Genomic DNA, 139,484 nt, shown 5'->3' with positions numbered 1-139,484 from the left:
TTTCTTCCCAACTTGCAATGATGCACCATTGTCCTCTTCCTAGTTTCCATTGCCACTCTCATTATCTTTCACTTTCTATATGAAACGACACTTATAAAACATGGCCTACATTCCTTCAATTCTATTCCAAAATAGGGCAGCATGCCCTTCACTATCTCTTCCCTTTTTTGTATCCTTCTTTCCTCTTCCTTCTCTTTAGGGCTTCCCCTTTCTTTTTGCTTTTTTTTTTTTTCACTCGTTCCTTCTTTTATATATGCTTCTTCTTCTTCTTTTCATTTTCATAATATTATTAGCTGTTTAACTGCGATCCATATCCACCACTACCTTCCTTTTCCTTAAAAAAATATCTGCAATTTACTAAAATTTTCATTTTAATTCTTTTATCAAGTGAAATATTTTCTTAACACGGTGTTTTAAAATTGTGTTTTCTTTTTAAATACAAAGGTCATGTTGAAATTGTGCAAAAATAAAATAAAATTAGGTCAAATCAGCTAATAACAAGTTGCTACATATTTTGAGAGTGCATCATCATAAATAATAATTATCCCGATTAATTTAATGAGCTAACCAATGAGCACAGGTAATTGTTTCTGAAGACACATTCATTTGTTTAATTTTAATTAATTATACCAAGGGGCACACATTCCTTCTTCTTCTTTGTTGTAATTATTACTATAGAGGTCTCCTAGTCCTTATCACCCGCCACCATATATGTCTCATAAATTTAACATCTTCTCCACAATTCATGTTAACTGATGAAGCAGTTGATTGACTTTTTATCAATTATTGCATCCTCCATTCATTTCCTTAATCTTTCAAACATCTATTATTAATATTTTTATTGGTTAAAAAATTATATGTGTACATCAAAGAGTGACATCATGTTTCATTCATTTCATACTCTATGCGTTTGTCCATTTGCCCTTTTATTCTCCTTTTTCGGCTACACATTGTCATCATCCTCCTCCCATTAATTCCCCCTTTTGATTAATGGGGTGCAATCAATATAATTATTGCCTTTAAGATACAATTAATTTACTCGTTAATTAAGCCTTGACTTCAATAATCTAAGCAAAGGTTTGGTTAAATTAAATAGAGTACTTTTATACCTACCAATCTACCATGCATGAACAAAACCACACAAGTCTCCGTATAAATTAATAATGGAAGAGAAAGTTTTGTTGGCATAACTGTACACCAAATCAATATTTATTATGTGGACGCACGGCCATGCCGGTCTTGAAGAAGTGAACAACGAGATAAAAAGATCGAACATGTCTAAAAATATCACAATGTGATGACTGCCAAATTATATATTGGTTGGAGACAAATTGATTCAACAGGGATAATTAAATAAATAATATTAATTAATTGTCAATGAAGCATATTGATGTATACTTTATTGCAATGTGCTTACTATAGAGTATATCACTCTCATTTTTGTTAGAGAAAATTGAAAAGGGAAAAGAAGTTGGGTCCAACACTTCAGCCATCACTTAAAAGAGGCCTTCAAGGTTGTTGTGGAAGATTATAGTGCCATATTCAGAAAAATTTTGAATTTAATACAACTAGAATGAATGACACATGCAATTATCAATTCCAAACGAGTATTATTGAGATTGAAATGATGGTAAATTCAATTGACGACAAAACACTCTAGAGTTATAAGGACACATTAAGAGGACAAGAAAAATTTAAAAAAAAAAAGATGAGGGGAGTTTAGTTCAATTGGTTGAAAAAATTTGAATTAACTAACCTTGATATATTAAATTTGAGTTTTAGAATATGTAGTCATATTAAAAAAATTGTTAAAAGCATTTCCAAGATATCTGTGAAATAATTGTTGATAATAACACATTAATGGTCTCGCACAACAGAGATTTGGATTGGTCAGGACTAGTAATTGTAACACCACAGGTTTTTTAAGATACAAAATAAAAAAAGGAGAAAAGGGAAATAATAACCATCAGATCAGAGAATTAACGTGTGCGCTTCAGCTTTTTGAGCGGCAAGAAATCTCGGTTAATAGTGATTCAAACAACTAGTATTTTAGAATCACCAACTTAATTATTATTTATTATATCCACAAAAATATAATAAATAGACTTGAATTATTGTCCCAAAAAAAAAACTGAGCTCTTAAAAATGGAAAATTTTTCCTGAGAAACCTTATATGAGTTAATATTAACGACAAAGGATCATATCAAAAGCATACTCATTCTAAGGGACCAAAAAATCATTAATAGCAATTATTCCTCATAAAAATAGGAAGGGAAATTTTACAATGAATATTTCAAAAATTTCATGTCGATGACTGAAAACTTTGCAATTGATATTCTAATTTTTAAGGGTAAATAAGAAAATTATTTTTTGAACTTTAGATTTAGTAACATTATAAATTCTAAACTTGTTTATTTTACAAATTATTTTCTTAATTTTTAAAAATGGTGCAATATAACCTCTGACATTTTTTGACAGTTAGTTGACAAGAAAATAATAGAAAAGGATTAAAAATTTTTCAGTCATTTTATATAATTTTTTGGGTCCTTATCTATAAATTTTAGGTCCTTTATTGTAATTTCTCAGTCTCTTTCTATAATTTTTGATGTCATTTTCTAGCAATTTAATGGTTAAAATTAACTTTTCTCAATGGCAAGGGCTATTTGTACCATTTTCAAAATTTAAAAAAATAATTTTCATAATAAAAAATTTAGTGTATATGATGCTATTAGACCTAAAATTCAAAGGTAATTTACACATTTATCTCATTTTTAATATAAAAAATTTAGGAAACAATTATTCAAATATTGTTCTTTGCAAAACAATTGATATCAGATATGTTAGAGATGCTAAATCTCAAGAATAATAATAGGGTTCTTGAGCGCCCTTATCATAATTCACTTAAATGTAAAGATACCAAGGAATTGAAATAGAAGGTGTTTTTTGATTAATGGGTGTAAAGTATAAAGTCGCAATGATCATAACTTGAAAAATTAGAAATAACTCTAAGCCAAAATTATAAGTACAAGGTGTTCTTGGGAAGTAAAAATGGGTTCTGGTAAATATTGATAAGACGCTGTTGCCTTTAATGATAGTGATCCTTTTATAGCCGTTAACTATTTTTATGAGAATTCATCCAAGAATGTTGTATCTGTAAGATTTGGGCCTTGTTTGTGAAACATGAGCAATCATTTAGCATGGCATTGCAAGATTTATGACACATAAGATGATAATACCCTATCTACTCAATAATCTTGACATTCAGTCACTCCGAGTCTTAAAGGCTACATCAAGAATGTGCATGGTACACTCCTTCTCCTAGAAACAAACTAGGCAAGGTTTCTTTGTGTATCCTGGGCTTATCACAATTTATTATTGAACATGTACTCAATTAATCTTTCAACCTCTCAAACTTTCAACTATTAAAAATCTTGGAGTCTTTAATTGAAAATTTTAAATGTTTTGGTTCTAAACTATAAAGAAATTAACTAGGAGAATGACAAATAAGTCTTAATATGATCAATTAATTTAAATTAGGTCTCAACCAATTTCAAATTGCCAAATTTCAAGCATGTATAAGTTCAGCTGTTAATTTTATAACTTTGTTGTGGTGATTTTGAAACTTATTTTTTTAAATTTTAACAATGTTGAAGAATAAGTAAATTTGTTTTTCTTATTAAAATTTGGAACATAAGTTATAAATTTATTACAATAAAATTATAAAATTAAAAGTCAAACTTGTAAATTTCTAGAATTTGACATTTTAAAATTGGTTGGAACCTAATTTGAATTAATTAATTTCCTTAGAACTTATGTGTCATTCTCCCAAATTAATATATCAATATAGATTGTCATTTTCCATTTCAGAATAATTTTTTTTAATATTATCGTTATTTTTTATGAGGATATAATGGAAAAATGATAATTATTAGTCAATCAAAAATTTATCATTTTCATAGTCCTTTATAATTAATAAATACTACCCAATCTAAGTTCTTGATAAAAAAATTCTTTTTAGAACTAACAAAAGTTAGTTCAATTGACAAAATTTGGACTTTAATTTATAAAGTCATGAATTTAAATCTTACTATCAATATAAAAATATTATTAATAAATTTTTTATAAGTACTCTTTAAATATGGAGTTATACTCCAATTTTGATGGACTCTTGGGACCATCTTACTTAAAGAAGGAAATGTTCCACTTTGGAGAGTGAAGCACGAAAAACATGAAGGAGGAGAAGGTGGGGGGATTATCTAAAGACCCTTATAATATAGTTTATAGTATTTCTAAAAATTAATTAATTTATACAATATATTTATCATAAAAATATAATTTTTAGTAGTTGTTTTAAAATACAGGAGAATCTTGCATGGGATATTTTGTTGCAGATGAATTCATAAAATATGATGAACGAATTCAATAATAAAATTTTGTTTGGGTCAGCATTTATTAAAACTGATTAGTGATGAGTAAAGCTAATAAAAACTGAATTCATTATTAAACGACATTATTTCAAATTAATAATTTAAATTACAGTTAGATTATTATCAAACCAATCACAAACAAACATTTTATTAAACTCACTAAAAATTGGATGGGCAAGGAAGAAGACAAGAAACGGGGGCCTAGGAGAGTGAGGGAACCACGGGAAGTGTGGGGTCCACAGAGGACTTACGTGGCAGAAGGGTACACGTGTGAAAAAGAGGTCAATGTTGGTGTTCCTTGGACGGCACCAACGCGCGCGTGTGGTGGTGAGCCACTTTCAATGGAAACGCGCTTTTTTGATCTCACCCTTTCCTTTTTACAAACACACGCACTCCCCCCACATCAACTTTCTCTTCTTTCCTGTGATTTTCTTAAGGGAGAATTTCTAATAAGCATAGATATATGACTTAATTACTATTGAGTTTTAAAGAAAATTTAAAATTGTAGTTCAGTCTAGAGAATAAAAATTAAAATAATTTTAATGATAAAAAGATCAAAATACCTTTCTTTTATTATATAAAATTATTAGCTATTAATTTTCTTAATTTATTTGTTAATTTATTAACATCACTTATAAATTATATATGTTTATCAAACAATCAATAATATTAGTTATTAATTTTTTAAATTTATTAACATTAGTTGTAAATTATAAGACATGTTAGTAATTTACAATTATTGTTAATAAATTATAAGATATGTTAGTAATTTACAACTGATATTAGTAAATTAATAAATAAAATTAACAATTTAACAACTGATGTTGCTGCTTATGATTAAACATATATTATCAAGTCTTATAAAATTATTGATATATCAACTTATGCAATTTATAACTTATATTAGTAAATTAATAAGTGAAGTAAGAAAATTAACAATTAATGATTCTACACAACAAATGAAGGATGCGTTGGTCTTTTCATAATTAAAACTATTTTCACTTTTATCCCCTATAACTAAACTGAAGTTTTAAATTTTTTAAGACCCACTAGTAATTAAGTCACATTATTGATTATTATTTAAAATTCTTCCCTTTTTTGAATATATCAAAATGAATCCTTCACATTACTCTCCACTCCTTCCAGTGATCCATTTAACAGTTAATTAGTCAAGTTGATCATGTTTACTCTTTTGGAATTTTATTTTATTTTTAAATAATCGCTCACTTTTTCCCGTATGTTATTCTTCACTAACATCTCAAGTATTTGATCTAAATTAATATGATTGGTAGCTTGTAAGTATTTTTTTTTTTTTGGAAGGATACCTACTATTTTCGAGACCCTAAAGTAAGTTAAATCAATCCTCTAGCTAGTTAATCTATATGTCTGCAGGTTGAGTTTTTTCATTTTTACCCCATATGAAAGTACAAATTTCAAATAATTATGACAGAGAAATCACATAATTCATTTCCACAAATCCAACTTATTGTAGAAGGAGGTTAATCACTCATTTTTATCTTTTTTATAAATCATTTTTATTATATTTCACTGTAATTAAGAAAAACTTTAAATTTTATTAACTTTTTTTAAATTTAATATGTTTCTACTCTTACCTCTAATAAAAACAAAAATAATTATTTTTAGCATTTAATAAGGGCAGAAATTTAAAGATGAAATAAAAAATAGTGAAATGTCATATAAATAGCATCAATTTTTTTTTAATACAAGGTAAGTTCATAAACTTGAAGATATTGCAAAATATGGCTGCAGAAACCTAAAGGTTGGCAACTAGATCTATCCCTAATATAAATATCCTTACAAATCTCATGAACTTCAAAGTCGATATGCAAAGAATCATCCCCAACGTGAGCATCTTTCACCAAAGTATCAGAACACAATGTTACTTCATGTGGAGAATATGTCTTAGCAAGATGAGGCTTACTGGTCAAGGCCATTCAAACTTGAAAAATCTCATTCATAAAAGGGTGGTTTGATGAAGTACCCCTGACAATTAGATTGTTTATTTCTAATGAATCAGAGTGAATTCGGATTCTATCAAAGTTGAGCAAAATACACACTTAAATACCTTTGCTTGCTGCCAAAATCTCAGCTATAGTGACTGAAACTTTACCCTTCTTAACTTTGAAACCAGCTATCCAATTACTGGAAGAATCTTATATTACACCTCCACAAGCAGCCTAGGAGTTTTGCAAGATTGAAGCGTCCATGTCTATTCAATAGGTTCCTGTAAAGGAGGAGTCCATTTGTCTTCTAAATCTGCTAAACTATGAGGCATGAATTGTTTGATAAGACTGAAATTTTTCTCCTCTAAAAGATGTTGACGACATATGAAAACTTTATTTCGAGCACAAGGATGATAGTTATCAAAAATTCATCTACATTGGTCTATCCACAAGATCTAGCACATGAGGGAAAATTTTTTGATCTGATCCACGGATAATTGCACCACCTTGTTGATCTTGCTTTATGTCTAGCATTCCAAGAAATCCAATCATGTAACCTGCAATAGAAGAAATATAAAGGTAAATAATAGTCTCCCATGTTTCTCTCACTATTTGACAATCTTTAAATATATGAAGGGTCAATAATGGGATCAATATTAATATTCTCCTCTTGCTTTATAAATAGGATTAAAAAAGTATTTAATAAGGATATATGTAAAAAAGATGATTCTGTTTTGGTGCAAATATAATTAATAAAAATAACTTTAACTAGCCTTTTTAATAGGTATAAAAGCAGGTACAGTTGTCTTATATCATTTAAGAATAGCTGCAACATTACATGAGTATCCAAAATTTCCTCCTCAGAACGACAGGTCCTACACTCTTCAAAGTAGAATAATTGAAGGCCCTTGTCATGATCATTGTAATGTGCTTACACTTCTCTCTAATCTTCACGCAACAATGACTGCAGAGTATGCATATTTCCATATCAATTGAAATCACCCACCACTTCTGGCCAAAAAAAATCACCCACAACTATACACCTTAATCAGTAAACCCCCCTTTACACTGTGCTAAAAGTTTGCAACTTTTAAATTCAGTGTATATTAATCTGGCCTTTAGTAATAATAATCATAAGTGAAACCACCTTAATTAGACACATTAATTTTAAAGAAAGCTTATATATTTAACTTTATATAATTGAAGGTGTGTGTTTGCAATTAAATCAAGACAATTGTATCATTTATAGATTATTTGTTCTATAATAAATTTTTATTATTAATATTACTAATACATTAAAATTTACTTATTTTAATTTGATTGAATAATAAGATAAAAAATTAAGTGTCTAAATCTAACCCCTATATTTATTCATGAAGAGTACTGTAATTACAAACAGTGAGAAGGCAAGTCAAAGAAAACTTGGTATGGTATATATGTTGTCATAATTACCAGACAACAATGGCAGCCGCCAGACTTGATCCTTAGTTTCGTGTTTGCCCCCGCACTGTAATTAAGGTACGCTGTCAGCTTGCCAAGTTGTGGTCTGTTGACTCGCTACTCTTACAAAAGCTGGGCACTCCTCCTGTCTTAGTTATGAAGTAAAATTAATTAATTTCATAGTTTTTAAAAAATTATAGTTAATATTTTTAAACTTGTATTATTTGTAAATCATAATGTAGAATATTAGTAATTTCTTTACCGTTCTAAAAAAATTAGTGAAATATTAATCTCTTAAAATTTATACTTTTTTAGTGTATATATATATATATATATATTTATAGTTCACTCTTGTTCCGACGGTGGCAAACTGGCAATACTCTCCAGCAGCCATTGGTACTGAGAAGTGAGAACTGACCTCCAGAAAAAGTTAAGTGTTAAATTCTTTAATTAAATATGCTTAACAATAATGTGTTTCACTAAAATAGTTTGACTATGTGATTAGACACATCCCAAACATTATATATGTATATTTTTTCTTCTAATTTCTAAATATAGGACTTTTTTACTTCTAATATATATTAAGAAATGGCGATATTGTTGCATTAAAAAAAAAAAGAAATGGCAATAGTGCTTTATGAATTTTGAATCTCTTAAAAATGTAATTTTTCTATTGGTTTGGACATTAAGCATATTTTTTAATAGAAATTTAAATCTCGATTACCCTCTCAAATTATATTAATGAAATTAATGACAGTAGTATAGACAACTCTGAAATCTACGCCTCAACTCCCAATCCCCATCTGGCCATCTCTACTTTTACAGATCTTCAGCAAAACGAGGCGGCAGTATGATGTAAATTTCAAAGCGTATCTCCAAAGGGAATATCTAAATTATTTATTCCCCTTTGAACTACATTTATGTCTCTGTGTGTTTACTACTTTATGAGTCCCCTTTAATTAGGCCACTTTGGATCTTGAGTTCAACACCCAATACACTGTCCACTAGCAATTAGGCAGGGACCACCCCCACCACTTTTCTTCGCACATACATAAGCGTATAATCACAATCTAATTAAGCTTTGTGCATAAAGAATTCTTATATAGTAAAAACTAAAAGGAGAGTCTCAGTGCTTATCCACGGATCAATCTGGCCGCAGATATGGTTCCTGCTCTCCACTACAAAAAAAAGATGCAAAAGACATGGCCTGCAGAGTCCCATCAAACACACACACCTCACCTGATTAGCATGTGATTAAAGTAAAATGATGAGCTAGATATTACTGAAGGATATATAAGTGCAAAGAAATAATTAACCATACAGCTTCTGCGTTTTGCAAAATGATTGAGGGTTTGGTAGAGATATCATAAAAGATAACATGGAGTGAGATAGAGAGGTTGCAGCTGCCTGGATGGAAATAGTGTTTCGTATAATAATTGGTAAGAATTTGATGATTACTCTTTAATAGTAAATGCTTTAAAGTTGATCCTATATGTACGTTTCAGGTCAGCATAAGTTGAATCTTGAATGTGTAATGAACATTCATAATGAGATAGTATACTGCAATCATTAAATCGATGAACAGGAAGGAAAGTGAAAACAAAATTCTTTTCACACCAAACTAAAATGGGAGAATTTAAGTAAAAAACAACGAAAGAGACTTAATTATTAGTAAGTTTTAAAAAATTTTAAAATTTCAGTTTAATTCAGGAAAAAAAAATTAAAAATAATTTTAGCAATATAAATATTAAAATACCTTTTATTTATTATATAAAATTATTATTTGTTAATTTTTTTACTTCACTTATTAGTCAAGACCTATCAATAATTTACAATTAATGTTAATAAATTAACAAATAAAGTTAGTAATTTAACAAATAATATCACTGCTTATGATTGAGCAACTAATATCATATTTTATATAATTATTGACATGTTAAGTCATGTAATTTACAACTTATATTAGTAAATTAATAAGTAAAGTAAAAAAATTAACAACAGATGATTCTGCATAACAAATGAAGGGTCTTTTGATATTTTTATCTTTAATATTATTTTGACTCTTCTCTCCTGAATTAAATTAAAATTTTAAAATTTTTTGAGATTCATAAGTAAAATTTATTTGGTAATCCTTAACTGAAATTTCCCAACTAAAATTTAAAAAGAAAAATCACATCAACTTTTTTAAAAAAAATTAATCACAAATAAAAATTAATACGAATTAAATTATTATTAAAATAAAAACATTATTTATAATTAATTTTTTTAAGAGTGGGGTTGGATGTGATTCTTTCAAATTAAAACTCGTGAAGGTCGGGTAGTCGGCAGACCAAAAAGGAAAAGTGAAAAAAAAAAAAGGTTGGGGAAAAAAACAAACGAAAAACAAAAAGAAGGAAATCTCACGTGCGACACATGTTAAAAGTGAGACTCAGGGAAGCAACAGTACAGTTGCTCCCAACTGCTTAATAACGAGTAACCGCTACTGTCTTGTCTCATGCCCTGTTTATTTGAAGAAAATCTTTGTAATTATATAATCAATTCAACATTGGCTGCTTCACTAATCATGCTTTGGGTCTCCCACAAAGTCATCCATCCACTTGATCACTTTATTTTCTCAATTAATCATGCCTCATCCTCATCCAACGTGTTGTTCATGCCTTAGTGGATTTCATCCACGCAAATCACTAATTTTATTAAAGTCACCAGTTCAGATTAACTTGGATCGAGTCGGATCGTTTTTGAGTGAGTAATAATTTTTTATTCTTTAGAATAAAAAAATAAAAAAATTGTTCGGTAATACATTTTTAAAAAATATTTTAAAAAATAAAAGAACTAAATATTGTTTTGAAAAATGAAGACATCTTTTAAGTTAAGAATTATATAAAATTGTGAAGTGTCACACTAAAATTTACCTTAAGTTCTCTAGTTCTATGGCTGGAATTTGAGATTTCTGTATTGTCAGTTGAATGAAGCTTCTCTCGGAGTCGTGAGATCAAACAGGTTTGATCAGTCATATTTGAATTCAAATTATTATTCAAAATTATTCTTTATTTGCTTTTTATTTTTCTGAAGAATTAACCCCAATTGGATGTATATATATCTCAGTCTGATGGAAACAAGGTTTCTTCCAGGACTTGACTTGCTCATGGATGTGTTGGATATTTCATGAACGAACCACAGACACTGCAATCAATAATTGAAGATATTTGGTTCTAACGTCACTGTATTTCATAAATCACATCCTTTCTTTTTTTCCTCTTCCCTCGCACTCCCGCGGAGATAATAATTAAATTAGAAATATCACATTTTTATTTTTTCCTGTTGTTAAATGGACCAACACTTTGCAATTCTCTCCCAATTTTACACTTATATTATAATATAATATAGTATGTACTTGTCTTGCTAAAAAAAATATAATATAATATGCTTATTCATATACTCATTCAATTTTATTTATATGACAAAAATAGAAGATTAATTTTAATCTTATTTACATGAAACTTTACAATTTTATATATTCATCCTTATATTTTTGTGTTTATTAAATGTTTAAAAATATATTAAAAATAATTATTTTTATCCTTATTAGATGATAAAAGTGAAAACTTATTAAATTTGAGATAAAATAAATGATAATTAAGATTATTTTAAATTTCATTGAAATATATTAAAATTGAAAATAATTTATAGAAAAGGCCAGATGAAATAATTGAATTCGTATGTTTATTTTATCCCACATGCAATGGCCAACCAAGACCTAACCCCACCATTATTTTAACCCAGCATAATGCATATATATTCCTCTGCCACAGTATTAAATTAATTTCATCGTGTTGCTTGGACGTAACTAATTAAATGAATAATTACCTGGGGTGTTTTTCTGCGTGCAATATAATTTTTTTATACATTAATATGCCCATTTGCTTGACGCAGTTTATAATTAAGCTGAACTGACTAATTTATGTTTGTACTCACGATTAAAGAATTGTTATGGAAATTGACAAATTAAAGATCAGCCAAAGGGTTTCTCTTTGTGTGCTTCTTGTATAACAATCCAAAAAGATTCTTATCTCACTTCACACATTCATCGAAATATACAAATATTATTTTTTAAAATGGCGCAAGTTGCATTATAAAAAGGACTAATTATGCAGCATGAATTAAAAAAGGATGAATAATTAGGATATGACTATAAATCAATCAAAAACATATTTAATAAAAAAAAGATGAATGCGTCTAACTTATTGCAAAATAATAAAAACAAAGCGAATATGCAATTAGGTATAATTATAAATTATAAATTAATTATATAAAATCCGATGAGATAGGCGTGCCTAATGTGATAATCAGGGGAAAATGCAGTGGTGAGTGATGAGTGAAAGCGACTTATTAAATAATTAGAGAAAATTTCCTTTCTTTTATTTTTTTTAAATAGAAAATAAATAATATTAAAAAGAAGAGAGATTAATTAAAAAAGGGAAGGAGGAAGGCGAGTTCCTTGCAGCAAACGTATCTACGTAGGTTCGGGTTCGGAGCCTAGGTTTGGTAGTGGACTTCGTGCGGATAAGAACGATCCATCTCTCTTCTCTTGTGTTCAGTCTCTCTCTCTTTCTTTTTAACTCTCCTCTTTCCTTAGCGCCATCACCATTCTACCGCCTCCGCCTTCTCCATTAACCCCTTTCCTCCTTCAAAACCTCTCTCTCGCACACTCTCTCGCATTCATCCAGTCTTCTTCTATTCTCTCTTCCTCGCCTACCACTACCAGTCATGGCCATCGAGACCCGCGACACCACTGTCATGGAAATCAAGCCCAAGAACAGGAGAATCATGGTAACAACCTGTCCTCATTGCTCTCATTGTTTTTTATCCTTGATTTTTTCATATGGGACTAGCTAATGCGCTTTGCTATGTTTTATGAGAGAATCTGAAAAATCAGAGTGCATTGGTGTTCTGTTTTCTGTTTGTTTCCTGGTCTGATTGGGAATATCGGTTTATTGATTTTTTTTGTTTTGTGAAATTTGAATAGGGTGCTGGAGGTCCTGATGACGAGGACAACAGGTGGCCGCCATGGTTGAAGCCTCTGCTCAAAGAAAGCTTCTTCGTTCAATGCAAGGTTCACGCTGATTCACACAAGAGCGAATGCAATATGTATTGCTTGGACTGTATGAACGGCGCACTCTGCTCCCTCTGCCTCGCTCACCACAGAGACCACCGTGCTATACAGGTATCTATCTTTACCATTCCTCAATTCATCCTCTTTTTTATTGTTGCCTTTTTTAATTTCTCGTTTTGATTGCTGTTAGCATCTGGCTCACATTTTCATTCCAAAAATCATTGCGTTTCCTTTAATGGGGTTGCTAGATTCCTTCTTTTTCCGGAATTTGCTATCCCAGTCTTACCTTTCATTTATTCTTGAAATTTGAGCCTTCCATTCATTCGGCCCTGTTTTCATCTACTGCTGCTAACCAATTCCTGATGTTTCCTTCACTTTTAAGTTGTTTTTTTTTTTTTAAAAAAAAAAAGAAGATCCTCAAGGGCTGCATTTATAACGCGTAAAAGTAATCTGAATCCTCCTTTTACGGGGTCCTTTTACAGATAAGGAGGTCGTCTTACCACGATGTGATTAGGGTGAATGAGATTCAGAAGGTGCTCGACATATCCGGCGTGCAGACCTACATTATCAACAGCGCGAGGGTGGTGTTCCTGAACGAGAGGCCTCAGCCTAGGCCCGGTAAGGGCGTCACCAACACTTGCGAAGTCTGCGAGCGTAGCCTCCTCGATTCCTATCGATTCTGTTCTCTGGGTTGCAAGGTAATTCCTTAACCACAATGTATTTCCCTTAATTTTAAGCCAGACCTTTAATTTGCTTTCTTTCTCTTCAAGCGACCTGAGAAACTTTTTTAGTTCAAATGAGTTGACTTTACTTCCTCGAGGGAGACTTTGAACCGTTCAATCTATGCCTCTGGTTTATAATTTATTCTTGCTGATGAATGTGATTGCGAAATCGCAGATTGTGGGGACATCGAGGGATTTCCAGAAGAGAAGGTCGGCGGCATTGGCATCGGAGTCGGAGGATTCATACAGCAGCAGCAGCAGCCACAGCCGGCTGAAGAACAGTAAAGTGCAGAGCTTCACGCCGTCAACACCACCGCCGACTTCAGTGAGTTACAGAACGGCCAAGAGAAGAAAGGGAATACCTCACAGAGCCCCGATGGGAGGACTAATCATAGAATACTAGATAGTAGTTAGCATCATATCATTATTGTTTATTTACCGTAATGCCCCTTCGTCATGCATCACTGGGGACTGGTATCATCCTCTGGTCTTTTGGCTTGGCTTCTACTTTCTAGTGCTCTCTGTATATATACAACATCCAAATAGGTTGAGAAGATAAACAAAAATAGACCAATAAGCTATCTGTGAAATAGTTTGGTGAAGCAGTGAAAACTAATATAAGGTTGGGTCTCCAGATCAAAATGCACTCAACACTTGGGGTTGGAATGTAAATAGTAGAGGTTCAATGTCTATATCTGGAATGGTGAAATAAGAAGTTTATTATCTTGATGTCATGATTTCTCGGCAGTTTTAAACGTGTTAATTATTCCCTTTACTTGTCTTAAGTGTTAAGTTTCATGAGTTCATTGAATTAAATTAAAATAGGAAATAAAAACAATTGTAGAACAATTTAAAGTTCATGAACTAATCGGGGAAGCATAAATGCTGGTGGTAATGCTAAGCAGCGAAAATGGAAATTAAGAGCAAGTGGGGTGGGGGAAGGAATAAGACAGTAATAGAGGTGGGGTCCGAGGCAGCCGCAAGTGGCGGCCGGGTCAAGGGTCGGGTCGTCAGCATGTACACGTGGTGGCTTTGAATTGGTGTGGGGGTGAAAACGAGACGTATTGGTTCGCGAAATCGGAGATTAGGTCAGCCGCCCACTATGAACGCAAAATTAAAATTATTATAAGGGCGACGATTCCGTACTTCGTATGCATTCATTTTCGTGCACCTGTTTTTGATCAACGGTGATGATCTTTGGGAATATTTGACAATTTTTTCGTTTTCCTTTTGGGGTGATTGAGAACGTTAAGCTGATATACAAATTTGTCTCCCATCTAAAACGCCGGTAAACTCAGCTGATGTAAACCACAATAATAATAATAATAATAATAAAATTCTAGCCTCAACTATTTGTATAGGAGTGTTTAAGTTTTTGTGGTGTAATATTTTTTATTAACAATTTAAAAATGATGTAATATCGATCATATCATTAATAAAGATTCATAATAACTGTTAGTTGATTCAAAAAGTTATAAAAAAGTTTTTAAAAATTAAAAAAAAGAAAAACTCAAAAATTATAAATGAGTACATTGTAAAAAATAATGATTAAGTTCTCTAAATTACAAATAAATACTAGAAAAAAATTTATTTTATCATGTCACTAGAAGATGATGGATCATTGTTGTTGGTGGGGCTATGCAAAAGTCCTCTAATCCTATCCAATCCAGTCCAACTCGAGATAGTCCTGTCCTATTTGATCTTTATGAACATTGATCATTTAGGACTGAAAAGAATGAAACGATCAAACTATTTTTTTGGGTTGAATTAGAGAGGAGATTGAGCATTTAGACTATTTGGTCTAATCCAATCCTATTAATTTGTTTAATATAATTATAACTAATTTATTTTTGATGATTTATTATAATTATAAGTGATTTTATTATTTTAATTGAGTTTATTAGATTGAGATGGATTATTGGCTCTCATGGAGGAAAAAAGAAAAGAGAATAGTTAAGTGAGTACAAGACTAACAGGATCAATCTTTCAATCTTATGGACTAAATCCGATCCTGTTAATCTTTGGGTTATCAGTGGACAGGACTAAACTACGGGTTGCCTAATCTAATCCTTTTCATAAAAGAGATCAGACTTCAAGTTAGGCCAACGTCTAATGCTGTCCAGTCTTTTGTGCAGCTCTAGTTGATAATTAATTTTAAAAAACACATATGCTTTAATAATGACTTTTAAAACATTAATATTTTAATATTTAATAATTTTTATCTGTGTTATTGCTAACAATAATAATCTAATAATAACTTAATTGATATTTTGGTGTAAAAATAACATCAGTCTTTTGAAATTTATTTGCAATTTAAGAAGTTTAATTAATATTAATTTTCTTATAAGATCATTTAATGTATTTTTTGAGGTCCTTTTAAGTATTCTTTTTAAAATTAACTAATGTTCAAACTTAAGCTTTTTATTGCTCACAAGTATTCTCCTATTAAAGGTAATCATGTTCGAAATATGGTTGGGCATTAATTATGAACACTCTCTTAATAGGGATTTAAATTTTAATTTATCACGTTATGAGAGATTAACTTTTGCTGCTAAAATTAATTTCCATTTGTTCAAACTTAATCTTTTTAATAATAATGATAAAATTATACTGTTTTTAAATATGGTTGAGAAGCATTACATTATGGAAAAGTTTACAATACCACACGCTTTCACGTGACTAGTTGAAGGGAGGCCCTTTAACTTTTCTTTTATTTTTTTTTTTAAAGGTTTGATGAAAACTAAAATATGATTTTGTATTTTGAAGTTTTAGGCCTATTTGTTTTCAATTTTTCAAAAAATTATTTTTTGTTTTTAAAAAATTAAAAAATTTATTTAGATAAGTGTTTTCGATCTAATTGTTTCTAAACCTGTTTTTATCTTTTGCTTTAAACAACTTTAAATTGTTTTCATTTTATTTTTTTATTTTCAAAATATGTTACACTTAATTATTAAAATTTATAATTATTTTAACTAATTTTTATCATAAATCATCATCATTAACTACTTATAATTATCATTATCGATCTATTTTTTAATTATATAATTGTTTTTAAATTAATATAACTAAACAAATTTTCATTTTGTTTTGTTTTAAAAAATAATTTTAAAAATTGTATGATAAAACAAATTTTCTAAAAAATAAAAATAAAAATAAAAATCAATCAAACCCTAAATCTGCGTATAGGGGCATTTGATCGGGTAAAGCTCTTATGGACACTTCCTTTCGATTTCCTTTTCCTTTATCCCAATGTTAGTACTTCATGTGATTTAAATTTGTATTGAAATGACTTCAATCTCGTGCCCTTTATTAGTTGCAAAAGAAAGTTCTGAGGGGAAATTTGACTTTATACAGATCTTTCAAGAGATCTTATCCACTCTCAGCAATCAAACTTTATATTCACAGGTATATTATCTGAACCAATCTAAAACAGTAAAAATCGATTCTCTTCATGGACTTGCTATGAAAAATTAAAGTAGTTATAATAAGTGGTGTGTGTGTGTGTAATTGCCAAGGGTCTATTATTGGCTAAGTGACACCAAAACATTTATTTGAAGGTAGAGATTATGGTTTCGACTTTCGAGCTTCAAAGTATGCAGTTGTGAGTGTATTGGGAGTACGTATCTCTTTCATAGATGAAAAATGACTAGGTTAAGAAATGACAATTCGGTACCCCTAAAGTTATTAATTATATTTTTAGGAACCTTAAATTATTAAAAACTTAATAATAAACCACGATCCTCACTTGAAATTAAAAATATACAAGTTTAAAAAATTATCCTCCACTTGAAAAATAAAAAAAAATGACATTGTTGAATTGCCATCATAGGATGTGAATATTGTTAATCTCAATTGAAAAATTAAGGAACAATAGTTGGGAATATGTTGTTTTTTAATATGAAACTTAAATTTATTTTTGAGACTTTTTAAGAACACATGTAAATGTAGAATAATTACTTGAAAATTTCTTAAAATCACTTCTGAATGTAAACCCAGTTATTTGTGAATTTTTATGTTTATTAATGTATAGGTAAACTACTTGAAAAGTAAAAAAAATAACACTTTTAAAATTATTATTATGAGATGAGAATATTGCTAATATCAGTTGAGAAATCAAAGAATAATAGTTGAGAATAAATTATTTTTGAATATGAAACTAAAATTTATTTTTAAAACTTTTTAAAGGCATGTGTGAATATATAATAATCACTTAAAATTTTACTAAAGCCACTTTTAAAGGGCATTTCAAACTCTTCATTTTTTTTTTAATTTTAAGTAACAAATATGGTTCCTTATTGAAATTTAATAATTTAAGATTTTCAAGGGTAACTAATGACCGAACGGTCCTTAACGGTCATTTTTTCCTAATTATTTTTAATATAAATATGTAATTGATGATGTGATGATGGTGGAGAACGGAAAATAATGATGTATGTGTATTCAATATTAAGGGAGTTTAAATGGGGTTTGGTCGTGTGAAATCGAAGCTAGGGATGCGCAAAAAATTTTTTAATCCAGTTTGACACCGTCTAATTTGAAACAACTAATTTTATTTAGTTTGAATAAAAACTTCTCTTTTAACTAGATTCTTTTTTAAAGTTACACTAAATAAGAGATTGAGTATTTGAATCACTTGATCCGGTCCGGTCTTATAAATTTATTTAGTATAATTATAATAAGTTAACTTATAATAATAATTAATAATTTTTTATATTTTGTATTTATAAAGTTGTGGATGTTGAGCAAAATTTTAATATTGACGTCTTTCTTTTATTAATAAAATTTATTGTTAACTTAACATAACAAACTTCACACATGTTGAATGTTTTAAAAAGGAAAAAAAAAATAAAGTAAGGTACTAGAAAAGATAGGAACCAATCTTTTAGTTTTACTGAACTAATTTAGTTTTATTTAATTTTGGGTTATATCAAAATTAAATCAGACAAAAAACCAGATTTAAGATTAAGTCAAAGTCCTATTCAATCTGTTCTTCGTGCAGCCCTAATCGAAATCATGGGAAGTGGTTTGTTGGGAACAAACACAGGCAAGGATCGCCACACCCACACGCTACCGTGGACGAATAATGCACTCTCGACGCGTGGCCCCCTGGTCCCTTCCCTTTTGAACGATGCACCACTCTCCTTGTCCGCATCCAAATTACAATTCCATTATTATTATTATTATTATTATTATAAAAATTACAATTCAATGACTATAGAGGTTTGAGGTTTCTTTTGACATTTCTTGAATCTCGGGTTCAGAATTGTAGGAAGGCAAATGCTATTAATTAACACATGTAAGCTTCACAAGACTTCGCTTTTAATTTAATCTTTTATGGCCATTTAATTCCTTTTCTTTCACAAATATTCCCTTCCCGGCTGCCTCCTACCTCCACCCAATCAAAATTCGAAGCCCTTCATTCATTGATACTTTCATTATCCACCTTGGCCGCTATATATTTTTACCTATTTCACATCGAGGCCAGATGATTTTAAAGACAACCTATACTAAAATTTGAATTGAATTAGATAGGAATCCTTTTAAATGAAAGCTCTACCACCAATTTTATTGTCAATTAAATAAAGGTATATTAGTAAAAAAAAAAAGGTGTAGGGCAGTGAATATGCTGCGTCTTTCATTCTCCACCTTCTACTTTGCCTGCCTCATCACCCCCAACTTCTTCCCAACTTTATTTCTCTCTTCGTTTACAAATCACACCCTCTATATATATATATATATATGATTGCCCCAAAAACATTCTGAGTCCTACTTTTATAATATAAAAAATTAAATAATCTAATTTATTAAACCCTATTTCACCAAGAAAAAAAAAAGGGAAGAAAGGCAAGTGTATGGTAAAGGGAATTGGAAATGTGCAGCATGGCATGCTCACCAAGAATGCACCTTTCAATTAAATGCTTGTTTATTTGGAAGGAGTGGGCCCCAGCTTTGACGATGAACCTGGTTAGGCCATGGTGATAGATCTTAAACATAACTCATAATGATACTAAAAAAATGCAAAAAGCAAAAGGAGGCCCCCCTAGCCAGCCCCACTGAGCAAGCTCCTCCTCCTTCATGTCATCATCTTTTGATGTGGTGTCCTCATTGCCCTGTGTGTGTGGGTCTTCACACGCTTGCACCTACCAGTCGGCTCCCCAAGTGACACGGCTCCTTTCCTATATTTAATAGGAAAGATGATAAAGAAGTTCGAAAAGAATTAATTAATTTAACTTAATTTATAAATGTTAAATTTTAAAAATTTATAAGTTTAATTTTTAATTTTATAATTTTATTTTAATAAATTTATAATTTATTTTTTAAATTTTAGTTTGGTTGAAAAATAAATAAATTTATTTTTCTTATTAAAATTTAAAATATAAATTTTAAATTCATTACAAGAAAATTGAAAAATAAAAAATTAAACTTATAAATTTTTAAAGTTTGGCGCTTGAGATATAAGTTAAATTAATTGATCATCTTAAGATCTATCCTTTATTCTCCCTATTTCATATTCCCTCTTTACTGTAATATAAATTATTTTTTAAAAACTTTGTTTAATCTAAAATATAAGATATTAGGTAAGTGTTGCATATATTTTTAAATTATACATTTACTTTATTAAGTAATTAATAAAGGTGTTTTGAATAAGTTAAAACGTTGGATTTATTAAACTCAAGTGCACTATTGAAAAGACATGGAAATTTTTAAAAGATCAAGATTTTAACCCACTTTTTTTAGAAAATATAAATTAGTTAGTAATGACTTATATTATACTCCTTACATTTCTATTTATAAATTATTTTTAATATATTTTAATGAGATTAAGAAAAATTTTAAATTTTATTAACTCTATCCAAAAATTCAATAAGTTTTCAAAGTTGATCTTGAAAAAACTTTTGATTGGGTGGAATGGAGCTTTATTAGAGATGTTACCTCTGATCTGGGTTTTAGTGAAAAACTTTATAAGGTAATCATGTCTTGTGTTGAGACTTCTACATTCCAAATCCTTTGGAATGGTAAGACAAGTGACAAATTTAGCTCTTCTTGTGGGATAAGGCAAGGAGATTTGATTTCTCTTATCTATTTACACTTTGTACGGAGAAACTTAATCACTTGATTCAAGATGAGGTGGAAAGTGGTCGTTGGAAATTGACTAGATTGAATATGAATGGACTTGATCCATCTCATCTCTTCTTTATGGATGACTTGGTTCTTTTTTCTAAGAATTTGATGGTATAGGTTGATGTGATTCATGATTGTATGGAGAAATCTTGTCAATGCTCAAGTTAGAAGATGAATAGAATGAAAACTAAAATATGCTGCTCCATAAATGTACATCTCAAGAGGGGTTTGGAATTGAGTAGAAGACTACAAGTGGGATATATGGGGAATTTAGGAAAAATATCTTAAAATCCCATTAATCCATAAGAGAGCCTCCATTTTGCTTTTCTCCCTGATCCTTAAGAAGACTAGAGCTCGTTTATCTCATTGGAAAAAGGGTTATTTGAATATTGCTAAGAGTGTTGTGCTAATTAAGTTTGTTATTTCTACAATGCCTGCCTATTACATGCAATTTATGTTGCTTCCCAAGAAGCTTCTTGTAGAAATAGGAAAAATTGTGTAAAAGTTTCCTTTAGGGATCTAATTATAAGAAGAAAAAGATACATCTCATCTCCTCGAGTGTCATTTAAAAAGGAAAACAAGATATAGGATTGGGAATCAAAGATTTGGAGAAGTAAAATCGAGCTTTCATTTATAAATTTTGTCAGAAGCTCCTTCAAAATGACGAACTTTGTGGGTTAGAGTACTAAAAGCCAAATATAATTGTAGAGATAGTGAAACCCCTACTATCAAGAACAAATTAGTTGCCTTACTAACCTGATGAAGTATTTATAAATGTTGAGAGAGGTTTAATAAATTGGAAATGGTCACGGTATAAAATTTTGTATGAGAATTGAGCTCCATATGTACTCCCCTCACTAGATTTGATGCAAATGAAATTGTTGTTGATTATATTACTGTGGATGGGCAATGGGATACGAGTTGGATGGAAGGTTCTTTGCCTAGTCATATTACCTATCAAATTGCTTGCACCCCAATCCTAAGAGATGAGAGAGGAAATGATAGATTTATTTGAAAACCATCTTCAAATGGTAACTTTAACATTCATCCTGTATGTGATTTCATTTTTATAGGTACATTCACAACCTCAGTGCTGTTTAGTCTAAAATTTAGAGGTGAAAAGGTCCAAAGAAGATCAAAGTCCTCATATGGCTAATAGCAAGCAACAAACTGCACATGTCAGAACTAAGATGCAATTGGGGTTTGCTTCCTTTTGCCGTTTGCCCACTAAGATGCAATAGAACTAAAGATGTGCTTCATCTTTTGAGAGATTGCTCCCATACAGAAGAAAGATGGCAGATGTTGATCAAACTGAAGCTCTGGAACCAATTTAAATAGTTAACCATGGATGAATGATCCCTTAGAACTTAAAATACAAGCTGGAAGAGAGTTTACTAAGATGGTATTTTGGGATGTTTATTTGGTTACACTTGTTAGGATATTTGTTGTGATTGTTGTAAGTTTGCTTTTTCAGAAGAAGGGCTAGATAAGACCGGATCTGGTTTAGCCGCACTATATAAAGCTAAAGTAAGTCTAAGCCTTATCCAAAACCCTTATAATTTAGGAAGGTGGCATTATACTCATATGGAGCGTTAGACTAGACCGAAAGCTAGAGATGTTTGCCTTGACGTTAATGGATCATTAAAGGATGGTATTGTCAAATGTGGTGGGGTTATTCGGGATAGCGATGCTAATTGGATTATAGGATTTAATGCCTAAGTAGGAAATTTTCTAGTAACTATTACTGAGATACTTGGAATCATACATGGTCTATAGCTATGTTGGGTCAAAGGGTATCGTAAGATAAGAGTTTTTATTAATTGTGCTAATGCTATCAGCCTTATCTTTCAAAATGACTATGATCATAATCCATATAGTGATATTGTGGATCATGCTAGATGAATTTTGTGTAGGAATTAGGGTGTTTCTGTTAATGTTATGTATTGTGAGGCTAATTGTTAGGGAGAGTGACAAAGATCAATTCAAATTAAGTCCCAAGTGCCAAACTTTAAAAATTTGTAACTTAATTTTTTAATTTTGCAATTGCATTGTGATGAATTTATAGCTTGTTTTTCAAATTTTAATATGGTTGAAGAAAAATTTATTTTCCTTGTTAAAATTTGAAATATAAGTTACAAATTCATTAAGATGAAGTTGTAAAATTGAGATATTGAATTGTAAATTCTTAAAATTTGACACTTGAGACCTAACTTGAATTAATTGATTCTTTTAAAATCTCTTTGTCATTTTCTCCTAATTGTTGTGCCCATATTTTGGTTGCAAATGCTATTTATAGTCCAGGATAGGTTATCTATGATCATTGTAACATCTTAAATTTTAATCCCTCGATTAATTAAGTTTAATTATGATAATTAAGTAAATTATAGTGGTGTCTGGCAAGGGAGGTCTAATGATTGATTTTGGCTTATGTTTCAATCCTAATTATGAGTCTAGTGTTGAGTCAAGCCAATTAGGCCTCAAAAGGAGAAGAAAATAGAGATTGAGTGCTGTTGTGCCACACACCATAGCATGAATTACGTTCGCCATGACGCACAAACAAATATTGGAATGAGAGGAGACCTCTCTGTGCCATGTGTCGAGGCATTGTAGCGTCCGTCGTAGCACACGACCAATTTTTATAACTTATCAATCACGAATTGAGGTTGAAATTAGAGAGAAAGAAGGAGAAATAAAGAACCAGTGACCTAAGCTCTATTAGGATTTACTCTTGGACGACATTATGAGTATTTAAAAATTATAAACACCTAAGGTAAGTACCCTAAACCCTATTTCTCCTATTCTCTTCCACATTTATGAGGTTTATGATTAGGGTTTGATAGTAGAAGATTATTTTTGATCCATATGGGTTATACGTTTGAATCTATTGATTCAAATGGAGTTAATGGAAATAGATTATAGTATCTAAACTTAGATATATTGAGTTTTGGCAATTTTGGTGGTTGGATCCTATTATTATGTGAAGATAACATTAATACGGGTTATTGAAAGAATGTAATGACATTAATGAGAGTTTAATGGCTCACTAATATTATTAGAGACTAAAGAGGATTAATAAATCCAATGGGTAGGCCCAAACTTATGCAATGTGGGCATTAGAAAGTCTAGAAAGGGGAGAAAAGAGTTGAAAAATATGTGTTTGATCATATTGATGAATCTAATATATTATGAATTGTAGATTAAGCTCTTGAACACTGTTTTGGCTTGAAAAATAAAGTTTTAAAGCTATATTATTAAGGGGTGACGCTGTCAAAGGTTTGAGGTAACTAGGGGAATCTTATTTTAGGTAGTTATATAGTAATTATAGTATGATGTGAATCTTGTGTTTAATATGCAAATTTTGACTTGTGAATAAGTATATCATACAATGAACCCTTGTGTTTATATAATTACTTTGATGTGCATTAAAACATGCAAAAGTAATTGCGAAAGTGATGTTCAAAATGAATTGCATGTTTACAATATGTTTTGAATGAGTAGTTAATGGTGAACTCGATAAAGATGAACAATTGAGATTAAAAATAATGTGTTTATGTGATGTAAATGGAATTGAGACTTGATGCTCACTTGGGTAGTGTACGGTCGTGAGCGCAACGTGTTTATTTATGATAATGAATAAATGAGAACGTGAAAATGAGTAAGCATCACACATGATATGATCAATAGGTAGGAGTTTGCCTAGAGATTGGGACTAAAGAAAATTCATATGGTACTTAAGCTGCCCTTCAGTGCATCGGGATATAGCCTTATCTACAGTTTGTCGAGAGACTGTTCTATAATTTATCGAGGAACTAAAGCCTAACTTTCTTTATCAGTTTATTGAGGAGAATAACTTAGGGTATATAACATCCCAGATATTAGAAAGTGGAGGAAGCCATGGCTCAAGAGTGAGTATTGTGATCTTTGACCAGATTATACCTTATGATTGGTGAGTTTAGGTAGTCCAGTCACACAAACAGAGCTATATTCAGTGTTATAGCCTACAGTTTTAGTCAGAGAAAATAAGGAGAGTATAAGGTTAGTTGATTATGACTTATGTAAACTTATGACGTGTCACATGATTATGATATGGCAAGTTGTGTGGATATCGGGTCGTGGTCACATGTTTGAATATCTTGTGATAATGTACCTAATGTATATGAGATGAAAATGAGTTAAATGTGGATTGATAAGTTGTGATATGTGTACAAGCATGTTTTAATCATCCCCCACCTTTTTCTAGTAAGGCGGTGAATGGTGATAAGGTAGGATCTATACCTATTGGCTAAACTTTGGAACTTTATGTTACCTTGTAATCCTCTTTTATTATAAAAAAAAAAAAAAAACCGTTTCCTATTATGTTATTATAAGAAAGTAACTGTTTTATGATTTATAACCTAAAATATGAAGAAAAAACCTGTTGCCTTAGATTCTAAATAATGGTGGCAAGTTCTTAGCCATAAAACTATGAATAAAACTTATATACTTAGTTTATATTCTTAATATATATTTATTTAATTAAATTAGGACATATAGATTTTAACATGTCAATAATTTTAATAACAAGAATTTGTCATGGAATAAATAATCTCTAAAAGATACATATGTTTTAATTTAGTTGAAAATAAATACTTTAAATATATAAAATTAAATATATAAGTATTTTTTATAAAAAAAATGTTGTAATGATTCAATAATCTTCCTAGCATTTGATAGGGTAAAAAAATGAAGATAGAGCCAAGAAAACTTGTAGCTCAATGGTGAGTGTGCTGCACAGTCAACCTACAGATTGCAAGTTCGAATGGCAGACCAAAAAAAAAAAAAGATGGACAAATAAATTATAGAGATAACTTACAGATAGAATTAAAATAACTGCTCTATAATTCTTATAAAATAGAATCAGAAAAATATGTTTCATTATAGTTTGATGACGCATGTAAATGGATTTTCTCAAAGAGGCCGGTGTGGCCGTTTCACATCACGAGGGTCCGTCTGCGTATGTATATCCACAAATTCGCTGCCTGATCTTTTGAACGGCCAAATAGATGCTGGACTCTTAGCATTATTCAACAATGTACGCATCATTCCTATAATATCCACCATGCATCTATCTTGATTAATGCTTCACAGTTTCATTCTCACCCACGTCAGCAAATAGCTATCACCCTCATTCATCTTGTATGGATAAAGCTTCTTATAATTATTTTCAATGTATATAAAAGCTATATAGTACAGTACCCTTCCGTTGAGTTTAATTTGGTCAAAATTAATTGTTACATTTAAATTTCTTTCATAGACATCATACCACATTTTAGTTTCATTTTGGATAAAACTTCTTATAATTACTCACGTTTAAGATTGAAATAATTCCAGGGACAAAATATCTACTAAACGGATATCAATATCAATTTTTTTTATAAAAAATATAGGAATTCATATTATTTACAAAATGTGAACAATGTGGGTTGTCAAGCTCACTCTATGAAATATAGAAAGTGAACATCATAGCCCATTCCGTACAAAATGCATGGCCTCATAGTAGTTTTAATTAAATTCAAGGGAAATTAGGTATAAAGGTGAAATATTTTAGAGAATCAAGCTTAAAAGTGCATATTGGTTTTCAGAATCTGTCAGGGTCCGTTTAAATTTCAGTTGGATATAATAAATTATAAAAATAATTAATTAAGTGATAAATTTTAATCATAATTGATTATATTATAATGCAATCTGTTTGGATACTCATGCTAGTAATTTTTTTAAAGATTCAAATTTTATTAAGAAAAAAAAAGAGAAAAAAGTTTTGTTTTAGTTTTATTAAATTTTGTGCTTTTTTTGTGATTTTTTTCTTGGACTTTTTATGTAATTTACTCATATAACTTTGTAAAAAAAAATGCAGAAGTGGAGAAGCTGAGATTTGGAGTGTTGGGAAAAAATTGATTTTTTGAAAAAAAATTAATTTTAAAAAAAAGTGGGTGTTTGAATAAATTATGACTTAATCAATTTTTTTACCTTTAAAATTAATTAAGTTCTCAATCCAAACAAGCAGTCAGTAGTCTACTAGAATTTGCAATGGGCCTTAAGGTTTGGTCCTTCTTACCAAATGTTTCACAATTTTGGTCCTCAAGTCTAATTTCGCTTGAATTTATTAAATCAGTAAATGTTCGTATCATTTATTTGTACTTCCCCACAAGGATGAAGCTCACGGCGGATAAGAACTAGAATGGCGACCCACAACTTGGAGGGCCGAGAACTGTCTTGGCGGGTCCCGGGAGATCGGTGGGCCCAGACAATAGAGGACAAGTGAGATAGGCTTAGGCTTTCACAATAGAGGTGTGGAAATTAAGGCTGGTTCAACTTTTAAGAGTCTGATCTTTGTGATTTTGGTCCTTAAAAGCTCAGATCTTAAAATTTAATTAATTAAAATTTAATTTAATTTTAAAGTTGGGCTCTTATTTAAAAGGCTTAAAGCCAGCCCTTAAACGCTCTTTCATAAAAAAATTTAATATTTTAATTTAAATAGAATATTTTAAATTTAACATGAAATAAATTAAAATCTTACATAAAATTTGATAAAGATTTAAAATTTTAAATTTAAGATAAAAATTAAAATCTTTATCAATATAAATCTAAATCCTCCTCCTCATCATCTAAAAATAAATATTAGATCCCTCAGATGTAGATTCACTTGTTAAAGATGGAGGTGGAGATTTAATGTCAATTATCTTCGCAACTTCTTCTTCATCACTTACAATAAATACTAACTAAATTGTGTCATTATCAATCAAATATATTTATGTATATATATAAAATAATCACATTTATCAGGGTTTGAAGGGCCGTTCGAGTCCAAGGTTTTTTTCACAAAGCTTATCAGGGTTAGATCCTTAAGCTCGATTACTTTAAAAAAAATTAATTTTTAAAATCTAAACTCTTATTTGAATAAGATCTTTAAGACCGACCTTTTAAATCTGACTCTTATTTTCAACTTTATTCCACGCACGATGATGAATGGAGAATTAAATTGACATCATTATTTTTATTGATTATGAAAAATATCTCAGATAATAATATACTAATATTTTGTGAGGCAACTCAGGCAGCGAACGTTGTCCTAGCTCCCTTCACAAAATGTTCATACTTTGGCAATTGGCATGAAAATATCTTTGTGGCAATTCATTCAATGCACTAATTGGGAATATTTGTTTTTTTTATTTCCCAAGATTTATTCTCACTCTTTAATTTCCCAACTTGTGTTATTCCCAGTCCCTGGTTCCCCGCATATTTCCAGGATACATGCCCCTGGGTTCATGTCACTAATTAGATGCGTGCATTTTGAAAAGGAAGATTTTCTTGCCCCCATCTGAATTTAATCCAGCAAATTAAATCAATCATGTGAAAAAGTTATCAATCTGGGCAAATAATTACAGAACAATCTTCTCGTTGAAGCACCCATAAGAGGGGAAAGAGTGGGGAACAAGGACCTTGACAGATTGCTTCCATAATTTACCATGTGACAAGTTGATTTTGCACAAGTTCAATTCACTCCTGCTTTATACCAAGTGGCTCTATCTTGTCCTTGCATCCACGTGGTTGGTTATGAGTCCATGTTGGTGAGTCTCACAGATGGGGATTATAGGTTTTAACAGTACTTCCTCTCACCATGCTAATATTTGAGGATAGATTTTGCCTTTAGTTTTGTGCTCAAAACTTTGATTCTTTTACTAAGAGATTAATGTAACTGAAAGGGTTATCTATAAAGTCTTCTAATCAATAAAAGGCTTGTGAAGTGGAGCCAATGAGGACATTAATTTTTAAATGAAGTGACATTGTTATGATATTTATATCAGGGAGCCTCAAAAGATAAATGAGGTTTAAAAGTTCGATGATTCATTTCTCTCTCTTTTTTTTAAGGTTTTAAAAATCGGACCGAATTACCATCGGGAACCGGCTCTTGGTCCGGTTCGGTTGACCCCTAAAAACTGGTCAGTAAAGAACCGGTTAAACCGGTCAAAAATCGGTAAAACCGGACAAAAACCGGACCGGTTCTCATGAAAAAACTAGATAAAATTTAAAAAAAATAAAAAATAAATTAAAATTAAAATTAAAATACATCTTTCTTGATATTTAAATGAAAAGCTTCACTTGTAATTAATATTAATTATGTATTTATCAATAACAAATTATATTATCAAGAATCTATAATATATTTTTGAAAAAAATGCATATTTAAATGTATTTTTTATTTAACTATGATATATAAATTAAAAATATATTAATTTAATATCAACCGGTTTGACCCCGGTTAGATTACGGTTCGACCTGTGAATCGTGAACCAGTGCCTCGTCCGGTTCAATGACCGGTCCAGTTTTTAAAACCTTGCTTTTTTTTTAATTTATATGTTCATTTAATTTAGTTAGATTTGAGCATTGTTGGCTCAATTATAAATAGCTCTCTCAAATACATTTTTTATATTCACACGAATTTCAACTTGAAACCTCGTGCTTAGGCTATTATAGCCATTTTAATTAGGATAAATACCAGTTAGTGACAGGTTTTTTTCTTTTAATGATCACTATTCACTACACTATTATTTATGAGCAATCCCGTTATATGCTCATTAGATAGAGCTTCCTTCTTCTGCAGATTTAAACACTAATTTTTGTTTAATGCTTGATTGGATCGATCACAGTTAGTTAAATACATACAAGTCTTGCTGGTGGTGTTGAAAGGCAACACCCTCACGGCTTCGCCTTGATCTCTTGAGTTGCGCTTGAAAATAGATGAACGAATCCAAACAAAATAGCCATCTCTGTCAACGACGTCAGAAGAAACAAGTAACCCGGGAAGATAATCGTGAATAGTGGAGATGGAAACGCTTGTCCGAGGGATCAATTAAAGTTGAAAATGGCCTGCCTAGCAATACAATGTTTCCGTGAATAAATAAAATGGCCTCCAGTCATACCCGCTATTATGTTCATTTAACGTAGCTGAAAGAAAGTTGATACGGATGAAGTATCTTTAAACATTTATTGCCATACAATATTTTTACTTAAATTGCTAGCACCTCTGTCAATTTAACTGATGTAGGCCCTCCTTCGTGCTCTTGGAATCTTACTGATATTGGCAAATTTACTGTCAAATCGGCCTATACTACAACTCAACTCAATAATTGGAATTCAACTGACAAGACCTGGTCTAAAGTGTGGAAGCTATTAATGGCTCAAAAGGTTCGTGCTTTTATTTGGTTAATGTTAAAGGATAGACTCCTTACTAATTCAGAACGACACCGAAGAACGATAACCCTGACTCAAGGTTGCTCTTTATGCAATTCTAATGTTGAAAATATCAATCATGCTCTCAGAGATTGCCCTTTTGCTACATCTATTTGGAGAAAAATACTTCGGACCGACATTTGCACTGATTTTTTTGAAAAAGATTTACGATCTTGGTTCATAGAGTGCTTGCATAATTTTCAACTGGATATTTCTTGAAAGATTGGGCTAAGTATTACTTATTGCAAACTTTGAAATACAAGGAACAGATGCATTTTCACTGATGAAGTTTTTATCCCTACAAGTATTCTCTCCCAAATTGATTCTATTGTTAATTACACTTTAAGATGCTTTTTCACTTATACGTGCTTGATGTAATTTTTTGAGTTTTGCTTTAGTATTTCTCTCAGAAATCTTGTACAATTTTTCTCTCATTGCTATTGAATATCTCGTTACACTAAAAAAGAAGAAAGTTGATACGGAGCCGTGCGGTTACCATCATATCATCCTACTATTCTTTAGTCTAGTCTCTCACCAAAGAAAACAAGTTAAAAAAGTTTACCCATCATGCCCACGAGTCAACATTCTCATTCAATGTTCCATTGAAGTTTCACACACACACACACGCACACTTTTTACGAGTCGCCATGAATGAATACACAGTAGTGGGGCAGAGTACCCCAGTGGTACAGTCACGAGTGACGACCGAACTTTGATGGTCGGTCAATGAACGATTGTTATAATTAACTTTTGAAATATCTAAGACATTGTTGGGCGTAAAGTTTGGTGCTTGTGGAAGCATCCTTGCAAATTGCAATAGCCCCCACTAGGCCGGTGTCCTTCGTGTGCTCCAACGAGTGGGTTGATTTGTCTCCATTTGCAGTTTGTCAGACCCACAAAATCTGACACATTTCCGCGTCTATTGTTAGAATTTTTCAAAGGCTGTGTTTCGCAGTAGTGCCCATCAACGCAGTTTCGCGGAAAGCCTTCGGATTCTACTAGGGATGAACCTCAAATTTTCTCATCAGAAGTTTACATATATAATATCTGCGGTGGGAAGTCTCCGAGAAATCGTGTTGAACTGGTCTCAGCGTCAATGCGCGAGTCAAGACAAAGACTTGGACGTCAATAGCATGTCCTGTTATATGTAAGTGAGAAATTCGGGTCTGCCAACATTGTCCGGCGTGAACAGGCATGCCGAAGTACCAAAGGCACGTTTCACCACTATGAGTGCCCCATCCGATGGACTGGAGGGGTCAATCACTGTTCACTGATAGTTAACCAGGTCACATGCTTCGTATTTGCAGTCAGTTGAATTATGTCTCGGAAATTATAACTAGTGAAGCTCCTTGCTCACAAAGTTGCAAATGAGTACTGCCCAGTGTCCAACAATCACAGTGGTGTCCTATCCTGTTAATGACTCTCAGGAATAATTTCACAGTCGTATTTCATTAACCTTGTGATAAGCTTGTAATCACCAAAACTGTCCTAGGCTTTACAGCCCATCATCTCATTAAGATAAGTAAATGCATCCACAGATGCAGAAAGCCTGGTTATCATCTTTATGGACTTTAAGATGGCCTCTTATGGCTGACATATCGTGGACTTTGCTCTTTGGGCCCATCTGGTCACGTACTTGGAAAGCTCTTTGTTTTTTGTTTTGTTTTGTTTTTGGGTACAGAATACAGATAGCTCTTTTCTTAAGGAATTATGAACATCCTTCCTCCTCACCCTACAGCCCTGTTAGCCCTCTAATCCAGAATCAGTTTATCATTCAAATTCTATCCATAATCACTTGTTTAGTCATGCCATCAGGTACACTTTGTAAGAACCAAACTATCAAGGGTGTATTTGGATTAAATTTAGAAACTGAAATTCGGATAATATAGAAGTTTGCAAAATGAAAGTTAGAAGAAAAGTCACATTGAAATATCATTTATGTTTGAATATTTTTTTTGAAAAGTCAGTTTAGTATGATTTATGTTCCGATAATTTTTTCTTAATGATATTTATGTTTTGATAAATAAATAAATAAATACAAAAGCCAAAAGCCAAAAAATTCAGCTTCTTAATTATCTAGCCTCAATTTTGAGCCAAATGCTATTCCCCATCATTTTTATTTAAACAAGATTAAAATGGTCCGACCTTATTAGGATTGAGACCCATTCAAATTGAGGTTTGGCTTTGAAACAAACAATGACAATTTTTTTATATTGAAATTTATATATATCCTTATAATTATAATCATATAGAGTATCAAGTTTAAACTTTTCACTGTTCATTGGTTTCATGTTTCCCATTATCTTTATGTCCTAATTCAACTTCAATGAATTTTTTACGTTTTCTGATTGCATGTAACTTTACGAGTTGTTTCAATAGGATGTATTTCTTGTCCTTTAAATGAGACGTGGACCATTCATCTTTAATCTGGACATCTCACATAGTTATTTTTTTAGAAAAATAAAATTAAAACTTCCATTTTTTTTTGAGGAAAAAAAAAAGCAACTAAGATATTATATTATAGATGATCTTAATCTAAAAATGAGCATTGGATCTACTCTCTTATTTCAATCTCTACCCAAAATGAACTGCTAGAGCATGTACGGTGGATGCAAACAATCGTGCCAGTGTGTCACTGCCATCCATACTTTTCGTCTTTAATCACGTCTCAAGAGATTAATATCAATCTACTGAAAAGAAACCTCAATTAAGAATATGATTAAAATAATCATGCCAGTATGTCACTGCCAGCCCTACTTTTCTTCTTTAATCACGTCTCAAGAGATTGATATCAATCTACGGAAAAGAAACCTCAATTAAGAATATGATTAACATTTGCACCAACACAAGTATACGCGCCTGTAATATCGCATTGCTTTATTATAATCCATACCACTTTCTTCACACAGTAACTTTGACCTGGCAAATTCTAGAATATGAATTGGCATTAATTAATTAAAAAACAAAGCAAGCTGGGGCAAAAACCCAGAAATCCCTCCACTAAAGTGAGACCTCGTGCTTCAGCAGTGATGCTGTTAGTAACCCTAGAAACAAACTTTCGGTGGCCCCTATACGCAAATCACGCGGACTCTTCCCCCAAAGTTTCAAACAACATTCATCAAAAGGTTCAAACATCTTTTCAGATGATCGAAAAAAGAGAGATCCAAATTCATACATGGACACCCATTTTTCAACCCAAACCCCACTAGGATTATAACTACACCGTCTGCTCTCTAGCTGTTCAGAACCTTAGCACATGATAGTCTTGGGTCTCTCACTCACTGATTTTTATTTCAAGTGTAGCCTTGCCTGTATTTGCTAAAGATCTCATCAGTTTTGGCATTCCTGAAGGCGCAACATCCTATCAGATAAGTTAGGATTAAGACAATGGCAGTGATGATCAAAACGACATTGGCCCTCTTCCACTCCTTCCTGAGATTTGCCAGTAACCCGGCTTTGCAAGAGTCACAGTTGTAGCAGACTTGGGTCTGGTCGTTGCTCCATTGAAGGCAGTCCATATCAGCCGCGGTATTTATGGGGCTTATCCAGTACGTTGGATTCACGAACGTGTACCCACATTGTGTTGGTGGCTTACAGCATCCTGACTACAACACATGAACAACAATTTAACAGACTCGGATTCAGATCATTCCTTTCTTTTCATCTTCAGGCTAGTCTTGCAGCAACTGGGAATTATTTTCAAAATGAAATCTGATATGTTATCAAGATTGTATCTTTATTGAGATTGCACAGAAAAGAATATATTTTGGAGCCGAATCTAAGGACAGTGATCGGGTGTTAACTAAAAGAAAAGCATAATGCAAAAAGTAATGTGTGGAAAAGATGAATCTCGGACAAGAGAAAAGATAAAAAAAAGCAGGCTTTATAACTCAAGGCTGAAGAATCTTCAGAGATTAATTTTGAGCTGATCTAATCTTTTCTGGGATGAATAGCTAAGAGTAAGTGAAGAAGAAACTAGCCTAAAAGACACATTGTAATAACTGGTGAAACCATATAAAATCATGTTCTTGCAGATTAAAACGAAAGAATAATGTAGGTTACCTGCATGGGTGTTAGATGTGCATTAAAGAAATCCTGAGCCATGCGGTAACTCTGGTTCAACTCATTGCACATGTTGGTGGAGCTAAGGCAGCTTCTGATGCTGTCCCATTTATAGGAACTTCTGACACGGCGGCGGAGCCAGCCGGAGAAGTTATCCAGATGGTATTCCAAGTAAGCTCGGTTGGGTTCAATGTCGCCGTGGCCTCTGAGCGTGACCATGTAGATGAACACCGCCAAGCACACCAGCAGTATGATGAGCACGAGCATGGCCACCATGTAGACTATGAGTAGCCATTGGATTCTCCAGAACCCTCCGATGAAGCCAGCTAGAGCCACCACCAGTATCAGAACCCCAAGTATAATGACCGGCCACTGTAGAGTCTTCACGCACGCATTTGCGGGTTCGTTCATTAGCCAGATTCCGGTGCCAATGATTGGAATCGCGAGTAGTATGGAGATGAAGTTGATGGCTCCTATCGCTTGGTTGCTCAGTGCCATCTTGAGAGAACTGGAGAGCGAACTTGATGGGTTTGGTTACCCTATCTTCTTCAGATACAAAAAAGATGGTATTGTGTCTTGAAATGTCCGAAGACAAGAGTGCCCCACAAATATTTGTTCCTTTCTTTGGATCCCTACTGATAGCTACTGATTAAAGCAATTTTGCAAGTAGAGATAATTTTAATATAAGGGGTTTTGATTTTTGGGGCACGTTCACATTCACCTTGACATTTTGAAAAACCCTGGCTTGAAAGGACTGTGCTACGCTGGAAGAGAGGAGGGAAAGATCTGGTGGAGATTTGATGAGTTGGATGAGCCAGCAATGGACAAAAATCAAAGAAAGCATTGATGAGTTCTGATGGCTTTGCAGAATCAAGCTTGACTTATTTTCACACAGCCCCCCACTGGCTTAGGCAGGTGGAGCACTTAAGGGAAAAAAATTAGGGTGCAAGAGAACAAATTCATTCAAATTAAATATCCCAATTTCAGAGTAGGAAGAAAGTGTTTTGTTCCTTGAATGATGAATGGTAATAAATTTAATAACTATATAGAGATTTATCAATTTAATTTTCAATTTTATAATTTTATTATAAATTATTTGTAATTTATTTTTTAAATTTTAATAAGAAATATAAATGTTTATATTTAATAATTAAATATATACACAATATCAAGAAAGTAAGGTTTTTTTGTAAATTCTTAAAGTTGTTAAATTTAATATTTTTTAACATTAAAGATGAACATTTGTGTGTTCTATTAAAATTTAAAAAATAAGTTACTAATATATCACAATGTACGGAAAGAAGTTGTAAAATTGAAATTGAAATCATAAATTTTTAAAGTTATTAGATTTAATACTTTTTAAAATTAAAGATGAATATTTATCTTTCTTATTAAAATTTTAAAAACAAGTTACAATAGGTCATGATAAATTAAAGTTGCAAAATTGAGAGTTGCATTTTCAAATTCTTGAAATTATTAGATTTAAGTACTTTTCTACATTAAATATTAACATTTGTGTTCTTTGTTAAAATTTTAAAAAAATTGTATATGCATTACAATAAAATTGTAAATTTTTGAGAGCTAAACTTACAAATATTTGTAGTTTTTTATTATCACTCACAGAGGGATTTTGTTGGCATTAAAAGTAGTTGAGACTTAATTTAAATTAATTAATTCTTTAAATACTTAACTGTCATTCTCCCAATAAAATTGTCGATTGTAAGTACTCCCTCCATTAAAAAATATGAAGCATTTTTAATTAAATCTCACCTCAATAAAGTAATTATTTATTTTTAAACTAATTCTATTTTTTTATATTTATCTCTATTAAACACCCTATAATAAATATAAAGTTACTATCAATAGGAGCACTTTAAAAAAAAAAGATAATAATTACACTCGAAAGATTAAAAATGCCTTACATTTTTTAATATTTAATTTCTTAAAAAAATATTTTATATTTTTTAACGAAGGTGTATTAAATATAAAATTTATTTTTACACTCATTCACACACTTTCACACGGACACACTTCCCTTTTGGGCAATTTGGGTGGTGGTGGTGATTCTGATCTATACCACATTATATATAAACAGATCAGGACAATTTTTTTGTTATACTTTTTAGCCCATCTAATTTTGTTTAAAAAATTTTAAATGGATGTTATCTATCTTTATACCGTGTGAAATTGTACTAAAATCTATCTATTTTGTTTGTCACCCAAAAAATTATTATCTATTTCTATATCTGAAACTAGTCAAATGGTGAGAATGATAATGATGAGATAAGAAGGGGCCGGGTAAAGGCTGAGATTCAAAACACACAATAACAAAGCCTGGTTCATCTTTTTTATATTGAGAAAGATTTAATGAATTATGTTTTCTTAAAAAAAATAGAACACAATTTAGCCATAACTATTTTTGCCTTGTTTTTTTTTTTTTGGTCATGGTTAACCATTTAATCTGGGTCAATGACTCCTACATTTTTTTCAAGAGAGAGAGGTTATGAATTCTATATCCCCTTATCATGAAAGGAGTAGGAATGTGTGAGTGTAGGAATGTGTGAGTGTATAAGAAAAATGATTGCCTGATTGGTACTATATAGTTGTGCAAGAGTATTTGTATTTGATACATTAAAAAATACTATTTAATGTTACATTCTGTTTTCTCTTTTTTTATTTTAATGTTTTGATTTCCGGCTAAAAAAATTGTTTTGATTTTATTTATATTATAGTCTAATAGGCAGTCCATTAATATTTATTACGATCAAATATTTGCATACATTTATTAAAAGTTTATATTTATATTTTAAAATAAAAGAATTACTTTGAAGGACCAGATTTACAAATTAATTGTAAACAAGGATTTCAAATTTATGGACTCAAATTTATCCGTCCAAATGCAAGTATTTATCATTCATATAGCACAAATTTACAGTTAAAAAGATGTTTATCATTATTTGGTACTACTCAAACCCAACAGGATTTACCACTAATCCTTATGAATAAATAATTTACAAATTTGGTTATTAGTGATAATTTTCCATGCAAGATTTGACTAATTTCAAATTTTTTTCCACTCAATCTTGGAGTTGGAAGACGTTCACTTTGGATACATTCGCCGCAACGCAAAGAGGACGCCATTGAAAGTCTTTTTTCATTTTTGGTCGGACGTTGAATCCTCACATAGGGGACACACAAATATCCAACCCAAGCGTTATCCGCTTTCTTCGTCCTTGTTCCTGTCATCAATGGCCACTTTAGAATCTGGACTCACAGTCTTGGGGTCTTTCCGCTGTTCTAATAAGCACTCTTCATCTGCCAAACCCTTCGATTGGATAAAGCTCAACGTCTCCACTTCTCTTTTTCCCATTTCCTACAGCTGCGCCGTCCCTTCAATTTTATCGTCCATCGACTCCAGCCCAAGGCACTGCTTCGAATTATGCTCTGCGCTGAAAGAGGCGGCAACAGAAGAAAAACCTCAGCAAACCCAGGAAACCAACATAAAAAAGAAGCTCTGCGTGTTTAATCTACCATGGTCACTATCTGCCGTGGACATCAAGAACCTCTTTGGTCAATGCGGAACTGTAACCGACGTCGAGGTTTTTCAATTTCTCATCTCGAGACTCTATTTGGGATTCTTTTCCCCCGTCCCTCCTAATTTCTGTAATCTCGAAGGTTGAAGTTTTACTTTTTAACTGAAGTAGATTATAAGAAGCAAAGATGGGAAGAGCAGAGGATTTGCCTTCATCACTATGGCTTCCGGGGAAGAGGCTGAGGCTGCTATTGATAAATTTGACTCTCATGTGAGTTCCTTCTGTGTGGTTTTAGTTCAATGTGAATCTTCTGTGTGGTCTGAGAACACTATTCCTTATACATAGCACTGATATGTCAAAAAGCGCTTTTCATTCTGATTCAGGTATTGATGTGTTTTCTAAATGTGTCTTTCATTGTTTTTCATTTTCTCAAAGACGGTTCTGTGTTACGATATAATACTCAGACGAGTGTTTGCTGAATCGGACTTCAAGTAATTTGGGGTTTAGAACATGAATGTCTCTCAGTACTATTTTAATTCTCTTTTCTTTGAAAAAAGTAGAAATACTTTGCTAGGAAATCCCTGTTACTAGTCGCAAATATCATGGACAATTTAGTTAGAAATCAATGACCAGATTACTCTATTCATGCTTGATCATCATATAATTATAAGCCCAACGTCCTCTGGTCAGCAATGAAGAACCTCAAATCTCGTCTAGTAGGAATCAGGAGACGGCTGAATCTTATCACTTTTGACCTGTTCAAACTCTGAATTTAGATTAAACACAGCATGTAGCTGCGATGCAGCATGCCATATAGAATCTTATCTTAATCACTTGCTCTCCACATTGAGCCAAGGCATGCCCAGCTTCTCTTACTCTTCAAAACTGTTGATCAGGGGGAAGAACATTCTTACTATACCTCTTATGTTTATCTTTTTTTTACGTTTATTAAATGGGTTGGTGGGTAACAACGCTTTCAAACTAACCAGTCGTGCCCTTAAGGCTTCACGGGAAAGCAAGTTTGAGGTAAAGAGCCATTATATGCCTGGAAAGAATTATGCTGTATTTGGATTTATCAGTTACTGCCAACTCCACTGCCACACTTTAGGGATCGGTTCATAAGTATAAATTTACTAGTCAGGTTAGGCGGTATGTGACTAAATTTTCTCCTCAGTTTGCAGAGCATTTTACTTGAGTACGTCGTTTTCCTTGTTGTGATCCTTCGTCTTCGCTTTGCATGCTCTGGTACTTAAATATATGGAATTGAGTTATTCAAGATTCAGTTGAAATCGGTATTCAAAAACTTGTATTTTAGTGGTTGGGACTTTGCAAAATAGCATCAAAGAGCTGGAGTTTGAGCCATCAAAATAGTGTCAAATGATATGAAGTTCTGTTATTTTGAAGAGACATGAAATAAGATGTCTTTCACTTGCATTACCTTTGAACGACTTTAGCCTGTGTTTTGTCATGGAAATGCACACACTTTTAATGTAATAGCAAGATTGTCTACTGGCACTTTGCAAAATAAGGTGGCTTGTCTTCCTTAAGATAACATGAAGCTCTGCTGTTTTGAAGAGACATGTAGTAAGATCCCTTCCACTTGCATTACCGCCAAACGACTATAGCCAATGTTTTGCCCTTTGCAAAGTATTTTGGAATAACAGAGGAAGGATAGAACTGGTTTTGACCATGCTTGCTTAGTTCAGTTCTTTTCTTTTCTTTTTTTCTTTTCTTTTTTTTGGTGATAAGTTGGAAAATAAAACAAGCAAGGAACACGAAACAGAAAAAGAAAATCAAGTTAATGACTTTGATCAAATAATGTCAAAATTCTCAGGGTGATACTTTCACATATATTAAATGATGTCAAAGTTGAATGACTTAGAAAAATTTAGGGGAAAAAAAAAGTAATTTGAATATCTGATCTAAAATCTGTCTGGCAACACTTCTCTTGACTCAGAATCCTGCAATATAGGAATTGTCTGGCAGGATAATAAGGGTAGAGCTTGCAAAGAGATTCAAGAAACCTCCTCCTCCAGCTCCTCCTAAAAGCCTCCCTCCTGGTGAAACAAGCCATAAAATTTATGCGTCCAATCTTGCATGGAAAGCAAGATCTAGTCATCTCAGAGCATTCTTCACAGAGAATTTCAAATCACCGGTTTCGGCCAGGGTTGTCTTTGACAGCCCTAATGGAAGATCTGCTGGGTATGGATTTGTTTCTTTTGCTACTAGGGATGAAGCAGAGGCGGCCATTTCTTCTCTGGATGGGAAGGTAATTATCATCTTGTAGATGGTCGTTATCCTTGTGATTTTGTTCTAAAGAAAGAAATAATTCATTCTTATTCTTATTTTTAAGGTACCTTAGAAAAAAGTTCCATCCATATATAATGAGTTAATGACTCTAAATGTCATTTTGGATAGATTTGAGTTCTTCTGAGCGTTGGTTTTGATGTTCAACGAAGATGACTTTTCCTTGAGCTATGCCTTGCAGGAATTAATGGGACGACCACTGCGCCTAAAATTCAGTGAAAGGACCGTTACAGATTCTGGGGATGAGAAAGTGGAAGAGCTAGGTTCTGATGATGAACCGGCAGAACCAGGGAAAGCGGAAGGTCAAGGTTCTAATGATGAACCGACAGAATCATAGGTTTTTCATTTCATTATCTCTGACCATGCTCTGTGGATTTCGGTGAAGGATCTGGAATTTGACCTCAAACCCAAACACTTGTATACACAATTACGATAATTTAGTTCTACATCTATTGACACCATCCATCACTAAAATCACCAGTTTTTAGAGCTGCCTTCTGTGTAAATTGAGACAATTTTTGATAACCCATGTCTATGAAGCATGGATCTGATAGTTGTTTTGCTGTGAAACCTGTTCATTGTGATCATGTATGCTATATAACCAGTGCAGAATCTTTTATAAGAATGATACTCACCCAACTGGCCAACTGTGAATCTTTCAAGTAAAAATAACTAATTATATGTGGTTGCACATACACATGTCAAACCTAGAAAATTTAAAAAATAATTTATCATTTTTAGTCTGTACTGAGATGGGACAAAAGGTACTGTAAAGACACGAGGGACTCGAATGACCTAAAGTTCTAATGGATTTTATGCATATGGTCACGTAGCCCAGAAGAAATATTCTTTATCTTAACCAAAAAAAATTATAATGAATTACTCATAATGACATGGAACGCAGCAGATCTGTCAAAGTAGGTCAAACCCATAAATTTGACAGATTTGGTTTTTTTATCATTTCTTATGAAAATGTGCTCTCCTCTTTTTCAAAAAACAAAAAAACAAAAGAAAAGAAAAGAAAGCAGAAAGAAAGAAACACTAGGTTGGAATATATGCTTCTTCATGTAACCGTACAAAACAATCCACCTATGCCACCACTTAAAAGTGTGGGACAATTTGTCGGCGAAGCGTGGAAAGATGAAACGCATCAAAGGAAGAGAAAGACAAGAAGCAGCTCTTAATGATAAATGGTCATATTAACAGCTTCAGCCATTCCCAGCCATTAACATTGTTTCAGTCATTATCTCCACGCACACAACACTCTGCTCCTATACTGATCCGTGTCAAACAATTTGGATTGCTACTTAAACAAGTTGCGCCATACCATAGTTTTGGGTCAGCACAAATTAATATCTTTGTCAAACCCATACCACATGTAGTTTGGTTTGAGCAAGTGAGAATTAATGAAGACTAAAAGACGTCTCTTGAATTGACAGCGAACTACTTTAAATTTAAAAAACACTCTTATCCAGCTTTAGCTTTATTCCCTTTAAGAGTCAATTTCATGATTACTGTTTAGCCAAGTATTAGCATTATAAATTAAGCTATCTTGTAGTTGAAGTTGTGGATTCCGTGAAAGTTTAGGATTTTAATTGAGAAGATTATGGCTCTTTATTATCCCGGAATATCAGTTAATTAATTTAATCAAAGAAAAAATGGAGGTTTCTATGTATTTAGCAACAAGTTAATCCAAGTTGTAGGAAGATGGATACTTAATTAGATTCCTGGAGATGAAGAATATATGCAAAGTAGGATATGATGCACGGAGAAGAGTAAGAGACAAATAAATAAAGCATCATATCTTTGTTGAATTGCATATATCCCAAAGATTCCTTCCCATACTATTCTTTCTTCCTATTTTACAGAACGGGTTTATCTGTTCACTCTCATATGCATGCATGTATGTATGTATTCACCTCCCCACATGGCAAATGTTTCAAAGTTGACTTTGAAATCAGAACAAAAACATAAGTTAGGCCATATGTTTGAGATAATGACTGGTTTAATGGTTGTCATACAAACTAGCATGGTGTAGGCATATTCGATGTTATAAATTAAATAGATTAACTCTTTTTAAAAAATGTGGAATATTATCTTTTGATGAATTCATTTTTTTTTTTAAATACGTAGTTTACAATATTCTGGAAATAGTAGATTGTGTCAAGATATATTCATAAATTCATTCACATATAATTGCAAGTCCTAATTACTACATAACTGTCTGTTTCAACAAACTTGACGGCTCAAGTGGCTCCACACATTAATAGCCTTGCATGGAAGTACAATGACTTTTTGAATTATAATTATTTCGAATTTTCGGAAAATAAATTAAACATTGCACTTCCGCCATGAAAATCTAGGATTTGAATCTGCAAGTAATTACTACAACCAAACGTCTTTAAAAGGAAAAGAGGAGTAAATGAATAGAAAGGAACTAGCAAATCCCTTTTATTCAAATTGTGAAAACAAGGCCAAACGCACTATCTTGCACTTTGTTGAAATCAATTGTAAATGGGGAGAGGGGGAGAGAGAGGGGACAAGAAGGAAAAATTAGACAGAAAAAGCATTGATTACTTTAATAAATTCCCAACAAATATGAACACTGTTTCGTCAAGAGACCAAGAAGCGAGGAAGCCCCGCACTGCACTTCACAACAGCGAAGAAAAAGAAAAAGAAAAAGAAGAGTTAAAGCGTGCCAATCGGTCCTCCAGTTTTCGTCGCCTTTCCTTCGTTTTCCTTTGGCTCCTTTCCCACGCCATCTTTTCTTTTCCCTGAAACTCATCTTCTCCCAACTCTCTTTCTCTCTCTGATTCTAATCGTTGGGCTATAAGATCACCAATTTTGTACTTCATGTTTGCTAACCAGGAAGATGAAAAGACTCCAGGATTAGAACCCAAGTTCTGATTTTCCGTTTCCATGGCTGTGCTTGGCAACCCAAAAACTTGGATTCCCTACGTCAACATCAGAGATTGCTCCCAAGGTTTTTGCAGTGCCTACTGTCCACAGTGGTGTTACATAGTGCTTCCTCCACCTCCTCCTCCTGCACTCGATTTCCCTCAAGATGACAATTCGTCCCCAAATTTCTCTCCGCTCGTCATAGCCATAATTGGGATCTTGGCCAGTGCTTTCCTTCTGATAAGTTATTACACTTTCATTTCCAAGTACTGTGGAAACAGAGGATCTTCAGACACAGAAAATCTTCATCCAAGTGATGAGATTGAAGATAATCACAACCCTTCGTTGCACGAGCCGTGGCATGTCCAGACCAATGGGTTAGATGAGGCTCTGATAAAGTCCATCACAGTGTGTAAGTACAAGAGAGGAGATGGGTTGGTTGGAGTCACAGATTGCTCTGTTTGTCTCAGTGAGTTTCGAGAAGATGAACAAGTCAAACTGTTGCCTAAATGCAGCCACGCTTTTCACCTTCCGTGTATTGACGAGTGGCTCAAATCTCACCCTAATTGCCCTCTCTGTCGTGCTCTTATATTCACCTTCAACGCCCCGGCCCCTCAAGTGATTCCACCTGTGACACAAGAATCTTCCTCGGGAAACGAATCTTCGAGGGAAATTCAGAGTGCCAGTGATGAAATCAGAGGGTTTGGAAGAAGAAACGTTGAAACAGTTGGGGATGTCGAAGAAGGAGGTCCGAAGCCTGCGTTGCGTGCTTTTAGCGATCTGGGTTTTCTAGGAGGGAGGCATAGAATGATTGAGATGATTAGAGATGAAGGGGATGGAGACGATGAAGCCATAAGAAGGTCGGTGTCGATGGATCATCAAGCGCTTCAAATTGGAGGATCAAACGAAGCAGGACCTTCAAAGAGATCACAAGGAGAGAGTAGCAAGTCTAGCAGCAGCAGAAGGGTTCTGCATTGTGTTTTGAGTCCAATCACAATGAAGAGATCGTTTTCCAGTGGAAGATTCTCGTTTCGCAGAAATGGCAGAGCAAGGCAGGGGATTATCCCTGTCTGAGAAATCCCCTGATCTTTTTTCAGGGAAGGAGGAAAAAAAAAAAAAAACCTCTCTGCTTGTATGATGTTAAGATGACAATGTGTAAGTAAAGAGTAATTACCATAGTAATTAGTGAGTGTGAGATCAGAAGTATGTGGAAAAACCAGTGTTTGTGTGCGCAATTGTTTTGTCGAATGGACATATTTTTCCCGTAATGAAAAGGGTATACGTTTTGGTGAAGATCACAATGAATGTCTCTGTTTCTCTTCCTTGTGGGGATAAAAATTTCAAGGCATTTCAGATATCTTTGCCATAACTGGAGCTCTTGTCGTTCCATTCTCTGGATCATAGTATCATAATATCATCCGCACTGCACATCTTCAAAGATACTCCCTGATTAAAATATAAGTATTTTTTAACAATAATCTCCATGTTAATGAAATTTTTTCATAAAAATATATATTATTTTTTTATTTTGTTTTTAATTTATGATAAGAGAGAAAAATATCATAAATTCATAAACACAAAAATCTAGATTAATAAATATAAGGAATAAAATGATATTTTTTTATAACTATTAAGTTACTTATATTTTAAATTTTATTGATTAGATGGGGAAAATACTTATATTTTAAATCAAAGTGAGTAAATCATACTCCCTCCAGATCACAATATAAGTTATATTCAATTAATTTATGATTTATGAATAATATTAGTTGAGATTTTAAATTCTTAAAAATTTACACATGTTTTCATTTATACTCTCATTAAATATTATTTATTAAAATCTTGTTAATAATAATTAAAATTCAATGCATGATTTTTTTTAAAAAAAAATATTTTATATTTTTGATCAAGTAAGTTTTTAAAAGATACTTTATACTATAATTTAGAAAAAGTAGAAGCTCTTAGGTGTTTGATTCTCTTTCTCTCTCTTATATCTAAATAGATACACTTTCACCATCAATTCTTAAAAATTCAACTTTTGAAAAATAGAGTTATCCTCTCAATTTTAATTTACAAGATAATTTTAAATAAAATTATATGCTAATAAAATTTATTAAATACACTTTATAATTTTATTTTTTTAAATAAATATATAAACTTTTAAAAATATCAATTATTTAATATTATATTTATGAAAGAATATTAAAAAGAGAATATATAGGATATGTAATATTAAAAAAATATCATTAATAAAATTTTAGGCCCATTTAAATTTTAGTTGGGTATAATTGATAATAAAAATTTAATTAATATAATTAATTTTAATTATAATTGATTATATTGTAATATGATTATATTTGGATACTGTTTGTCTGAAATTAATTTTGATAAAATTAAAGATATTTGGATAATGTTAATCAAAATCAATTTTAAGTATGAAAATTACCATAAATGACATTATTTTTTAAAATAAAAATATAGATAAATTTGTAAGTAGTATTATTAAATTTGTTGAACTCTATTTAACAAATAAATTATGTATAATTGCAATCAATTTAATATTTATATAATTATTTAAATTTAAAATATAATTATACATTGATTAATCAGAAATTTAAATTATATTATATTATAATATTTATAATATATTTGTTAAGGGGAGGAGATGGTTGGAACACCCACCAGATACCGCGCACACGCATAGGAGAGAGGAAATATTACGTGTGAGAAGGGTATATGTGGCAGGTGAAAATTCTACACCCATGGGATGCAAGAAACAGTAATAATTAAAATTGATAAGCGTCTCCTCGCATGTTCAACCGGAACGGAGTTTTGGGTGCAAGCAGCACAATCGATTTCTTCCAAAAAAAAAAAAAAAGCCAAAAAGCACTAAGATTAGATAAAAATCTAGAGATCAAGCTAGGCCTAGAATCCAAGCATTCAATTTGAGAAATTTACAATCTACGGTTGAAAAGCAACCTAAACTAAATAAGAAAATGTGAACATAGTTGAAAAGAGCATACTAAATGGAATTTGTTCAACAAAGTTGAAAAGCAACCTAAACTAAATAAGAAAGTGTGAATTTGACAGTTTTTAGTGTATGAAAGAGCATAAACTCCCTCGACTCTAAGAGGGAGTGACTTGAATTTATTCTCCAAAATGGAAAAAAAGCAAACTAAATTATGTGTCCTCAATCAATGAAAACCACTATGGTCGTTAAATAATTAAAGATTAGACCTTGTCAAAATATATAATTTTTGAATAATTAAACAAAACTAGAATATGGGCCTGTTTTGCACATAATTTGATAATTATATTATTTATGACTTATAAATAGTAATACAATTTTGTATAAAGTTTAATCAAAAAATGCCTTTTAAAAATAGTAAATTCTTATTCTTACATGAAGCTCCACATAAATTTTAGAGTTAAGATTCAATTTTATCCCTATACTTATTTTTTAAGAGTATTGGGTACCCTATACTCTTAAGTGAAGCAATTTTATTTCTAAATTATTTTTTCGATGAGCAAAAAACCCCTTCTATTAGTCAACCTCTAATTTTTTCTTTTTGTACTGATGTGGCATGTGCGTATAGCCCACATAAAATAACATGTAAGATTTTGAACCATATCTTTAATGTTAATTTGATCCTAAACTCTTTTTTAAGAATACTGAGCACCCTAAATTCTTTTTCTTGGAGTGTTAAATACTCTGAAATCTTGTTAAAATAAAATTTAATAAATATTATCAAAATATTAAGTATTTTAATATTTAATAATTTAAATATTATTATTTAAAACATTACGCCACCTAATTTAGTATTTTTTATATCTGAAATTTTGTATTAAAAACAAAGGCAATGAATCTCCAAATTAATGAAGGAATTTTTTCTTCTCATTTCTCTATTTCTTTCTTGTTAAGTAATTTCTTTTGTAACACATTAATAAAATAAAAAATATTTTTTAAATAAATATTTTTGTTGGCATATTGTTGATCTTGATTTGTCTTGTTTTTTATTTTACTCCAAATACTGTAACATACAGAAAGTATTAAATTTGAGTAGTGCAATATTTTAAAAGAAGATTGTTAGTTGACAAAAAAATTATAAAAATGACCTAAAAATTTATAGAACTTAACCAATAGTAAAAATATAAATAAGCTTTTACGCTCACAAATGATGTAATAATTTGAGCATTGTTTTGAAAAGAAGATCGAAGATCAATATATATATTGATATAAAAAGAAGTCATTTATAAATATATAAAATGCTAGTTTAGGTTGTTAATATTTAAAAAGTAATTTATAAATTTTAAATAAATATTTATAAATAATAATATTTAAATTATTAAGTATGAAACCATTTAATATTTTAATAATATTTATTAACTTGTATTTTAATAAAACTTTAAGGTATTCAATGTTCCTGAAAAAAACTTTAGAATGTCTAACAATCTTGAAAAAAGTTTAAAAATAAATTAACACCAAATGATATTATTAAAATCTTACGTATGTGGACATTAAGCATATGTCATGTTAGCAGAAAATAATAAAGTTAATGGCTTCATAATAAAAGGTTATTTTTAGACCTCCAAAAAATTATTTTATAAAAAATTATCCTACTTAAGAGTATAGAATGTTTAATATTTTAAAAAATAAGTACAAAAATAAATTAAATATTAACCCTAAATTTTATTACCATTCGCGAATAATGTGACTTCTTATGCTCATGATATCTTATATTCATGAAAAGAAAAACTTTTAAAAATATAAAAAAAGCTTTTAAGAACTAATTATGTTGAATTGGATGACGAAACGTGTGAAAGCAGTGAAGATTGGGATGAAATGAGCGGGGAAATGTGACGAGTGAAATGGGGTATGGTACGGCACTGAGCCCCTCGCAATATGGTCCCTTTCGGCTTAGCCCTTCGTAATTGCGTCTCCTCAAAATCATTCAACAACATTTGTTAGCCATGTTGAAGCTTGAGATTCTGCCCTTGTCCTCAAAACCTTCTTCATATATAATAATAATAATAATAATAATAATAAATAAAAAAGCACCTCATTTTCAAAAATTGACGCCTGAAAAAGCATCACACTATCCAATCATCATTTGAACTTGGCATTCAGTGATCAGTGTTCACATTTGCCTGACTTTGGTGGGTTTTTCTTTAAATTCTGTCCGCGCCCTTTTATATCTGGGCCCATAATCAGGAGCTCTCTTCAATTTTTTTTTTAATTTGTTGTAAATTATTCTTTATCATAGAATGTAAGGAGGATGAAAAAAGTAGAGGCAGAAAAGTTGAGCCTCGTAATTCTTTTTTAGTATGATTATTTTATTGGATTAAATTTAAAGATTGATAAGTTTAATTAAGGATAAATTTTTAAAAATTTTTTATATACACAGAAACTTAAACCTAAAAGTTCACGCTTCACTAAGACCAATGCTTGTTATTTGAGCCTCATAATTCTATGTGGGAGCTTGGGGATGTAATACAACATGCAAAAGTGAAATCATGTTAATCAGAAGTAGAATCCTAAAAGATAAAAGAGACTTAACAAAGAAAGAAATGAAAAATAGGAAAGAAGAACAAGATGAAGAAAATGAAGTTAAGGAAAAAGAAAAGGATAGAGATCAAAGAAAAAATCTTCTAGAACACTTACTTCTAATAATTTTAATCTTCAAAAGTATCACAAAAGTTGATCAAGCTCTTGATTGTATCTATATTCACCACGTCCGTATTCATCACAAGATGCCAACACAAGTATTAATGCTTGCAAGAGTTATAAATTTTAATAATAAAAATAATTTTATTACTCAACAGGTCTTATGTTGCAATGGAAGAATGAAACCCTAATTAAAAACATAAATTTAAAAATATAAACAAATATTTAGCTAATTAATTTAAGAATTATATTTCTTTAAATTATGAGATTACAATAACTAAATTACTTCCTAAAATATTGAAAGTAATTTGATTAGGATAAAATCTGAAACTAAATGTAAGACTCAGTTTTCCTAATTAATGCTTAACACAAAAGGAAACTAATCAAAAAAAATAGGAAACTATGTTGTCTTGGAAATCAAGCTTAATAAGAATTGGAAGCTAAGATCAACGAAAGTTAAGATCCTAATTAATGTGGAAGATAATGGAGAGCATGCCATTCGCTCTTCAAATCAACTATTAAAAAACGTGCTCCTCGTGCTCCCTCCAAGGATCATGCTTGTCATGTGATATTTTAAGTGAATTTTTCAACATGGAGTCCGCATAGGCCTTGTACATCATCTTGTTAGGCTCCCGTCGTTATACCCCTTCCATTTCAAATTATAGAACATTTATGAAGAAGTTTTTTTCATCTCAAAATATAAAATAATTTAAGTAGATTAAGATTTCAATAAATGTATTAATTTTAATGTTATCTTTTTTCTCTCTATAATTAATTTTATCTCTTCTATTTTCACATATATTAAATGATGGACATTTTTAGAAGTTTATATTTTATTAAAGATAAAATTGTTAAATGTATCTAATAAAATTTATTAATATATAAAATTTTATTTAAAAGTATTTATAATTTAAAATGGAGGAAGTAATATTTATTCTTGAACTTTTTAAATGGATGTTATATACTATTTACGTTCATGCACATGCATGGGCTATTTGAGCATTCATGTGGACTAAACAAAGTCAATTCACGTTCTGAAACTCCCCTGGTCCATTAGGCATGTGTTTGGACCTCAATTTAACATTATAACTCAATTGGACTTCTTCATGTGTGTATAACAATTGGGGCCTTTAACATGTTGGAAATTAACCCATGGGGCTTTAAGAGTAGCTTTTCATGTGCCATCATTATTGTTAATATTATGATGACATGGATAATTGACTATATCAGGGTAAAGATGTGAGTGATCAGTGATCACCATTCACCCTACTAAACTTGGGTCTAATTTGAGAAACACGACTAAGTTTTTTATCAAAAAATACAACTAAACTAGATTTTTAACTTGTGCATCGAGAGACGGTAAAATTTAATAAACATTGCATATCAAGTTTTAATTTTAAAAAACTAATAGATATTTATTCAAATTTAATAACAAGAGAAAAAAAATTTTAATTTAATATTTAAAATTTAAAATATATTTTTAAAATTTTAAAATTTAAATCGCCCTTGAACTAGTAGTTTAAGATTTAAATTACATGTTAACTTTGTTAAAAAATTATTTTAATATCCTTAAAATAAAATATATTACTTTTTCCTTTATTTTAAATTAATTATAAATATTTTTTCTTTTTTTAAAATATAATATGAATTTTTTAAAATTAATAATTAAGAGTTATAAAATACAAATATGCCTTTTACTTTTAAATAAATACATAAAAAACTAAATACATACTTCATGTTTTTAACAATGTAAGATATTTTTAATCAAAAACTCATCCTAATAAAGTAGATATTTTTATTCAAAATTGAGTGTTTTACTCTAAAGTAGATATAAAACGAGACTAAAATTTAAATTTTAAAAATAAAAGAATAAGTCTTTATGACTTTAATAAAATAAAAGGGATGTCAATATATTTTACTCTATTTATTAATTTGTGAAAATTAATAAATTAAAATCCTCTTCTATTTCTCCCACGGTCGGCAAATATGATACTAAAATTTTAATAAAATGATACTTATAAGGAACAACTTCTATTTTATAATGTACTGCTCTCACCACCACACAAACACACACACCCACACACACACACACAACAATAGCATTGTTTTTTTTTAAATTTCTCACCTTATTGCAATTTGAAATGTATTCTCACTTTTGTATATCTAACACTTATTATTTTTAGTAAGAATTTTATATTCACCATTGATTTTTACTATGAATTCTACATAATATCTCAAAATATAAAAAATCTTATTAGTTTGTACAACTTGTTTAAATTTTTAAGAATTTATAAGTGTAGACCTCACTCACATTTTTTAATGGTAGGTCTCACGCACCACTTTTGTAAATCCACACTACTCTAATTTTTTTAAAAATAAAGTTTACTAAAATTTTATATTTCCTCTATTACCTGTAGGGTCTCAAATATCTAAACATATAAAAAAATTATAATTAAGCATGACTCTTGACACTTTTAACTTTTGAGTTTCTTTAAAATTGATTTATTATTTCAATTATTAAAAATTATTTTATTTTATTTTTCTCTTATAGAGGTCTATAAACTTTGTCTTTGAATATATTTTTTTATATATTTAACTTTTAAAAAGTTACAAAAGCAATACATTTAAATAATAAAAATTTAAATAAAAAATTTATTTTTAAATTCAAATCAAATAATTTTTAGACAATATTTATATTTAAAATAGGGTAGTTTAGTCTAACATGTATGACTTAACTTCTTCTTATTTCTTAAGGTATCCCTACAATTGAAAAGTATGAGACTAAAATTTTTAATAGGATGATACCTAAAAGGAGTAACTTTTATTTTGCAATGTGCTACTTATATATAATAGCATTGTTTTTTAAAAATTTCTCACTTCCAACAATTTGAAATATAATAGAACTTATTCTTTTTCAAAATGTGTTGTCCCCATTGTATCACCTTAAGGAAAACGAAACATATATTATAATGAATCAAACTACAATTTATGTGATAATTTGTTTATAAATCATAATTATAATAGTTGTAACTCAAGCAAATAATAAATTCATGTTAAAATACCATTCATTAATCATACATATAATCATTAAAAGTAACAAAATATTATTATTGAGAAAAGATTATGTGTGCAATGGAAGATAAATTTATTAATATAATATAATTAACTTAAATTCATTAACATCATATAATTAACTTGTAGCTTATAATTTTTGTTTGCTTAGACTTGAGACACATAACGTATTATATTTTTCATAGGTGTTTAACTCATAATCAACTTTTACATATAAATAATAAAATAATATATTTTTATACCTTACACAAAGTGTTGCCACAAGTTTTGGGAGAGCACAGTCAAAACTTTTGCATCCATAAAATATGGATCAAATTTTTAAAAATTTGAGAGTATGGCTTGTTAACATTGATATACAGAAGGTTTATTATTAATATATAACAAGTTATCATTTAAAGTTTTAAATTACAAGAATTTATCATTTATATAGAATGGTATGTCATTGATAGATATAATAAATTGGGCATAATACAAAATATAATAAATATTAGGTTTGTTGTGTTTAGTTTGATTCTATCAATATATTTACATCCATAAAATATGGATCAAGTTTTTAAAAATTGAGAGTATGGCTTGTTAACATTGATATACAGAAGGTTTATTATTAATATATAACAAGTTTATCATTTAAAATTTTAAATTTACAAGAAATTTATCATTTATATATAATGGTATGTCATTGATAAATATAATAAATTAGGCATAATACAAAATATAATAAATATTAGGTTGTTTGTTTAGTTTGATTCTATAATATAAGTTATATCTACAAAAACCTCACAATAATAAATATATAAAATTTTTTTATATCTAACACCTATCATTTTAATAAAAATCTTATATTCACCATTAATTGTTACTATGGATCCTACATAATCTCTCAAAATCTTATATTCACCATTATTTTTACACCTTATTTAAATTTTTTAAATTTATAAATGTATTTCCCACCACATTTTTTATTGGTAGATCCCACACACTACTTTTTTAAATCACACTATTCGAAATTTTTTTAAAATTAAGTTTATTAAAATCTTACATTCACTCCATTACCTTTGGAGCCTCAATTCATATCAAGTTTAAAATATCTAAATACATAAAAAAAAATTATAGTTAAACCCAACTCTTAAGACATCTAGCTTTTGCATTTTTTGAGGTTAGTTTAACTATCCCATATTATTAAAAACTATTTTATTTTATTTTTTTTTTTATTAAGTCCATAGATTGTGTCTTTAAATATTTTTTTGGCCAATTTATATATTTAATTTTTTAAAAAAGTTACAAGATAAATACATTTAAATAATAAAAAATTTATTTTTTGATCATTTAAATAATTTTTAGACAACATTTATATTTAAATAGGGGTATTTTAGTCTAACATATATGACTTAACATTTAACTAATAATTAGGTGGATGAAAAAAATATTAAAAATAAAAAGGAGGCTTGCATTTTAAAACTATCTATATTAAAAAATGTTCATATAGATTTTAAAAAATAGAGGAGAGATATCATTAATCAAGACAAAAATAGACAAAATATTTTACTTATTTTAACTATAATTTTATATTAATAATTTATTTTTGTAGTTCTCACATATATTTCTTTTACTATAGAACCCGCACTATTCTTTAACTTTTTTATTATATCATATTAAAAAAATTAACAATGAAAAAAAAGCGAAGCTACCTTTAAGTAATGAAAAATATAAAAAGCCGGATGGCCCATCGACAGCATTTACAATATATATTTGGATCATCTTAAGCTCATTGACAGGCCCAACAATTTTTTTCATCACAAAATTTGGGTGGTAGGGCCCAAGTTTACCTCAGAGCAAGTAATTATTAGAAACAGACGACGAATTTTTGCAGCGTGGCAGGTTGAGCTGAAAATTTGAAGTAATAATGAACGGTTCTGTGTTGTGTTGCAGACTCAAAATTTCCTCGAGATGCACAGAATACGTTATGCTTCACTCAGTTTAACACTACGTACTGCGTCCTTGCTCGCTCCTCCTCCTCCTTCAAGCTCTGCCATTATTGATCTCTCAAAGCTTTCATCATAACGTCTCATATTAGAAAAATGATCCAACCACACGTCCTTCAAAGTAATTTCAAGCGTTTTTACAGTTTCGTTTTTTTTGTTAATTGATGGTTGGAGGGAGCTTATATTATATCACATGAAAAGAAATGGAGTATAGTAATCAGTTAGATATATAGGGAAGGAAAGAATGAAAAAAGTGAAAGGATACGGTGGGGAATTTCTGAGCCGTATGGAGATAGCATTAAATGCCTTATGCATTAATATTAATGCAGCGTGTCTACTGTTAGTCTTCTTGTGTGATTCTAATCTAACAACAAGGATCTTTGGGACGATACGCTTTATCCCTTTAGTTTTTTATAAACTGGCACATTATTCAAATATGTCAAGTCAACTACGTCTGTATATTTTGGTGTTCAGTTCTTGTTTAGTGTGGATGGCTAAAAGTTTGCTTTCTTTCTTTCTTTCTTTTTTTTTTTTAATACTTAAGCCATGGAATTGTTAACTGATGTCTACAATCTAAAACAGTCACTTCAATAATCAATATCAAGTTGATAGCCATTACTAATAACTAGTCTACATATCAGTGTCTAATTTGACCCAACCTTCTCATAGAGAATGTCATTTAAAGGCATTGTCTTTGTATGTCGAGTTTAGAATATTTTTCAAAGATTAGAGTCCATCATCCTCAATTATTATTGAGAATACAACATCTTTATCATTGGTTGGTTGTATGCTGCATCTGTCCTTTCAGATTTTCTTGGAGCTTTTCTGGCTAACTTCAATGCATGCATCAAGGTTCAAGCTAGCCAGCTAATCAATCTCATTTTTAGAACAGAAGAAGAACCTTGACGGTCAACATAATAAGATTAACAAGATTTACATCAATCGAAGCAGAGAGTGTGTGTTTTTCCAATAGTAACATGATAGGCCGATATGTGTGATTTTAATTGACTATAAAATCATTTACATATGATTGCATACTTGCCTGTTTTAATCAAAAGTCTGGCAATAATAATAGTAAATACGTATAATTTCATTTCCTCTTAATGTTATTAGTAAACTAGCCTATGCAAGTTTGTTAGATAGAATAGAATCGTTAACGCGGAAACCCAAAATGTCTTCCATTTTTTTCTCTCAAAATCCCCAAATTTACAATTTTATAAGTCAATTTTGGATTGCTTCACAAATTCAGAGTATGGCAAAAGATTTGGATTCAAAGGCTCAATCCTTCACATGTTATCCAATTTTGCGAATTAAAATGTTTAATGGCTTTCTTTCACAAGCGTCAACAAAAAGTACATGGCAAGATGTTGAATGTACGTACTGTAATTGCAGATGACGATAACCCTTAGAAAATCCTGACAAAAAAAAAAAATTTAAAATTTGACACTCCAGAAACATCAAGCTGGTGGCTTTTGCAAAAGATTAAGGATAAGCTAATTCGTATATATTGACTTATAAAAAAGGGTATTACAATACATATATCAGTATTATTGATGTAACTTGTAAAATCTCGTTTTGATTAGTTGCAGACACTGAAGTTTGTCTTGTTCAACAGTGAATCTTGAAGATGAAACTAACAATACATGAATGAAAAGGAAGTTTTTCTTAAGGATGTGTGCAGGTGATGAGATCAGTATAATTAATTAATGAAGTTTAATTGTGCTTGTCAAGTAGTGGAAAGAGTCTTAATCGGGTTCCCCGCAAAGAGAGATAGAGAAGATCAAGTACAGCAGATGGGAGATCAGGCGTGCATGTCTGTTTCTTCTTCTGGTTGACACTAAATGACACGACCCTTTAATGAGGATATCGATCTAACGCTCACAAACATACAAAACTGAATGCTGATCCATGAGAATCTAATTAACACTGGCTTGTACATTATATGTGCAAATATATATATATATGTATTCTTCCAACAAATTAAAGCTCTTTTGATATCCGAAGTTACAAAAGAAACCTCACATCACACATCCCAATATACCCACAGATGACATTACCCCATAGTACAACTCAGTTCTTCACTCTCTCTCTCTCAAGATGCATGCAATTCCCTTGATAATGAGGAAACACCATAGATCTAGGTTCTTGTAGCATGTTTGGTTTTCTGTGATTCATTGCAAACCAAGAAAGCCAGAAAACATGTGTGGTGATCTGATCAATGTTTCATTATATAATATATGTATATAAGCAACTACCGATGGAATTAATGCAGCCTCATATATATATATATATATATATATCCAAACATGTGTTAATGTCTGGGGGTCTCTAAATTCATCAGTTAGCATTTCGGGCCACGAACCATATCTTGCTGGACAAATTATGCCCACTCCGTTTCCAGAAAAGGACAAAGTTTTTCTTCTGTCGCTACAACCAATATGGGCCAGCACTGTTTTCTGCTTGAGTTTTCATGAACTCATATGATTCAAAAGAATTTACAGTTTTTCAATTACATGCTTTATTATTATTATTATTATTATCTATCTTATCTATCACTAAAATCCCTGTGCAAAAAAGTCAAATCATTCTCGTTTTTTCTCTGGGCAACATTTGGCAACATGTTGCTCTGAGATGAAATAAGAGGGGCCTTTTCCTGAAGGAGTGTCAAGTCTCTTTCTAAGCAGCATTTGTTTGTGTGTGTGTGTGATGAATCTGTATTATATAAGTCATAAGAGAGGTCTTTACTCCTTCCCGACTGTATCAACTCACAAGTCCGTGACTGTTTCAAACTTCGAAGCAGAAGCTTCTGACTTCTGATGGCCAACAACATCAGCATCACGGGCACAGTTCTTTTCCCTTTTTTTGTTTTTTTTTTTTTGGGTTTTGAAAATCTCTTCTGTCGCTTTTTAAGAAAAATCTCAATAAACAAAATAGGACAATGTTCGGTTTTTATTTTATTTTATAGGAAAAGAGAAAGACAAAGTTACACAAAAGCAGCGTCATCCCCATACTGGGCCAGGGAAGAGGATAACACAGCCCAACTCCAAACAAGATTCCAGTTGCAATCTCCTGTAAAGTTCTAATAATAACCTCACAACAGGTCAAGAAACAAAATAATAATAATAATAATACCCTCACAAGGCTGTCCATTCCTTCTAAGGAGTCAAAATTACCAAAAAGCCATCGACTTCTCACCTTTTGATTAACCTTTGACACATCATCTCTACATGCACACAAAGAAGAAAAAGAAAAAAAAAAAAACAAGATTTACCCAAACTCTCCTTTCTAAGAGGAAGGGGTTAGTTTGGTCATTTCGTCAAAACATGTGTCACTCTTTCATCAAACGCAAAGGGAGTCTTCTTCCTCAATTCTTCTGAGCAAGTGATGAACTGCTGTCGCTATATCCTCCGCCGAACCAAGGCGGCATCCTTCTTCAACCTACACATACAAAATCCCCCCACATCTGAACCACGCAGTACGTTCCATTTTTCATATATATATATATATATATATATAAGGAAGCACATCTTCCATCTTTTCTTATCTTGTTCTAGCAATTAAAACTCACCAATAACCTAATCACTAGAATAGAAGCATGGTAAAGCACAACATTGTCACAAGTTCAATTAACATTTTAGAAAACTAATGAACAATCAAGAGTTACATTGTGGATGGCCTGTATTTTAATAGTTTGCTGAAGTTCAACACATTGCATTAAGGTTTGGAAGTTCTATCCATGAAAAGTTTACATACCTTGGCACTGATAGAATAAAGCACCAAGGGTCGATGGTGGTGACATTAAGATGGAGGATGGTGAGGTAGAGTGTTTGGAAACCAGAGACCAGCTTCGACAATTGTCTGGGGCTTCTCCGTGAGAGAATTCTAAGGTTTGCATGAGTCTCTATCAAGGTGACCTCAATATCAGCTATGGCTGCTTTAGTCTTGGATGGGTATTTGGTAGGAGCCTGAGACCATGTGTACTGAGGATACGCAAAGAATTGTGCAAAAGGGGGACTCATGAGTTTGAAAATGGAAGAAGAAGAAGACTCTTCATTAGTTTGTGCTACTTCTTGTTGCAGAAGCTGCAACTTCTTAGCTTCAAGTGACTGCAACAGATGCTCAAGCTCCTTCACAAATTCTATAGCACCACCAACTATAGAAGCCTGGTCACCCTGTAAGATACACACAATTTGAACATTTACCAATGAATACAGCTTTAGATTTCTACAATTAATGTCTATCTTGAAAAGCTGTGCGTGAAAGTTTGAAACTTCCGGTCTGTGCTTTGCAGTACGATGAACAGAGGAATATGTTCATCTCTGCTTTTATGTGAAACCTCAAAATTTCTAACTTCGGTTTGAAGAATCCCAAGGGGGGAAAAAAAAAGGAAAAAGGAAAAGATTAAAGGCAAACCCTTTGAACATAGGATTCAGGCATGAGTGAACGCAGGACTGCGAGATGCTCATTCATCTGCTTGCGGCGGTTTCGTTCAACTGCAATGTGGGTCATTCTCTGAGTCTCAGCTTCTTCTTTGTTCTTACAAACCCTCGGCTTCCTTCTCCTCTTCTTCCTCCCTTGCACAATAGGCACCTGAAGCTCATCAGAATGGCGTTTCCTTGAAGAAGAGAGATTACTGAACAGCGCAGGGTCATGTTCCAGAGGATTAACTCTGTTTTCTAACAAGACATTAGCTTCCGAGGAGGAATCATGGTGACTAAATGGCGTTGCAGAGATAGTGTCATGGATAATGAAGTTGAAAAGCTCATTAGATGCAAGAGTCTCAAGCAGTGCCATTATCCCTTTGAGAGAGAAACTAATGGAACATATAAAACATTATATAGCAATTGATATAACATGCAGAGAGTTTGAGAGAGAGAGAGAGTGTGTGTGAATAATGGAGGAGAAGAGGATTCGAAGCACGTGAGAAGGGCAGAAAAAGGTGAGGTGCTTTTCCGCAACGGAAGAGAGACGTAAAAGGGAAAGGGAAGGAAGGTCTCACACAAAAATCACTGTGCTTTCCAAAAATTCACAGATGATTGATGCTGTCAAACACAGGGGAGGGACGTGGGGGACCCAAATCTATATAGAAAGACGCATACAAACAACGAAACGAGCTGTGCAATGGCAACTCTACGCATTCAAATCTGTGTCGGGCTTTGCAGCATATGACTGCTTCACGTACCTCAGATTCCCCTTTTAATAATTTACAATTACACTATGATGGCTCTGCATTAATTTTCAACAAGTTAGATTCAGTCAGCATCTAATAATTGTAGATGTAATCGACATTTTCGATGCGTGTATCTCTTTTCTCGTTTTCAAGCTCAATAAAATATTGGAGTTTTTAAGAAAATCATGGTAAGGGCAATTTGAGTATCGTATGTCAGTCATGCTGTTAAAGATGAGATATGACTAAAACTACTTTCTTCTATAAAACTATATCTCAATGCCGGCTTGTTTCAAATTGCCAATATACTAATCAAAAGAATGATTCATTCAATCCTTCATGACATCCCTTATGCTTTGAGAGAGAAGAAATCGACGAGTCTTCCGCATGAAATTTAAAATGGATTCTATTATTCCATTATATTATTCATAGATTATAAATAATATGAATCTTTATAAATTTTACATTTTATATTAATACATTGTTTTTAACAAACTTGAAGATGTCAGGACACTCCAAAGGGTTCTATAAACCCAGATCTTTAGATTGTGGTACATGACCCTGAAAATATTACAGTTTTCAGGGGCTTTTTTATGTTAGTCCAATGCAATATGATATAATTGAACTTTTTGTACATACAATGTATGATACATCATAACCATAATTTATATACCCAAACTTTTCCCCTCATTCATCCTCAGTTCCATTTTTAGCTAGCGGTTGAAGCTTGTGCCCCACAGTCCTCTTTGATTGTACCCCAATATTCAAACTTGTAGAGCTTTCAAAACATAATTGCATACAGTGAAGTGAGAATGATCAGAGTCCAGTTCAAGAGCTCAACAACACACAATCCTAGCATTTACAAGGGAAATGACTCTCCTTAATATTTGAGATCTATTATAATCAATACCTTCGTAAATTTATCGCCAAACATGCATTCTTAACAATTACAGCCTGGGTAAAATCTAGAAGTTTCCTTTTAGCCACAGATGGAGGCAATATAGAATTGTACCCAGCTTCAAATCTCACTCAGTTTCAGTATCAAAGACGATCGTGATGCATATGAATCCTAAGCTAATGGGTTCACTGTGTGATTTACAAAATATTTTCCTTTCAGGTTGATACTATAAATAAGAGAAAAAACTACAGCGTTGCCAGCGGCTGCATCAACCGAGTTTCAGCTTGATACCATAAAAGTCAGCAATTCCAGCCGTAATTGATAAAACAAAAGTATAGACAATCAAGATACAAGTGGCTGTAAAAGATGACGCAGAGAGGGTATTCATGGACATGTTTACCAGTCCGGTGAGGATATTTGCCTGCAAATGAAATAACTATGATCGATTAAGAAGCAAAACTAGAGAAAGAAATCGTGTAAATTTAACTAAGGAAAATTTTGTTCACCAGAAGAAATGTAGGCAGTAAGTTCCGATTAAATGCCTCTTCAAGTAACGAAATTTTACTTCCAGGAACAAGATCGCCCAGCATCAGAATTGAAAAAATCTAAAAATATATTGAAAAAAAAAAGGAATATTCTGATCAGAGATTCAAATACTGAATCTGTAATCTGATGCCCAAATAGCAGTCACTTTGTCAATAAAAGATTCGACGTTGCTTTACTGGGAAATATGGATTATGAAACTCAATAGAAACCCCTGCTGCTGCATTTGATAGACAGATTACTTAAACAAGACTATTTCCATCAAAATAAGGTGATAAATATTAATCAGCACTAATGGAAATAGATTCAAGAAAGAATGGTAATAAATTGGCAACCTTGAAACAAGGTAGAGTGAACAATCCCCATCAAACTACCAAAACACAAAATTCATAAATAGAAGGGAGTAAGGATAACCTGTAGGTTGTTAGCGAATACCATAACAACATATGGAAGGTTGCACTGCACAGAATGTTAAAAATTAGCTTTCATCTACTGATTCCAAAAGGCAAAATTGAACATTAGTCCCATGGGTTTGAGGTGTTTCCATTTCGTTCCCTAAATTTATAGTTTCAATCACTTCTTTCAGTTTCACTAAAACGGTAAAATATTCAGTCAAGCCATTGGACCCATTGATGGAATCATTTTACATAGCATGTAAGTGTAAAAGTACTCGCCGATTATCACATTACATTGATGCCCAACGATTTCTAAGGATTTCACAATTAAAACAAGGATTAGTAACACAACTATCAAACAACTTTTGCAACTTATCTCGCTCTCAACTCAACACAAATATCAATTACACCCAATTTGTACAATCTCCTCCACCCCATCAATCCAGTCCTTTCCTATTCCTCTTCTATTTCTCCTGCAACTCAGAAGACAGAAAACAATGGACTCCAAGCGAACATCAAAAGGGGAAGTGTAACATCTGGAATTACCCTATCCCACTACTACTATTAGTATTATTATTATTAAAGCTATGAATTATTAAGTTAGTCTCTAATTAGAGGAGAAAGGATTAAAGGTATTAAATTTAGTATTTATAATAATATTGATATTAGTAATAATGTTTTATTATCTTATTTTAAGAAGAAACCCAATTCATTAAGTCTCTATTGCAACATGCATTAAACGAAGAAACTTACATGCTTTGGCCAAAGGAAAGAAAATGGTAAGGCACAAGCTATGTCATTCCATATTTGTGTCTCTGTGTCTGGTAGAGTCCCTCTTGTTCCATTAACCCCAACCAACTTTAATCACACACAATAGGAGGAGGACTGAAGGGAAAAGTGGGGAGTCAGCAGAGAAGCAGTTAGTGAGGGAGTAGAATAGGGATGGGTATCTAAGCGCCATTATCAACTTCTAGAAGCTATTATGTTAGTTTATGATTAATGGTTATGCTGTAATTTAGGAGAATTTATCAACAGTTGCATTACATGTATCTTTTAAAAATAGTAGCAGTAGAGATGCAATAGGATTCAGACTTGTTATTTATTTGAACTTGCACTTGGAGATTCTACTTGGTCTATTGAAATTGGTAGTGTTTTCAGATTCTGGCATCATTATTTTCAGGTTTTTTTTTCTGTTGCTATTTCACAAGCCCATATCCTATCAGTGAATGTGTGTGAGACTGTAAGTATAACAACTATAGTGTGGCAATAAGTACCTCGCCAGAGCCATGTTTTCTCATGCACAATGTCTCGTCTTCAATTCTCCTTAAATGGCCAAAGAAAGTGGGAGAGTGTAGAGGAAATTGATCTAAAAATTCTTAGGATTAGTGGATGATAGCAGAACCACAAGGGCTTTATATTAACACTAATTCATTTCCAAATGGTATGTTTGATTGTGTCTCTTGTTTGGCTGAATTTAAGGGAGGAAAAAGAAAGAGCCCTGGGAATTGATGTGTTTACTATACTCTTCAATGGCTGTATGTTGTGTTGTGACCATGCAAATGCCAGGTAGGAGGATTCCAACAATGGCACGGATTAGAAAAAATATTGCATCATTTTAGCAAACTATAGGGCTTGGCTGAATTAGTAACAAAAATTAAGGTGCAAAGTTGAAAGCCACCACAAACTTAAGGGACAAAGATGCCTCCTCGCCAATTTAAATTAAAAAATCTTCAAATGCTAAGACTCCCTACCATTCTCCGAGAGGCTTTTTCAACATATCTGTCTAGTAGCACACTTAATAACCTGACATGGGCATCAGAACAGAAGAACGCATTCATAACTGTGAACTTCATTGAAAAAAGTCAAACAAGTGCTGGATAAAGGGTTACCCGAATGATAGACAGAGAATCCATACTCTTATCCTAACCCATCTGCTGCTTTTAGACGCAGAGGAGGATGTTTCAAAGAAAAGATAATTTCCCAAATGAACACCAACAAGGTACATACCCCAGTATCCTGGTGACAAAATAGCATTATTCCACTAAAAATTACTTTAAGGAAAATGATTGAAAGTACATTCTGACCAAATCTCATCCCCAACACCAAGATTAAAGCATGAAGGGTAATTCTCACCAAATAAGCTAAATAGCCCCTCTTTGTTTTGGCTGATAATATCAGTTCCTCTTTCATTAGAAAGCAGGTAGTTATTTAACCCAAGCAACAAACAGAGCTGGTACACTTAAAAAGAAAAAAAAACAGAAGATAAACTTGTGAAAGAATCATGTTACGGAAGATAAGACCTGCAAAGAAGCCTGAAATAATAATTTACCTACTAAGACAAGAGAGCCAAGAATTCCAGAATATTGTGGGGGAATATTAACCATGGAAGTAAGGATTGAAACACCAGCAAGTGTGAAGAAAAAATTCCAATGCACACCATATTCACTCACATGTAACTGCAAGAAAAAGAAATTCAAGTATACATTTCCATAAGAATGCCTTGAACTATGAATTTGACCAGAAGAGCTCAAACATCTAGAGAGTAGGCACGCAAAAAAACCATAGGAGTAAAACATTTGTCAAAACAACCATGAGAACCACTACTTTCGTCCTTCCTCTTATGTTACTTTGCTACTTATTTGGCCACATAATTTCTACACTTGAATATATTGAGGGTACAACAAAAAGTAAACACTAAAATTGTCCAAAACTTTATTATGTTTTGATCTTGTCGAAAGCTAATTTGCTGAATAAGATCCATGGAAAAGCAACTGCAGGTAAACATTGGACATGCGTTTCTACTACCATGAGGAAATTTATGAGCAAACCCAGTAAAATATTCCTACCTGATAGTTGACACCAGCCGTTGTAACAAAACGAATAAATCCTAAGATAATCAATGGAATACTGGACTGCACTGCATTCTTCCAGCCACTGAAGCATGGAAAAATTGATATCATCAGATGAATGCAAAATGCAGTATATGATCACACTACAAACACCATACATTCGGACCTAAGCTCCACAAACAAGAAACTAAATATTTTGAAGGCACCATAAGCTAAATTTCATTGTGATGTCAGATCTCATTTTAAAGCAGAACTTACAAACACATATCCCAAAAACATCCTTCTTATGCTCATTAGGAAGTATAAGGCTTTCAATGTATTTCAGGAATTCTTTTTTGGAACGAAAAGATAATTGATAGAATCCAAGATGGGTAGAGAGAAATAAGGAAGACAAATCTCTGTTAACATATGAAATCATAATCTAACTTCATAACATTAATAAGATAACGTAGAACTGGTAGAAGAAAATAGAAGAAATAAATGCATCAAGATGATATAAAATAAGAATCTTGTTCTATACTCCTCTCAATAGCCACGCTTAGGAGAATCTTCAAAGGGCCAAAAGTCTCAAAAGTCTTTTTTTTATGATATGCCTGCTTCTAAGTTGCTAAGCATATTTATAATGCCAAATACAATCTAAAATAATGAATAAAATCTAGATAACTAAATAATTAAATAAAATTGAATAAAATCTCTTAGAATCTATATCTATATAAAATACTAAATAAAATCTAAAAAAAATAAATATTTGAATAAAATTTAAATAACTAGATATCTAAATAAATATATAGATATCTAAATAAATATCCAAATACCTATATAAAATCTAGATAACTAAATACCTAAATAAAATTTAAACAATATTATTAAATAGAAAATATCTAAAATAAATTAAAAATAATATTTATTTATAATATCTATCTTCCTAGATCACCCATTATCTATAAACTCTATCAATAATCAAATGATTTTGCAATGGCACCACATCATGGAAAGTTGGAAACAAATTGACTGTAAATTTCCACTACCTATTTGATTCCTTCTTTAATGTCAACTTATATAATTACAATGATTTTAGGACACAATTTTGGTTTTGAGCTCCACTTGAATGGTGTAGGATTTTGCATGTCCTAACCAATCCCATATCTTGTCTATCCAACAACTCGATTGTTCAAACAATAGAGTGGTTCCCTTTTCATATTTCATTGATACCAATGCAAGAAGATTATAATAAAGGAGAATAAAAATTTTCACATAAGTTGATGGAGCCAGTGGAGAAGGAGGAAAATCATATCCAAAATCCTGTCAGCTAGGACATGTTACGCACATTACCTCTTTGCCCCTTGTATGAGTATGCCATCTAAGCCCTCTAATTGATTTGGATGGAACAACAAACAATTTATGAAAACTGAGAGGGAAAAAGACCCATCTATACACAAACACACACACACACACACACACACAAATTCTTGTAACTTAGTAAGCTGACAAACATAGATATTCTCTGAGTTCTATTTTTAATTTAACATCTACAGATCATCCATGGAAACAAGTTCGATTACTCACATAGTTTTGATATTTCGAGCTTGCCGAGAAACAAATGAGTTTACCACCACAAATGATCCAACTCCAAGATCCATCTGGCAAGCGCAAGTAATCTCAAATCAATAGCATAATGAAATTATCAAGCATAAATACCTGGCATCTGACTCCGTAAAACAATGGATGCAACTAATAAGTACAGGATGACCACATGATAAAAAGAGACAGATACCAACTCTAAAGTTAATTACTTTTTATGGCTCATTATTATCTTTCCTCATGCAAGAAAAACTCCTTTCAAAATGTAACTATTGTAAGCAAATATTTAACCCAAGAAACCAGAAAATTTTTTAATAAATTAAGAATCAATCGAAAGATGAGTAAAAGAGTGGAGGTCAAGGAATCCTCCTCAGTTGAGACCAAAAGCAAACAGGAGAAAATGAAAAATTAATAAACAAATAGCACATAAGAGCTTACGAATTACTTCAAAAGTCAAACCACCAAAAAAAAAAATTAAAGAAACCATGAAGCTAAGTGGATGGAAATCCATGCTGAAGAATCTTTTTTTATTTTTTGGCTCAAATCCATGTTTGAAACAAATCTGGCACAATGACACAAGCTACTTCAAAATTTTGTTAGTTAATGGCTTTTTCACATGGGAAGTCTTGGAAGACGTATAGAAGCAATGAGCAGGTATCTCCTTTGCAGCAGTGTTGGGGGATGTCTTTCTATTTCAAACAGTAGTACAAGATTGGTTCAAGTGCCATAAAATTGTAACCAATAGCTCATTTATCTAATTATAACCATAAAAAGCAAATTTGCAAATTTCTGAAAAATCTTACCAAACTAGTTCCATACGTTTCAGTCTTTGCAAGTCTTCTGGGAAATATTCTGAAGTCAACAGCCAAAATACACTCACATGTCATAATCATCTGCAGAAGTTGAATTTCACAAACATGGAAAAAAGTATAATTGGGATAATGGAATGACAAAGAGTTCAATGGTAACTCTACTTACCACAATAAACCTATATGATGAAATGTATGCACGAAGAGAATTGGAATCTCCTTGAAAAGAAAGAGAAGAACCACCAAATTTGTATCTAAGAACATAGAAGTGAATCATCATGCACTTTAGAATCAAGCTCGTGAAATTTTCAGAATCAAAGATTGATTGCATAAATCTGTCCCTTCAGAAGGTAAGGAAATTAAATTCACATGATTACCTTTTAGAAGCAACAGAAATTAATGTGAAGATTACGATCAAAAATGACCCAATATAGGTCCAATCTGCCAATACCTGTAATGCGCGTTTAGAAACCAAAAAACAAATAAATTTAAAAAAAGATAAAATACTTTATTTAAGGGGGGAAAGAAACTTCAGAATTTTTCTAATTTCAAAAAGTTACACGAATAGAGGATAGGCAAGAAATTACAAGAAGTCTCTCAAAAAAAGTGGTATTTTTATTCATTAAAATGGTCCCTTTATGAACCAAAATCTACCATAAGCTTACAGTGACAAACGAGACAACAGGAAGAACAATGGCAAGATAATCCAAACACAGGGTGGTTAAGTATGTTTTCATATTTCTAGACTCAGCCACTGCATCATCGTTTTTCTTTAGCGAGCCACCTGTGGTGAAAAAAGGTGAAACAAAATCATATCTGATATGTGCCATGCATGATGCTACGCGCCAAGCGGACCTCGATTGGAACAACAAACAGAAACGTGGACCAATTATTAGCATGTAAGCTTAATAAAGCCTTGTGCAGAATTTAGATGACACATTGTTATTGGGAAGGGAAAAACTAAAATCTTGAGTATCAATGAACTGACAACAAAGCAAGCTGGAAGCAAATACGAAAACAACAAATTTGCAATTTTGATATTTGTAAACGTTAAATTCATTGATCTAGATTGAAAAACAAAACAAAGCAGAAGTCTCAGGACTGACCAGCCATGGAATTGGAGATGGTTGCGTGACGAAAAACGACCAACAACTGAAAGCGCAATCAATGACAACTATATCACATCTCAGTTAGTATAAAGATTATTACTATTCAGTGCGGGACGACTCACAGGAATTGCCACGGTAAGAACCGCTATTTCCAGCATAGAGGACCCGGTCAAGTTGCTTACGAACCTGTGCAATTACCAGGAAAAATAAAAAAGAGAGAGAGGACCACATTTGATAAACTATTCATTATATTGAAGAAACTACAGGACAATAAGATTTACTCCTCTTTCTCAAGCTTCAAAGAATCCATAGGAAATGGCTGAAGCACAGATGTGGTGACAAAACAAATGTAATACTCAGCTTTGGCCGAACGAAGATAGTAGCATAACACAAACTGACGCGTTCGACCCCTCCAGGTTGCAAGGTAGTGCCTGGAGATTTGAGACACAGTAGAACGCGCTCTCCTCCATCAGGGCTGTTAGTTTATAAGCTTTTTTCCCTCTCTCTTTCCGATCTCATTTCTTCTTCATTCTTCGGCAAGATCGAATGAGAATTTATATTTAAAATTTATATTTAAAGTAGAGGGAAAAAACCTATTATCCAGATAAATTTGCTTTTATTTAATATAGATAAACGCTCTCTCTCGAAAATTAAAACAAAAAGTTATTAATCAGCTAAACATTTAACGATTTATGAATAATTTGACTTGTTATAAATGTAATATTCAATATTGCTATTACTCTTGATTTTTCAACAGAAAGATCATTATTATTTTCAATAACTATCAACTATAAAGTTATTAATATATGAAATATATATAAATTTGTATTATTAATAAATTACGAACTAACTTGCATTTAGAAGGAGACACACATTGGCGTTTTGCGAATTCTCATTGAGCAATTAATTCATTTTTTGTAAATATGCGGATTTAAAACTTCCAATAAATCAACACTGATTATTCGCTGTCACGCATAAATTAGTATCTTAATTACAGTCTAGAATCTAGATTACTTAATCATAATACAAGAATCGGTAGCTTTTTGACACTTGAGGGACTGCTTGATCATTCACACATAGGCACAAAATATGACACCGACTAAACGCACTTATTTGGACGGGTCGAAGCATAAAATCAGATCGATAAGCCATGCCCTGGACACTAGATTTTGTTTTGGCTCCCACTGACTCTTTTTTAGACAAAACTAAGCATAAGAAAACCAAGGGCTAATGTGTTTGATAAGGGGGAATGGAACAAAACCATTGGAGGCACCAGGCACAAAATTTGATCCGAATGCAATGATGCTAAGGATCTATTTAAGACACGAACATGTATTAGTGAATTGAAACAATGCTCTCGTAGGATGAAAAGGTCATCGGACAGGCTAACTGATACACAAAAAAAGGTGAGAATGGAAGTCATAAAACAATTCATCCTTCCCCCCTTGTGTTTTCTTCGCAAAAGAAAACCATAAAGATACATCATCATCATCATATGGTGAGATAAGATCACAACCTAAATAAACTACAGATACACGTCCTGGCGATGAGTCCTTATCAGCCATTTTCTTCAATAGCAAAAAATTAACTGCTGAATTCATTCCAAGTCATCAATCCAATCACCATATATCCTACTGATTTTATCTGGACCCTTCCACTTCTGATGAGCTCTCTGACCTGGCCTCTGAATTACAATGGAAGGCCTTTGTGAAGGAACTCCAATATGATAGACATCAGGATGAGCAACAGGAGTGACTGATGAAACCACATTATCAGCAGGCGTTTTTGAAGGCACCCCACCCTGCTTCGTGTCAGGAGCAGCGGCAGATGCAGTGTCTCTATTTTCTCCCTCCATCGGCCCCCCTCCATATCTGTGCAACTCTGAGTTGGAAATATACAAAGAGAACTCAGACTGTGAAATGGCTGATTAAGTACAGTTCTGGCGGTAACACCGAAACAGTCTAAGCCCCTTAAGGTACTGAGTTTATGCTAATGTCAAGGAAAAATGCCTTTAAATATTACACACAAGGACAAGTACTGATTAGCTGATAGTGTAAAACAGGACTAGACTCATTCCTCGATGCAGATAACATTTAGAAGGAATAATAAGTGGCAGGTACACGTCACTGACTAAATCATTAGCATTTAATTAATGATGACAAACATCCGCAGAAACCAGTCTCAGATAACACAACTTTCATGATGACTAGAGTAACAACAATAGCTTAAAAACAAATAAGACATTTATACTCCAACTCTTGCTTAACACTATAACACAAATACATAGCTCCATTTAAGGGTAAGGAGTGTTGTCTGAATACAAGAAAATCTTCTCTTTTCTAATGTTGTGGCCAAGAAAGAACCGAATCATGATTACACGTCGGTCATGTCCAAGTTTAACCACAAAATCCTCAACTAGGTCTCATTCTCTCAGAGAAAGTGATAATGACAGACCAAAATTATAGGGCAAATTTTCTAATTTTATTTTACTCTTGCCATTTCAGATGCAATTTTTTTCAGATTGATCACCATTCCAGTTTTTATTGATTTGAAATGAGGAGGAACCAAGTGCTACATAGTTCATCATTCCTATCCCTTCTGAAAAGTATATCTGTTCGAATACAATGTACTCCCTTCACTCTCAAATATAAGACATTGCTAACTAATTGTCAAATACTAAAGAAATTGAACGAAATCGGTTCTCTTTATTAAATTTTTCACATTTGCCCCTATTAAATTGTTAATTTCTCTCTCTAAGTCTTCCTCATGCTTTGAAAATCATTTTTTTATTTTAAGCTTCATAATTAGGGTTAAAATTAATAATTAATGCACCAGTCAAACCCCTCCAATGTCTTATATTCTCGACCAAAGCAATCCTACCTCTATTGTCATACAGCATTTAAGACTAGAGGGAGTAAAACAATTGTCCCCTACTTCTTCCCCTCCTTTTCCCCCTTTTGTCCTCCTTTCCAGTCCATGGATTTTGGAGGTAGCTAACTATTTTAATCACATTATTTAGCTCCATATATGTTAGGTACATTGGTTGCTAAGAAAATGTGATTTCCTCCTAATGATGGTTCTCCCTCTCAGTTGAAATTAACATGAATCTGAGGATGCCATTTTTTCAGCCAGAGGAGACCCACCAATCGGGGGCTGAAGTATTTAGCTTTTTCTCAGCTGGGTCCAACTTCATTCTTCAACAACATATTATTAGCATGCCCGTCTTCCCAAAAGCTCCCTTCAATTTGCCCTCTACAGTGATATCAGAAGTTAACTAAACGTGCACCAGTGTAACCATGACTCATGCCATCTAAAATGCATCTCTCGAAGCCCTGAGGTTTTAAGCTACCCTTTTTTCGAACAAAGTCCAAGTTCTCTTTTCAAGTTTTCACGCTGAAGTGCTGCTGCCTCATATCAAAGGCAGCTTAGATATTGAAGCACACAAAGCATAGGAAGCAAGGGTGAGAATCATCAATATATTAATAAATATCATAAAATTTACACCAAGACATGGCACTATTCACAAGTCATGAATAAAGAGTGAGGCTCATTTCAATTCTATGCAACACACAGACCCCCATCTAGTTATATAGAAACAAAATGGGAACTGAAGAACAATATCCAAATATTCAGGAATTTTTAAAAACTCAATGACAAAGCTGCAGCCACTAGGACAGATGCATGCCTTTTATAAGTGAGTTGAACTGCTTTCATTTAACTAGGATAAGAAACCTAAAATTAAGACTCAGATGAACATAACTACCATTGGTGCTCCAACCAAGAATAAGATAACCAAAGGTTCAAACAACATAGTTCTAAAATCTTAAGTGTACAAAAATTCCGGTAGCCCAGAAATAAATTATAAATAAATTCCCAATTACAGGTACACCAAAAATGAATAACAATTATGTTGGATTTCTTCTCCCCATGCTTCCTTTGACGAAGTCTTAGCTAAGTGCAGAATAGTTTGAAAGAAATGAAAAAGAAATTTCCCAGGCTCAGAGTCACAATTCAGCTGTTACTATATTTCAGTTGTCTGTTAGACCTTTCACTAAGCAATGAATAAGAACCCATTTTTTTCCTATGATCATATGTATGTGTACCTCATTTCTTAAATAAAACCTTGTCAGGGATAAATAAATCAATTCAAAGTAAACTTGACTTGTATGACTGATGAAAGTCAGAATTGTCATATAATTACAGCTAACAGTAGTTAGTATCCTATGTTTTTGCATTGTGGTACAAAAGGGAATTTTTAGACGTAATTACAGCTGTAGTGACCTTAGGAAATGAAAATTTTATGTATAGTAATCCAAAAGCAACCTAATGTCAATACTCAGAATTTGTTATCCGAATCACAAGAATATGTATCCTACTAAAAAGTGACAGTCACGAACTAATTTCTAGTTCAGCAGTATGCTATGTCCGATACACATACCCTTGATTATGATCAAGCAACTGGCATCCCATGTCTTCGCTTAACTAAAATACGAATCTAATTCTTCAACGAAATTTCTAATTCAAGCCTCTAAGTTCCAAGAAAATCCCACTTGAGAGTAATTTTGACGATCTAGCAGATTTGAAAAGATTACAACATAAAAGTTCATCTTTCTTTAGCTAAAGCATCAGCTCTTAAAACAGTGCAAGGTGAACGAATCATACCTGCAGCACCATGAGCAAAATGGCATTTATTTCCAAATGGGCAATATCCAGTCATCTCCCACTTATTGCAAATCCGTGTTTTCCAATTTGATGGCTTGGAATTAGAGCCACTCCCAGCACCGCCATACCCACCTGGGCCCAAACTTATAGCCACACTCTCACGATTCCTAGATTGCTCATCGTGAAGAAATGTACAGTTATCTCCATATGGGCATCCTTCTTCCGTGTAAAACTTCTTGCAATGGCGACCTTTGTATGCTCTCTGCATCTCGCCAGCAAACCCAGATGACCCAATAGACGGAATTTGAAACTCCTCCCTCGGTTCCGATATTATGGATTTTTCCTCCTCATGAGCAGCCACAATTTCTTGCCAGTTCGGAGGTGGCCGACGAAGCTCTTCAACACTGTGCGCGAAATTACAGTTCGTGATATACGGACACGTACCGGCCCGGAATTTGCAACATAGTTTTGTCTTGAAGAACATTTTCCCAATTGCCTTGGACCGATTCGAGGAAGTCACATCTTGAGAATTCCTAGATTTCTTGTTTGGGGGTTCGCTTCCAGATCGAGATTGGGACTGCCTTTGATCGTAATTCGAGTCCGTGGGAGTGTCAGCGTCGCCGTTGTTCCAAAATCGATAATCGTCTTCCGTAGCCCAAACGGCCTGGTCACTGGACCAGTTTTCATTTCCGCCACCAGTGATTATTTGAACGACGTTTCCATCTCGACCATAATCCATTACAGCAATACAAAATTGTACACTTGTTAAGTTGAAGTGCAGAAAGAAAAACCCTAAGCACGCAATGCCGTGCTAACTCGTTCAACTAAAACATCAAACACATGTCTGAGACCAAACGACAAAGACAACAACACAACAGTCTCACCGGACCGAACACAACTAAAAAGCAAAATGGATAAGTTAGGAGGAACAAGAAAATAGAAGACAACCGAATGACTAAATGAGGAGGCCAGTAGCTAGATCTGTGGCATCAGGAGAAAACATGGCGAAAGAACATGAATTGATTTGGAATTACCGAATTAAGAAACCGATTTACTCTTTTGGAATTAGCATGGGACAATTTCATAGTTGGGAAAGAGTTCAAAGATTTGCGTAATAAATAAAGGCAAGCAAAATATAACTCGGATACAAATAAATAAATAAAGTGTCCAACTTCCAGCTTAACACTCGAGCGAAAATTTTAAGACAAAAAAAAAAGCCGTTATTTGAAATCTTATCTGTAGTTTTCTTCCATTACATGAATGGAGATTGTAATATTAATCACTGCTTCCTACACTTCAAAATATATTGACTAGATCACCCAATTTAAAATTTGCCCCTGATTTATTTTTGCAAGTAATATAATAAAAATAAAATAAAAGTTAAGTGCACCAATTTTTTTGATAAAAATGTACCAATTGATTAGGAGTACCTAAGACATTAAAAACAGTTAACAAAAAAAAAAAAAAACAAATGAAACATTAAAAGCACCACTGGAACCTTGAATTGTTTTGGTAGATGTGCTGCTGTCTACAGCCGATGGCGTATGAGATTAAAATATGCCAACTAAATTAGAACGAAATTATTTTAAACAATAAAGATATGATTAAAAAAATATTAATAAATTTTTTTAATTAGATTTTTGAACAGACATACTATAAAATAAAACTGTTTAAAAAAAACATATTTTAAAACCAAGGAAATAGTATGTTTTTAGTGTCATTGATCCTTATAAGGTTCAAAGACTGAATTTACCATTTTAGACCATGTTTGATTTGTACATTTAAAATTTTTTCTTACATAAAAATGTAAAATACTGTATTTATTATAATTTTATTATCATTTACTTTAAATAATTATTTTATTTTAAAATTTGAAAATACGTTCAACATATAAATGTATGGGTATACCTTTAACGTATAAAAATAAAAAGTAGTATGTTATGAATAGCGCTGCTCATTTGAGATTTTGAACTGAATATACAGTGCCACCCCAATTAAATACTTAATAAAAAATTGTAATACTTCATAAAAATTTTGGAAAAAAACAATTCCCAGATTTTTTTTTTCGTATAACATGAATTACATTACGTTAATATGTTTGTTCTTTAGCATTGATCTCATTTGGCATATTAGAATTGGGACTGGGGAAATGGAACTCTAAAATTTGCTTATTTAGTGTACAAGAACTTGATTTTCTAGGAAACTCAATTTTACCAAAAATCATGGAACTCGCTTCCATTATACTCTCATAAGAACTCAATTTATTTCTCTCATTTAAATAAAAATTTTTATCTCACTTTCATCATCATGTCAAATATATTTATTATCTCATATTTACTTTTACTTTTATAAAAAAACTCTTCTCTGTACTTTGAGAGTTCATGTAGGAATATTGTCTTGCGAATGACAAATTTTTCTAACTGTTAATCATTTTTATACAAGGTGGTTTTATTTTCTTTATTTTTGATATAATTAATTTTTAGTTTACCAAATTCACTTCAATTAGTTATCTATTTAGCCTTTCAAGTTTAATTGTTATTATTTTGATCCCTTACATTTTCTTAAGTTACCATGCCAGTTCTGAAAGTTTTAAAATGCAAATTTACTTTCAAATTAATCTAATATACTCATTTCATTCAAAAATATAATGTACTTTTAACCAAATCTCATCCCCAATAAAATAGTTATTTCTTTTCAAACTTACTCTATCTTTCATATTTATCCGTATTTAATTGGATGTTTCACTCTAAAATAAAGATAAAGTAATTTATTTAATAAGAAAATATTTGAAAAAAAATACAATAATTATACCTTGAAAGATTAAAAATACCTTATATTTTTAAATAGAGAAAGTATAAAATATTTTAATGACTTGTGGTATATCTATGTAGTTGAATGAGAATAAATTAATCACGAAATCACTTTAATTTTTTATTAATATAATTCCTTATGCTAGATTTTATTCTTTTGTTTTTTAAAGTTTATGAGTATGTTTTTTCTCTATTTCAAAAATTATATTTTTTATTGATTTTCATGACTATCATCAATATTTTGTTATTCATTTTAACAATGTTATTTCCTATTTAATCAATGTGAATTAAATTGATAATTGAAATAAATTAAAAAAATTAAACTAATAAACATTAAAGGGAAAAATTACAATCAGGTCTCGTACAAGGAACCTAAATATAATCAAGTCCCACAAAATAGAGAAATATTCTGTAATCCCTTGGTCTTTTGGTGTGAATAATTCTGTAAGTAAAATTACTCATTTATCCTAACTAAATCAAAAGGAAAGAAGAAAGAAAGAGAACCCATTTTCATGCACTGGAGGTAACGAGTTGAGCTCTCGCGATCATCTTCGAAAAAGTGAGCCAAGTAGGATTATTTTGTAGCTAATATGCCACCCCCTATTATCCTCCCATCCCATATTGCTGCATCTTTGATCTTCTAAGTGTATTCGATATTTATGACTGTAGGAGTTCGTTAGGGAAGAAAAGCCTAACTTCGACCTTCAGTTTTACTAATACTGTGACCGCTCTGAACAAGGTAAATGATGAGACTGGTTTGCATGTATTATTATTGATCATTTAAGTCAATCTTTTATTGTTTGTTAGGCGAATAAAACTATGTGGGTTGTCTTTTTCTCTCTCTATGAGTATATTAGATTGGTGGTCTCTCTCTTTGTGTGGTATGTCTGTGGTGAGCAGTATTAGTCCTTGCATTTGTAATGGTGTATCATGCTACTTGGTTGAGTTAATAAATTTGTTATCAAATGGAAAGATGTGTTGTTAATAACCTTAACATAAATTGTCAATATATTATAAGTAGTTGCCAATATGTTCTGTGTGATTCAGGTTGAGCTAATAAATCTATTATAAACAGCAAGTTACACGGATAAATCTATTATAAACAACAAGTTGCATGGATAAGTCTATTATAAAATGGCAAGATGTGGTGTTAATAGTTTAAGCGTAAATTGTTAATATATTATGAGTAATTGTCAATATGTTCTGTATGATTCAAGTTGAGTTGATAAATCTATTATAAAATAGCAATATATATTGTTAATAGTCTAAGCATAAATTGTCAATATGTTATGATTAGTTGTTAATATATTGTGTATGGTGCAGGTTGAACGGATAAATCTGTTATGAAATATTTAGGGGAGTATAAAAACAAGAACAATAAAAAAATGGACAACATATAAAGAGTTGAGAGGAATGTTATCATCAGTTATGAGATATGAAAGTAAGTGAAGAAAGTGGACAATGCGTGAGACTAGTATTCACACATGATAATTCACATCTATGTGCATTCACAGTTACAAATATGTTAATCTAAATATTTTTGCAACCATTGAAGACTATAAGGCCTTTAGGAAGGCTTAGGATGTGAATATCAATTTTAAAACAAGAAGGTTTATCATTGTAAATTATATCATAAGGCAGGTCATACTTTCAAAACTTGGAAGAACCCTAATCTATGCTAATTAATGCTAGAGGCGTGTATTTTATTGTTCATATAGCTGACTTTTTTTTTGTAAATATATATGGTTTTTTCGTACATGTTATTAGACTCAAATAGAGTTAGTAAATATCTATGCAACTCATGTTGTTTTTTTTAAATGAGTTGTGAATATTATGTAATGACATGGAAGATACTTTTAAAGCTATACATGAACTTGTAAATAATGATGTAAGCCTTATTGTCAAATGAATGAACATGAAGTAGTAATTTCTCCCTTGCCTTATTGTTATTACCTTTTGCCTAATTGTAAATGGTTGGCATGCAACACTCATGTACATTTTATTAGTATTTTGTTATACTAGAAACTAAATAAGTTGTGAATGCCTTTTGCCCAATTATTACTCCCCCTTGCCTTGTTGTTATACCCTTTTGCCTAGCTGTAAATAGTAATCTATAACACTTGTGCATTTTATCAGTTGCTTGTTACATTTAAAAAATATATCAGTTATCAATGCCATTTTCCTCCTTATTATTTTCCCTTCCTTGTTATTATTTCCCATAGCCTATTTGTAAATGGTTGGTTTGCAACACTTGTGCATTTTATTAATAGCTTGTTACACTTAAAAATATATTAATTGTCAATACCTTTTGCCCCATTGTCATTCTCCTTTGCCCTGTTGTTATTTCCCTCATCTTAGTTGCAAATGGTTGGCTTGCAACAAAGTTATTACAACTTATTGGTCAATTGTATATTATGTGATAAATAATATAAAGGTCTCTTAACAATTGTTCGGGCTAAAATATGTAATGTCGCTCAGGTAGGTCACAAGGTTAGTTGAGTTGAGTAACTGAAGCAGCAGGCCCAATATAAACAGAAAGGCTGGCCCCGAAGCTCGATAAAGGCCACAATAAATAAATATGCCTAAATCCCGTTAGTTGTAAACATTAGATTATTAGCACAAAAAAATACAATCTTAAGTAATGCCAAAATTTACGGACTTCACACTCAAATATCGCGATGAAACAGGCTAATTACCAAAATGAAGAGCATGAAATAAAGACCGTACCATGAGTTTCGTGAGATTTTTGATTCTTTGACAGAACGTGCTAAGTTTTAAGGGAGAGGCTACCACCATTCTGACACTATAAATAGAAGATGAAGACACACAAAAAAGTAGTCAATACTCAACCAAAGATTCGCATTTTATACTTTTCAGCCTTTAAGTTTATCAGTTAATTTTCAGTTTAGACTTGTAATTTCTTGTACTGCAATAAAATTAAACACTTATTCTACCAAAATTTTATATCTTTTTACATCCAAATGAATTATGGTAAGGGAGCTTGGGGCCCTTTTTGTTATTAATTGAGACTCAGCATCTCTGACACGCCTAATATTTGTTGTTTGCCACGAACAACAATAATTGTAGGAAACTTGTCTTGTCAACAACTGTATATTGGTGAGAAACATGTAATGACTATTTTTGTTAAAATTAAAACTAGTATTCATTCTTGATATAAGCATTTACAGAGCGAAATATACAAAATGAAAATTTCATAATAATGTGTAACAAGGAAAGTGCATAAAGCGTAAAAAAGTTCTATCCTAAAATGATATGCACAACTTGAATAGCCCTTATATCTTCTCTTTGTGCTTTGGTTCGATCCTGATAACATAGACATAATAGTGGGTCCATTGTCATTGTAGTGATGATTGAAAAACCACCACATGCATTTAACTTTCTTCTTTTGAAAGTCATCATAATAAACAAATCAAAAAAGAAATCATGGTCCAAAAAAGATGAGTAAGCAACAAATTTATCAGCTCAATTTGCACCATACAGCATATTAACAACTATCTATAGCATATTGACAATTTATACTTAAGCTATTAACAACACATCTTGCCATTTCATAATAGATTTATAAGCTCAACCTACTTTTTATAATAAATTTATCAACTCAACTTGAACCATACATAATATATTGACAACTTCTTATAGCATATTGATAACTTACACTCAGGCTGTTAACAACACATTTTGTCATTTGATAATAAATTTATCAACTCAACCAAGTAGCACTATAATCTCAAATACACCATTACAAATGCAAGGCTTGTAACTGCTCACCATAGATGTCACACTCGAAAATGTGACGCGGACGACATGCTAGAACGGAGGTTTTGGCCTTCGGAAAGAAGACCAAAGAAATAGGAGTTGCCACCAAAATTTGAGGAAAATCTTGAAAAACCGTTTAAAAGAGGTAAGGATGATCAGCAAAATCAGAAAATAGGTTCGAGAGTCGATTAAGTGTGGGAAAGGTGTTAGACACCCCATAACCCCTAAGAACGGTTACCTAAAATTCATTGTGCTAAATTAATATGGCTTTAAAATTATTTTAATTATTCCTTTCTTATTCACATGTTTTAAAAAAATGATAATAATTAAGTGAAAAATATTTATTTATTTACAAAGAAGGACTTGACTCAAAATCAGACTCTAAAACCTACATACCCTGTAATGTGAATCAAAATTTACGTAGTTCAGGATAAGACCAATGTCAATGGCTTTCTTTATTTATAATTTTTATAAAAAGAGAAATTTAAATGAAAAATAACTTATCAATCGCAAACAAAATAATTTTATAGAATGTGAGTTGATATTTTTTAATTTACAAAGATAATTTACCTTCATTTTCTCACTCCCATTTATATTTTTGAAACTATTTTTGTTGTTATACTTTTTTTATTTTGAAGATTCACTTTGTCAACATGGAAAAGTATTATTATCATTTTTAAAAAAATTAATATGTCTACGGAGACTTATTGTCACTTGTGGACATTCAAATGACTTAATACCTTTTAAAATTATATATTTTCCTCACCATATGAAATCTTAGATTATTTATAAAATATTTTATTTTAATATATTTTCTTTTACATATTAAAAATTTATTCGATATGCCAACGGAGACTTTTATCACTCACAGAGTATGATAAAACTTGTGATCATCATAACAGCAGAGTCATATTAACTCACAACAAAATGATTATCTTAACAATTTATAGATATTTGAAAATCTCATATGACCTAAGAATTTTAAGGTTATCACGTAAATATATTAATATAATTAATTAACTTTATTAAAAAAACGTTTATTATTTTATTTTATTTACAAAAAATTATTTATTTACTACATATAAATTGATAATCACATTATCTATGAGGATTTATTATCCTATATGATGATGCAATTAATTTAAATCTATATGAAAATTCCTTAAACTCTCACACGAAAACTTAAATGTTTTATCGATTTAAGTAAAAAAAAAGTTAATTTCTGTGAAGGATCATTAGAACCCATATTAATATATATAAGTTGAATCTATCTACCTGTGAAACCTTATTAATTTACACGGTAGATGATCATTTTGAATGCCTATGCGGATTTCTTAAAATCTCGCACGGCCAATAAATCAAATAGCATGAAGATTAATATTATGATCCAACCATACCTAAAACGATCAACATGAAATTGACAAGTTTTCATGATTACTAAGCACGCATGATGATAAATTTTCAAATACCAAGAGGCTAGAAATTCAATTGAACTACATTCTTTGATTACTAGAGGGTATAAAATCATATATAATCTTATAGATAGTTGGATAATGATTTATGAAAACTTAGAATAAAAAATATGATTCAAACCCATAACCTTTAGTTAATATTTTAAAACTTGAAAGCATGCTCTTATATTTTACTAATATACCATTAAACACTAAAATTTGAATAGTTCACACAATGCCAACCACCAGATCATGAAATCAGCTTTTAACCAAAAGGTATCTCAGATTGCTAATCCGTCTATGAGCTTTTAAATGACTTCAAATATGCACAAATTATTCAGCCATGACAACCACTCGTTCAACACATACACATATAGAGGTAAACCTAGATCCCTTTGTAAGTTGGTCGAAAAAAAACACACAGAAAAATTCCAACTTATTTCAACTCCAGATTCGCTGTACCAACACCGAGTCACAGTAAAAAAAAAGGCAAATAATCAACCAGATAACATAGGCTAATCAATCAAAATTAGAGAAATTTGGATTCATGAAATTCAAACCTATTACAGCAGTTGGGAATTTCCAACCTCTCTTGCCTTCAAAGCCTCAGATTACTTCCAGAATCAGCCATGAATTCCACTAATTCTTTCGGTTCCCTTCTCTAGAAAATCCACAAATATTTCAGTCTAAATTCTTGATCTTCTTTCTTTTTTTTAAGAAATTTCTCCATCTCTTCTTGCCCGATTTTCTCTCCCCCCCCCCGAATCCTCTTGCCTTCCCAAAATCCTCAATCTTTATATAGAGAGTAGATGATCACTTACCATTACATGCTTCCATCTCAAATCATCATCTCTGTTCTTTTGCTTCTCCTTCCCTTTGTCGCGTTTTCATCTTTGCCGTGTTCATGTGCATCTTCCATCTTCTTGCTTTTTTTTTAATTCCTCTGTTTTTCTTCTGCATTTGGCTGAAAGTGCATAGGGGTGGTTGAAATACTTTGCATCCGGTTGCCTCTCTTCTAGTCTTTGTTTCTGCTTTCCTCTTCCTCTCTGCATGTGTGACTGCCATGTGTGTGCGTTTCTTGCTCTACGTCTGCTTTTTGCTTTTCATCTTGGATTTTGCCTTCTGCCTTCTGCTTTTGGGTGTGACTTTCTTTGCCCTGCTCTGGCTGAAAAGCCCCATTTAAGGTTGTTCTTTGGTCTTCACTCGAGATTGTCGGCTTATGCTCTGGCTAAAAATCTAAAAAGGTAAGTGAAACACTGCAAAGTGCACATTTCACTCTCCCTATTTGCTAATTAAATTAAATTTTTTTAAAAAAAATTTTTTACTCCCAATATTTCAAATTATTGAGAGATTATTTCGAGGATTTAAGCAAAATTTTTTTTAAAAAATATAATCCTAAAAAAGAATCAAATTTTATTTTTGTATTTATATATAATTATATATATTAGTTTTTTTAGTGAACTAACAGAAATAAAATCCTAATTATGAGATTAAATTCTAAAATTTTTTTACATTAAAAATATAATATTAAGAAAGATTAAATTTCATTTTTATGTTTTTATATATATTTTTTAGGTTAAATTAATTATTATTTTTATTAAGTGTAAAATACGCCCAAACAAAAAACAGTGTTCACAACAGATATACCATATAAAGAGAGAAAGAGAGACCACTCTAACTAATATACTCACGAAGAGAGAAAGGGACAACCCACATGGCTTCATTCGACCAACAAATAATAAAAGACTAAATTAGATGATTGGCAAAGAACATATGCAAACAGATCTCATTATTTACCTCATTTGGCGCAATCATAGTAATAGTAAAACTGAAGGTTGAAGCTGGGCTTTTCTTTCTTAACGAACTCCTACATCACTTAGAAGATCGAAGATGCAATAATATGAGATGAGATGATAACAATGGGTTGGCATATTAGCTACAAAATGATCCTATTTATCTCACTTTTTTGAAAACAATCGCGATAACTCAGGTCATTACCTCCACTATATGAAAATGGTTTCTCTTTCTTTGTTCTTTCCTTTTGATTCAGTCAGGACAAATGAATAATTTTACTTATAGAATTATTCACACTAAAGGATTAAGAAACTGCAGAATAATTTTTTTATTTTGTGGGACTCAGTTGTATTTAAATTTCTTCTATGAGATTTGATTGTAATTTTTTTAAATTAAAGTTGATGAATTAAATTGATAATTGAGAGAAATTTAAGAACTAAGAATTTCATTATTATTTATTTATTTATTTTTCTATAAACTCAATTATATTTGTGTGTGTGTGTAGTGTGAATTGCATTTATTTGTAACCTTTGACATGGCGTGTGGCTAAGTTTGGTTCATCATCATCAATAGTTGCTCTTTCGTCACGCCTAATACAGTTGTAAGTCCTTTTTAGTTACTTTCAGGTCAGTCGACCGGCTACTGTGGTTACGGGTTAGAGCAGCTTTTCTCATTTATATTGTCATTTGTCCATTCATCTAGTCTCTATCGTAAATTTAAACTCCTAGGCTTTGTTTAAAGGGCAGGAAAGTAGAGGGAAAAAAAATAGAAAAATTAGAATAAAAGAGACATTTTTTAGCATATTTTTTTAATCTCTCCTTACAAGAAAAAAAATAATGAAAAAATTTATTTTAGTCAGGGGAAATGCCTTTTCATTCTACTTTTTGTTTTATACAAGCATATTTAAAATATAAAAATAAGCAGCTAAATTTAAAATGATTATTATGATAACGTATGTTAAACATATTTTTCCTGTTGATTTCTCTTGCGTGCTGCCCTCTTTTTGATTGATAACAGCAACACTGCGTGCAACTGAGACTCCTGGATATCCTTATCTACATGCGTGTGAATCTCTGTTACCTACTCACATCTCCTTCCCAGCCACACGATTCAGTTTCTTTTTTTCTTCTTCTTTTTCTCCTTTTTTTTTTTGTCTTGTCGCAGGATATTTAATTTCCTTTCCAGTTTGTGATTTGGTGTCCATTAGATGCACCTACGTTTCTCAAATAATTTTTAAAGAAATAGTTTATATGAATTGAGTCCCAAAAATTTAATTACTAGAATTTAGATATGCCTTCAAATTTAAAAGGTACTCACAAAGATAAATACGCGAGGTGAATTGGGAAATGGCTGGCATTTGCATTCAACAAATTAAGAATAAAAAATTGGACGTCCTTTTTTATCACAGAGGCAATCAACTTTTGCCTTTGGCTTATCTAATTGATGTAATAACAACACTTTGTTACACAAACCAATTAACCTACATAAAGGTGCTGAATCAAACTCAACTCTGGACGTCCACCATCAACTTGTTCAGCTTCTTGTTGCTCAGTCTTTGCTCAATAAACCCTTTACCATCCTCACTGCATAGATCATATAGATATTTCATTTAAAGAGTGTAAATAAAATTGTTGAAGATAGATATGATAGCGAGGATGATGATGGTATATAAACGAACCTGTGGGGCATGGAAGGGGCAGAAGGAGTCAACTTGCGAGCGAGGATGAGGGCGTCGTGGTGAGTGTTGATGAGGCGATTGAAGCACAAGTAGCGACCGTAGGATGAGATGTCTTCGAAGACGCAGATGTGGGCGTGCACCAAGAAGTCGAGATCGACGGTCACGAACACTCCGTCCTCGTACATCTCGGCGGCTCCTCTCAAGTAAGGGGTCTTGATGGAGAGATCAGGGTCGTCCATCAACAAGCCGGCGTTTATGGACACCATGTTCACTCCTCGGTCCATCGCCAACGCCCACGCTGTCTTCTCCGCCACCGTCTTTGACATCCCGTGCCATAACTGCTCACCACCCATTTCATATTCAGCTCCTCACTTCACTTTCAATCACATGTATATATCCACTTGAATTCAAGTTTACACTTTTATTTTTCCACTGGTCATGTTATCAAACCATCTAATAATTGAGATGCAATCATTTTCATAAGCCGCCCCCCTAATTATAGCTGAAATTATTACACACCAATGCATTTCTATTCCTTACTTTTGCACAAAGCTTTAATTTTTCAACTTTTTTATATATTTTAAAACAAGAATTTAAAATAATCTTAAAATGAAGATATATATATATATATATATATTAAAACAGATCCTTAAAGTTTTTAGCTTTTTAGGTATCAGTTCTGTTTCAATTTTATATGTATTTTTCACTAATAAAAAAATCTTAAAATGAAGATATATATAATCACGATAGAAACTTAATCAACCTGCACCTTTATACATTGATAGCCCGGTCATCAAGCTAGCTAGTCGCATGTGCCTTCTGCGTTTAAAAGTTTAATTTATTCTAGGTTAAGTTTATATATACTTTTCGTGCATTCATCAGCTTGTCATATTTTTACAACTAAATAGTTCCCAGAAAGCTGCAGGCTAGACCTTAAATCACGAGTCCCCTGAACTGGCCTCCATGATAAACCAATTAATTATTTGAGATTAAAGTGACACTAATAAAACCATGCAATAAAATCATCAAGAGCTAAATTCAACAAGCATATAAACAGTTTATTAATTAACCAACGGCAAACAATTGCGTGAAAATTATTAAGTTGAAATAATTACCTTGAACTTTCGGCATAGATTGACGTCACTCCAATGCCTTTCATCAAGGTCTAATTCGAGGGATTTGCGATCCTCCCTCCATACAACTGCGGTGGCCGAGGATGTGAACACCACTTTATCAATCGTCTCTGTTTGAGCACAAGCTTCCAGCACGTTGTGTGCAGCTCTCACCTCCACATCCGCCATGTATTCCTGTGTGTGTATATATATATATATATATCAACCCAGGAAGTATATATCAGTCAACCCATAAATTTCTCCTTATAATTAAATATAGCCGTCTTTTTAATTTGGTGCACAGACCAGCCGTCTTTGATTTCACAACTTGGTCAAACTTTTTTGTAACATCAAAATAGTTTAAAACAATTCGCCTCATACGGAATTTATCGGTTTTGGCCAACTTTGAATTGTGCAAAAAAAAGGTCTGGTGAAAAAGCTTTGTGAGTTTTGAAGTTTTCAAGAGTACATCCACTTCTTCATGGCTTGCATATTCTTTTTGGGAGGTAAGTACTAAAATAGTGATTAATTAGTTTGGTACACTACGCTGATACTCATGTGGGAGGTTGGCCACTGAATTTGGGGGATATTTATTGATGATAATGGGTTAATGACATATAAATAATACCAATTATTTGGGCAAGGGAGGATTAACCAACCTAAACTAATACTGTATGAAGGCTTTATTTCCACTATTTTCGCAGATGTTCATGCACAATTGGAGGTCGGAGGGTTTTAAAATTGGATTCTACAAGGCATCCATAAGCTGCCCAACTAAGCCGTTAAACGGCCAATCAATTAGAAAAAGTTTTCAATAGACTCATCTATCTGATAAAAGTGAGCTTTCCAATTTGTTTCTAAAACTGATAAGATGATCAGGGAAACTTGTCTTTTCAAAAAAGAAGTGTGAAACGCATTATTAATCACGCCATCAGTGTTAGGAAAGAATTGAAGACACTCATTTCGATAACTCTGCAACTACTTCCTCTTTTGATGAAACTAGTAATTGACTAACGTAAACAAACTCTGCTACTTGTCGTCTTCTCCAACCACCATCAACCATGTTAAGCGCATGCATTAACTCTCTGAAGTAAATGTTTCTATTGAGGCAACTTTCCAGCAAGATGGGCCAAATCTCAATGAATTTCAAAAAGGGATTGACGAAGCTTACATCATAATCAGGCTGATCTTGGGGAGGCTCAAAGTTGTAAAACAGGCCAGAGCAACCTTTGAGCGCATCGATTATGCTGTGGTAATCAAACGGGTCCGATCGGAAAATCTTGAGCTTATCGGAATCCGCGGAGAGCCGACGGAATTGCTCCTCTACTAATCACACAACACACCCAAAAAAAAAACAACAAAACATTTAAGTAAAAACGAACCAAAAGTAATGAAATTAGAATCAGAACGAGCGGAGAAATTAACCATGATCCTGAACGGAAGCATGAACGGTATAGCCCCGTTGGAGGAGTTGCTTGACCAAATTGAAGCCAAGGTGACCCGAAGCGTCCATCACACAGACGGTGCTAACAGAGGGATCATGAAATGAGGGTGCCATAGTAATGGTGCTCTGCTGGGACGGAGATGTGTCGAAGTTTCTGGGTTGAGAGAAAACGTACGCTAGAGAGAGACGGGTGGGAAGTGAGAATTGGAAATAAGGTTGAGAGAAGAGGAAGATATAAATAAAGAAGAGAGGGGTAAAGCATTCAAAGAGCGTGGAGGGTAGATAGGTAGGAGGTAGTTGCAGTTTTTGAGAGATTATTGAACACGCGCATATACAGAGAGACACGGACGCACCAGAGGACCAGAACGAAGAGAGAGAGAGAGAGAGAGAGAGAGAGAGAGAGGGTTTGGAGAATTTCAGCGACGATGATAAATGAGTTTGGTGGGAATGTGCGTGCCTTTCTTCTCAGCTAACTCCTGATTTCATTTACCTAAAATAAAATTATGCTTTCTGGGCTTCTTATTTAAATATTACTACTATATAATTTACGTATAATTAGCATTCTAAATATATATGTTTTATGCCAACTAAACGTGGCCCTTCAGAGCATCACATTATATTAGTCCAAGACTAAATTCTAAAGATATCATTGTGTGAGATTTGATTATTGTCGAAGTTTAATTGGAGTTGCTAGCTTTTTTTTTTTAAATAACTTTTTAACCAAGGTATTCAAACAATCAAACTATTGACCTTATTAAAAAAATACCTGCTATATTTCTTTTCATCCATAAAGTTCTTAATTATTTATTTATATTTTATATAATTATTTTGATACCTTAATAAGTAAATGGTCAAGAGTATATATTATCGTATAAGGTGGTGGGTTTAAACTTTAAAGCATGTTATTGACGTGAAAAACTCATTTTGATTTTATGGATGATCTTTGAACTATGAAAAATTAAAATTTCAGTGAGTCACCTTTTGTGACATAATGACTACATAAATATAATATTATATATATAATATGTATAAAAATAAAATATTAAATTATCAAATAATTTAAAATGTCAACATGAAATGATATCCATTCATTATGTTCTCAATGAGTTAATTAAATACTAGCGGATCTTGGTTAAGCTCATCATGAGTTTTTAAAAGAAAAATTAATATCATTACATTAGATTTGAATATTATTGAGTTTAATTATAGTTAACTTTTTTATAAAATGATTTTCAGTGTTCAAATATAGTGTAATGATGACCTTATTGAAAAAATGTTTGGTAAATATCTGTTTCATCTGCTAGGTATTTTGTCATTTATATTTTATTTATATTGATATAATGTTAATAATTAATCGGTCAAGAATTAAATCTATGCTGTGATGTAAGGTGAGTTTAAACTTTAAAGCCTGGAAGTGACATAAACAGCTCATTTATGGATAATCTTTGAATTAAGAGGCCTGATTTGACTTTAATATTTGCTAAGGATCCTTATGCTCATTAAAGTCTTTCTATGGTTAATTAAACGTAATTTGCCATAGGGAGAGGGAAGAGACAAATTGGATACATGAATGACTTTAATGACGTAGGGTCGGGGAAGGGGGGGATTTTAATAAACCTGGTTTAGGAAGGAAGAGAAAGAAAACCAATAAAAGTTGGTAATTTTACGCTTGTCAACTTTAAATTGATTTTTTATTTTTTCTTGATTTATTATTAAAAATGGCTATATTATATTTTAGTAACATTATTATTTTAAGGATATGAACTCATATTAATAACATTTTTTTGAAAAAAATACATTAATATTATATTTTATTAGTGCATCTAATGGAAAAATATTAAAATTTTAGACCAAAAAATCATATATTAATTTTTGTATAAAGTGATAAAATTTATTTTATTATAAGAGATAGGCAAAAGATAATGCATAATTTCTTAATATCAAATATAGTTTAGAATTTTAGACAATGCATATATTCGATATATCAAATATAGTCTTACATTTGAGAAAAAAAATCATCTATTAATTTTTATAAAGTGATAAAACTTATTTAATTATAAGAGAGAGGGAGGATAATGCATAATTTTTTAATATCAAATAGTTTAGAATTTTTAAAATAATAAATAAATAATTTGATTATAATTTTCTCCCTCTTCTCTTCATAAAAAAAAGCTCCAAACTTTGTCAATTTTTTAACCTCACAAACAAGGAGCAACTTCTCTCCCTTCTCCTTTAATTTTTTAATCAAACAAAGAAGCTCTCATTCATTAAATATCAGATAAATACAGGAAGGGAAGCAACTCTCCAAACAAAAATTTTCATCCGAACACACCCTTATTATAAAGATATACATAGTTTTAAATCAAAATCATATTTTAATGTGATCCGGAAAGGTTATATATAATTTATATACAATGATATTTTAACATGATCAGTTTTGTATCAATAACCACCAATATAATTTACTTTAAATTCAAAATTGATTTTTGTTTCAGGCGAATATATGCTGTGTTTGACCTTGCTGTCGATTAGAATATATGCTCAATAATTTGTTGTGAGGTAATGATCATATGTCCGATGCTTGTTGTATTATTTAAGTGATGCAATACTGTTTTTTTCTTTTTGTAAGAATGGACTTTCCTTTTTAATTATTTGAAAAAGATAAGATATCTGGGCAATTTGAATATAATTAAATGAATTACTGTATAAAATGTTTCATTTACCTTGCGGCAAGGGAAAAAAAATCACCCTTCTTTGTCCCACGCATGAGCTGGTAGTGGAATTTGCTTTGGTCCTAAATATAATAATAAATTAATTTTCTTTGCCCCACGCATTATTATTATTTTTTAAATTATTCCTATTGATTGCATTAAATGATTAAGGGGAAGGGTGATATTCAACATATTATAAAGATAATTCACTCCGTTTAATATTACAAAATATTTTTAATTAAATCATACTTTCAATAAATTAATTAATTATATTTAAAATCATATACTGTTCTCATATTTATTTTTATTTAATAAGATATTTTAATTAAAAAAATTATTAATTATGCCCCTAATTAAGGCTATTTTTAGAAAAGTACCACTAATTACATATTAAAAGATCCAAAATATTTAATATTTTTTAATGGAGGAAGTAACTAAAAAAAGGTATTTAAAAAAATAATGCATAATGTTTAGAAATAATTAATTTGACTAGTTACTTTAATCCAATCTTAACGAATTACTAGTTATATAACTTCTATGTTTAGAACCGGAGGAAGTAATATAATTTAGTAATTCACCCACAAAATTATTAATAAAAAAATAAATAATATTTTTTTAATTCTATTTATAAGTCACTTCCAGAATATTTTATCAGAATTAAAAAAAATCTTAAACTTTATTTTAAAATTTAATAAATATTAGCCTTTACCTCTAATAAATATTTTTAAATCTTATTATTAATATTTTTATTTAAAGTATTTAATAAGAATAAAAATATAAAGAGAGATATTGAAAATTAAAAAATATCTTATAAATAAAATTATTTTTTCCCTCTCCCTCTCTCTGCGCTATATAAGCATGACCAAGATGTATGAAGGTAGCTCCTGAAGATTAAAAAGAGCGCGGACCAGAATGAATCATAAAATCACATGCATAGTTTTGAGATTTGAGTGGGGTCACTGGACGGAAATAAGATTTTATATACAGAGGGACATTTACAGACAAACGTGACAGGTCTTGTAATTGTGTAAGTCTTGAGCGGCCAAGATAGTCTCACCCCAGTCGGAGACAATAAAACACATACAAAAAAAAAAAAAAAAAAAAAAGGGCACTGGTGGACGTTGGATAGTTGTGTCCCAATACATTTCACATATCCCATTTCACTTGCCATGGAAGAGTCTCGTTTCTCTGCACTTATATAATACACGTTTTAAAAGTCGAACCGATGTGAAACCACTTTGTTATGATCTAACTGATTTGATTAAAAGTTGAATTAATAATGTAATAATTAAATAAAAATTAAATAAAAATAATATTAAGTACATGTATAGTATAATAAATAAATGCACTGCATGTTTAATTATTAATAAAATAACACAGCATGATCATATTATAAATTATAATTTTATAACTTATTAAATAGATAAGCATTTTAGTTAAATTAGACATAATTAGTTCAAAAGTATTTGTGTTTATACACATAAATGTCAACATTTTTTTTTTAAAAATGGTATCAAATAATATTATATGTCCGTGAAAAATTAAAAAATGAAGTTGACTTTTGATATGGTTTGATTTTTTTAATTTTTCTGATTTTTTATAGTTTCTTCACCCTTTTTCTTTTAGGGGAAATCACATTCAATTCTCTCTTAAAAAAATTAATTACAGGTAAGAACTAATATGAAATAAATTGTCATTAAAATTATAGGAACATGATTTTTTTTTAAATGAGACTTATTATTGATCTTTATTTGTAATTAATTTTTTTGAGAGGGAATTGAATGTAATCATCCTTTTTTACGTTCAGACCATTTGTTTTTTGAAAATTATTCTGGTTCATAACTTAACTCTGTTCTAATTTGGCTCAACCAAAAAAGACAGCTTTTCATTCAAACCAAGCTAATGTATTCGCGAGTTCGATCAATGGTACCTAACCATCCGATTAGCTAGTCCACCAGTTCATCAAACAGAGCTCTAGAGATGAGTTTTGTGATTCATAAATACTCTATCTATTTCAAAATATCTGTTAAGGTTTCTACAGTAGTATATGTACTAAAAAGACAATTAATATACAGAAGTATTGATATTGACTGCATTATCAAATTTGTCCCTACAGTTAATAAATGCTCTTCGAAATTGTTGAAATAAACTAGGATATATCATAGGAAAAATGATGATAAATATTGATTTGAACTTTTTTACTGCCTTGATTTGAACTTACAGTGACATATAAAATGAAACAAAAAAATTTTCCTAAAAAGACATACTTCCTTCGATCTTATATATAAAAAAATTTTTAGAACATTTTTAATCATTAAATATAAAAGGTTGTATATAAAAACTTGCTAACATATTTTTTAATGAATAGATCATTATATCTTTATTAAATTAAAAATAAAAAAAGTACTTTTATTAATTTATTTTGAAAAAAAGATTTATTTTTTATTTACAATAATTAGATATAAAATTAAAATATTGCTATATTTTTAATTAGATAATTAATTTTTATTGATTTACGTTATTTGATTGAAACATTTTATATATAGAAATAGAAGGAGTACATTTTAAAATTGATAGAATAATATTAATTGTTGGAGGCTTAGAGCTACGTGTGCTTTAATTTGCTTGGGAAGTAATAAAATAAATATGCATTCTTCGTTACTCATAAAGATTTTAATGTGTTAAGACCGAACAAGAGGTGGTAATATTTACAGGGTTCTCAATATAACTAGTAATCAAATAAAATAATACTCCCTCTGTGGCTCCATTTCAAATTATAGAGTACTTTTAAAAAAGTTTTTTCATTTCAAAATATAAAACAATTTAAATATATTAAAGTTTTATTAAATATATCAATTTCAAATTTACCCTTTCTCTCTCTATAATTAATTTTGTCCATTCTTTTTTTAATATATTAAACGACAGGCATTTTGAAAATTTTATATATTTTTTTAAAAAGATAAAGTTGTTAAGTATATTTAATGAGATTTATTGATATGTGAGATTTTATCTAAGAATACTTTATAGTTTGAAACGGAGGGAGTAATAATTTGTCAAGACTTTTACATAGAAAATATGGATGGACATTGAAAAGTAAAATGCTTGTATTTTTTTTCATTTTCAGATTATTGTATTTATATGTATATAATACTTGTTTTTTTTTTTAGCCAAAATGTATATAATACTTGTTCATTAATCAAATTGCAAATATTGTCAAGATATGCGCATTAAGACCCAGCCGTCAATCAAGAAAGAGTTGGGTGCATTGTTGGGCAAGACGCATTCATTCATGGTTCTTGCAAGCGATCAAGTGGATCTGAAATAAATTATTGTCAAACAAGTTGACTTAATTATTCCACATTACAAAAGCGTAAAATTATCGTATAATACGATAGTGCGTTGGGGACTCTCCTTTTGCATAACACATTCCCCCCCCCCCCAAATAATTAGACATATTTTTTCATATAAACAATTTTTATAATAATCAACCAAAATATTAATTATTTTTTAAAGTTCTTGAGTCATATAAAGACATTTAGACAAAAAAAACATAATAATACAAAATAGTATAATACTTAATACGTGTCATGAAGTATATGCATCTTATTAGATACTATTAGATACAAGTATATGTTTATGTTTTTGAAGTATGGTTGCTTCGTATAGGTAATGCAGTATATGTTAAATATTAATATATTAATATTAAATATTAGCACACTACGATCTTATCGCGATGACTGAGATCAGCTACTTGTTCATTTTCCTGCCCAATGCCCATTTAATCAAAATTTTTTTTTTTTTTGGGGCCGCCATGATCTTTTTACATTATATTGCTAGATTATGCAAAATATGTGCAAAGTGTGTCTTTTTTTTTTTTGTTTTTGTTTTTAAATAATCTTAAGATTGGCCTACAGTTTTTAAAAATATTATTTCAGGGACTCATTTATAATGAAGACTTGGTGCCAAGAAGCCTTGTCCATTCAACGCAAAGATAAGCAGTTCTTAATTGACAGCTCCAACGTGATAAAGAGGTTGTTAAATAAAGCAATCAATTCATTTAATTTTCCATTGATCAACACTAGGCCCGCTGACTTGAATTGTTCGGCGTCTTCTTTTTTTTAAAAAAATTAAGATTCTCAAAACTGCATGAATATTGAGAACCTTTTTAATTTTTGTTCTTATTTTTTGTTTTTAAAATTTATTTTATGATATAGCTTTTGAAATTTTTTTAGAACAAATTAAGAAGAGAATTTGTTTGGTTATGTTAGTTTAAAAATAGTTTTGTAATTAAAAAATAGGCTGATATGATGATTGCAAGTGGTTAATGATGATTACTTATGATAAAAATTTGTCAAAATAGCTATATTTTTTAATAATCAAATGTAATGTGTTTTAAAAAAAAAAAAATAAATTTAAATTTTTTTATTTTTTTAAAAAATAAAAAAATGAGAACAATTTAAGAAATAGTTAAATTTAAAATATGCGTCCAAAAGATTTTTTTTAAATATAGAAAACTGTTTTTGAAAATAAAAATCATAAACTTTAAATTTCAAATTTTTTTGGCCAAGAAATTCAAATTTCAATTTAAACTTATCGGTTTTAATTTTTTTTAATTGTATAAGAAAAATATAATCATTTATCCCTATAGTTTCACTAGATTTTATTTTTAGTGTTTATAATGTTTTTAGCATTTTAAGAACTAAAGATACTGAAACTATAGAGATATAAGTAACAAACATCATTTAATCTTGTTGCAACTATAAAGATTGAAAATATTAAAAAAAATTACAAGCAGTAAAAGTAAAACCTATTGAAATTATAAGAATTGATAATTGTGTTTTCTCAATATATATTGAGGCATTATAGTAACAAATTTGTAATATAATGAGGGGCTTGTTGACTAAAAAAGAGCCGACATGTTTTAATTTCTTGGATGTAACATCATGTGGTATGTTATTCACCTTATTTTACTTTGTTTATCGAATATTAAAAGACATTTTTAACTAAATTATGATCCTTAATAAGTTAACTATTTGGCTTTTGAATTACATATTTTTCATGTTCCTCCTTATTTGTTTGCTATATCTACTACAATATATGGAGCAGTTGTTGCAATTGAGCTTTCTAGGCTTGAGAGGATTGGATAATGGAGGAATAATCTACATCTTTCTTTAGAGTTGTAGCTAATCAAGATCTTAGAAATAACCTACCCCAACTCCCTATAAGTGATTGTCATGGTGCTCTACATCAACATTTGTTAGAGGGAGTTCGACTTGAAGTTGATGGGTCTACTCTTACAATGGTTGCGATTCATGTGGTGGAGTTTTGAAGGATAGAAACAATGCCTAGATTCAAGGTTTTAATTAAAAATTAGGACATGTTCTCCCTGCTATTGCTGAATTGTTTGGTACTTTTTAGGGTCTTGAATTATGTTGGCAAAAAGGGTACAAGATTGTGCAGGTTTTTTGTAATTGTGCATTGTCGATCTAAACAATCACAAGAAACAACCATAATTATCACCCTTTTCAAAGTGTCATCGATTCCATAAAGTTTATTTTTTGTAAGATAGCTGACTATCTTGCTAAGTTAGTACATAGATTATTCAATGACTTTAATACTTTTGATACCCCACCCATTTGTTGATTAAGGCCCTGTTTGATATTAAGTATTGAATTTTGTGGTATTGAGATTGATAGTAGGAATAAATTTTAAAATCATGTTTAGTATGTCATGGGATTAACAAAAATAAGACTGGGATTAAAAAAAACTAGTAAAAAGACTCAAATACCCACTTGCCATTTCACCTTCTCAATTGATCATCTGAACTCATTGCCTCTATCTCACCCTCCCAATCAGTGTCGCAACTTCTCACAAAAGAAGATTCATTGCACAAATTTGAGAAGCGAGGACGACACTGGGAGAATCGCGTTGACGAAGGTTGTCGATGGAGGAGAAGGAAGGTAGAGGCTGGAGAATGTCGAAACAGGAGAAGAAAGTTGGAGGGTCGGAGGTCGTCGAAGCAAGAGAAGGAAGATGGAGGGTCGAAGTCACGACGGAGGAGAAGGAAGATGGAGGGTTGGAGTCATCGACGGAGGAGAAAGAAGATGGAGGTCGAGGGTCATCGAAGCAAGAAAAGGAAGAGATCGTCGAAGCAAGGGAATGAGGAGATCATCGAAGCAGGAGAAGGAAGATGGAGGGCTGGAGTTATCAACGGAGGAGAAGCCTGGCAGCCATCGACGGAAGAAAAGGAAGGTGGAGGTTGAGATTCGTGGACTGAGGAGAAAATCTGCGTCTTTTCACAGGGACATTTCAGTCAAAAAAATTTCAATCCCAAGTTAGATTTTCCAGTACCAAGGGGTGGTGGGTCTGAGTATTCCTACCTAAGTGGTATTGAGCAGTCACAAGGATTGTGGAATGCTTCATACCAAACATGTAAAGAGTGGTATTACCCAAACTCAATCCCAATCCATACCCCTTGATGCCACATACCAAACAGAGCCTAAGGGTGGTTGGTTTGTTTTTCTTGTTCTTTGTTTTGTCTTTTATGTTGTTTTCACATTATGTTGACTAAGCATTTCATGTTCACATTAAAAAAAAAAAGATGATTACTCAAGTGTTGTAAATATCAATTTTAATTCACAAATTTTATTTTAAAATTCACAACTTTCCTTCATAAAATATCAAGAGTTCAACAGCAACTTCCAAGTTTGAATTTAAAATCCTAATATTCTTCAAATGTTGTGAATATGAATTATTATTTACAAGTTTTGTTTTAACATTCACAACTTTTTTATCTAAAATTGCAATAATTCAACGATAATTTGCAAGCTCGCATTTGAAATCATGATATTTTTCAAATGTTATCAATATCATTGACATTCATAAGTTTTGTTTTAATCTTTATAATTTTTTTTTTAAATTGCAACAATATAATAAGGAATTATAATTTATCAGTGTCCTACAAAATTGACTAAATCAATAAAAATGAATTACCATTTTAATTCAAGAAATTATAGTTTTTATTAACTCAAATGATAAAAAAATCTTAAAAATTGACAATTATCTAATGTTTTGTTGTCAATTACGTAACTTTGATAGATTACCGAACAATCATGATCTACAACTTTTATTAAGAAGGTTAATGAAATCCAAAGGGTTGATCCCATCCTCGAACCTAAAAGTATATTCCCCCTTGTCTTTGATGTATTCTTCTTCACTTGCATCCATATCTTCTCCATCCTCCTCCTCCGGTGCATCTTCAACCCTGTCTTGCTCTTGCTCTTCCGCAGCATTCACCCCCTTGTCCCCATTGAACTTAGCGAAGCTGTTTCGTGAGTCCGCGTCAACTTCAGTGCTTGCGCTACTTCCCTCTCCAGCCATCGCTGATGAGCTTCCACGGTTGAGTTAGTGAATGTCCGTTAGAATCTTTTTGGATTGCTGGACAAATCCCATGAAAAAAAGAGTCAAAAACCAAAATTTGTGTCATTAAAATTAAATGTTAAAATCAATTAAGGTTAATTTAGTTTTTTATATTAATTTCTTGATGACAAAAAAGTCTACAAAGATTTTATGGGAATTATGACATTTGAAGAGATAAAAATATCATTTAGATTATTCAACAGGATTTTAATGGCATTTTCCCATTAATAAACTATTATTTATTTCAAAACATCTTATATCACAAAAAGCGATGAGAAAAAGATAATAAAACCTCTTTAACTTATGTAAATGATAGTTTAGTATTTCAAAATATCATAATTCTCTTAAAGTCTTTAAGACTTTTTTATCATTAAAAAATTAATATAAATAATTAAATTATTTTTAATTTAAATATCAATTGCCATTTATAAATTTTATTCTAAGATTTACATATTTTCTTTTCAAAATTATAAGAATTCAACAGCACTTCACAAATTCGCATTTAAAATCCTAATATTTCTTAAGTGTTGCAAATATGAATTACTATTCACAAATTTTATTTTAAGATTCATACCTTTTATTCTTAAAATTACAAGAATGCAATAACAACTCATAAGTTCACATTTAAAATTATGAATTAAGAATAATTTAATCATGTATATTAATTTCTTAATGATAAAAAGTTCTTAAAAATTTTAAAAAATTTATAATATTTTAAAAAATTAAAATATTATTTACATAATTTAAATGATTTTATTATCATTTTTTTAAAAAGTCATTGTTTCAACAAAAAAAAAGAAAGAAAGAAATATTTTGTAGAAGATAGAGATTACATATAAACTGAAATTATGGGCAGGGAAGGACCAGGCCCGGCGTCAAATTTATGAGGAGAGAACAACAACAGCGACATTGCCGTGAAAGACAGCGATCGTTGGTACAATCTCCGAGAGACACGCGCCTGTACGAGTGTCACAATACCATATCAAGCAAGCGATACTGTAATGTTTTCTCCCTTTAAAACAAGCCTTCCTATTGTTCCACGATTTTCATTCTGGTTGTCTCGAGCTTGCTTTTTACACAAGGTTGTTAAATTTCAGAGTTTGAGTAAATTTATGATGTAAGCTCAAAGTGTAGACTGAAATGATAAATTTATAAGAACCTATCTCTATTAATAAATATAATTTAAAAGTATATAATTAAATAATTATAATATTAAATATAATTATAATTTAATCTAAATATATTTTAAATATATATTATTAAAATTAAATCCATCTACATTAATAAATTATTATACTTAACACAAAAATTTTAAAAAAAAAAATTATTTTTGATATTTTTTATTAATATTAGTTTTTGTTTGAATCAGGTCCTATTGTTCTTATAAACCATATCTTTTTGCAGTATACTATCTCCATTTAAAAATATAAAGTATTTTTAATCTTTTAAAGTATAATCATTGCTTTTTTTTAAAGTATCCCTATTAATAATAAATTTATATTTATTATAGGATATTTAATAAGGGTAAATATGAAAAGATAGGGTTAGTTTAAAAGTAGGTAACTACTTTATTAGAATGAGATTCGATTAAAAATGCTTTATATTTTTAAATGAATGAAGTATATTTATTTTATTTAACGAGTTTATGAATAGATTTATATGATTTTATAAATTAAAAATATAAAAATGATAAACTTAAAAACAAACTTATGAATTTAACTGAATTTTATCTACTTTAAATTTATAAATGAGCTAATATAATTTTATAAGTTATAAATATAAAAATAATAAATTTAAATAATCAATCGGAGAGTTTGACAATAATATTTCTACCGGACAATTGTACTATTGAAGTATTGAGCATTGACCCCACTAATAAAGAAGGGCTGGCAATTAGCCGGGAAAATGCAAATCCAAGGGTGAAATGGACAATCCAAATATCAATAATTGACCTGTCTATCACCTCAAATTTAGGCCAAGAACTTTGTTTCGGCTTTATGATTGGACGTCTTCTAAAAAGATACTCAATAGAATATTAAATATTTTTTTAATATTATTTTTGTTTAAAATTATTAATTATTAAAACATGTAATATAAATTAAATTTTTTAGTTTAAATAAGGATAAAATTATAAATTTATTATATTTTTAGATAAAATCATTAACTTAATCATTTTTTTTTAGTTCTAATAAAATAATTAGAACTTAGAAATTCCTTATATAAATAGGGGAGGGAATAATTAATAAAAAATTTAAACTTATATTTGGTCTTAAATAGAGGGAAAAGATATTACAGTTATTTTTTTTCTAATATTATTTGTCTTTATTGTAACAAGTTGTACTTTCTAGGCAAATTTTATTGCGAGCATTTATTGCGGTGAAAGGCAAAATTAGATAGTCAAATATTTTAAAAAAAATAAATTAACTACCATTTCTTAATAATCATGAGATTAATTAATTTTACCCTATAACCATGATCAAATAGATCATATATAAGTCATTCCATGATTTTTAAAGAGCAATTAATGTATTTTTACTGAAATGCTCACGTGAAAATATTAAAATTACTTTTTTCACGTTACATGCTCCGTCATCAATGATTGGCATTGAATGTGAATTAAATTATGAGAAAATTCCACCCCGGGCGTCTCACAGGAAAACACTGTAGTTTGACATGAACAGATTAATGCCAATATTTTTAAAATCGTCGGATATTAAATTAAAAAGACTAATAGTTTATGACTTACTTGAAAAGGTGATATAATAATTAAATTAAAAATTATATATATATACACTAATTTAAATACAAAAAATAAATTACTTAACGTAAAAATAAAATTAAATATTTTAAGTTTATCATGATTTAACAAGTCACATGATGCAACATAAGACTAAATGATTAAAAAATAGGTCATTTTTTAAAAAATTGATAAAAGAGTATTTTTTGAATAGTTCGGTTTTTCAAAAACTGGATCCAGTTTTCAGTTTGATCTTGATTCCTGATTCAACCACCAGTCCAAAATAGTCTAATTTGGTTCAACCCTCCAAACAATTTTGTTAACTTGACCAAACCGCTAGTCTCATTGATCAATAGTTTGGACGTTATCTGATTTTTTTAATCATTGAGTAAGACAAATATTTGTCAAGATAAACAATATGTGTGTGAGAATGGAGGTTTAGTACGTCTGTGGCAGGTTAGAGATTGGGTCTACAAATGCGTCTTTCAAGTTTGGACCGTCCAAGTCGATGGCCTTGCTTTCTTTTTTTTTTTTTGTGTGGGACAAGTGGTGCCATTGACAAAGCTCAACTTTGGCATTGTCAGGCCCCAACCCAATCTCTTTCCTCCTCCTCTTGTCATCAGATTGGAAACGATTCATCGTGACATACAATCGGATACTTCCAGTTTGCTCACTTAAAAAAAAAAAAAAAAACAGAGAGAAATGGAATGTATTAAAAAACAAAAATAAAAATAAATAATTAGAGAGAATTGGTAAGTACATTCAAAAGAAAAAATGATAATTAAGTTTATGGAATTGAGAATCATAATTTATAATTTTTAAAAAGTATGATGATTCTCACATTTATAATATATATTAATGAGTTTTATCATATTTATTATAAAAAAATAATTAATTTATTTTTATCTTAATTTTTTTAATTCATTAGTAATCAAACGGACCTAAATGTAATTATATTTCCAAACCATTCTCTTTGCGTTCACGAGTGTGCTCAATGGGAAGAGAGGATGTGAAAATCCACATGAGAAAGCGCTTTTTTGTTTCTTTTAGTAAAAAGAGATTGAATTTACGGAACATGAAAACAAAGCCCCTTCAAATTATATAAATAATAATATAATTCTTTAAAATATTATAATTTTATTAAAATGATAAAATTTTTAAAAATATCTTTATCAATAAATTTTAAATTGAAAAGACTATTTCACTTTTATTAATAAATTATAATTTTTTATTCAATTTTTACAATTTTTGAATAAAAGTTGTGATTCTTTAAATAAAGTTGTGAATAAGATTTATTATATTGAGAATTTATTTTTTAATAATAAAAATTATAGTTGACAAGTTATAATTTCTTATTCAACTCTTACAATTTATAGAAAAAGTTATTATTTTTTGAGCAAAAGTTATGATTAAAATTTATATTTTAATAAAAAAAATTATACTTAATAAATTATGATTTTATGTTCAACTTTTGTGATTTATAAAATAAAAGTTATAATTTCTTAAATAAATATTGTGATTAAGATTTGTCATTTTCAATAAGGATAAAATTATTTTTTAACTTTAAAAGTTATTGACAAGATGTCCCAAAAGACTTCATCAAAATTATTGCATTTTGAGAGATTAGATTATTATTTATATAATTTAAAAGATTTTATTATCATTTTTTCTTGAATTTAAATATATTTGATTTTTCTAGTGATTTTTCTAGATTCTTATTCCATGCACTTGATGTTTAACAATATCACAAAATAATAAGGACTGACAAAATAAATTTATATTAAAATAATAATAATGATAATAATGATAATAATAATTTAACAACAAGAAGATAAAAAACAAAAATTGGATGGTTGAATTTGAAATTAAGCAATTTTTGAAATAAAAAAATTACGAATACATAAGAAAATGGAAAAACAAAGTTTGAGAAATATTTGTTAATGATAAGAGGGAACGAGCGTAGAAAGAAGTATGAAAGATAAAATTTGGTCAAACTATAAAATATGGAGGCTATTTATTCCTTCTGTTTGTAAATATAAAAAAAAGTAATGTACATTTCTTTGTTTTTACTATAAGAAAAATTACAGCTTTGAAGAAAAAATAATTATATTTTTCACAAATTATTTTTCATAAACGAATGGTATCATTGAATTAGAGGGAAAAAGTATACATTTAATTACAAGAACATTTAAGTTTAAACATAATTATTATGATTGACAAATTTTCTTAAATTGTATGAGTTGGTTAAAGTTATGACAGAATGACGGATAGATCTCAAGAAGATTAATTAATTCAAGTAAGTCCTAAAGTATCAAACTTTAAAAATTTATAAGTTTAACTCTCAATTTTATAATTTTATTATGATAAATTTATAATTTATATTTCAAATTTTAATAAAGAAATAAATTATTTATTCTTCAACGCATATTAGTATATTAAATATCTCTTTCATTTGTAAATATAAGAGAATTTCAATCAACTTACGTGATTTAAGGAGGTTAGTTTGCCTCAATAATTATCTTTGAAATTGAAATGCTTGAATTAAAATGCCTTTGTAGTTAATGTTTATCTTTTTTCTAATTAAATGATACTATCCATTGTTTGGAAAAGATGTAATTAATGCTTTTTGAAATTTGTCATTTTGTCTATAATAAAAAATTATAAAAAACACACATACATACATGTATGTATGTATCTAATAGTTGAAGTTTTTGTAAGCTTGTGATAGCATGTATGACCTATTTACACCTTGAGTATAAGAAAATTCTATTTATTAACAAAAAAAACTCCACTGTTTAGAATGAAGAAACCTTCACTCCACTATAAGAATGAAGGATGTTTATTAGGATTGAAAATATAAAAATATTATTACCAAAATGATCTTAAATCATGGTCAAATTCTCACCTCTATCTTTAATCTCCATCACTTAATAAGTCCAGGGCTGTACCACTGCTTAATGCTCATTTTATAAGGTTCCAAGCCTTCATCAAGCACATCATCTCATCTCTGTTGCAGATCTTGTCAAAAAATTGCAAACTGCATTACTCATATCATATATATCACTCCCCTCATTCTTTAACCACAGTTGTTTCCTTTCACATCTTTTTGAGAGTATGTCTAATGTTGGAAGATTATCTTTCTTTATAAACTACTGCCCTAGCTATCTTTGGCAATTTAAGGTACTGTTTTAAGGGCCATCGATTCACTAAAAAGCATGTGAATGAAATGAATTAAATAATGAATACTTCCTATCATATGTCATTTTTACTCCAGTCCTTAGCAGCCATGAACACTTGTAGGAAAGGAATTTAAATTTTCTTAAAACTTGAATCATCTAGGCAATTCTTCTTGTTTCTAAATACAAGGAAAACTGTTACATGATACTTTATGTTCTTGAATACAAGAAAAAGCTATCACATGGTTTTTTTTATACACACACATATATAAGTAAAATTACACGTTTTAATAAGCATCAATCATAATTGTGCTAAATTATCTCTCATAAAATAATGTTTTTTTCACAAGACAAAACAAAACATTAATGCATATTTTATTTGAGTGAGGTATTTTATTTTAATTTTTTTTATTTTTAAACTTAGTTATTGTATTTAACTAATTTTTTTAAATTGTGTGAGTTGATTATTTTAAATTGAGGGAGTATAAGGGGAAAACATTTTTGAAGGAATGGAAATGATTTGGCACAGTTTTTTTTTATAAAATTAAACTTTGAAAATCAAATCCATAATTTAAGCAAACTTCAGGGAAAAAAGTTGCATGATTCCTTAATTTTAACCCCAACAAAACACCCTCTTGTCTGGTTGGGTAGCAGTCTACCAGATTCAATTTTTGTTGGGCATTCAGCACTTGATCGAGCTCGCCGTCGGACGGTGTCCACCGTTGTTAGCCCTGCGTGGCTGTTCTCGGGCAAGTATTGAAGAAGGTATGGACTCTGTCTCCTCCGAAAATCCGGTGAGATTGATTTGTTCAACCTGGGTTTGAATCTAGATTCGAATTTATTCCCCGCGTCATCGTCAACTTAGCGCCCGGCGTCATCACACTGTTTCTTGCTTTGTTTTAATTTTTTTTATTTTAATTAAAGAAAAGATCATAATTTGCAAGAGCGTTATCACTGTAATTCTTTAGTGGCTTGGAGGAGTTGCCTGAATCAACTTGCTGTTAAAGTATCTGGAATAACGATTAAAAGGGCATGATATCAACTATGCACATGTCAAAGATTTCAGTGGGGACATCTCCCCACACTGAATGCAATATACCTATGCTTTACCAGCACTATTTTTTTTTTTTTTGATTTGGTCTGATAGAAATTTTTATAGATCATGTATAATCTGCTGTTACATTTGTCTAGGTTGGCCCCCCCCTTGGATAGCAAGTATTTTGTGGGATATTTGAAACTGAAGAGAAAATGTAACTGTTAAAAATGAATAATTGCAAATTATATTTGGACTGTTTGAGATGAGAAAGCCGTAGTTCCTCATGCTCTTCAGAAGCTTCATCATTAGCTGGTGATCTACTTTTATTTGTTGGAAATGCAGGTATGTCTAATTAAACCGAAATTCTTATCCACAGACAACCTATCTGCAACCTCAAGGAATCCTTGTGGAGTTTGCTAGATTTTCTGAGTAAAATGTCATCCTAAAGGAATCTATTCGGATATTGCTAGTTGGTCCTGTGTAACATGCTTATTAAGATGTCCAACACCATGGTTGATTATGTCTTCAGCTATTTTTAATACAGGTGCTCACTGCTTTGATTCTGGTTGAGAAAATTCTTTGAATTTTGTTTAGTAAATAAGGACTGAGGGAGTTATACTGTCAGACTTCTAAGGAACTTAAGAAGCTATGGTATTGGATTTATTAATCTAAAAGGAAAATAATTAGTGAGATTAAAAAAAAAAAGGGTCTTGTGAGCTCACTGCTTACTATGTTTTACTGTGCATTAAAAAACTGAGTCTAATTGCAGGCAAGCCAGCTGTTACATACATAATACTCAGCTAATACTGCTTTCATGACTACCGAGATGCCAAGCCCTCCTGGGCTCGTGATTTCCACCACTGAATCCATTCTCTCGTTTCTCTCCATTGCTTCCAAGGACCCACATCTTTCTGTGGAACTCCAGCAAACTGCTTCGAATCTGTTGAGGCAACCTAATGTACCATACATGCGACTTCGTACCATCTGGATGGCTTCTGATCCGTTGAGAAGACCTGATTTGATCCAGCTCTTCTCTGGAACCCAGTTTCTGTTCTCCAGTCCCAAGCCCAGAGAGAAGGTAAATTTTAGTTTGATGTACCCTAAATTTTGAAGAATGTACAAACTCTTATGCAGGAAACATCTGTTGAATTTTTATTGCTTGATTCATGATCAGAAATTTTTGTACTGTGAGACTTGTTTGTATATGTTCCAAACTGAGTTTGTTGAAAGGTTCTGTAACTCATTTCTGTGAGCTGCTTTTGGTGTGAAGAGTGAAGAATTGAAGGCAAGATTGAAAAGACTTGAAGATTTGGCGGAGAAGAAAGCATATCAAGAACTTGTGAAGGATATTGCACCAAAGAAGGATAACAATGAGCCATTCTCTTCTTACAAGGATCAATTTGGGTTTGGTAAAGTCTTCTTGTTCACTTTTATATCTTCCGTATGGGATGTGATATAAGATTTCAAGTTATGTGGCTGGTAGCCCCCTTTTTGGTCGGTAATTAATTTTTGGTTAGAATTTGATAAATAAGTGCTTCTAGTTACCTTGTCACTTCTACTATAAAGTAAGTCATACCAATTCAAACTGCCAGTTCAAGCTTGTTTTTGAAATTGAGCTTAAACAACCTTTTTCTGTGGGGAGTAGTAGCATGTTTCTTTGCAATCTCAACTTTGACTTTGGGTACATCACTCTGGTGTGTGAACAGACTATTATACTATACGGTGTGTTGTCCAGGAGTGTTGCGGATTAATCAAATGATATATCTGTTGTGGATTAGTCAAATGATGTTACATCTTCAACAATATGATTGGAACTATAGTGAACCGTTTTACCGTTCCATTTCAGTGGGTATTTATATGCACCCTTGAAAGGATTTTGTTTGTTTTATAGTCAGTTGAACACAAAAGAGTCAGAAGGGAACTTCTACATTAAATTAAAATACACATAAAAGGGGGGGTGATAGAGGTCCATTCTGTGACTATCATCCTTCATTGTCATGCTCTGATACTTGGCACCACCTTACATGGCCCTCAGTTCTAGCTCATAAATTTTTTCAATCTTATGAAGATATATTTTATTATGATATTGATAATGGCAACTTTCTATCTTATTTTTCTGTTTACAAATATCTTGCTTTAGTCTTGTGCTAGGGTATTTGCTGATACTGTGGTTTATTTTCAGCTTTGTGGGATAATAGATGGATGGAATTGTTATAATTAATAATGGAGAATGTTTCGATAGCTGAAAAAATATTGATGAATAGAGTTTTGGACCAATATGGGACTTCATATAAATTAATAACTCTTCGAGATGCTTTATTAAATTCACTTTTAATAGCTGTACCTTCTCCACTGTGAACACCGATTTTTTTTTGGGGTTGTTTTTAGAATGTTTGGTTTAAATACACTAAAGGTTGTAAAGGGCTCATGAATTATTTAATTTTATTTTGCTTTCAGTCTTTTCTTGGTGATTAAGAGTATGCTGGTACAATTAATGCCAGTAATTCTATTGATGTTCTCAACAATAGCACTTAGGTTTTCAAATACAGATTACTCATAACTTTTTGGACTGGTCTCAGCCCTTGTGACTCGCCTGCTCATATCATCCCATGTCTGCATGTCTCTAACTCTGTTTGATTCTTGTTCCTATTGATCCCTTTTCAGGATTGCATGTTGTGCTTACTATGTTCACTTGCTATCTGCTTGGATATGCAGCATTCAGAGCTTTGTTTAACCACAATCCTGCCATGGTGCTGTCTTAACACTACTATTACTTTACCGATAAAAACTATTAGTATTATTTACAAGCACTTCTGTTTTGACTTTTGAGGTCTCATCTTCAATTTCATTTTCTTTACCCTCTTATCATCACAGAATGCTGCTGGAGGAGTTCTAGGCTTGGGGGGTGGCAATGCTTGTTGAGACGTTTCTTTTCATTATCAGAAGTTCCAATGCAGATATAAGCAAAAACGAGAAGTTCCACTGCGAGTATAAACAAAAGAAGTTCCAATCAAGAACTCAAGTCATCCATGGCACTTCCAAGTTAAAAGAACCAATAGACTTGACAAGATTTGGTTGCTTCTTTGATATGTATATTAACAAATTGACCAGATAAAGTAAGGCAACAGGACGAGATATGTTTTTTCTTTTTCTTTTTGACCAACAACAGGACTAGATATGTTAGTCCGTGCAAATTTTTATATACTAAGTTATAAATAGAGACAAAACTAAAATTTATCTGATATAAATTGGCGACGCCGCAATTGTCAAGGTCCAAGGACTTGAATTTTCGGGAACCAAACTAAGAGAGCAACAAGTGGTTTCTTGTTATGCAGATCCCGAATCCTTGAAGTAGCCTTTGATACATCTTCTCACATTGTGAAAAATCTTATGCAACTTTTAGTGCATCTCCTGACTATATGTCATATTTTGTAGGTTTTAGATTATCCAAGTGTGAGTGAAATTGACTGGAAAAGTTTTACATAAATAAAGTTAAATTTAATAATTAATATATAAGAAGAGGAGTACTTATAAGCTTAAGTTTTTAACATTTTAAGTAAAAACGTGATGTCTTTTTATTATCATTTGCGCATGTTTTCTCTCTCCATTTTCCATTAGCTCCCCTTGCTAAGGATATGTTTAGATTTCAATTAGATTTCAATTGAAAAAAAAAAAATATATGAAAAAAACTGGTTAACAAGAATGTCATAATGTTTGGATAAGATTTTTTTTTTTGGCAATTTTAAATCGTCACTGACTAATATTGGACAAGATTTTTAAAAATTGATTACCAACTGGAAAAACATTTAGCTTCTACAAAATGGAGTTTCAAGCACCAGAAGGAGTTTAAAAAATTGGAAGTGTTGGTAAGCTTTTGTAAAATGAAATTTCATGAATTAAATGGAGTTTAACAAAATTAGAAGTGCTTGGATAATTTTTTCTTTTCAAAACTATAATTTTGGACACATAGTTGATTCTAGAGGGTATCCCAAGTAGGCCCTAAAAGTAGGCTGAAAGAGAATAGAACAAGGCAATTGTAAACTCTGTGCAATTACTTTATTTTCTAATTTGCTTTGAATATGGAAATTTTAAGGGGAGTAAGAGTAGAGCGGTAATTCGGGCCAAGCCTGACGGGCTAGCCCAATTGACCCGAAAAAATTTTAGGGCCGGGCTTAGAATTTTTTTTTGGCAATTTTAAATCGTCACTGACTAATATTTGGACAAGATTTTAAAAATTGATTTACCAACTGGAAAAACATTTGCTTCTACAAAATGAAGTTTCAAGCATCAGAAGGAGTTTTAAAAAATTGGAAGTGTTGGTAAGCTTTTGTAAAATGAAAATTTCATGAATTAAATGGAGTTAAAAAAAATTAGAAGTGCTTGGATAATTTTTTCTTTTCAAAACTATAATTTTGGACACATAGTTGATTCTAGAGGTATAAAGTAGGCCTTAAAAAGTAGGCTGAAGAAATAGAAGTATAGAACAAGGCAATTGTAAACTCTGTGCAATTATTTTTATTTTCTAATTTGCTTTGAATATGGAAATTTCAAGGAGTAAAAGTGGAGAGGTAGACCATAAGAAAGGCCTTGAAGGTTGAGTACTCTCTTCATATCAAATTATAAAATATTTTTAAATAAAATCTTACATATCAATAAATTTTCATTAAATATACTTAATAATCTTATCTTTTTAAAATAAAATATAAACTTTTTAAAAATATCTATCATTTAATATATTGAAAAGAGAAGTGATGGAAATTAATTATAAGAGAAAAAGATCATATTTAAAATTGATGTATTTAATAAAACTTTAATCTACTCAAAATAAAACTTTCATGTACTCAAAATGTTTTATATTTTGAGATAAAAAAATCTTTTTAAAAATACCCTATAATTTAAGACGGAAGGAGTATATGAATTCAGAATTCCCTTGTGTTCAACACCTAATTATAAAATTGATGGGAAATTACAACATTCATAATGCACGACCATAGTCTATCTATAATTTTCTCGAGGTTTAGCGTAATTTTATTTTTATTATTTTATTATTTCAGTACTTTTTTTTTATTTCACGCCGGTATCTCTCAATTCTGTAACCAAATTAGTCTGATTAGCAGCTTAACCAGCTGATCCTCATCCAAGCGTTCTTGGTATTGTATTTGTATTTCAGTAAAATTTCTTGGTAGAAAAAAAGAGAGAGAGAGAAAGAGAAAAGGAGCACATTGATAAAATTTAGATTTTTTAATTTTTTAATTTAAATTATTATCCTATTTTCTCAAAAGCGTGGGTGCCAAATTTGAGCGGAATCCCGACCCCGGATTTCCCATTCAAGTTGCCTTCGCCGCGCTCGTCATCCTCAACTGATCCTAGGGTTTTGTGGGAACACGGCATCGTAGGTTTCTGATCCTTTCATTTCAATCAAAAATGGGGAAGAAGAAACCAAAGGAGCCCGAGGAAACCCCTGAAACCAACGAAACTTCCGACCTATTTGGCAAGCTATTTGGTAATGTCTCGGAACAGGGCGCCAGCTCTTCTCTATTCTCAGATAGCAACCCCTTTCGGAAGAAGCCTCTTGAAACTAGTTCAAGTTTTGGCCTAACCAATAGTACTGAAAACGCTCCCGATTCTGAAGAGCTGAAGAAGAGGAAGAGAAGCAGAGAGAAGAACTCGTCTGTTGATTCAGATAGTGCCCTTGAGGCTTCGGAGAAGAAGTCGAAATCTGGTTCCGGCTTCAACCCTCGTTCGAATCCTCAACCGAATAGAATAGCGCAGGACGACGAGACCAAAGTGTCTGTTTCGGGTGCGCATGCGACTACATTGTCGAAGAAAGAAAATATTGTGTCTACGGAAGGTGAGGAGAAAGGTGAGCTTGTGAATGACGACAAGGAGAAGAGAAGGAAGAGCAAGAGAAAAAGAGATGACGTTGAGAAAGAGTGGGAATTGAAGAGGTATGGGGCAGTGGAGGAAGAGCGAGATGACGGGGAAGGCTTGGGGAAGAATGTTGTTGGGACCAAAAGGAAGACGTTGGATAATCCTGCCGACATGTTGGTAACAAATGAAGGTTTTGATGATGAGAATAAGCTCTTAAGAACCATATTTATTGGGAATTTACCCCTCAAGGTGAAAAAGAAGACTTTACTGAAAGAGTTTAAGAAATTTGGGGAGGTTGAATCTGTGAGGATTCGTTCTGTTCCAATATTAGATGTAGGTATTCCTTTTCTGAAATGAGTGATTTCATTTATGCTCTTTGCTACCGTGTAAAAACTTTTTTTTTGTTTTGTTTAGATCCTAACTTAATATTTGTTTATTTATCAGACCAAAAAACCTAGAAAGGGTGCCATCCTTTCGAAGAAAATCAATGATGCTGGTGATAGGTAATGCTTTTGGAACAACTGACATCATCTCAAGAAAGTTGTTAGCTCTATGTTTGTAGAAAATGCGGTTGTTTTCATGAGTGATTTTTAGCATTTATTTTATTGTATTCACTGCCAAGTTAAAGCCTGCTTATTTAGGTTTGGAAAAATCATCCTCTCCAAATCTGATGCTTAGCTACGGAGGGTTAAGAAAGTTTCATTTGTGTTTTCAGAAAAAATTATTAACTTTGCTTTAGGTGACTTAAAAACAGTCTGATGTCATTACAGGGGCATCTCATTCTGGGCATGTTTTTTTAAAATTTAAATCAAGGCAATTAAATCTTCTCATCTTAATGATGGAAAATCATGTGGGAATATGGGAAATTTTGTCGCTCAATATGTTCAAGTTCTGGGAGACAATGTATTCAGTGTTAGATTTGTGATAACATTGAAGCTGTTCTCCCCTACTCTATTCATATAGTGTTCTTCTGTAATGATCTCTAGTTTTGTGCGAATCTAGTAATAACAATTTCGTGTTACCCAAGAATTTACTTCTTTGTATCTAATTTAGAATTGGCTTGATCCATACAGGAGAATACGTCATGTCTAGTTTCCTGAATGTCACTTGATGAAACTCATAGTTTAACTGAAATAACACTTGCACCAGTCGGGTTAATGACTTAATGTCTCTTGTAGAAAGTTAGTGGAAGTTGTTTGCAGGTTTTTTATTCTCAGTGTGTGGCATCATTAGACATTTCCAACTGACAAATATTGTATTTTGCAGTGTTCATGCATACGTTGTTTTTAAGACAGAGCAGTCGGCACAGGATTCTTTGTCCCATAACATGACTGTGGTATGGTTTCTGTTCATCAAAGTTCGCTGATCAAAACGTTGGGTTTGCTTATTATCTTGGGTTGAACGTTTGTTTATAAATGTTTGCTTTGGTTTTTAATGATGCATGAAGGTTGGAGGAAATCACATTCGTGTTGATAGAGCATGCCCACCTCGCAAGAAACATAAAGGAGAGCATGCTTCACTGTATGATAACAAGAGAACTGTTTTTGTTGGCAACCTCCCATTTGATGTAAAGGTGTGTTTCGTTCAATGGTTATTTATTTGAGGTTGTAGACTTGCATTATTGTTGCCTATATTTACTATTGGAGATAACATGTTATTCTTCTCTGCAGGATGAAGAACTTTATAAACTATTTTCTGGTGTATCCAAGCTGGAATCCAGCATAGAAGCTGTTAGAGTCATTAGAGATCCTCATTTGAATCTTGGGAAGGGTATCGCCTATGTGCTTTTTAAAACAAGGGTATGTTTTTATTTTTTGTCTTGATATCATTGATACATTTTGATTTAGTTTTCTTTGCAACACTTTTAGCTCCAAGGATGTCACGATTTCTATTATTATCTGCTATTCACGGAGCTAGGTGTGATTGATAAAGCCCTGATTATATTTAGGGTTATTTGTAATGTATCTCTTAGACGAGGATATTTCAGTTAGAAGCAGGAACCTAGGATAGGAATTAAAAGGGATATTCTTATCTGGATCATTTTTTTTGTTTACTTTGGTGTGCATTGGCTGCTTCTAACATATGTATCATCTCGCTGGTTATGGTGGTTAGATATATGTAATTGCATAGGCCACAGATTTCCCTGATTTACCAGGAGAGTATGATGTGTTCTTGACAAAATATCAATAATAGCTAGTTATGATACAAATATTTTTATATTGTAAGAACATTGTTAGACATGACTACTTGCCCATGAAGGGTGAAATATTTTTTTTTAATGAAAATTGATTTTTCTTTAAAATATTTATGCATTGGAAGAGTGTCCAGACTCCTGAGAATTGGAAACTTAAAAAGTAGATAGCTCAATTATAAGGCAATGTAAGAAGATTGAGAATATCTGTAAGGTCAATGATCATGCAGAAGTTAAAGTTTGCCAGGCATTAACTGACGTGGGATAATTTATGGCAAAAAAGGAGTAAATTAAGATGATTAGGGAATATAAAGATGAACCAGTCAACTAGGTTATACTATTGACGGTGACATTGTGTGGATTTTGGTTATTTGTGCAATTACTTGCTCCATGATTTTAATGATTTTGATTAAAGTTTGTCCTTGACGGGATCAGAGGCTTAGATATTTTGAGAAATGTTGGGGGGGGATTATTGCAGGAAATGCCATCAGTTCTTGCTAAAGCAAGAATAATATTAGGACTCTGTTTCCATGTCTTGTTACCAGAAACCTTATTTTTAACTGAATACAATTTTATCTTGTAAATGCAGGAAGCTGCTAATTTTGTTCTCAGGAAACGGAACTTGAAGCTTCGAGACCGAGATCTGAGACTTAGTCATGCGAGAGCAGATGCCACCCCATCCAAAAGGCCAAACTTTTCACCGCCACAAGTTTCTGGTACTCCTGCCAAGAAGGCAGCCATGGCTTTAAGGTCTCCCTCAAGCAGTAATAACAGCACTAATAAAAAATTCAATATGTCTTACCAAGGTTTGCGGGCAAACAAAACTGTGGTCCATAAGAAATCAAGAACTCACGGAGGTAAGCAAACGACAGAGCGCAAGACGAAGAGACCAGCAGTTGCTGCCAGAAAGGCTAAACTAAACGCAAAGTTGCTCAAGGAAGACGGTTCAGCAAAACAAGGAGGAAGAAAACGCAAGCTTGATAGTAAAACTCCAGATAGTTTTGTACGAAACAAGAAAATTAAGAATAGCTAGAAATGTTGTGATAGTTTCGAGGATCAATTCTGGCTTTAGAGTTCACTAGCTTTAATGTCTGGCAAGGGATGTATACACCTTGAGAAAAGAATTTATCAGCTTGATTTCCATTTTGTTGAGATTTCTGATGCACTCCTTCTGGTCCGTTATATAAAGCGTTTTAGAGATTTTTTACGCAGAAAGGTTAGATTGTTTTATTTGTTCAAAAGCATTTCAATATTTCAATTTCATTCTTATTAGAGTGAATCTCATGCTATGCCTTGCTTAAATTACGGGAAAGGTGTTAAAATTATAGGGATAAAAATGAACATTTGATATTCTAAGCGCCTTATAATTGGATCAGCTTTTATTTTTGGAAGGCATTTTATACAAGGGATTGGTGAGAGCAGTTGATGCCTGGCTTATTTTTTAATACATAAATTAACTTAAATCATGTTTGTTTTATTTTAAAAAATAAATGAAATTACATGGAACAACAACGACAACAATAATGAATACTGTATTATTGGAGGATCATGAACGAATTCTTATTTCTTGTTATTTGTACACAATTTCCCTATCACATGAAGATGATCACTTAAGGGTGTTGGGTTTAAATGGTTGAGAGAATCAAATTAACTTACTTTAAAGTATCAAATCGAAGGTCCTAAAATAAATGAAGCTGATCACCCTAGTCTGGGGCCGAATACTAGGATTCAAGTTTCACTATATTTACCAGTCTTGATTTTGCCAAAAACAACCAGAATCAGTCGAGGGGAAAAAACACGTCTTTTTTCTTTCAAAATGGGTCTCATTTTTTTTTTATAAACAAAAAATTCAGGTAAATCAGATCCCAATATGATCTATATTTATATTGATAATGGAAAAAATATTTAATTAAATCATAAAAGTATTTTCCCCCACCTGATTCTATTGAGGGGTGGGGGAGTTGATTAAAATATGCAGTCTCACCCAAAAACGCAATGATGCAGTCATGCAACATATTTCTAAAAAATCTACAAAAATTGATTTCCGGTCTGAAAATACTACAGGAACAATTCAAATGGAAAAGTTGAAATCTTTATCAAAAATTTAATACTGAAACATATTAGGGAAGGGGTGGAATTGAACTACTGACTACCGTCCTCTCTTATCTACTTATTTATTGTCGGGTGGAACACAAGTTTCGTGGCTCTTTTCTGTCTTCGTACAGGATCCGAGTGACAGGAGCAGCACGCCAGCACATTCCAAGGAACCATGAAAGTTCCAATGCTTTGTTGGAGATATTTAAAAAGAAACACTTTTGAACCCAAAATATGGAATATTTACCGTATAACCGATGCATGAACTCACTTGATGATATGAAAACACACTGACTAAACAACGGCACAATGCAACCATGATATATACACTAGTCATTAGTCAATAAGCGAATGCCTTACAAATTCCACCTCATCAACAATTTACGTGGCTACACAATCGAATGTGAATTTGGAATTACCGAACCCCAATAGCAAACATTACAACAATTAAACCTCAATGCTTAACATTTTCTCCTCCAACATATTCTTGAATTACTGCAGCATTTGGCAATATAATCCATAAGCAGCAAGTGACAGTGTGATTGTTTCGAGAAGATCTGTACAGTCTTGAATCGGAGAACCATTAGCTGCCAGGAAAACAAATGCCTCACGCACAAGAAGCTTCCGCCCCAGAATCGCTACGGCTTGGTAATAAGTGTAGGTGTAACTGAAACAACTCCTATGAGAAATAATGTAGCAATTGAGTTGAAATCATAAAGATCTTTCAACGATTGCAACTCTCCAAGTGCTAGCCCGGCCTGCACATGAGAAAATTGAAGAGCTTTAAAAGGCCAGACAAAAGACTTGAAGGGAAAAACGGGGAAGAGGACATGGATTAGCCAGCATGTGAAATGTATGACACACCTTCCAGTCCAAGAAGCACTTTAACTTCAGTTTTCAATTGAGATCATCAGTTTATTGTTGTCTTTCAGAATACATAAAATTTTGCTTGCATTTTTAATATTCTGTCAACTATTCACAATTTGTTCAAGTTAAATAGCTAGATACCTTGACAGTGACATAAGCAGCAGGTATGAGTCCAATAACAGTGGCCAGAAAGAAAGTGTGATAAGGCACATCCACTATTGGCGAGGCAACATTGATAAATGTGTTAGGTAAGGTTGGAGTCAATCTCAGAAAAAGCATGTAGTTCAACAAACTCTTCCTTCTTTTAGCAACCTGGGCGTAAAAAGCATAACTTAATTCCAATTATATAGACCGGATTTTATCCAAAATGTCGGGAGAAGTTGAAATAAACCTGGTCCTGAAAGAACTTTAGCTTGTCTGGCCAAAGAGAGAAGACAAGGGGTCGTCCAATCAGTTTTGATAGGAAATAGCAAGATGAAGCTCCAGCCGTGGCATTGAACACAACCAAAGCAACACCTCCGAATACACCGAAGAGAGCTCCAGCAAGCAACGACATGAACACAGTCCCTGGAATCATAAATGTCTGCATGAAAATATATACCACACAATAACCCACCAAGACCTGTGCAGTGTAGTCACTCGTGTAGTTCTCGAGGTGGCCTCTGCAAAAACCAAAAAGAAAAGACAGATTAGATAAACCATTGCAAATAATTTCATCAACTTCCCTAACCACATTCCGAACCCACTATGCATACCATAGATGAAAACGAATATGCATCACATCAACTAAAAAGGAAATCTATCTCCAGATCTAAGATTACAAGTGATGGACATTATAGTCATATGGAAAGACATGAAGACACCCTCCTTCCAGCGACTCCCCAACACAACATGGCTCTATGCAGGGAAAATTTAGCTCGACTCCATGCTATACAGAGCTTTAGTGTCATTGCATCAAATGGTCTATTTTCAGTTTCATTATCAATCAGCTGGATGATATGAATCATGACAGCATAAAATATGGCCCCCCTATGAAGATGCTATGAAGAGTAAAACTGCCATTGAATCTTCACTTCGAAGCATACGTCTTGATGATAAATGCACGACTTGCAAGAGTGTTATTTAACACCCTGATAGGTCTAAATCAAAGATACAGGTAGCAACTAGCAACATCGATATATCCCGCATGTGTTCTCGAGTATTTCACCAATAAGTATGCTCTCAAATCAACTGTTAGCAAACCATACTGTCGCGAATAAACTCTATATCCTAATCTCCTTTATATGATGACATCTCACATGTCATTGTCCTTTTTAATAATTTTCAAATAAGTAATTCTTCTTTCAAGCTTTTGGATCCATCTCAAAGCATTTTTAGATCTACTTTTCTCCTAGCGCTAACAAAAAGAAGGGAACAGGGGTCGGGCTAGAACCAAAAGAATGCTAGTTTAAAATAACAAGGTTGAAGTGACTCTTTTAAGACAGTTAACTGCTAGTTTTGTGCGACCACATTGTTTTTAAAATCGATACTTCGACGCTAAAGCCAATAGAACCATGGAAGATCAAATCAAGATGCAAATCTCAAAGTTTACCCAAATGATTCCGAGCGATCATTATCACCCAAAAGAAATGATCTTTTTTTTTCCCCGTCAGATTCAACAGAAGGAGCAAAATTTGGACGCAGAAGGAAATCAGTAAAAATACTCCCCAAAAAGTTATAAGTCTGATCCAAAACATCGAAACATATTACCCACAGAGTAACACACGGGGGTAAAAGTTGGAGTGTTCCAACCATAAAACAGAAGGGAAAGAAACAATATCATTACCTTAGAACTTGAAGATCTTCGAGGTTCCGAGGGAGCTTGAGGAAGCTGTAATCGGAATCAGGCATGGTAAGGTAAACAGAGAGAAGACCTAACACAAAACCTAATACCACGGTTGAAGCCGCAGCCGCTTCCCAAAATCTCAAGGCAACCTTCGATTCCAGAGCTTCCGCCATGACATTGCGTTTGCCTTCCTTCTCTTCCATCCACCTGTAATCTGCAATATCCGAAAGAGAAGGAAAAAGGCAAAGGAGAAGAAGGAAAGGAAATATAGTCCTGTACGCTTCTTCCTGGAGGAGCTACTCTTCCTTGTTCTTCGTGTCTTCCTCCTCCTCCCTTTTAGTCACCTCTCTTCTCTTCTCTCCCTTAAATTATCTTCAGATGAGAGAAATACTATGAGAGAAAGAGAGAGAGAAGGAGAGAGAATATTCGCTGGTTTCAGTTTACAATATCCAAAGTGTAACCCCTAACAAATGAATTCTCTCCCATCACATGCCAACAAATTCCCAGATTTATAAAACTTGGAATAGAAATAAAACTATTTTACATTTTTAAATTTGGTATCCAAAATAATGTTTCGATTTGATCATAGGGCCCCTTTTTAGTAACTTTGTTTACATTAATATGATTATTAATATGTGAGATCCGAATTTCCAAACTTGTATATGTTTACTTTTATATTTATTGGGACGTGATTGATTTTATTATAAATTTGTTCTGAATTATTAATATAATTATTATTTTTTAGAAGACATTTATTTGAAAAGATTAATATATGATCCTTGGTGGAATATTAAGTCTATTTTCTTATCATTAATTATAAGAAAAAATTTAATTTTTTTATTTAAATATGGATAAAATTTAAATTTTATTTTTCGGATAAAATTAATACTTAATCACCTTTTGTTTTTTTAATTTTAGTAAAGTTGTTAGAGGGGTCTCGTAACAATAAAGGATAAAATAATGTTTATTTGGAATTTGCATCATTTTACGGTGGGACTGAATAATTTACAAATTATTTGAATTGAATTTAGTTCCAGTATTTTAAATTTATTATTTTATTTTTTTTCAACGGCCGTGTAAATTTATTTTTTTTTCCCTTACTACCTCCCATGGTTTGAATTTTTAATATTCAATAAATAATTTTAATATATTATTACCCACTCTTATAAAATATAAAACAGTTTTTGAAGGGTTGAATATTAAAAAATGTAAAATATTTTTAATTTTTTAAAATATAATTATTATTTTTTTAAAGTACTTTATATTTATTTCAAATGAAAATATCTAATTAAATAAAGATAAATATAAAAAATATAGTTAGTTTGAATATAAGTAATTATTTTATTGAGAGGTAAAATTTAGTTAAAAATATTTTATATTTTTAAATGATGGTATGTTTTTTAAAAATAAATGAATGAAATAAAGGTTTAATAAATTATAAAAATTATTTAATATATTACTCTCTCCATTAAAAAATGTAAGATATTTTTTAAAATAGTTAGATATTAAAAAATATAAAGTATTTTTAATCTTTTAAGGTGTAATTATTATCTTTTTTTAAATATTTTTATTATTAATAATTTTATAATTATTATAAGGTGTTTAATAGGAGTAAGTATGAAAAAATAAAATTAATTAAAAAAATAAATAATTACTTTATTAAATGATAAAATTTAATTAAAAATATTTTATATTTTTAAATAAAAAAATATATTTTAAACTTCATAATATTTTTAGAACATGTTACAAATTGTAGATTATTTTTGTTGACCTGGACTTACATGTAGTAGATGAAAGAGAATAAAATGTTATTTTTTTCCCCCTGTCCCTCTGATTTCTTTTTCTCCCTTTAAATAATACCCTAGTGGCAGACTGGTAGTGGCAGGCAGCGTTCTTGTCTTTCTTTCTTTGCTTTTTCCTAAAAAAAAAGTAACTTCTTGTTCACAAAATGAATTTTACATATTTAAATTTCAATTTGCTTTTCTGATTAAACCGAATTTTTTTAAAAAAATATAATTTTAAATCTCTAAATTTTATTCAAACTTTATTATAAATATATATATTTTTTTAGTATTTAAAATTTTTATATTTTTTTATATTTCAGGTATTCATGAGCAGTGAAAAGATATAGAATATTAAAAAAATGTATGAATGTAAGAAATTATATATATATATATATATAAATAAAGATGTACAATAAACGCAAACAAAGTGTATGAAATTAAAGCTACGTTTTTCTAACTTTTTATTTTGTCACGTGAAATGAATGTGGCTCGTGCCTCGGGGAACACGGTATGCAGTGGCTGACATCTGAGTGTGAGGTCACCAATGGTTTGGAACATAGAACTGTCAACTGTCAACATTAATCTATTAATTCTTTAACAAATTTTTTAAATTCTAATTCTAATTTTATATATTTTATGATTTTTAATTAGCCTTTCCCTTATTTGAAGCGGATAAATCCATTTGCATATCTGAAAATAATTAAATAACCAATAATACAATCGCTGCAGATTTTGTTAGCAATGGGTCACCCAATTTAATTTCTTTATTAAAATTTAAACTCTTTTTTCTTGAATTAAAATTAAAATTCAAATGTTTTAACTTTTAACTCATTAATCTCTCTATATCATAAGGTTCCTGTCACTGAATCAAATGAGACACTGGTTTACATGAATTGTAGTCTAATTGAGGTTGAATTGATTGACATTAAATTAATATATTATAATAAAATAAAAAATATATTTAAATATATTTTTTTAAAAACATATTATAGATGCTTGGCAATATAATTTACTATTGATAAATACATGATAAATATTAATTATAAGTGAAGCTTTTCTTTTAAATATTAAGAAAGAGGTTGATAGAATGATAAATTATTAAACATTTTTAAAAAACACATTTAAGCTAAATTAAAAAGATCAAATTTTTAAAAACATGCATGAATAATAAAAAGTATAAAGGTTAAAAAGATATGCTTACATTAATAAAAAAAATATTTCTTTTGATTAAAAATATAAAATATTTTTTAAAGAGTTGGATGTTAAAAAATATAATGTATTTTTAGTCTTTTAAAATATAATTATTATTTTTTTAAAAGTACTTATATTAATAATAAATTTATTTATAAAAATATAATTTTAATTAAAAAATAAGTAATTATTTTATTAAGAGGTAAAATTTATTTAAAAATATAAAATATTTTTAAGCACAATGAGTATATGAAAAAAAAAATCAACCAAAAAAAAAAAAGGAGCATACTGTACGTGCACAATACTTGATTGAGTACCACAACATCTGTGTGGAAAGGAGGAAGAGGCGCGCATATCTATAAAAAGGGGTGGGACGCGCTGATTGTCACAGGAGAGGGTGAGCTTATGTTTGCAAAAATTACAGCTCTTGGCCCAAAATTTTTTGTATTTTAATTTTAATTATGATTTTTTTTAACATTTTTTAATTTTGTCTGGTTTTTTCAAGCGAATCAGTCCGATTTTTATCCAATTTTATCAATTATTGACCGGTTTTTTCAACAGTTGGCCGATTCACTAACAGTCGGTTACTTAGATGAGAACTTTAAAAAAAAAAAAGTTAGTGCGTAATAAATAGAGTTATTATAATTTCCTAGGTGCAATATTATATTGTGATGCTTTTCTTTATTTAAACGTGAAAGCATTGCTGTCATTTTCATGAGACATAGTATGGATTAAATAGCTTGCCCTTCAAATTTTTCACCGCATACAATTAATATTTTTAATTTTCAATTGCAATGGTTGGCCCAGAAAAAAAATCAATTGCAGTGGTATTCTTTTAAAAGTTTTAAAAATAATGTAATTATGAAAATATTTAATTAACACCGATGATTAGTCAAATAATTCTAAATGTTAAAGGATAATTTTGTCACTGAAATTTATTTGAACGAGCAATTAGTGCTCTAAACTTTCTATTAATGCAATGCCTTAGAATTATCAAGTATCAACATTCAAATTTAAATTAAAAAAAGATTCGATCACCCATTATAATCTTGAATCAAACACAATTTTTTTGCATCTAAGCAAGGCCTTTAGTCATAATTCTAGAATACAAGCCATTTTTGAACATTAATAATGATTTGTTGGATCATTCTTCTCATTTGAACATTGAGATTCCAAAAGTATTGTGCCAATTGAAAGTTTGGCCAGAGCCCGCGGGGAGGAATTGTTCACTACCTATCAACATTGATAATTCGTCGCTATAGAGCCATTTTGCATATTTTTAATTTTTTTAAAAATATTACACTAATTAAAAATTAAAAATACCAATTCTACATGACTGAAAACTTGTGATCCTGATTTGCCCGCTAATCCATAAAATATAGACTTTGCAATGCATGGAAAAGGGCACTTTTGTAAATTGGGGATGACTTAAGATAATCACATCTTACGTGGGGTCGCGTCTCCAATAATTACAAAGGTCCATATCAGTAATTATGATGTGATTAAACAATTGCTTAACTGATTGGAAACAAAAGAAAGGGCAAAAAAAGGAAAATCATCAAATTACGTCCAAGTTCAATGAAATGGATTCATGAGGCTTTGGCACACATAATCCGTGTCATAAAATCAAGTGAAAAAATAGCCTTTTTTAATTTAAAAAATAATCTTTTTAATATTTAATTTATAAAACTATCATTTTAATATTTACTTTTTTGCAAATATATGAAGATTGGAAACGTAAGAAATCTTTAAAATTAAACGCAATAAATGCAAGATATATAATTTAAAATGATCTTTTTTATAGGTGAACACGAGAGAGAAGACAAAATTAGATACGAGAGAGACCAATGTGAGACAACAAAGTAATGTGAGCGAACTACAGTCACGATCATGAGAGACAAACATAAGGTGAGATACATCAATGATACTCAACAAAACGGAGCACGTCAGTGGAAAAATTGAGCTACAAATTCATTATTTTTTATTTTATTAATTTAAATATTTGACTCTCTGTAATAAACTAATAGTCTAAAATTTTTTGGGACTGTGTTTAATTCATTTTGGATAAATGATTATGTATTTTTTGTATTATTGATTCGCGATACTACATCATTGATATACTGTTGTACGTCACTGATATACTATTACAGATCAATATAACTAAACAATCAACATAAAGTTGTTTATCATTGATTACATACATAGATCAATGATATGGTATCACAAATCAATAATACAAAAAATACATAATTATTTATTTAAAATGAATCAAACACAGTTTGCAAAAAATTTAATGTTACCAAGAAATGTGAAAATGGTGAAAATTCGATGACAGATAATAGATTTTAGCCTAATCTTTTACCTCTAGAAATGAAGATTACTCTTCAATGTCTAATGTCCTCTTTATAGTGTACCTAGGAAAAACAAAAAGGGAGAAAGAAGAAAAGCTCTATAATAAAAAAAGGCACTGACAATTTTATATTTAGAGAAAAAAGAAATGATTTAGTCAGTTAAGGATTAGTTATAATAGATATATTGTGTTTTAATAATAAATTTAATTTAATTTGAGGATACAAAAGTAAAATACATCTAATTAATGTTATGAATGAGCTATATTTTAAAATATTTAAAAATCTCATCTATAATTTACAGGGGGTTGTATTTTTTAAGGTTATTGAGCTAATTTTCTCTAGATTTATTCACAAATAAGTCTATTGAAATTGAGAAACTAAGGCCAGGTCCCTTGAGACTTGATTATTATTGAAAATTAGGGTAAAAAAACAATAATGCCCTTTGTTAAAAATATATTACATCAATCAAATAATTTACAATTGTTTTATCAATAACTTACAACTCTTACTTCAACTTTTTACAATAATAATTTCACATATCCAATAATTAAACTAATTATATATTGTTAAAAAGTTTAACATTAATTATTTGAAACTACTTTATTAATAATTTATAACTATTACTTTAACTTCTTACAATTATAACTTCATATATCTAATAGTTAAATACATTATGCATTACTAATACATTTTAACATTGATTGTTCACAATTATTTCATCACCAATTGACAACTAGTTCTTCAACTTTTTACAACTATAATTTCACATATTTAATAGTTAAAATGTTTAAATATTTGATGTAAAAAGTTAAAATTATAATTGTAAAAATTTGAAATGATAATTATAAATTATTAATGAAGTAGTTGTAAATTATTTTATTAGTGTAATATATTTTTAAGAAAGGTATTATTGTCCATATACTCTAATTTCAAATTATATTCAAATCTCAAGGGACCTAATTGTAATTTTTATATTTTGTATAGATAAATTTATTTCACAGAACCTACACATATTTTCCCAAAAATAAACTACACTTCAGACTTTTAAATTCCATATACACGCGGCGAAGAATGACCCCCAAAAAAAAATCTTACTTCTAATTTAAAATTTGACATAAAACATGTGGAGGACAAATATTTAAAAATGGGGCAAATATTTAAAACCTAATAGTATATTACAAATACTTTTGTCATTTTTTTTATAGGTAAAACTTAACATATAAAAAATAGTGGCTACTTAAAAATAGATAATGTCAACTTCTCTTCAGCAAATAACTTAAACCTAATAGTAAATTATAATAGTTGATGCCCTCAAAAGTACATTTATTAAAAAAAAGTCACGCTTGTGACCATCAAATTATTTATTCGATTAACAAGAGAATTGTGCCTCTCAAACTCGACATAAAACAGATTTAAAATATCAAGTGTTTTACATAAAAAAAAGTCTCATTTTGCATTTGCTTGTAAGGATTAATTTGGTACCATAAAATGGATGGTGCACGCTTGCATGGAGGAAAATCATAAAGCATTTATTATTATTTCTTAACAAATTATTTAGCATTTCAGTAAAACATTTTTTAATTATATTAAATAGTTTGAATAATGAATCTCTCTCTACCATACCACTTTTTTTTTTTTTCTTGTGTAATCACTCTAGCATTTCACTTTATCTTTGAATGAAGCGTGAGCACTTTTGAACAGTGGATAATTCATAATTGCGAACGGAATTATACACTTGAGCGTCGTGCGTGTGTGTTTTTTGGGTTGTGATTTGCCACTTGTACACGCAACATGTTTTCTTTCTTTCTTTCTTTCTTTGGTGGATACACGCAATGTTTTTATCCCTTTCAAAAGGCCTTTATCCTATTTGTGATGTGATCACTGATCAATAATGTCACTGCCATATGGTACTTTATTTCTTAACTCGGCATTGTCTTTTTTTTAAGGAGAAAAAAGAAGATACCATGTCTATTTACAATTGTAAGATATTTCAGTATGTTTTACTGAAATTTAAAAAAACTATTAAAATTAAAAAAAGTATTATCTTTCTATCTGATCAACAAGACTGGAAGGCGTATAAAATAACATTATATACTCTATCCAAATCAATCAAATTAATGGTAATCTTTAAAACTATCTCATCTTCCCATAATTAAATATCTTCATTAATACTCTATTTTTTATTCACACTCTTTTTAATTAATAAAAAAATATTTTGTTGAGAGGCATTTAAAAAAATGAATCAATTATTGCCTAAATTTTGCAAATCATCTTATAAACGAGAACCACGATTCTTATAAGAATTGTCTAATAAAAAAAAAGAGGAGAGAGTATAATACAATTTTCTTTAAGTTTTTTCCTGTAATAAAAGGGTTTGTGCCCAATCAATGATGAAATTCTAATTTAATCATACAAATATGTAAATATTTTTGTGTGCAAATATTTTTTAGTCAAATATTGGATGCCTATTTTACAATTCACTCTTTTTCACAATTCAAATATATATTGGATGTTTTAATTCCATATCAAGTGTTAAAAGCCTCAAATACACTCTAGCTCATGCTCAATAAATTATTATAAGCTTATGCAATACACCACATTTTACAAGCATCATATACCATATATTTTTCAATACCCGGTCCTTTAATCACAAAAATAAAAGAAGGAGCTCCAATAACACAATTCATTCATAAATCATCGTACCAAACAACATACTCTCATATTTGCTCACATCTGGCTTACACTAATATTTTAACCATTTCTATATTTCATAATTTAACACATACATAATCTAAGGCCTAAAATACTCAATTAAACTTAATATTCATATAGTGGAAGTAAGTAACCATGAATTGTCTTGGTTGATAATATCAAAACAGATTATATATATAAACGTATGAATTAAATAAGGCCTATAGTTTAGGAGAAAATCTTAAGCCATAAAGGAGGGAATACAACTAAATAATCACCATCTAACTTATACCATGCATGTGAATCAATTTAAATCTAAGTGACAATTATTATCATTCTCATGTCAAATCAACAAGTTTTTCACATATGAATATAACGTTCATCAACAATAATTATATTCATACTTCTCAAATTGCATTTTTGATGATTTATAACATTAATCACAAACTAATATCACATGTTCTCGATCTAAAAGACACGATATAGACAATCATGTGTCTTTTTTTTTACAGTATGCATAATCATACCTTTCCTATATCCTTCTTATACCTTTGACATGAAACTGTGGGCTATAACTCATTGAGATTGTTTATGATATGAGACCACCCTAGTTATTCATAGGTGATGGGCTATATGGCCAAGGTTGTCTGATTCACTTGTGAGTCACAGTTTTCCCCAACTCTTACATTGTGGAGTGTCGTTCTTCTTAAACTAGCTTTCTCATCAAATAAAGTAAAAAAACTAGTTATGTTCGAGTCCCTCATTGAACAAGTGAGACAATCTTTCATCGAACAAGTGGGATAATAAGTATAAATAAATCCAGACAAACCATCTAGCTTAGATGGAAGCCTCGTGATGTGAATTTTAATTCTATATTATTCTTTCTAAGTGAACTCCCGCCTTTGATAATCATGTAATGCATCAAAATGTAATTTCTCATAGCATACAAATATTCATTGCACAAGCATGCATAAGATCATTGTTGTACTTGAGTCATAATTGGACATCACATAACTCATATATGCTAGTCATTGAACTCCACTTTACTCCACAAACAATCGTATCATTGAACTCTAAACATTCACATGTAATCATTAAACTTTATTAACACAAACTCATTGTATTTCACGTGACACATAATCATTGAACTTTGTGAAATCATAATATTTGATTTTTAAATATTTTACACCTTATTTGCGTTTCAAATAATTTCACACATTACAATTAATATATGTAAATCAATAAATTAATTAACATACAAAAGCATAGGAAGATTTTCCTTAATTATCTCAAACCTTTAAAAGGTCAAAGTTTTACCTCTCAAATTAATACTTTCAAAGCTTCACAAAGCTTGAATATACTCACTCTACAATTAACCATAATGTTAATAATCAATATCCTTTTTTGAACAATTTTCACTATCTAATTCAATATTTTAACACTCTTAAAATTCAATTTCTTCACATACAAAGGTACCCATAAGGTTATTAGCTTTCTCTAACTTTCATTAACTTTATTGAACTCCCAACTAATTATTGATGGAGCCACATTATTCTAATCACCTCATTTATGGTGGAATTTCGGGTATTTACTACACTAGAACTACCAAAACTCATAACATCACAAATGCTAAGTTTAAATAGCTTAAATAATTGTCATTAACTCTATTTAAGTTAATAAATTTGGACTCATAGCCTCTATAAATCGAAAATTATCTTTATCAACCAAACCATAACTTTCAAATTCAAAAAAAAAAGGAAGAGAAAGGGAGATAAATGCTCAAGAGACTTACTTTTAGTATTTATAAGCTTTAAAATGCTCCCAATGCTTCAATCTTTCAAGCCTTAACAGAGCTCTTCGCAACTCCTTTGTTTATCTCTTGCTTCTTTTTTGTTTTGCATCAGTTTCTTGTTTTTATTTTTGCAAAAATGCTAACGTGTTGCAGCATGTAATATAGAGAAAGATCTTCATGCTCAAATGGTTCATGTGCTGTGGCATAAAACTACTTTTCTTTGTTTTTCTCACGTTTTAATGTCTATGTGGCCTAATCTCACTTTAGACTCAATCCTAGAGCTAAAATCACAACCGATGACAATTGTTAGCTCTTTATAACTATACACTAAATTAATTTATTTAATTAGCTTCATTTATTCAACTACTTAGGAGTTAAATTTTCTAAGATATTATATTACGTATAATATATAATTATGAACTGCTCCCTCCAAATTGCAGTATAATTCATTGTTAAGTAATTTATGTTTCATTAAAAAAATTGATTAAAATCTTGATTTTTTAAAAACTTCACATTTTTTCAATTGTATCCTTGAATAGAATAAATATAATATTAGACTTATTTAAAATACTCTCATTATTTGAGTGAATTATAATAAAGTAAGTGTATAATTAAAAATATATAAAATTTTATCCAATATTTTATATTTTAGATTAGAAAAGGTTTTTAAAAAAACACTTTATATTATGATAAAGAGTGGAAGCAATCATCAAGTCCTACATTTTCATGAATTTAAAATTATATTTAGAAAAAAATATAACTTTGAATCTCTGCACTTTACTTAAATTTTGTTATAAGTTTCTACACTTTATTTTAGTGTTATAGGTTCCTACATTTTTGTTTTTTAATATTCTAAATTTCTATAAAACTGCTCATGAATAAACCTAAAATATTAAAAAAAAGTGTAAGAATTTAGAATGTTGAAAAAAATTATAAAGATTTATAATAAAAGAGTAAATTGCAGAGATTCCATTATATTTAACACATTAACGTCTCTAGTTAAAAGCGAATTGCTTGGACACGAATAAAATCATAGATTCGTTTTTTTCCCCCAACAATCCTGTATGCTGCGTATATGTATTATGCTCGGACCAAAAAAGCAAGAGAGACACATGCACACACGCACACAAAAACACTGAAATGGACAGGACAGAAAAGTCAACATCCGCAAAACAAACAAGACGGCCCATGGGCTTCAAAAGCTATATCTCTAAATAATTAGCCTGTGATTATAGGAAAAAAATCATTCAAATTAGTCAGTGCACAATATATAACCAAAAGCACTTATCACTGTTATTCACCGGCCATTAATTTTTTAAATGCATAAATACTTTATATTTTTAATTTTATGTTTATTTGAAATAATATGAATATTTTTGTTAAATGCTTGAATAGCGTTTTTAGTTGTTAATATCAATAAATATATTATATGAAAAATAAACTATTTTATCCTTATGGTTCGACTGAGTTACTGTCCTAGTTTGAAAACCTAAAACTCGGACCCTCTACTTCTTAAAATCCCAAACTCAGTCCTAAACTCATCCAACTCAAAGTTAGCTGGAAGCCATGTCATCGCTAGGTTAAATTAAAAAGCCACATCACCAACTAACACCTTATCCCCATAACCCACCCAAAAAACTCAAACCCGACCCTACACGAACGCTTTCCAGGGTCTCCGGCGACTTAGCCTTCAAACTAATCTCCCCTCAAGATGCAACCACCATGCAAGCCGCTGAGAAGCAATTGGGAGAAACCCACAAGGGGACTCTGATTGACAGCATGGAATCCGCCACCGTCATCAACGGCATGGGCGGCCATGTCGAACACCCAGACTTCACCAACATTGCCAAGAACCAAGCTGTGTTTATGACAGAAGCGAACGCCAGCGGTCAGTGTATCATTACAGAGGCAGTCGTCGGCCAGGCTTTGGGGCAGCATGTGGAAAAGGACGGCCCAACTGTGGCTTCTACTATCGGGTGGGTTGCCATAGATGGGCCCCGTCACCATCGGTGAGGCGCTCGAGGCAGAGATGCTAGCCACCGGCAGAGCAGCGCCTTCCCTGGCCACCGTCGATCGGCTAAATGAACAAAAATGACAATCATACTCTTTCTAAGAATTTTATCAGTGTGACATTATATTTGCAATTTTAATTAAATTGAGCTGAGAAAATATCAACTCCTATGTGCAAAAACTGGTTGTGATGGGTTTTTTTTTTTTTGGGCTTATCGTCTTCGTAAATTGATTGCTATATATGAATATTAAACTAAAAGAATGGTGGCATTGTATTTTTTATATATATATATATATATATTCTATGAATATGTGCAGTTATTAGTCTCACTTCTTCAATTTAGATTTCCCCTCTCATGGCAAGATGATTTTTCTCTTCTCTTCTTTCAAAACCCAAAGAAGAGCGACAAGCTTGAGGGGTTATACGGTCCGGTTTGGGTTTAATTTTGAGTAGGATATATGTGCGATAAGCCTCAGTTGTATCAATCTCAAATTAACTAAACTACAACTTGAATGCATATAGGGTGCAAGTTAGGTTATTCTTCCCAACAATTGAATTGAGATCGAATCAGAATTAATTCCAAGTGTGATAAAAACAGTAGCAAAGTGTTTTGATCCAATTAGCTAAAATGCAATTGAAACAACATAAACTAGTATTTTTTTTTGTTTTTTGGTTTTTATGAAAAAAATGAATTAATGTGTTCAATTCTAGATTGTAGATTCCTTGGAGTTTAGTGAAATTATTAGAATGCAATCCTTGCTGCCGCAATTATTTAGTTGCTAAGCGCTCATTCTCATTAGCTTTATATAGCCCAAACAACCATTTAAACTTATAGCAAGCATATAATTACCATACAATTTTAAAATTATAGCAATTATATAACAAACAAAACTTGTTTCATTAAGGTCTTAATGTGTATATTGTTGTTGGACGTATTAGAAACACTCACAGACAGCACCTAATTCGGAACAAACCAATTCATTAAATCCAAATTAAATTTTCAATGATTAAACAATCAATCACATAATTTAATACATCAAACCAATTATATAATAATGCAAGCATGTAGATATAACAATAAAGATCTAAATTCTAGCAAAAGATCCAACATCCCAATGGTCAAAATTCAAATTTTCTCAATCAACTGTTAAAAGTGCATTAGTTACAATTCTCCAAATCAAATTAGGCATGTAGGAAAATTGGAACTAGAAAAGAGAAGAAACTAAAATTAAAATTGCTTATCCACCTTGAAGATCAAAGGCTCATACACATCCACTCTGCTCTTTGGAATCCAAGTGAGCCAGCTTTGCATCTTCAACTAAAAACAAGCTCTAAACACCTTGAAAGATGTTAATATGAGGGCCGAATTGATTCAAGCATTTGAGCCAGACTTGACTATAGATTGAAATGATCGGCTGCAAGTAAAAATGGGTGGGAAGCATGTACTGAATTAGGAAGGAATTAGAGGAGGAAAGTAAGAGGCGAAGAGAAAGAGAGAGGGGAAGTGAAAAAAATGGATAAAGTGGTAGAGGTGAGAATTGTGAATTGGGATCTTTCTTTATTTCAACAAAAAAAGAAGGGATAATTTTGTCAGAGATTTATTTGAATGAACAATTAGTGCTCTAAATTTTCTATGGATACAATACTTTTGGATTATCAAATACCAACATTTGAATTCAAATTAGAAAAAAGATCCGATCACCCGTTATAATTCAAAGTCAAGAGTTGTTTTGCATTCAAGCAAGATCTCTAGTTATAATTCTAAAATACAAATCATTTTTGAACATTGACAATGGTTTGTTGTATCATTCTTCTCATATGAATATTGATATTTCAAAAGTATTGTAGATGAATTTAAGCAGCTGCTTTTGTAATAATCCATGCATGAACAACAAAACTCTCAAACCTTGGATAATTCATGAGTCATGGATCACCAGATTCTATTCAAAGTACGATATCTACAATCTAAATTCTAATTAGAAAAAAATGACAAGTTTGCACACAATTAAGATTCGGGAATTGATGGATGGGGTTTCAAGGCTAAAATTAAAAGAGGACAACAGATCAGAGAATGGTCCAAATGATGGTGACTTTAATGGAAGCCAGAGAGAACTGAGAATGAAACTTTGCGAATACAATTACACGATGCAGGAAGAAGAGTATGAGAAGCCACGTACGGCTTCGCTTCACGCGCAGAGGAAAACAAGAATCTGGCATTATCGGGAACAACCCAAGTTGTGCCTCCAACTAGGGGCTGCTTTCGTTTCTGTATGCTTCATATATTCGCATATGCTAATGTAGGATCTCTGCTAAACCATAAGAGCTCACACATACAGACACACCTCTTTTCTTGTCCCTTGGTCATTCGTAAACGTCGTCTTTTTTGTTTCCATTTCCTCATCTTTCCACTGATGACTACTGCTCCATCTGTTTCTGTGATGTCTTTAATTTATTAATTCTCTGCCTCTAATAACTCCTATCTGTTTCTCTCAACCTTATGCGAAACAAATTCCCTTTACTTGGCTTGTCTCCCACCTCCCCTTTGGTTTATAATACATTAATTCATTATAATAATGGATGTGTACAGTGCACTGCCTCTTGTCTGTTGAGTGTGGAATAGAAAAACGGCGTGCCCACCAAAAAACGCTTGGCCGTTATATTGTTTCCACGCATCACTTACAAACGGACCAAAATATAACGGGACTTTAATTTATAATAGAATGAGGTGCCACGTGAGTAAAAGTCCTCAATACTACGGACGCGCGCGCGCGCGCGCGCGTAGTGAACAACTGGTCTAAGAATCAGTAAAAGCCGATCAAGACTGGTTTTTATGTTTTTTTAAACATCTCACTATAACTCGAAATTATGTTATTTTTGTGTTTTTATTTGTGTTGTGGTTGATTTTTATTTAGTGTTATATGCATGCACATATGATGACTCGATGGTGATTTTAGTTAATAATAAGAGTTTGTGATGACTTCATTAAAAAAGAAGTAGTTTGTGATGATTTAATTAGACCGTTAATGTAAACATGTTTGATAATGATCTTGATTATTTGTAATGGGCAATTAATAGTTTAATTATAATTAATGTTGATACAATTAACTATTACTCCTCATATTCTATTTACAGAGGGTAGAAAGAGAAGGTTAATTTTGGTAAATAAAACATTTTAATATTTTATATATTCATTTTTACCTTGTTGTATTGTCTTTATTAAATATTAAGAAAAATTATTAAAAATAAAATTAATAAAATTTAAAATTTTTCTTAAATCTGATAAAATATGATCAAAATAATTTATAAATAGAATTAGAGAGAGTCAATTTAACATGTATGATAAAGTCATATCATTTAAAGTATTTTTATTTTTCATAAATATTCTTTAAATTTTACTATTTTAATCAAGATCAATCAAATTACAACATAACAATGGTTTAGAGAACCAATACTGCTCAATGCCTTGTTGGATTGATAACCTTCAAAAAGCATATAATAGCAGAATTTATACATTTCCCATGCATTACACACATTCATGATAGTAATATATATATACCATGTATTAGTCATTTCCTCCACATTTTTTAAAAACATTTTTTTTATCTTTAATACAAGGCACACGATGGAGTAGTACTTAGTTTTTTTTAATATTACCTTTATTTAATTAAACTCACTAATTATGATAGAGAATGTAATGTAAATTAAAATTTTTTTATTTAAATAAAGATAGAATTAATTTTTTTATATTTTTAGATAAAGTTAATAACTAAACTATATATCTTTAATTTTGATATTGGAACTTCAAAGTATCTTATAATATAACCAAAGGAAGCATTAAAAGCTTGTAACGCATCCATTATTGACGGGCATGACCTAGTGAGAAAGAATCATCTTGCTTAATTCATGTCTTTATTTATTTTTTCCCTCGGAATTAATTAATTAGGATAACTCCTATGAACTCGCTTATTGGATGTACAAACGTATGGGGGGTGGTAGATTAATCCGACGATATGCACAGAAAAGTATTATTTCTGCATGGAAAATACGATTTTTCTATTAATATTATCGGTTTTTTTCACCAGCTATTAATATTATCGGCTGCGCATTTACGTTATGACCATGTTTATTTTTCTTTTAGAATGACAAGGCTTTCCTTTGGCCTTATGAGGCTCGAGGGAAGAGAAAAATAGTAACAAATATTATATTATAATACATTTATAAGGCAATAAACATTAATTTTGATTAATGCATCGTATTTTTTTTTTTTTGGGTCGTGTTCTTTAATAACAGTGGTAATTTGGTTGTCTTCCGACGTCCTTGTTCACTGTAGTATAGTTGACCCCTGCATTTCGGCTTACAATAATTATGGTCTATACATCTATCTTGTATATACATTTACGGGAATGTATCTATCTATCTATTTATAAGATATAAGCAGTATTACGAGTTAATTTGTTGCATTTTTTTATATAAAGAATAAGATCATAATTTAATTATATGCACTGTATATTATGTAATCTAATTATAATATCCTTGTATCATTACACTATGATATAAATTTATTAAAAATTATACTATTTATAATTATGAATAGTATACTAATTTAATTAATTGTATTCTATTTTTAGATAGCGCCGACCAATTCTTGAGAAGTTACATTGCGCACAAAATAATTTAGGTTGAATCAAGTCAAATCACAGAGATGTAAAGTTTATTTAACGATAATTTTAAAGATATACAAAACATAAATTGAGATCTTACTTGACGAAAGTAACATTGAACCAACTGAATTTGCTTCTAGCACTGTCGCATCATAGCAAAGTACATTTTTAGTATTATAATTTTATTTTATAAAATATTTTTAAATTTTTTCATCAATTATTTTTGCTTTCAAAAATTAAAATTCATTATCACACACAACAAAAATGTGAATTAGTCTAGACCAATAATAATAATAAGACAAATTTTTCAAAAATATTGGACAATGAAATAAAAAAATTAAAATTAAAATGTCAACCCTTAAAAATGTTTTGTTAGCATTTAAAATTTTAATGTTAATATTTTTTTATTATTGAAGTTAACAATGTTAAAATTTAAAAACTGAATAATATTTTATAAAATTTTAAAAAATAGAATAAAACTTTAAATTAAAGGAATAAATATTTATTTTTACCCTCAATTTTATTTAACAAGACACAGAGGAGTTGCAGCCCATTTTATAACTGAAATTGTAACAAAATTAGTTGAGGGATATGTGTACAAGAAAAAAAAAAATTAGTTGAGGGATAGAAAACAAAATTTGTTGGGATCATGTGAAATATGCGTGTGGATATGCATGAGGGTTTGATAAGTGAAAAGGTTGGCCAAGCTTTACTGAAAAAGTACAAAGGACCAGAGTCAAGAAAAAGGTCCCTTTCTCCCCCAAAACCTCAAGTCCCCTTATCCCTACCAATAAACTATACAATTATCCTACCTCCACACTCTCTCCCAAGTCCCAACCCAAACGGCCTCATTTTTAATCACGCCCTTTTGACTCTTCCCTTTTCCCGCTTACCTACCCCACCACACGTCCTGTCGCTTTAGCACACCCTCACTCCACTTTCATGTTTCTCATCCCTCCCTCCTCCAGGCGCACGTCCCATCACCATGCCACGTGTGCTCTCCTTCACTCGTTTCCTCGCAACCCTGCCCTGTCACTTTATCATCCCCCTCCCTCTCCAACCCTAGTCTAAGCTATATATACCCCCCCTCCTCTGTCTCTATCTTTTTTCTATCTCTCTTTTCCCCCTCCTGTCATTCAGTCACTCTTCTGTAATTTTTCCTCCTCATCGAAGGCGCTTCCGGGTGAGGTGAGGAGAGAACCTGCAATAAAGCGGTAGCCTCTCGTGGATTCTCTTGGGAATGTGATTTGTTCACTTGTTTTGTATGAGTGATTTCGCATTCCTTGATTTGCATTCTCTTGTGAGACCCAATTTCCTTCTCATCTTCTTTGTGAGAGCTTCTATCAATGGCGGAAAGGAGATTGCGCGTCGGTTACGCCCTCGCATCCAAGAAGCAGAATAGCTTTATTCAGGACTCGCTGGTCACCCTCGCTAAATCTCGCGGCGTGGACCTCGTGCGGGTTGATACAGAGCGCTTGCTTTTGGATCAGGGTCCCTTCGACTGTGTCCTTCACAAATTGTACGGAGACGACTGGAAGAGGCAGTTGCGCGAGTACAAGGCGGAATACCCTAATGCGCTGATTCTCGACTCGCCCGAGGCGATTGAGAGACTCCATAACCGGATTTCCATGCTCCAGGTGGTGTCCGAGTTGACAATTGAGGACCGGGAGGAGACCTTCGGGATTCCCAAGCAGATTGTCATATACGACAGTGAAACTCTGTTTGATCGGCAGGCGTGGGAGACTTTGAAGTTTCCTGTGATTGCGAAGCCTTTGGTGGCGGACGGAAGCGCCAAGTCGCACAAAATGGCTCTGGTTTATAACCATGATAGCTTGAACAAGCTGAAGCCGCCGATTGTGTTGCAGGAGTTTGTGAACCATGGGGGAGTCATTTTTAAGGTGTATGTGGTGGGACAGTACGTTAAATGTGTCAAGAGGAAGTCCTTGCCGGATGTTTCAGAGGATAAGTTGGCGGTTTCAGGGGACTTGTTGTCTTTCTCTCAGGTCTCGAATTTGGCCACTAATGAGAGGATTGATGATATGTATTACAAGATGATGCGGTTGGACCACACTGCGATGCCCCCGCTGACCTTCATTACCGAGATAGCTCGAGGTTTGAGGCACTCATTGAAGCTGAACCTTTTTAATTTCGATGTGATTCGGGACTCTAGAAATGAGAATCGGTATCTCATCGTTGACATTAACTACTTCCCTGGGTATGCTAAGATGCCCGGTTACGAGACTGTGTTGACGGACTTTTTCTGTGATATAATGAACATGAAACAGAAGGAAGAGGTAGAGAGTCCGGATGAGATGGACAGCTCAGTGAACACTGGTATGGATAGTGTCCAGATGCGATGTAACGGGGATGATATGAGAAAAATATTAAGCAATACTTGTGGTGATGGGGATGACAGCAGCCTTCAAGTTTCAGCTCTTTGCAGGGAAGAGAATGAGAGTTCTCTTCAAGTCTGATAAATTGTGTCAAGGGACCTTCTATCATGATGACCAGTTGGTGATTTTGGGTAACCAGAATTTGCATAATGGACCTATGCACCCATTGGTTGATAGACATGAGTAGAACATTCGGTTTAAATAGCAGTTGGTACAGTGGTGAAATGAATAGCTTGTTTGTGCCTAGATTAACCTCTTAACATGTATATTCCATTAATCATTGCTGGAGATAGGTACTTCTCAAATACCTCTGAAGGTTTAGAAAAGTTGTATGTTGAGGCTTAAGTTCTTGTTAGAATCTATTTTCTTTTGTTCCTTTCGCAAGTAAACTTAATGGGTTTTATTTTCAGCTGGTCAATTCTATTCTCATTTTGGATTTCTTGCTTTGTTTGCATTAATTATGTCTGTAATTTCGTACAGTGATATAACTAATACATGCTTGAAGGGTCTCCCTGGGCTAAATTCTGATCAGAGAGTTCCTTAACTGGTAATATGATAGTAACTATGTCTTAAAGTTGATATAAACAAGAAATGGACTGATATACTCTGTTCGTTACCCCACAAGAGCCATTTGAATGGTGGAGGAGAATTCTTTAAGATGTGGTACAATATGGGGACAGATAGATATCAGGCCAAAAAAGAAGGAAAAAAAAAGACTGATAGATAATATGTTGCAATGTTCAGATTTAACTTCTATCAAACGAGAAGAAATTTAATTTTTATTCTGATTTAATGCATGAGTGCATGAAGATAACTAAGTTTCATAAGAATATTTGAAGGAACATAATTGAAAAGAGGATCAAGATATTCTTCTTTGATGGAACTTTTAGCATCAGTGAGCTCATGCACATTATTTTTGGATATTGCATGGCTTATTTCCTTAACCACAGGTCACAGTATGAAAGGTTTGTAAACTAAACTTTCAGTAGCTCATTAGATTACTCCAAATAGAAGAGTACATTTTCATTGAAAGCAGAGTTGAAAAGTGCAATCAGAGAAAACTTTCTTATGACGTGCAAAATTTAGTTTTTGACTCATGGGGATGTTTCGTGGGGAGTCTTGAATGCAAAGTATTTTTTGACTGCAGACTGGTCTGCGGACTTCCTGCATGTGTTTGCCTTGTGTATAACCTCTAATATCTGTGTATCTATCCCGTGTCATATCTTGGCTAAATATTTCAGGCCTTTATGGAAGTATTACATGGTAGTATGACATCTCTATGATGAGCAAAATCCGAGAAAAACATAATTGTGACAGGCCAAAAATATAATTTTTTCCTTTTCGGTTTTTCATGGGAGCCTTAATTGTAAACAATGCATGTGCACAATTATTTGATTGACTTGGAATCCAGGTGTAGATACCCTGCACATGCTAGCCTTATATGTAGCCTCTTAAATCTGTATATCTTTAGTTTGTCACCTCCTTAGATCACCATTCAAGATGTTTATAGAAGGTTGACATGGGGATATGACATCTCTAAAACAACCAGATTCTGACAAAACATAATAGCGACAAATTTCAAATGCTGCACATCTGCTGTTAAAAAGGAAGTTCCAAGACAAAGAATCTCAATCCTAGCATAAATTTATTCTCATTTGATATCATACTGTGTTTAGTCTATTTTGTGGCTCTTGTATCGTTATTGATGATGGTGTGTGAAGTGCATTGTTGCAGAAAAGGGTTTCTTGAGCCATGGCACCTGGTGTGCATGTTGCAACATTGAATGTGGAGTATCATGCATATATAATTATATAATCTAAAGTTCAAATGCAAGAGAAACCAACAACTGCTTATATGGAAGACTTAAGCAACTCATGAATTCCAAGTTCATCCAAAATCCTTATTTCTCATCATCTTACTGGATGAGCAGAAACGAAACTAAAATTTCCTTATCGCCCTCAACCTTAAGCGTTCAAGAAGTTTGAGTTTGAATATAAACTGGGTGGTGCTCCTGACTAACTTTGATTTAGAAAAACAAAGCTGAGTCATACTAGATGACAGAGTCATTGAAACCTGAGAAGAGCAGATAAGAATATAAATAACAGAGAGAGAGGGAGAGTAATAAGAGACAGAACATGGGGAACATAGCTGAATATGAAAGCTGGTATGCTGTTGCACTCCTCTTACTCACTTAATGTTGTTGCATAAAATAGCTTAGGGTTGCAGAGATTTGTTGCTGCTTTTTTCATGAAGTCAGTTTTTGAGCAACACTATTTGAAAAGTGCAAGTTCCTGTATAGTGAGATATATATAACTCTTGATTGATGGGTCTACTTGGTTACCTTTCGACCCCAGGGCCGTCTAACTGTAGGGGAACAAATGCATAAAGATGTGGTAACATACTTGGAAACTCATATTTTAATACCAAAATATGTATTTAGCTATTCCAAGGAAATGGAAGGTCAAATTTGGTTTCTGATTTAATGCATGCTCTTGCAAATTATCTTCTTGAGGTTTTTCTGTTAAGCAAGGAACTTAAGTTCGGGGACAAAGAAAGTTATGCCTTTCCAACAATCTTAGCATTGGTAACCTTGGTCACATTTTCTTTTCTAAGTGACAACACGGATCATTACATGTGCTGCAGTATGAAACTTTAGCAGTTTACTAGACTATGAATAGAACAGTGGATGGGTAATGGGGTGTGGACTTGTATTGGTAAATCTAAAAATAACAACGTAGAACATGCATGTAGTAGTCTACAGGTAATGTGGTTGTTTCTAGTAGCCAAATCTGCTTATGCACATTGGTTACTTTGACTTCTAACCCACTTCTTGTTGTGCTGTATTTGTTTGGCTTGCATGTAACTATTTTTGTATTTATATATGCTTTCTTGTGTCTCAGATCACCATTTTGCAGAGGCTTAACAGAGGCTGATGGCTCAGCTCTCCAAACTCTCCCTTATTCATAACCCATGAAGTCCTGCCTGGTATAACCTCATAGGAGAGGGAGTTGGCAAGCATGGAGAACGATTTTTGCGCAATATCTGTTATCACTTTCATTACAAATGTCATTTCCCGGGATCCCCCCAGCTAATCTATGTACCAAACATGGAGGGTGCTTTTAGTTTTACAGCCATTGTTCTAGGTAATAGTCACTGACTAACTCCCCACCTTAACATTTCACGCATTTAACAATCAATCACTTCTTTTATCTACATGCATCAATTCCATACTTTGCAGGAGTCTTACATGGTTCTAACATCTTTATCACCAACATTCCAAGTCGTGCGAAGTATTTACTGAAATCCTGTACCAGGATATGTTGAAAGCATTGCAGATATTCAATATTTGGTCTGTATGTTTTGCAGTTTCCATTTTTCTTTTTCTCCGCGGATTTTTCCGTATGCTAAGGTTCCTTTTGCTCATGTACCTGTTCTCCTTTTGAGAAGTAGATGATTGTGGGATGGCACTTTGGGCCATGCAAATGTGATTGAAAAAATTGTTCTATGATGTTTTTATCAATTTAATCTACTGTTTACAGTAGGTAATCTATCATAATGAATTTGTCTCAGAAAATTACTTGTTTCAACGGTTTTTCGTTCAGTTTGGTATTAATTCTTGTACTGCCTGATGGATGTATGCACTTGCGATCTGACGTTGTGATTGCTGCTTATGCTCATTTTTCTCTTGAATTGAGATTCACACGTCATACCTTTTCTATTTCTCTCTGTGGCTAGAGAGCCATTTGGTAACATTGTAAATGTGATTTTCCAATGTGGAATTTCATTAATTACTTTCAGTGCATGGTTATCAATTTTAGGCATGCCTTTGAAGCATGATATTTGGCTACTTGCCCCAATTTCATGTATCCATCATCTTGTTTTTCTTTTAAAAGAAGTGACTTGTGATGTTAAAAATAGGCTTGTAAATGCAAACTTCGAATCAATATTTTGGCTACTTGAGTCTGAACTTATAGCAAAGTGATTCTTCTGCTGCCTGTTAGATATTAGTTATTTCTCTAAAATTGTTCAGGGAGCCTGTTGGAGGGTCCTACCTCTTGTGAATAATATACCCATGTTCGAGAGATACCATAAGGTGAATGCTCATCGTAAGATAAGCATTCCCATCACCATCCTCTTCCATTCTCTTTTATCAGCAAGAAAAATCAAAGAAAGAGGTACTTTTACCCTCTGTTAGCAATGGGAAGAAAATGAAGAAGAAAGAAAACTAGAAAAAAGGTGGAAGAAGACACTCTCCCTTTCTATTATAAAATTTTCCCTTTAATTTTCTTCTTTTGTAAGAGAAAATTAGGAGAAAACAATGGTGATAAATATAATTGTTTTTTTTTTTAATTTCTTATTCCAAACGAAACCTCAGGATTTCAAGATATGCTGTAAAGTGTTGGATTGTACGGTGCATTCTTTTTTAGGCCCATTTTTGTTTTGGGCAAAGGATGATGAGCAGTTATAATGATCTGTCTCAAAAATAATTAAAGGATTAAAGAATACATACATTAAAATTGGGGGGAAACCTTAACATCTTAATAAAATTTAATAAAGACTCCGAGCAGGCATAGACGTAAACACTGAGACTCGACATGCTGAAATAAAACACCTGTTGCGTCCATGTCCCTTCCTTTTCCCCTTGGGTTAGGCGGCTGTGGACACTATTGACTCAAGTAATTGTGCCTTCTTCCAAATCCTACTTCTGTGGCTTTCAAATTTTTTTTTTTTGGTTTTTTGTTTTATAAATACGAGGAGTAAATTCTACTGATAACATATAATATCTTCTCTGAAATACTGAGAACGATGAACAGATATATTTTAACTGAATCGTTACATGTACAAGAACTGTAATTCAAATTCCCAATTACTTATTTAAGCAATGAGAGCTTTTACTGTTAATATTAATTTTAGTTGGTATTTGTGGCTTAAATGTTGATTACACTGTATTCAGATTGGTTCTTTATATAGAAAATGAATGTTTTACTTCTTTTCCTCCCTCTCCCTGGAATTAGACTTCTTTTGGC

General features: G+C 31.4%; 11 protein-coding genes and 1 pseudogene across 18 annotated transcripts; 6 read left to right on the top strand and 6 right to left on the bottom strand.

The window, feature by feature from the left end:
- The first annotated feature begins 12,446 nt into the window (after nt 1-12,446).
- LOC129322735 (protein RGF1 INDUCIBLE TRANSCRIPTION FACTOR 1) lies at nt 12,447-14,400 on the top strand. Its single transcript, XM_054969094.1, has 4 exons — nt 12,447-12,661; nt 12,858-13,055; nt 13,427-13,642; nt 13,842-14,400. The coding sequence occupies exons 1-4, from the start codon at nt 12,599-12,601 to the stop codon at nt 14,067-14,069; spliced, it is 705 nt and encodes a 234-aa protein (XP_054825069.1). The 5' UTR covers nt 12,447-12,598; the 3' UTR covers nt 14,070-14,400.
- An 18,585-nt stretch (nt 14,401-32,985) lies between these two features.
- Nucleotides 32,986-34,925, bottom strand: LOC129322016 (protein TORNADO 2-like). Its single transcript, XM_054968046.1, has 2 exons — nt 34,121-34,925; nt 32,986-33,663 (listed from the first exon to the last, which is right to left on the bottom strand). Exons 1-2 carry the CDS (start codon nt 34,616-34,618, stop codon nt 33,352-33,354), a joined length of 810 nt encoding a protein of 269 aa, XP_054824021.1. The 5' UTR covers nt 34,619-34,925; the 3' UTR covers nt 32,986-33,351.
- A 2,331-nt stretch (nt 34,926-37,256) lies between these two features.
- LOC129322015 (29 kDa ribonucleoprotein A, chloroplastic) lies at nt 37,257-40,530 on the top strand. The gene is made up of 4 exons (XM_054968045.1): nt 37,257-37,719; nt 37,825-37,923; nt 39,626-39,922; nt 40,142-40,530. The coding sequence occupies exons 1-4, from the start codon at nt 37,369-37,371 to the stop codon at nt 40,295-40,297; spliced, it is 903 nt and encodes a 300-aa protein (XP_054824020.1). The 5' UTR covers nt 37,257-37,368; the 3' UTR covers nt 40,298-40,530.
- Nucleotides 40,531-42,504: 1,974 nt separating this feature from the next.
- LOC129322014 (RING-H2 finger protein ATL52-like) lies at nt 42,505-44,151 on the top strand. Its single transcript, XM_054968044.1, has one exon. It carries the CDS (start codon nt 42,880-42,882, stop codon nt 43,930-43,932), a length of 1,053 nt encoding a protein of 350 aa, XP_054824019.1. The 5' UTR covers nt 42,505-42,879; the 3' UTR covers nt 43,933-44,151.
- Nucleotides 44,152-56,508: 12,357 nt separating this feature from the next.
- On the bottom strand, nt 56,509-58,754 carry LOC129323172 (transcription factor bHLH71-like). The gene is given in 4 exon segments (XM_054969764.1): nt 56,509-57,015; nt 57,331-57,356; nt 57,359-57,749; nt 57,991-58,754. Coding segments are annotated over 4 exon segments (897 nt in total). The 5' UTR covers nt 58,372-58,754; the 3' UTR covers nt 56,509-56,916.
- Nucleotides 58,755-59,615: 861 nt separating this feature from the next.
- Nucleotides 59,616-67,447, bottom strand: LOC129322313 (uncharacterized protein At4g17910). 5 transcript variants are annotated; one of them, XM_054968573.1, is made up of 16 exons: nt 67,291-67,447; nt 67,051-67,116; nt 66,926-66,971; nt 66,485-66,603; nt 66,197-66,270; nt 65,989-66,073; nt 65,814-65,903; nt 64,996-65,069; nt 63,427-63,514; nt 62,910-63,036; nt 62,714-62,818; nt 62,470-62,596; nt 62,332-62,383; nt 60,600-60,644; nt 60,149-60,247; nt 59,616-60,063 (listed from the first exon to the last, which is right to left on the bottom strand). In XM_054968573.1, the coding sequence occupies exons 1-16, from the start codon at nt 67,396-67,398 to the stop codon at nt 59,911-59,913; spliced, it is 1,458 nt and encodes a 485-aa protein (XP_054824548.1). In that variant the 5' UTR covers nt 67,399-67,447; the 3' UTR covers nt 59,616-59,910. The 5 variants fall into 5 exon arrangements, 3 of the variants coding, with proteins under 3 accessions (XP_054824548.1, XP_054824549.1, XP_054824550.1); XM_054968574.1 differs by having other exon boundaries at nt 67,051-67,114; nt 67,210-67,428; XM_054968575.1 differs by lacking the exon at nt 62,714-62,818.
- Nucleotides 67,448-68,244: 797 nt separating this feature from the next.
- LOC129284509 (zinc finger CCCH domain-containing protein 12-like) lies at nt 68,245-72,688 on the bottom strand. The gene is made up of 2 exons (XM_054920013.1): nt 71,591-72,688; nt 68,245-68,809 (listed from the first exon to the last, which is right to left on the bottom strand). The coding sequence occupies exons 1-2, from the start codon at nt 72,327-72,329 to the stop codon at nt 68,526-68,528; spliced, it is 1,023 nt and encodes a 340-aa protein (XP_054775988.1). The 5' UTR covers nt 72,330-72,688; the 3' UTR covers nt 68,245-68,525.
- A 10,073-nt stretch (nt 72,689-82,761) lies between these two features.
- Nucleotides 82,762-86,009, bottom strand: LOC129323217 (cinnamoyl-CoA reductase-like SNL6). 2 transcript variants are annotated; one of them, XM_054969827.1, is made up of 5 exons: nt 85,638-86,009; nt 85,384-85,535; nt 84,216-84,407; nt 83,101-83,438; nt 82,762-83,005 (listed from the first exon to the last, which is right to left on the bottom strand). In XM_054969827.1, the coding sequence occupies exons 1-5, from the start codon at nt 85,768-85,770 to the stop codon at nt 82,927-82,929; spliced, it is 894 nt and encodes a 297-aa protein (XP_054825802.1). In that variant the 5' UTR covers nt 85,771-86,009; the 3' UTR covers nt 82,762-82,926. The 2 variants fall into 2 exon arrangements, with proteins under 2 accessions (XP_054825802.1, XP_054825800.1); XM_054969825.1 differs by having other exon boundaries at nt 85,384-85,538; nt 85,638-86,004.
- A 16,293-nt stretch (nt 86,010-102,302) lies between these two features.
- Nucleotides 102,303-105,990, top strand: LOC129321747 (uncharacterized; annotated as a pseudogene).
- Nucleotides 105,991-108,032: 2,042 nt separating this feature from the next.
- Nucleotides 108,033-112,012, top strand: LOC129321356 (nucleolar protein 12). Its single transcript, XM_054967093.1, has 6 exons — nt 108,033-108,939; nt 109,051-109,109; nt 109,873-109,942; nt 110,054-110,179; nt 110,277-110,405; nt 111,387-112,012. Exons 1-6 carry the CDS (start codon nt 108,160-108,162, stop codon nt 111,828-111,830), a joined length of 1,608 nt encoding a protein of 535 aa, XP_054823068.1. The 5' UTR covers nt 108,033-108,159; the 3' UTR covers nt 111,831-112,012.
- A 1,174-nt stretch (nt 112,013-113,186) lies between these two features.
- Nucleotides 113,187-116,052, bottom strand: LOC129321772 (uncharacterized membrane protein At4g09580-like). Its single transcript, XM_054967662.1, has 4 exons — nt 115,584-116,052; nt 114,150-114,420; nt 113,900-114,070; nt 113,187-113,649 (listed from the first exon to the last, which is right to left on the bottom strand). Exons 1-4 carry the CDS (start codon nt 115,784-115,786, stop codon nt 113,530-113,532), a joined length of 765 nt encoding a protein of 254 aa, XP_054823637.1. The 5' UTR covers nt 115,787-116,052; the 3' UTR covers nt 113,187-113,529.
- A 17,142-nt stretch (nt 116,053-133,194) lies between these two features.
- LOC129321622 (inositol-tetrakisphosphate 1-kinase 1-like) lies at nt 133,195-138,682 on the top strand. 3 transcript variants are annotated; one of them, XR_008596049.1, is made up of 4 exons: nt 133,195-134,750; nt 137,358-137,600; nt 137,696-137,806; nt 138,488-138,682. XR_008596049.1 is itself a non-coding variant. In XM_054967455.1 (1 exon), the coding sequence occupies exon 1, from the start codon at nt 133,411-133,413 to the stop codon at nt 134,536-134,538; it is 1,128 nt and encodes a 375-aa protein (XP_054823430.1). In that variant the 5' UTR covers nt 133,195-133,410; the 3' UTR covers nt 134,539-134,846. The 3 variants fall into 3 exon arrangements, 1 of the variants encoding a protein (XP_054823430.1); XR_008596048.1 differs by lacking the exon at nt 138,488-138,682 and having other exon boundaries at nt 137,696-138,024; XM_054967455.1 differs by lacking the exons at nt 137,358-137,600; nt 137,696-137,806; nt 138,488-138,682 and having other exon boundaries at nt 133,195-134,846.
- Nucleotides 138,683-139,484: the final 802 nt, after the last annotated feature.

Source organism: Prosopis cineraria, unplaced genomic scaffold, assembly GCF_029017545.1.
Source record: "Prosopis cineraria cultivar Desert tree isolate PC_DT_omini unplaced genomic scaffold, ASM2901754v1 PC10, whole genome shotgun sequence".
NCBI lineage: Eukaryota > Viridiplantae > Streptophyta > Magnoliopsida > Fabales > Fabaceae > Prosopis > Prosopis cineraria.
The sequence above is the reverse complement of the archived record's forward strand: the minus strand, read 5'-3'. Positions and strand labels throughout refer to the sequence as shown.

Coding starts and splice junctions, on each gene's coding strand:
- LOC129322735 (XM_054969094.1), top strand. CDS start 12,599: ATGGCCATCGAGACCCGCGACACCACTGTCATGGAAATCAAGCCCAAG. Junction 12,662..12,857: donor CCAAGAACAGGAGAATCATG/GTAACAACCTGT, acceptor AAATTTGAATAG/GGTGCTGGAGGTCCTGATGA. Junction 13,056..13,426: donor GAGACCACCGTGCTATACAG/GTATCTATCTTT, acceptor GTCCTTTTACAG/ATAAGGAGGTCGTCTTACCA.
- LOC129322016 (XM_054968046.1), bottom strand. CDS start 34,618: ATGGCACTGAGCAACCAAGCGATAGGAGCCATCAACTTCATCTCCATA. Junction 33,664..34,120: donor CACATCTAACACCCATGCAG/GTAACCTACATT, acceptor CATGTGTTGTAG/TCAGGATGCTGTAAGCCACC.
- LOC129322015 (XM_054968045.1), top strand. CDS start 37,369: ATGGCCACTTTAGAATCTGGACTCACAGTCTTGGGGTCTTTCCGCTGT. Junction 37,720..37,824: donor GAACTGTAACCGACGTCGAG/GTTTTTCAATTT, acceptor TAACTGAAGTAG/ATTATAAGAAGCAAAGATGG. Junction 39,923..40,141: donor TTTCTTCTCTGGATGGGAAG/GTAATTATCATC, acceptor TATGCCTTGCAG/GAATTAATGGGACGACCACT.
- LOC129322014 (XM_054968044.1), top strand. CDS start 42,880: ATGGCTGTGCTTGGCAACCCAAAAACTTGGATTCCCTACGTCAACATC.
- LOC129322313 (XM_054968573.1), bottom strand. CDS start 67,398: ATGGAGGAGAGCGCGTTCTACTGTGTCTCAAATCTCCAGGCACTACCT. Junction 66,604..66,925: donor CATCTCCAATTCCATGGCTG/GTCAGTCCTGAG, acceptor TTTTCACCACAG/GTGGCTCGCTAAAGAAAAAC. Junction 66,074..66,196: donor ATTTCTGTTGCTTCTAAAAG/GTAATCATGTGA, acceptor CTATGTTCTTAG/ATACAAATTTGGTGGTTCTT.
- LOC129284509 (XM_054920013.1), bottom strand. CDS start 72,329: ATGGATTATGGTCGAGATGGAAACGTCGTTCAAATAATCACTGGTGGC. Junction 68,810..71,590: donor TTTTGCTCATGGTGCTGCAG/GTATGATTCGTT, acceptor TTTCCAACTCAG/AGTTGCACAGATATGGAGGG.
- LOC129323217 (XM_054969825.1), bottom strand. CDS start 85,770: ATGGCACCCTCATTTCATGATCCCTCTGTTAGCACCGTCTGTGTGATG. Junction 85,539..85,637: donor TGCTTCCGTTCAGGATCATG/GTTAATTTCTCC, acceptor TTGTGTGATTAG/TAGAGGAGCAATTCCGTCGG. Junction 83,006..83,100: donor GCCCCTTCCATGCCCCACAG/GTTCGTTTATAT, acceptor TGATCTATGCAG/TGAGGATGGTAAAGGGTTTA.
- LOC129321356 (XM_054967093.1), top strand. CDS start 108,160: ATGGGGAAGAAGAAACCAAAGGAGCCCGAGGAAACCCCTGAAACCAAC. Junction 109,943..110,053: donor TGTCCCATAACATGACTGTG/GTATGGTTTCTG, acceptor TGATGCATGAAG/GTTGGAGGAAATCACATTCG. Junction 110,406..111,386: donor ATGTGCTTTTTAAAACAAGG/GTATGTTTTTAT, acceptor TTGTAAATGCAG/GAAGCTGCTAATTTTGTTCT.
- LOC129321772 (XM_054967662.1), bottom strand. CDS start 115,786: ATGGAAGAGAAGGAAGGCAAACGCAATGTCATGGCGGAAGCTCTGGAA. Junction 114,071..114,149: donor TAAAGTTCTTTCAGGACCAG/GTTTATTTCAAC, acceptor TTTTACGCCCAG/GTTGCTAAAAGAAGGAAGAG. Junction 113,650..113,899: donor CTGCTTATGTCACTGTCAAG/GTATCTAGCTAT, acceptor TCTCATGTGCAG/GCCGGGCTAGCACTTGGAGA.
- LOC129321622 (XM_054967455.1), top strand. CDS start 133,411: ATGGCGGAAAGGAGATTGCGCGTCGGTTACGCCCTCGCATCCAAGAAG.